Here is a 144,179-nt window from a genome sequence, read left to right as displayed (position 1 = left end):
ACTACTCATGCTAACTACCCGGTTCTTCTTCTTCTTGTTGATTACAAACCAACCGTGAAACATAAAATGCATCACTTCCTGTGCACCAGAGGATTTTTCCCAGGAAAGAGCAACCAGACACCGGCTGCTTAGAACAGACAGAGGAGAAGGGATTTAACTGGCTAGAAGTTGAATCAATATTGTGTTATATCATGGCACATTTCCAGCCTTGGTTGGACAATAAAGTTCTATTCTATTCTATTCTATTCTATTCTATTCTATCAATCAGTAATAGCAAAACAGACATTTATTTATATGAAAATGTCACAAATTTTTACTTTAAACAATATGTCATTTTATCTTTCAAAAGTGCAGTACTTGTTGCAGATAGAGCTACAGAGCCGCAGGATGAACACACACACACACACACACCACACACACATGCACACCACACACACACACACACGCACACCAAACACACACACACACACACACACATACACACCCTGACAGGGATCAGCAGAGGGGTGGGACCTGCCCTGCAGAGCTGTCTTGCATCCTGGTGTCACGTCAGCCTTCTTTTTTTTCTTCCAGGAACCTGTGAGGATTTTCACCGTGCTAACAATGTGTACTCATGCATGACTCACACACACTCTCACACACACACTCTCTCTGTTCCCCTCTCTCTCTCTCTCTTTCTATCCCTCTCTCTCTTTTTATCCCTCTCTCTCTCTCTCTCTTTGTGGCTTTGTTGAAGAGACCTGTACGTGCGTGTGCTTGTGTTTTTGTGCATGCATCCGTTTGTGCATGTGTGTGTGTGTTTGCCTGGGTGTGTGTGTGTGTGTGTGTGTGTCATGTGCATGTGCGGATGCGACTCTTGGATCTTTCCGCCCGCGTCTCTTCATGAAAACCACATTAGCATGGTCTGTTGCATTTCTGTTTCTCCTCCTGTCAGCTCCTGAAACTGCTCCCCGCTCTCTGTCTGCACCGAATCCATCGTCTGCGGCAATCAGGCGCAGTCAATGATTCTTTCATTCGGACGGCATTACGCCTCATCGTAATTTCTCCTCCGCCTCAGTTTGGCCAGAAGCCCCTGTATCTATAGGCTCATTCAGGCAGGACGCGCTTTCATGGAGCGTATCGCTGTCGCCAGACTGAAACCAGGCATCCGCAAAAAGTCCGCTTTTCAGGAATGAAGAAAAGAATGCTGTTCCACTCATTGATGCAAATGTATTTTTCTAATCATACAAGAGGGTTTTGATGGGGTTCACGGGACAGGAAAGTCACTCAAAACATACATGAGCAGGTAAACTTTCTTTTTTTTTGTGTGATACTCTACTCTAAGGAGAAATTGGGTCTTTTCACTGGTTTCCCTCCACATGGAGTTTGAAGTGCAGCAGGCCTGGACTTCTGCACAGGCTCAGGAAATTTGGTGAAAATAGCATGAATAATATAAACATTATGTTCCTCCTCCATAAAAGGATAATGTGACAATAGCATGAATTGGACATGCCATTTTAATTGTTCATTAAGGTTAAGGTTAGGCAACTAAAGCAATTTGGTTAAGGTTATGGTTAAGATCTAAGGTCTAAGGTGATCCCTCATGGACCATCATTACAAACACATTTTTTGCAGTCAAGCTTTTAAATTCTATTCAAGGTCCCAAGGTTTCCAAAGATACCGAATATGTCAGACATGTCTGACATATTTGAATTACAGGGAAATGTGTATAAAATGATGCACAAGACATCTAGATTTTTTCTATTTGATATAATGGTGCATTTGGATTTGAATATTTCACTCAATATAAGCAACTGTAGCTTCAATAAAGCATTGGAACGAGCAGATACAGAATAAGTGACATTGTTGTACAGTATGGAAAAATGTTTTTTCTAACTATGAGGCCACTTAAGATGAATTTTAAGAGGAAACTCTGGGTACAAGGGGTTAAATTAGAAAAACTTTCACTAAAAATTAAAACTTCACTGACACTTGAACACTTCTTGGCATGAGTTGGGAATCAAATTAAATGTATCCGCCATCCGCCCCAGACATTTGCATTTTAAGACATAATTTCTCTAAATCTGGGGAGCAGAGGCCGGGCTCGCAGGGCGGATGCTTGTCTTTCAGTTGTTGTTTCTCTAAACACTAAAACACCCTGCTGCACCTGAAGTCAGAAAAAAGAAGCACATGTCAAACTGTAGTTATGTGGATTTATCTGCCAACAGCGAAGCAACACTACAGGCACTGCAGATAGAGAGATTCAGTCCTCTGGCTGTTTGCCCTGCTGCCTTAGGTGTGTCTCTCAATGTGTAATGTGTCTTTTGGTGTGTAGATTTTTGTTTAAACCAAACTAGGAGCTCCATTCATACAGTTTCTGTCAAAAAGATTTCAATATTATATCAATGTCCATCCCTTTTTTTCATGTAGGTTTAAATCCAACCTTCAGGATGAGAAAGTATCACCAGTCAACAGCCAAATGCAGTTAGATGCAGGTAACCAGCTATTTTGTTCAGAGGTCTTCTTCTATTCTAAAAAACATATTTGACCGGTAAAATGGTGATAAAATGGTAAAATTATGTATTTCGGACTTCATCAGTCACTCTAGCCAGCTGATGAAAAAGTTAGTTTCCTGCTCTGCTATTATAAAATACCCAAAACTGAATAAAAAATGATGTCGTTATAATCATTAACCATCAGATAGTAGTTCCACTTTACATTTAATAAACGGATCCAAATCCTGAATCATGAGATGAAGTGAAAGTTGAGATGTTTTTGACTCTTGGACCGGAGTCAAAGCGGAGAGAGCGATGCTGGTTCAGAGCAAACAGAGAGAACTGGGACAGAACTGGTCTGACTGGTTTTAATAGACTCTAATGAGCGTTTTGGGAAGGTGGAGGGCCGTCCAGGAGCCCGTCCTATTGATCAACAAGCTTCCATCCAAGAGTTTTGTCTCTGACAAGTTGGAATCAATCAATCTTTAATGACAAATGACAAAAATGTCCTAAAAGTTGTTACAATATAAAATATGGGCTTTAATACAGATGGTGTGTTCTGTTTGTTTGTTATAACAAGTTTTAACATTACAGTGGACATGTGTTTTCTACCACCTCACTGTGTCAATGTGGCCGAGATGTAAGTGAATTTAGTTTTCAGTTTTCCGTTTTTTTTGTTGTAAAAATGTGTTACTATGAGGAATGCTTCACTTCTGATCAATCTCTTTAAGTCCCAATATCTTTAACATTATCCTCTGTTTTCATCCACAATGTGAATAACAGTGACACCTACTCTTACAAAATGATGAAAATTATGAAAAATTTCCCAGTAATTTCCCAGTATTTCCCAGTAATTGATGTATCGCGTTTTGTAAATGAACTCCTCCTCCGATGAACCATTTGTCACCAGTAAGCGTGTGTGAGACAAGCACCTGCCCTCCCTCTGGGCTTTGTGTGGAGCTGACTGAGGTTAGCACAAGCTGAATAAAACACCTTCAGGCTTAATTGCCTGTAAAGACAGTTAATTAAAACAGGTCTTTCACCCATGTAGACATTACATGAGTTATGAGGAGGCAGACAGCTTGAGATGAAAGATGAAATTAATATCAGGTACAGCAGCAGGTTGTTAAAATGGTAGGTCTTTTTTTTTTTTCAAAAAAGATGTGTGTGCGGAACCCGGGAGTGGCCATTGGGAGAGAAAAAAAGTTATACTGAGTCCAGGATTTACTGTAACGTGCGCACATTTTAGTTCATTCCTGCGCATAAGATAGAATTTGTTCCCTTGATTTAATTAAACTGTGTATTTTAGGACAAAATGCAACTTAAAAGGAACCTTTTAGGTATTGCAGATAGGCCTAGTAAGGATTTGGTATGTTAATATCCATTGTCTGTTTACACTGAATAGGGAAATCCCCCAGATATTGGAACATATTTAGCCACTTAACCTTCAGGCCATGTAAACACAATCAGGAGGCTGCAACACACCTAGGACACATTTAAACATAATCACCAATATGTGCACTGACTCTTTATAAGCTCGTGAAGAGTGCCTGTATTATAAATCGAGAGCACGATATCACTATTTTGAGGGCATGTTTTGGCAATTTTAGCGCACGTAAAGAGGAAATGGAGGGAAAGAATTGTATCTCGAGAAAACGAGAGCTTGAATTGCATATCGTGCGCACGTTACAGTAAATCATGGCCACAACATAAATATTTTTTCTCCCAATGGCCACTCCCAGGCTCCGTATGTATGGCTTTTTGGGATATGAACTGTTCATACTGTGTATTTAAGAAAATAAAAGGTATAAAAAGATGTATTCCAGTTTGGAAATAAAAGGAACATACCAAGTTTTTGGGAGATCGACCGGCTTGGTCAACTTACCTGTTGAACATAGACTCCAAAATCATCCTTGTGTCCCCGGTAGATCATTACCCCTGGTGCTCCATGCTAACACTTTAGCATACACCATGATGAGTGATAGCAGGCGACTAGCATTATCTAAAGTAAGAAGAATGACCTTTTAGTAATAAAAAGTTCTTAATGGTTTTTATTATATGGCTTGTAGACTCATATATTTAAAAAATGAAATGGCACTAACTCAATATAGATGATGCAGCCAGGTTTATTTATGGAACTACTTCAGGTGAGAAACCATGTATTCATCCGCTGCGTAGTGATTTTTTGCTGTTTTTCGCCCACCACCTTCACTTCCTATAAACAAGGAAAGTAGTCCCTGGTAGTTCAAAACAGTACCTTACTTTTATATCATATTTTGTGTAAATTTTACTAATCAAGTACACAAAACTGCCAGACTTGACCACATATCATTTAAGATTACTTACCATTTACTTTAAAGCTGCTACAAGTTCTCATTTTCTCACTTTTGAGATAATGCTAGTCGCCTACTATCACACAACATGGTGTATGCTAAAGTGTTAGCATGGAGCATCAGAGGGAATGATCTACCGGGGACACAAGGATGATTTTGGTGTCTGTGTTCTCATCACTTAACAGGTCAGTTGATTGGTGAGTGGTGAGAAGTTTTGAGTTTTTGGGACAATCTCCCAAAGACATGCTGCGTTCCTTTAAAAATTCTTTAAATGTATAAACAGTTTAAATGTCTTTGGTTCAAATCTCTGACATCGAGCTGCATGTCTGTCGTTTTACAGTTCAGCAGCTCCGGCCTGAGAGTTTTACACATGGCTGCTGAAATTCTGCCTGTCCCACACACACTCACACACACACACACACACACACACTCCCTCTGTCTCTGTCTCACACTCACACACACGGACACACTCTGTCACATACATAAATACATACACATACGTACCTGCACACTCACACACACACTCTCCGTCTCTCCGTTTCTCTCACACACATGCACACACACTCTGCCCCCCTCACTCACACACATCACACACACATACATGCACATACTCTCTCACATGCAAACACATACACACACTATTTCTCTGTCTCTGTATCTTTGTCTCTCCTCTCTCTCACACTCACACACACACACAGACATACTTACACATACATGCACACATGTACACACACATAGACACACTTTCCCTCTCTCAAACACACACACAAACACTCTATTTTTCTCTCTCCCGCTTACTCTCTCTCTCTCTCTCTCCCTCTCTTTCTCTCTCACACACACACACACACACACATACAGACACACACACATACACACACAGGCCCGTTCTGTTCATTCGGTTCTTCTTGGGGTCTATTAGTTCCACAGGCGGCCGGACAGGACGGAATTAGTGATACGGCGGGTGATTTTTCACTGCTAAAGGTGCAGTCCGCCAAACCAAATAAATAACACCGCCATTCATTCACTGCTCTTTTCACCCAGCGCCGGCTTCCCTTCCCTTCTACTGGTCTACGCTGCTGAGAAAACACACACACACACACACACACAAGTGAATATGCAGACACATTCAAACATCGGCGCACACGCACATCCACACACACGGAAAACACAGATGTACACATGAATAGACACACATAGACAGAGACATACGCACGCTGAAAACATACACACACACGCTGAAAACACAGATATACACACACATAGCGAAAGCACAGCACGGACAGATGCGCACACGCACTAAACACACACACACACTGGAAACACACTCTCCTTCCCCACATTTGGACATAAATAGCAGGATAAATAGAAAGGCGGAGAGTCCGTTTAAAGGATCTGGTTGAAGTGAGAAAGGTCAGGCCAGTTCTCAGACGCCGGAGAGGAACACACACCTCAACTGACCCAGCAGGTCGCCTCCAGCTAGATCCCGCTTATCCTACTGTCCTGGAACTGGTGTTTTCATTTCTCATTTCAGGGTGTTTAGCTGATGCTCCTACCCAGAGAATAAGTTTAAGAAGTTGACGTTTCTGGATTGGCAACGTGAGAACAAGCCAGTGGCAAAGAGTGCTATTCCTGTGTCAAATAGAATGATCACGTAACAGAATAAGAGCTAAGGAGAGAGGTTGGTAGGTTTTTCTTCTATTTAAAGCTGCACTAGGCCAGATTTTTATGTAAAAATAAACATGGGGCTGCAACAGAAAAGAGTGTCCCATCTGCCTTAATTGAGATGTCCTAGATTCGCCCTACTATCTGGTGTTGGGTATATGGTCGCTGGTCGGAAATCTTCTTGCCACACAGGAATTAACAAATAAAAACTTAGGATCGAAATGCAAAACTTCTCACCCCCAACACTTGTCACTCATCCTGATGAGCTGTCATCTAACCTGACCTAACTGACATCCATAAAGCCTCCACAGGCGCTGAAGAAGCAGGCAGCGAACACAGACAATCCAACATGATCTCACACAAATACGTGAAATGAACACGATCTCTATAAAACAGCGATTTACATGCTGTGGACACGTATTATGGGAAAATAACGTTTCTCCACCACAAAATGAATTATGTTCCCCCACAACGGATTTGAATTATGTCCCAAAGGTTGGTTAACAGTTAAATTTAGGCAAGTTAAATGACTTTGGTTAAATTTAGGCAAGTAAAACAGTTTGGTTAAGGTTATGGTAACGTTTAGGCAAGTAAACCAACTTGGTTAAGGTTAGGATTAAGGTTATGGTTAGGCAACTATAACAACTTGGTTAAGGTTAGAGAAACGGTTTGGTCATGGTCAATCTCGGAACCCATCGTCTATCGGTCTGAGGACGATTAGACTCTGGGGGCGACAGCCAATATTTGGGGGTTTCCGGTGAAGCCAGCGGATATCCGGGCCAAGACTTCCTCTTCCGTGCGCCAGTCATTGTTTACAGTCCGATTAGCAACTTGAGACGCGAGAGTCAAACGTTTCTCCACACAACACACAAACATCTATACTTTTTCTAGGTGTTTTAGGTCCAGACGACATTTCGGCTAATCTCTATAAACAGATATCTGCATATGAGACGTCGTCTCTCAACTCCAACTCCTTTCTCACGTCTGAAGTTGCTAATCGGACTGTAAACGATGACCGGCGCACAGAAGAAAAAGTCTTGGCCCGGATGTCCGGTGGCTCCACTGGAAACCCCGAAATATTGGCCGTCGCCCCCAGAGTCTAATCGTCGTCAGACCGATAGACGATGGGTTCCAAGATTGCAGACAATCCAACATGATCTCACACAAAGACGTGAAATGAACACGATCTCTAAAACGGCGATTTACGTGCTGTGGACACGTATTATGGGAAAATAACATTTCTCCACCACAAAATGAATTATGTTCCCCCACAACGGATTTAAATACGTTCCTCCACCACAAATTTAAAAACGTTTCTCCGCCACGAAGTGAATTATGTCCCAAAGGTTGGTTAACGGTTAAATTTAGGCAAGTTAAACGATTTTGGTTAAATTTAGGCAGGTAAAACAGTTTGGTTAAGGTTATGGTAAAGTTTAGGCAAGTAAACCATCTTGGTTAAGGTTTGGGTTAAGGTTATGGTTAGGCAACTAAAACAAGTTGGTTAAGGTTACAGAAATGGTTTGGTCATGGTTAAATCAGAAAAACATTCGTTAAAAATTAAAATGTGACTTACAGTTGAATTGTTGAACTTTGAAAATGCTGGGAATCGAACTCCGGTCGCCGACATAACTGAAGGTAAACATATACGCCCGTCCACCACCCCGACCACAACACGCTGGCCACTGTGCTGTTTCAATGTCACACTAGTTCCTGTTTATAGTCACATCTCCTTCACGTAACCGTTTGGTGCTGGGAAAACGTAAATGTAACACTTTACGTTCCATTAACACCTAATTTGCTGTTAACATGTTGTTTTCATTTCATTTTTTTTTTCTGTGAGATCAGTCTGGACAACCTGCAATTTTGTAGTACTTTCTTTTGTTACTGCTTTCCTCCATTGTTGTTGTTGCTGTGACTTCCTGCTCTGTGGCCGCTAGCCTCACCTTGATAGCCACAACCAGCTCACCACTGGCCACGCCCACAGGAAATGTTTTACACCCCAAAACATCCCAACTTCATTGAAAAGACTGATAATGCACAATATATCCTATTCATTTATTGTTATTTTAATGAGAAAAGAAAAAGTTGGCTATTGCAGCTTTAAGGTAGCAGTGAATAAGAATAGAAAAGATGTGAGGAAAGTAGAGGAGGAGGATGTGGATAAAGGGATGTGATTCAGTGGGGAAAAGACAAGAAAAGACAAGAAATACTTACTAATAACGATGAGTTTCAGCCTGCGATGGAGGTTTCTGTCTTGAGGGTTGAGTCTGCTTCGGACTGGAAAGGAGGGAGAGGAGCCGACTTATTCCTTGTTCTCCATATAAATAGCTGTCTGAATAAACAGAAAAATAAACAGAAAATAGGAAACGGAGTGAAACATTCCTCAGTTTATGGTGTTTGGTTGCTCATTTCATGCTCCACAGACATGTTTTTTTTTAACTTACTCCACAGTCTTTGTGCTTTTTTTAATCACTTGTATTCCATATTACTGGCTGCTTGTAATACTGATGATACAAGAATTTAAGCTTGTTTTACTGGTTAAAAATGTGTCTGTTGAAAAATGCCTAAAATGTATTGATTATATATATTACTACCTCAAATCTGCTGTACAAAGGCAAACAGCAGTATCTATTTTTCTGTTTGTTTTAAGGGTGAAAAGTCATGACAAGGGTTTAGATTTCCTATCAACAAAATTGACAATAAACTTTCTACTTATGTAGCGGCAAATGCTTTTTTTGGGACATGAGATAAACAGTTTTCTTAGTCTCACTGCTCACACAGTCACTGGCGTTTGGCTTTGTAGGACATAAACATATTTAATCTCAATTTTTATTCATGTATATAATGTATGCAGTGTATGACGCCTATAGGCCTTTTAATCCCTATAAACCCGGTCTTTGTCTTTCATGGTCCAATGGAGGTAAATGGCACCTTTGTACCTTAAAATACCTTTAAATAAACATCTTCTTCTCATTCATGGTTAGGGGTTTTTTGAAGTATTTTTTTCAGTCTGCGTCCCAAATTGAATAAATTCAGTGGTGCTGCGGGACCCTCATTAGGACACACTGGCATTCCTGTCACGAGGACCCAGATGAAATTGCCGTGCGACCCGTTTCGGGCCCTCAGCCATAGTTTAACAAACCACTTGCATGTAAGCGACTCGAGGCGCTGGACTGGCGTTTAAATCCACTCCCTCCTCTCTCACACTTTAACGCTATTTTATTTTTACTGAGAAGACAGCTGGCCGTCGCTTTAAGTCCGGAGGCAGTAAATCAAGATTAATGACTGGGACGTTTCGAGCTGAAAATTATTATGGACTATGCCAGTATATGGTTTGAATGGAGACAGAGGGAAATGAACTGCATCAATGGAGAATGTGTCCTGCTCAAGGTACAGGTGAGGGTCCAGTCAAAGCAAAACAGAACAGGTCCAGCTCAGTTCATTTCCACAGTAAAAACACAAGGAGAGAGGGAGAGAGAGAGAGGGAGGGAGAGAGGGAAGGAGAGAGGGAGAGACCCAGAAGGTACAGTTAGTGCAGCTACATCCTCAGTCTGTTTCCTTCAAAACATCCGCTCCATGAATTAGACATCTTATTTACAGAGTGGCCCCCTCCTCTATCCCATTCCCTCTCTCTCTCTCTCTCTCCTCCTCTCCCCCTCCTCATGCCCCTGTCTCACCCCTCTCCTCCCTGTCTCCTCCTCCTCCTCTCCTCTCTTCTCTCTCCTTTGCCTTCTACCTCCTCCACTCCTCCCTGCTTGCCTACACCCAGAAGAAGGAGGGTTCTTTAAGGGCTTTTTTGGTTGAGCGTAGCGGTTCAATGTGAAACCGCAATGACTCAAAGAACCCTCTGATTTGTTAATATAAAAAAACCCTGCAAATCAGAATAAATAACCCAGTGTGGTTCCTAAAAGGTTATTTTAATACTGCTGTTTTTGAACATTTCATACGCTTTTAAAGGTGCTACATGTAGCATTTAACATCAATAAATCATCATTGCCACATTAACTCATGAGACATAATTAGTATAATTACCGTAAACAAACAAGACCATCATCATAGAGAAGCTTGGCAGCCTCTACACTGCATTTTTTGTTGTGTGATTTTGTGGGAAATCTGCTGGCTTGCTTTACGGCACAAATAGCGATTACTTTACAGCAAACAAACAGGAAGAGGTTCTGTTCTTCCAGAGCAAACGGAGCTAAAGAGTTTCAGAGTTTCTGGCAACGGCAGAGGAGTGAAAGGCCGATGGGAAAATCACTTCCAACATGTTGATCCTCTTCAGTAAAAGTGAAAGAGAAAACCTTTGACCAAAGAAGAAAAGATCCTCTTTGTGACAGGAAGGATTCATGGGAAATGTAGTCTTAACTTTGAGAAACACACACAATGACAATACCACTGCTGGGATTGAGGATGAGACACATTTCATTTTAATATCTCAAAGTTTTGTGATAGAGTCAGGAGCTTCCAAGCCCTAACAGATAAAAAAGAAAAGATGAAAAGATGATAATACACTTGATTTTGTTGCAGATTTTGTATATCTACATCACAGTTTCCAAAGAGTAACAAAGATGAGTACTGCTGAAAAAATTATCCTGTAATGTTATTTTTGGTGATTTTGATTCATTTTGTTCCGTTAAAGCTGTGGTTCTCAAACTGGGGTCCAGGGACCTCTCCTAGGTCCTTGCAGGGGATTCCCCAGCAAAAGAAGGGTAGTTTAATTTCACTATAATTGAGCTCATTGTAACCTAATGTCCCATAGGGGATGAAGAGGATTGCGGTTAAAGCATGATTTAATTCTCTATAAATTCCTCTAAACATGTGCACAAAAGGCACCAAATCAAGGAATAGTGAATATATTTAAGAGTTAGATATACACATTTTCTGGGACATGCTCTCATAGTCCTAAACCATCTTATTTGATTTTTCCAGCAGCGCTCTGCCGTACACAGATCCACTTCATTCCTCCTTCTGAGAGGGAAGCCCAGAGAGTTTGGATTAGCTGAAATGTCACCTTGATTATTTCTCTCTCTCATTTAACAGCAACAGCTCGTCATCGCCGAATCACACGGCCCAAAATATCATTTCCTCTCCCTAAATCCCTCTCACCCCTCACACATACCGGGGCATAAGCTGCAATTAAAGTGCATTTAATTTTAGTCTCATCTGGCATGTTCGCTGTACAAAGGTACCAGTGTTAGCTCCTCTTTCCACCTAGAGGCCGAGCGAGGGAGGGAGAGAGAGAGGGAGAGAGAGAGAGAGAGGAGGGAAAACACACCGAGGTATTTATACTATAGAAAGTGGAGAGGAGAGAGAGGTGGAGGGAGACAGGCAGGAGTCTGCGTCTAAGGGAGAAAAAAGACAAGCAAAAGGGTGAGAGTTAGGGAGGAAAAGAGAGTAATTTTCATTATTTTGATTGATTTAACAGCAGTACAACTCTATCATGGGCAGTGCTGAAGCTGTCTGTGGTGATGGGTCGCAAGGTAGAGAACCAATATAAACAGAAAAGTTTCCAGTAAAAGTTTCAGAATAGTATTAATTTAGTGTTTTAGAGAATTGTAAAGTCCCCATCTTTCCTGTCATATCTTAACACTATTTTTGACTTCTCTTTTTAGTCTACAACAGCCAATATAGGAACTTTTTGTTTTTAATCTAGACATTGGAGCAGCCAATAGGAACCTTTTGTTTTTAATCTAGACTTTGAAATAGCCAATAGGAACCTCTTGTTTTTAATCTTGACATTGGAACAGCCAATATAGGAACTTTTTGTTTTTAATCTAGACATTGGAACAGCCAATAGGAACTTTTTTGTTTTTAATCTAGATTTTGGAATAGCTAATATAGGACCCTCTTGTTTTGGAACAGCTAATATAGGAACCTCTTGTTTTTAATCTAGATTTTGGAAGAAAATCCCCTGAAAAAATCCAGAAACTCCGAGGAAAAAGACGTCACAAGTCCCACCCACCCACACTGTTTGATTGCAGCAATGAGCGCTTAGCAATAAAGATGACTCCAAAATAAAAAAAATAAAAAAGAGAACAATGAGGAACTTGAGGATTTCCACTCTGAGTTTCGACTTGTCACTACCTGTGTGCAGAGGAGGTTTCCCACCATACCCAGCAGCAGAAATACATTTTGTGTCTGAGTTAGTGGGGATGGGACGCTCTTCTCTGCTTTGTGAATGAGACTGATAATGACTGTTATGATTTTACATAAAAACCTTGCTAGTGCGGCTTTAAATATTTTCTCCCTCTCCCTCCCTCCCTCCCTCCCTCTCTCTCTCTCTCTCTGTTCATTGTTCCAGCCCAGGTTCAGGTGCTGTGCCGGCTGGTTAATGTTTAACCGCTGGGGCTCGGCCCTGGCGGAGCGAGGGGAGGAGGCGGCAGCCATGATGAAACGGTGACATTTCACTCCCATTATTCATCCGCGCTTTGTTTCCCGCAGCGCTGAGGAGTGTTTGCACTGGGATGGAGCGCAGGGCGGAGGGGATGCCGAGATGGAGGGATGAATGGGGAAGGGTGTGGAGGAGGAGGAGGAGGGGGTTAGAGAGTGATTGGGGGGGTTGAGAGGTGAAGAAGTCATGGGGTTAAAGTGTGGGACACCTATGAGGAGAGGATAAGAGAGACAAAGGCCTCTGTATTTCTACCTTGGTATCTTTCTTTCTCTGATGGTCTGTATTCCTTTCTTTCTCTCTTTCCTTCTTTCTCTCTTTCTCTGATGGTCTGTATTCCTTTCTTTCTCTCTTTCCTTCTTTCTCTCTTTCCTTCTTTCTCTTTCCCACATTCTTTCTTCCTTTCCCATATTCTTTCTTTCCCACTGTCTTTTTGTCTTGCTTTATGACTTTAGTTTTCCCCTACGTTCTCGCTCTCCCTCTTTCTTTCCCCCTCTCCCTCTCTCTCCCTCTCTCTCCCTCTCTCTCTCTCTTACATACACACACACACACACACACACACACACACAGGCTCTTCCCAGCTGTTTACATGGTCTGTTTGCACAATATGGTGGAGGCCGGCTGAGGAGGGGCCATTGAGGCGGGGATGATGTTCTCTCCTCTGTCCTAACCAGTCAGCGAGCTCCCATAGAAAAACCTTATCAGCTGCCCAACTTGCATTGTTTCAGTATTGTTGCGGCGATTACAGTCCTTGGAGGTGTTGCTCTGTGCCCCGAGCGCCTTCATGATGCCAGGTTTGTTGATACATGTGGATTTTATTGTACATATTCCTCATGTATTTATATGTCTGAGAACCAGTGAACACCAATGCCAGTTCAAGTGAAGCCCACAATGGAGATAAATCCATGAAAGTTTGTGTTCATCCTTGACATTTTTAATATCAATCAGATATTTGTCAACGGTCTTTTGCCAAATAAAACCGACTCAATATATTGCCTGATGAGTTACTTTATATTGACAGTAATAGAGGGTGAGACTGTCCCTCTGTCTTTAAAGTGTATGTGTTCTTTATGGCAGTGCTAGAAAACAGCATGTAAAACCTGACTGACAGCTGTTGTTTTGTATAAGAGGCTTCTTGAATTGACTCCCAGATTGCTTTGTATCCATCATTCAGTATCTCTAATGCTTTTTCATATCAAGGACCCCTGATGTAGTCCACATTACAGCCATGGACCCCCATTTGATGAGATATTTTCTCTCAGACCCAAATCTGAGAATATTTTTATTGTTAGATATGATTTTATCCAGAATTCCATGACTATCTGTATTGTAGGTAGAGAGATAACAGTGAAACTATGACAGAAGCAGTCATTATTCTACATTCTCTAATTGTGTTAAGTTCTTATAAATGAAATAATGGTAAGTTTAACGATTCATCAATTTGCTGGGGACCCTCCGGAACCCCCTCAAGGACCCCTGGTGGTGCCCGGACCCCACGTTGAGAACCACTGCTGAATATAAAGATGCCCTCCCTAAAGGTGTTTTCATTCCAAACCAATGTCTTAACTTACCAACTATCCTTTAAAAAGCAGCAGAATTTGTTTTAATTTTCTGCTATGAATCATTTTGTAAAAGTGTTAAGTGTCACTTGTTTTCAAATGGCGCAATATATCTCATGATGGAGTGAAATTTCGGTGGAAATATAGATATTATATGATTTGAAACATGAAAACTTTATCTTTAATAGCCCTCGTCATGCGTCTATCTTGCATTTCATGAAGAGACTGGTGTTTGAAATTAGCTGCAGTTAAATGCACACATGTACACTGACTGGTCTGTATGTGAGTAGTTGTGTGTGTGTGTGTGTGTGTGTGTGTGTGTGTGTGTGTGTGTGTGTCTGTATACAGGGGGTATAGCCTCAGTTAGATCACTCACACACACAGCCAGTGTAGAACAATGGGCGGCTTTGACAGAGACGGGCTGACAGGAGGAGCGAGGGAGGAGAGGGGAGATGGGTTGAGCTATTGTCCGCTCTATTTACTCACAGACTCACCTGGCACTGAGCTAATAGCTCCGGCTCTATCTGTCAATGGAGGGCCGGGGGTTTCAGCCCACACACACACACACACACACACACAGATACACACACACACAGAGTGAGAGAGCAAGAGACACACACACACACACACAGAGTGATAGAGTCCCACACATATGCAGGCATGAAAACACACTCATAAACACACAATGCTCGATGGGAGATTTTTACCCTAATTTATGTGTGTGTGTGTGTGTCTCGGGCCACACCTGGGTGTCCTGGGAGGGTTCTGGGTAAGTGGGAGAGTTTATGGAGGAGAAAGAGGAGGAGTGGGGGGGGGGGGGGATTCTTTCAGGTTTTTACTACTGAGCAAACACACACACACACACACACACACAGTTGATGGGTTTTGATGGGATCAGCTTGAAGCCTCAGAGTGACCCTGCCCCAACCCCACCCTTGTTTGATCGACAAGGGTGAGAGAAGAGGGTGGGAGGTGGGGGAAAGAAGAAGGGGGGGGGGGGGGGGGGTGCTAGGTGTGTGTACGGGGGGGTTAGTGGCGAGGGGGGGGGGGGGTTCATATATGACCCAAGACAAAGACCAAAACCTGACATCATTTTACACACAGGCACACAAGCTCTGAAAAGGCCACCTGTCGCTCATACACACTTACACACACACACACACACACCAAAGCACAGCACACACATACTTCATAGTTAACAGGTACAAAACATCAGCAGTGTTATGCAGAGACCTTGTATCTCCAAAAAGTCACATTTTTGGAAAGGAGACCTGAAAACTCGAGAATGGAGAAAAACACTTGGCCCGGCGCACGTTTTTCAAAACACTGAGGTTTGCGTCATCGTTGTGTTGTGAAACATTTTCTAAACATGCAGGACGACACCAGCAATCATTTACAGTTAAAAATCTGACAAAAAAAAATCTTCTTTGAGGGACACTGGCAGCATCTTGTTTTAACAGGACTGATATTGGACTGCTATCAGTGCTAATAATAAACATCAATTAAGAAGACTGGTGGGACAGATGTTTTCCCTTTTTACAAATTTCAGGTAAAAATTCAAAATGTCAAGGCAAGGTTTCCCCTAAACCAGGGAGGGCTCACTGGTTGCTCTATATCCCACAATTCTTTGCTTTTATGCAGACGGCATCTTCTAGATAGATTTCACCTTGTTGCGCTTTTACCTTTCAGTGACACAATTACATATTCGAATGTCTCTCAAATTTGGCAGTAGCCCATAATTCACTAAAACAAGACCATCTTGGACCAAGGCAGATGAACTGGGATTGATTCAAGTATTCATAAATTACTTCTGATTGGCTGACCTGACTAGAAGCTTGATGCAAGTGTTATGTTAATTCTGACTGGCAAAGCTGACAAAAAATCTCTTTATGGGACACAAAATGTGACCGATACAGCAGGAACAAGCTACAGCTGAGGGAAAACATAAGTACAGATGAAAACTGGCTTCAGATGCTTGAGGAATAAACAAACCAGGCTGCATTTCTGTCTGTATATTAAGAGTATCCCCACTCATCCCATGATTCAATCACTAACACTAACACTTCTTAACAACTTCTTCACAAGAGGGGTTCTATTCCTCTTCACCCCCCAGGTCTTCCCCTTCCCCAGCAGATAGGTGGTCCGGTGATCTGTTAAGTAGTCTAACCGTTTCAGTGGTTTCAAACGAGTGCAGATTTTCCCTGGTTCATTCTCATGTCTCAAGGCCTGGGCTGTCTGGAGCAGGGCCGACCTGGACTGATAAGCCATTTTTTTTCTTTTTTTGTTTTTCGGCTTGGGCTTGGCTCTCTGCCAGCTGATAACAACACGGGGCATACCTGCTGCATTAATGATTCAACCTGCCTCCTGCCCTTGGCCACGTTCTTTATTTTAACATTTTTCTTTATCTTTTAGGCATTTAGCAGAAACTCATACCAAATCTTATCAACTTGAGACGTTGAACCTACATGCCATTCACAGACTTTATTGTAGCTACTGTAATACATAGTATCCAGCATCTTTTACAGATGCTGGATACTATGTATCCAGAGTATACAGAGTAAAAGATGCTGGATCGTCAGAGCAATAAATTATATTAATTGTCCCCTTTTATCAACTGTAAAAGCACTGATCTACCTATGTACGTACAAGGTTCTGAGTTTATAAATACATTGAAAATGAAAAAGAACAATGTTAAGACAATATAGCAAATTGGTAGTTATTTTGGACAGAGCTCTAATCACTTCTAGTCGAGCCAATCCTCATCAACATCAAACAGACTTCAGTCGACAGTCATCCTGATTGGCAGTAATGGAGGGAGGGCCTTTATCTAAAGTGGCATCTGTTCACAGCGCAATGCACACCACTGCACACCTAACTACCTACAAGAACATCTATAACAGAAGGCTTCTGGCGGCCATATTGGAGGTCCTCAACTCTTGAGCAACAGTGCTGGGACAAAGATAATGGAGACGGAATGAAGATACTGCACATGTTATTCCAGCCTGTAGAAGCTAAAGTGGAAATGCATATGGGCGGGGAATTCATCTCACACATGCGTACAAGCGTCATACTATAATATTACAATACCGTACCAAACAAAATGTTTTACTAATCTAAAGACATGTCTGGATCTCACGCCGCTATCCATTAGCCTAGTCAGCTAGCTAACAGTTTCTTCAGGTTAACTGAGCTGACTCTTCTCAAGCTACAACTCAGAGTGTTTTGGAGTAGAGACCAGGGCTAAAGACAAGACAGTTTACTGTGTCATGGTAACCTACATTTAAATCCACCTTATCACACTATTCAGTGTTCACTTATAACATTACTGAATTGACCTACTCCCACACCAGAAGAATCATTTTCCAGTATTTCTCTTTTTCTTGCCCTGTTAGACATTATTTCTGCACAGCCAATTCTCCACTATAGACCTGATGGAACCAAACATGGTTGCCAGGAGATTTGTGACACAACCGCAAAGCCTCTATAGCTAGCAACATACCAAAACACCTGTTCACCTCACCTTCCTGCCTGCTGCTCATATCGGCCCCTCCTACCTACCTACCACCTGTCTGCTGTATATGCAGCTACAATCTAATGTAGGCTATGATCCTTCCTGCATGTCTACCTGATGACCGAGGAAATTATTCCTTCCTATTTGTCTAGACAGAAAGGCTGGCTCTCTGTTCATATCAAATTCAAAACCCCAGTGTTGGCGAACAAAGCTAGTAAGGGAACTGCACTCCCATACCTTCGGGCCAAGGTCCACTATCCAGCCCCCCTCTCCTAAATCCTGTACCCTCTCTCCCTCGCCTCACCTTTAAAAATTGTACTTTTTCTCCTCCTTGACTCTATTCTCACTGCCTACCTACAGTCACATTCAGTGACTTTATTGGCCTGACTGCGTACCAGAAACAGTTTTGCCAAAGCAATTTCCAAAATGTTCTTTTCAAAACCCACAAACAGCTTATACAATCAAACCATACTTAGATGATAAATTATTTGGTTCGAAAAAGGTTACTGTGCAAAAGTACATAATCAATAGTATCTGTAATAATGGAAAACAGTTATGAATTTGGGTTACACAAATAATTCAAAAGCCAGAAAGAGCATATCAGACATGTAATAATACCATTGTGTGTGTTTATGTCTCTCTCTCTCTCTCTTTCTCTCTCTCTCTCTCTCTCTGCCCCTCAACACACATCTCTCCCGCTTCTATCTTATTATCAATAAGGAGGGGACCACAATCCAAGTTTTAATCCTATCATCATTTTTCTTTGCATTTCCACTTTTTCCTCAACCCCTGCAGTAAAAAAAAAAAAAAGAAGAAATTAAAGTCACTGATATCACACACCAAGCCAAGACTGAGTCAACAATACTCCACAAAAACCATTAGGCAGGTGCATTAATCCTGTACTGCTAGCTGTGGCAGTGTGGAGAAAGCAGAAATTACAACTGTAGAGAACTGTAGGTCAGTATCAATAAGCGAGGAAGTAGGAAGAGAGCTGAGTTTTAAATTTTTAGACATAAAACTCCCGTTCATTTCTAATTTGAGACCATTTCCCTGTTCATTTGTATTTTGTGTTTTTGATCATTATATCAGTATTACGGTGGTAAGCTCCATCTGAAAGCGAGCGCTGTGGGTCGGGCAGTGACCTGGGGGTTGTCTGGGCTGGATAAAAGGAAGTCCTGGTTAATGAGTAACAGCGGCGATGTGGCCTGGCGCTACAGGTGGGGTGGGTGGGGGTTGGCCGGGACAGACACTGATAAGAGGGAGAGAGGCAGGGGGAGTTGGGGAGAGTGGGCGGGGGGAGAGAGAGAGAGAGAGAGAGAGAGAGAGAGAGAGAGTGAGAGAGAGAAAGAGGCATTTGAATACTTTGGTAAATTGTTTATTGTCAATAGCTGTGCCAATGAAGTACGGTCAACTGAACAGAACAGAATTGAATTGAGAGAGCAGGAGGGACAGAGAGAGAGAGAGAGAGAGAGAGAGAAAGAAAGAGAGCAACAGAGAGAGAGAGAAGAGGGTAGATACTAATTGTAACTGTGTTAAGGTGGCGTTACAGCGGGCCACCTATTGGAGGCTGGGAGAAGCTGTGCCAGAGTCATTTAACCCACTAGATCTCAAACTGCAATAATAGACTCAGCACTTGATCTCCAGGTCAACAGAGATGACTGGAATTTATGTCAGTGCAGTTCAAGTTAAAAACACAGAAACAACAAAGGAGGCTGTACAATACACAATACACAATACCATACATTCAAGGTCGCATACACTCACTTTCATAATAAGCAGTAGCAGTAATAGTACTAATAGGAGTACTAGTGGGAGTGGTGGTAGTGATAGCAGTAGTAGATGTAGCAATAGTAGCAGTAGTAGTAATATTAATAAAAATAGTAGTCACAGTTGTAGTCATAGAAGTAGTGGCCTAGTAATAGTCATAGTAATAGTCATAGTAGTAGTAGTAGCAGTAATAATAGAAGTAGTAGTAGTAATAGAAGCAGTAATAGTAGTAGTAGTGGCAGAAGCTGCAGTAGTAGTAGTAGTAGCAGTAGTAGTAATATCAGCAGTAGTAGCAGTAATAGCAGCAGTAATAGTAGTAGTATAGTAGCAGCAGTAACAGTAGTGGCAGTAGTAGTAGTATTAGTAGTAGCAGTAACAGTAGTAGCAGTAGTAGTAGCAGTAACAGTAGTGGCAGTACTAGTAGTATTAGTAGTAGCAGTAACGGTAGTAGCAGTAGTCATAGCTGTAGTTTATTGATTTCACAGTGGGAAATTCTTTCCCCTACTGAAATGCCCTAAATGATGCAACACAGAACAAACTGCACTGCAGAACAGAACATATCGGCATCACACAGAAACATGCAGCACAACACAATCACTATGGGGTTTTAAATGAGGATTTTATGAATTAATCGCCTAGTGTCTAGTCCAATCATTGAGTGAACTGGAATTTGAATGTGATTTATATTGATCCCGATGCTCAGAAAGGCAGAAAGGTTGAGAGAGCACTGATAAGACCCCCTGATACTGACCTAAAAGAGGTTGCCGTGACAACCAAAGTCACCTTTAACCTCGGCGCTCTGGCTTCACTTCCTCATTCTAGAGGCCGAGACAGGCGGGAGTCTGATATGGAAGATTAAGATTAGGAATTTATTTAAGTAGGTAATGAATCAAGCGCCAGGTCGGCTGTAGTTTTTTTTTTTTTTTTTTTGCCACCTCAACTGACTGGATAGTTGTCAGTAAACTCACTGATGAAGTAACCTGAACCTTAAATTTGCTTACTATTGTGGAAATAGCAGTCATTGACACTACATTATTCTACTTAAAAACCTCACGCATATTTTAGACTGCACTTGTTAAATCTGTAATAATATATTTTATTGTCTATAAGACTATATTTGAAGTGCACTGGTGCTGTTTGTTTAACTACGTGTTAATATTTTGACATTTGCATGTCTCGCTGGTGTTTCACATCTTTCACATTATGCCCAAATTAAGTGGGATAGAGTTGAATTAAATCACATTCTCATTTCATTACAAACATGTTGCTACACTGTCATCTGAAACCCACAGTGAACCAAATCTTGTTTGTCCAAACCGCAGAGTCTTCAGCCTCTTAAAGAGCTTGTCTTCAGCCGTCTGTTGTGTTTGTGTCTTACTGAACAAAAGCTGCTTCAAACACAACAGAGCAGAGGAAATCCTTCACATTCTGTCAGGGAGTAAAGTTTAGAGCTGGAAGCTTTAGGGGTCGAACTAATGAGGATCAATATTTCAGAGGGGACCGCCTCCCTCCTCTTATCCCCCCTCTTCTTCTCCTCTCCCCTTTCTCCTCTCCTCTCCTCCTTTTCTCTTATTTTCTCCTCCTTTTCTGCCCTCCTCTTCTTCTTTCTTCCCCCCTCCTCTTGTTCCCCCTCTCCTCCCACACACAGACCTCGTTCGACCGGACTGGGTAATAAGTTACCTGCTCTATCTGACCTACACTACCCACCCACACACCCACACACACACACACACACACACACACACACACACACTCTCTCTCTGACACCCAGGCACCCTTTCCTATCCACTCTAAGCAACTACCTTCTATCTCTATTCTTTTCTCTTCTTAACTACCCCGCCATCTTTTAACTCCCCGTTCAACCACTTAACTCCCCCCCCTCCACCTCCTAACTACCACCTACCAACCACTCCCTTCACCTCCTACATCCTATTTCTACCACGTAAATGGCCCTCCAGCTCCTAACTGCCTCCACTTTGCCCTAACTGCCTCTACTGTGTCCTAACTGCCTCTACTGTGTCCTGACTGCCTCCTCCAGCTCACAACTGCCCCCACCACCTACTAATTGCTCTCATCCTAACTTCCCTCATTATCTCTTAACTTGTCCCAACATCTAATAACTGCCCCTTCCACCTCCCAACATCTCAAAACTGCCCTTTCTACCTCCTAACTACCCCCCAAACATCTCAAAACTTCCCCTTCCACCTCTTAACTACCCCCCCCAACATCTTAAAACTGCCCCTCCTGCCTCCTAACTGCCCTATACTGCCTCCTAAATGCTCCCACGGCCTCCTGACAACATATTTTGTTTCAGTATATCTTGTCATGAAGATATTTAGCGTTGAGAAGAAGCGCAAATCTGAAGCACCGTCCCAAACCAGACACCAGGACGTGTTTTGAGTGACACCACATCGTTTTTAAGAGTGTAACTGCCCCCACCATCTCCCAACAACCCCAACCACACCCTCCCACAACCGCCCCTACAATCCCCCTCAACCCCCCCACCCCCCCACAACGCCCCCCCTCCACCTCACTCTTTGACCCCTAGTCCACTATCTATCTATCAGCCTTCACCTGTGGCAGAACAGCCTGTTCTTTTGCCCCCCCTTCTCAGCATTGTCACCCAGATACCCCCACCCCACCCCCCCCACCCCCTCGCCTCGGTCACTGAGTCCAACCCAGAGAGGCGTGGGTGGGGGGGTGAACTGGCTTACCGTCAAAATCAATTTATTTTCATTTTATTCATTCTCACCACTGTGTTATATCCTGTAGGATCCAGGTACTTTTTTTTTTTTTTTCCCAACACACACACACACACACACACACACAAAAAGTTTCATATGAAAATATTAAACATATCATTCAAGCATGCAGGCCAACTGCAAACATGAGCTGAAAGGAGAAGCAACAGCAATGAAAGTGAAGGAGGCAAACTTTTTTGTTTTTAATTTGCCTTATTTGAATGTTGAACCTGTACCAGTTCAATGTGGATGCAAAGCCTTATCTATAGGTGGAACAGAGTTTGTTGCCATGGCGACAGACGTTCATAGGGATATGGTATATCGTATTCAGACGGCGCAGACGTCCATAAAATGTTATCAAACGTCAGGAGTTGAGCAACTTCTTTCTTCCCTGGAAGGAATGTTATTGTTGTGGCACACTGCGCTGGGTGTGTCCAGGTGTGTGTGTGTGTGTGTGTGTGCGTCTTTAAGGCTAATGGAGCCAGCCTGCCTCTCCACCCAATCAGTCAGTCAGTCAGTTAACCAGTCCGTCAGTCAACAGTCAACCACTCAGCCGGTAAGTTAACCAGCTAGTCAGTCAGTCAGAGAGACAGTCAGTAAATCAGTCAGTCAGTCAGTCAGGTGTTGACTGGGTTACAGCTGCCTGGAACAGTCGATCCACTTCCTCCTCTACATCCTTTAACTGCACAGATGACTGGCTCACCCAAGATCCTGGAAGCTCCGTGTGTGTGTGTGTGTGTGTGTGTGTGTGTGTGTGGTTGTGTGAGAGAGAGAGAGAGAGAGAGAGAGAGATAGAGAGAGTGAGAGGAGGAAAGACCAGGATACAAAGACAAAGATGGAACAGAGGGAGAGAGAAACTTAATACTATGGGTTCATAAAGAGAGAGATAGAGGGAGAGAGAGAGAGAGAACACAACAGATCAATAGTGAATGACTAATGAAGTGCAGAACAGAGGAGGAGGATGTGAGTCAGTCAGCAGTACATCAGGTACTGACCTGTGTGTGAACAAACCGCCCTTCAGCCCACAGCAGGGTTTCTAAAACTACGGCTCTGTCCCCATTGTGGGCCGTGGGTCTTTTAGATGACGGTAACGGTATGTGTTAATGAGCCTGGATCACAGGACGGGACGTTTAGTTTCCTTAAAGTTGTGTCAGCGGCAGGCAAAAAAAAAACAGAGGAGTCATTGTTTGCTCTGAAGGCAAGTGGGTAATCATGTCTGATGTTAACAGAGTTTTAATGGATCCAGTTATTGATAGATATAGATATTAACCTTCTGTGTGCCAATTAGTGCCATTATAAAAAGCAACAGGTTGCTCTTTATAATCATCTTTATATCTTTATTATCTTTATAAGTCACGGTACGCCAAAGAGTAAAATGTAGAAGTGCCGATACTGCGTACCGATGAGTACCGTACACCGGACCACTTCGAGCATTGGGTGAGATGTAATTGTAAAAAAAAAAAAAAATGCCAATGTTAAAGTCTTGCAGTCTGGATGACAAAGCTACCATAAAGATGTTATGCAGCCAATAGGATCACCAGCAGCCATTAGCAGCACGGCTAGGTGTTGGTCCTTCACACTGACCCATATAGCCATAAATATCATTTGATTTCAGCCAAGCTCCGACCTTAAACGCCAATTTTACCAAAGAAAAAAAAAGAAAGAAAACACAGCTGGTGTATTATTGACATAACCTCAAATATTTCCTAAAAGAGTAAACAAGTCTTGCACAGAATCATTTGGTTTGGTCAGTTCTCTTATCAAACACAACTCAGTGAAATGTGGGAAACGAAAGTATAGCAATGCCTACTGTAATGGAGGAATACTGATGGTTGAATATAGTTTTAGGGTGTTTAACGTGCAGTGAATCTCAAACATTTTCATGTCACAGGCCTCCAAACAGACACACACTAGGCCTCGGACCCAAAATTTGAAACCAGTTTATCCCGGGGATCCCCCATATGGGAGGAGTTTTGTTGTACTGATTTAGGGTTAGGATTAGGGTTGCACTGTACATAAAGATATGACAGTGATGAGAGTGAAACCTGTGATCAGAACAGTCATTCTGATACATTCCTTAATTGGCAAACTTTCTAGAGAATTAAATTCTAGTGTAATTAAATTATTCCTCATAGGCCCTTTTCACGTCGTCATGGTAACAGCTTCCATCATGGTAACAGCTGTCCAACATTAACTGTTTTCATTGAGTCCTGGATCTAAACTAGAGAAAGGCTACGAGTTCTTCACCTAAAGTTCCCTCTTCCATTATGAAGTAGAGTTTTAGCTTCAGTTTCTCCTCATCTGATGTCATCTCTTGGCAGTCATCACCTCATTTGCATAACGTTATTACATTATGTATCTAGTACTAGTAACCATTACAATTTTGTTGTGTTGCTGTCTTTGTTGGATTGGTTTGTCAATAAGAAAAGTTGCCACAGAAAGTTGTGATGCACCGGTTTCTCAGCATGGAAGTTGCTACCATGACGATGTGAAAAGGGCCTATTGTACCTCCTGGAATCCCCTCAAGGACCCCCGGTGGTCCCCAGACCCCAGTTTGAGGACCATTATATCATCAGTGAAGAGGGATTGGAATACAAATTAAAAAAAAGCAATACACATCTGATGACCTGAAGACCATTGCAAAATAAGAAGAATGATATAATAAGAAAGATAAGAATTAAGATAAGAATGTTTGTTGGAGAATCAGTGGGGGAGAAGTCAGTTCAGATGTGATGCATTGTGGGTGAAAAGCCCCTTTAAGCAGAACTACACTGAGAAAAACAGGAAGTGCTGTTAATTATGAGCTCAGGCAGAGAGAGCTGGTGAGTCACTGGGCTCAGAAACACACCTACAGTCTGAACGAGACTTATCGTATGTTAATGAGTCTCCTCTTCTTCATATCAGGAAGCTGGTGAAGGTACAGAGGAACTGTCCTGACGTCAGCAGGCAGCAGGCTGACGCAAAACAATGTGCTCACAACAATATACACAGTACACATCTTAGCAGTGTTGGGAAAAGTTTCTTTTCAAGTAATTTGTTATTTTACTTCCATACTTACCTTAAAAAGTAAGTTGTTACGTTTCAAAGTTACTCTTTATTAAAAGTAACTTGTTAGAGTACTTTTGCATTCCCCACTTTAAAAACCTGCTGTAGCAACATGGCCTGTGTTCTCGATTATTATTTCAAAATGCAATGCAAGACTGTCGCTCTGTTTTTAAACCAGTGAACCAAACCCATTTATATCATTTATATCAGTGATTCTCAACCTTTTTCATATCAAGGACCCCTAATTTAGTCGACATTAGAGCCACAGACCCCCATTTGATGAGATTTTGGACCCAAATCTGAGAATATTTTTTTTCATTAGATATGATTTTGTCCAGAATCCCAAGACTATCTGTGTTGTAGGTAGGGAGATAACAGAGAAACTATGATCAAAACAGTCATTCTTCTACATTCTCCAGTTGTGTTAACTTCTTGTAAATTAAATAATGCTGAAGTTTAACAATTCATCAGTTTGCTGGGGGACCCCCTGGAACCCCCTCAAGGACCCCTGGTGGTCCCCGGACCCCACGTTGAGAACCACTGATTTATATCATGCAGACTTGGATTGAGTTGAGTTTTTTCAATTAGCAGCATGTTGTCTGCACCAGATGTTGCAGGATTTTCACTTTTTTCTAGTTTTTTTTTTTTTAACCAAAAAATTAAACAATATGAAAGTAATAGAAAATTTACGTCACTCTACGCTGATTCTGTCATTTTTGGAAAATTGAAGAACTTTCAATGTCATTTTGATTACTGACATGCAGTTTAAACTCTGCTGTGATTATTTTACAGTCTGTTTTCTTCTGATAACACATCCATCAATCAGTTATAGCTGTCAGAAATACAGAAATACACCAGAAGACAAGAAAGAGGGAGAGTTTGGATGGTAGGCGTGTGTATGTGTGTGTGTGTGTGTGTGTGTGTGTGTGTGCAACTTAAGCCATACTGTAGGAAAAGAAGGGATCTATACAGCGGAAGTGAGTTTTACAGCCTCACCATATCTCTGCTTCTGTCGCTGTAAAAAACATAAAACTGTCTGGTATATTCTGGGCCACTCTCCATGGTTACACACACACACACACACACACACACACACACACACACACACCTCTACGAGTGGAAATAAACACTTAGAAATATCGTAATAGTATGATGCAGACTTTATGCTGCAAAATAATAACCATTTCCTTAATACAGCAGACTGAATGGTGAGAGTAAAGGGGTGTGTGTGTGTGTGTGTGTGTGTGTGTGTATGTGTGTGTGTGTGTGTGTGTGTGTATGTGAGATAATCTTGGAATTCTTTTCCAGTGTGGCCCTTTCTTTCTTATCAAACGGCAAGTTTCACCACCAACAAAAGGAAGCAGAAACATTTGCCCACACCTTCTTATAAAGGCACATTCCACGTTTTTTTTTAACGGGCGATCCCAGCCACCGTGTTCACAACCGTTCAAAAGTAATAAATTACATATTGCTCGTTACTTTTCTTCAAAGTGATGAATTACTTTACTTATTACTCCCAGAGAAAAGTAATTAGTTACATTGGGCCGATAAATATTGTTGACTTAAACCACATTACAGCAGAAGAATCTAAATAATGACAGACTCTAAATCTTTCTTTTAAGCATTTTAATGATGACAGAGCCTACAGTGTTAAATTCAGACTCTCTGAGTATTTTTTATCGCTCTTTACCTCTTTACTACCTCATGTCTCTCTGCTGTGATTCTGATATTTCCAACAGGATATGAAGGCAGCAGAAGACGAGGGGGAATCCTTCGTAGATATTTACACCAATAAAGAAGTTAAAGAGGCTGAAGAATGAAACGAAAAGTACCGACCGATCTGTTTGATCAGTAGCCGTATTACTGAATTTGGAAGAGTAACGCCTTGTTTTGCTCCATTACAGGGAAAAGTAATGTGATTACATTGACCAACACTGACCATCCCTCCTGCCTGCAGACGTCTCAAACCCCAGATGTGTCGCAGCAGTGTGGCGCCCCCTGTTGAAACACAGTCACCCACCACAGGCTTGGTTCACATTCTGAGTTACTGAATTGAAGACTTTTTTTTTTCACTCTCAAATTGATTGACACAGAACTCATGATAGACGAATATTTCCAGCACAGTTGCAGCTACCTCATCAGCACTGTAATCAGTAACATAATCCAAGACATTGAACTCAGTAATGTCTTCTGATTACTTTCAGAAGACATTTTTTTTTAGATTTAGATATTACATTACATATTTAGAATATGTAAATATGTAATGCAGTTACAAATGCTCCATTATAGCCTCTCTCTTCCTCTCGCTCTCTTTTCCTCTCTCTCTCTCTCTCCTTTTTCCTCTCTCTCTCTCTCTCTCTCTCTCTCTCTCTCTCTCTCTTTCTCTCTCTCTCTCTGTGTCTCTCTCTCAGCAGCACTATCACTGGACTAATACTGTAGGCTCATAACTCACCAGAGGAGTGAAATGAACCTAGAATCTGACAGGTTTTGTTCCAGTGAGATCACCATATAAAACAACTTACACCTTCTCTTACAAAATGATTGATTGTACAAGTTCAAAACAAATTATGGCAAATTCTGAAGGCTTGTAGGTAACTGTAAGTCTTTAGTTGTCAACCCAATATAGCAGCTTTACACACTGAATTCACTATATTTTAGAAATATTGAATGATGAGCTTCACGTAATGTGTTTTTTTTTTATGTATTTATAGCGTTTTGGAAATGAACCTGTAGCATTTATCAGCTCTTTACCTCTGGCTGTGCAAACAGCTGCAGGTCTTTGTCTGAGCGGCTCTCCATCTCGGCTTTGTTTGAAGCTGAACGGAAGCTAAGCAGAATGAGGCGTATTTGCCTGTAAAGACGGTTAATTAAAACTGGCCTTTCATCCGTTAGGAAATTGCATGAGTTATGAGGAGGTGGACAGTCAGAAGTGAATACAGCAAGCTGTCAGCAAGGGGAGTAGGAGGACTTTGGGTAAGGTCGATGCAGTAAAGGTGGATACTGAACTATTTAAAGCTGCTGTAGGCGAGCTGTTTATGTAAGGGTTAGGGTTAGATACACCTGTCCCATCAACCTAAAACACAAAGTAGGGGTGTAACACAGATCGTCCCATCCCCACTAATATAGACGCTGTAGATTCACTCTGTTTGCCCAAATGAAATTCTGGTGTTGGTACGGACACTGGCAGGAAATCTTCTCCAAACACAGGAAGAGACGAATCAAATCTTAAGATCGAAACACAAAAGTGTCTCCTAATCAGCAGAAAGTTGGACTTCACTCTCTCCAGCCACTAAGAAGATGAAATTTACTTTTCCTGACTTCATGTTACATCATTTCTGGGTCTTCAAAAGTCTTCGAACAGTTATCTCTTGTTGCCATTTTGGGGCCGCCAACGTGTGAAGTTGCCGAATGCAGAAAGCAGCTGCAGCTCAGTTAAATTCCACTGAAGTTGGAGAAGGAGTACTTATCTAGAACAGTGGTTCTCAACGTGGGGTCCGGGGACCACCAGGGGTCCTTGAGGGCATCCCAGGGGGTCCTCAGCAAATTGATGAATCGTTAAACTTCATTATTTCATTTACAAGCACAATTATAGAATGTAGAAGAATGACTATTTTGATCATAGTTTCACTGTTATCTCTCTACCTACAATACAGATAGTCATGGAGTTCTGGACAAAATCATATCTAACAATAAAAATATTCTCAGATTTGGGTCTGAGAGGCAAAATCTCATCAAATGGGGGTCCGTGGCTCTAATGTGGACTATATTAGGGTCCTTGATATGAAAAAGGTTGAGAACCACTGATCTAGAAAGTATGCCTTGAAAAGTAGTTAGCTTTAAAACAAAGCACTCAAGCACTCCTTATTTACTATCAAGTGCAAATTAATAATATGTAATATCATAATATTAAATCATACTTGTATAGCCCTTAATCACAATTAAAGTCTCAAATGGCTTCACAGCACCCACATTATGAAACAATGAATGAAAACGACACCCGCCAACGTCAGACGAACACTGAGAACAAGGAAAAAGTTCACAAACAGGGATCCCCCGCCTTCCTGGACGGTCAGGTGTCCATGTTACTGAATCAGACCAGCAAAAAAATAACTTATTCAACATGTAACACGGTGGTCTAGCAGTGAGGGAGACTGTCCTGTAACTGGAGGGTCCAGGTTCGACCCCCATATCCTCCAGTGTTGTGTCCCTCAGCAGACACTGAACCCCCACCTGCTGCCTCTTCAGACGTCAAAGCATCATTTTGTATGGTCCTCGCAAATGATTTGATAGTTTACTGTAAATGGAAATGTTGTCTTTTTAATGCTACCAACAAATAGTATCACATATAGGAGAATAACGTCCAGTGACTGTAAATGATGTGTACTCACTTCTCTTATGCCAAAAAAATACATTTATCCAAGTACATTTATCTAAGTAAAAGTAGGAGTAAAAATGTAAAATTGAAGGTAGTGTCTACTGGAGTTCAGTAAACACAGCAGTTGTAGTAAGTTAGTCTTTGGATCTCTGTTTGCTTTCAACATGAGAAGTCAGGTAGTTATGAATAACCTGTACGCAAGTCCTTTAGGCAACATGTTGTTATTATACTTATCTTGTGTGGTTTCCTGCTCTTTGTAGACTTTGTTTTCAGAAGTGTCATACAGCTAAAATTTATTACTGATGTTTTTCAGCCTTGGGGTCAGAGGAGATTGTTCCACCTGAACTTAAACACTTTTACACTTATAGTCACTTGTTGCACACACACTTATGGGTCTAAGCTCTTACCCGTCTGTGTTAGGATTATATTTTGTATGTATGAATAAAGTGTTGTGTTTGGCTGAACCTGCAGCGGACCGGGAGAGGTCAGAGGTCAGAGGTCAGATCCTGAGTCTGTAACGACAGCTTCTGGTCCACAGAGTCCAGCAGACAGCTGACCGTCTGATCAGGCTGGAAAACCTGTGGGAGTGATGGAGGGACGGATCAAATTATGGAGCTGTACAGGAATAGAATAGAATAGAATAGAATAGAATAGAATAGAATAGAATAGAATAGAATAGAAGAGTACATTAGACAAAACTAGACTAGACAAGACTAGAGTAGAATAGAATAGACTAAAGAAGATTTGAATAGAATAGAACAATAGATGAAACTAGACTAGATGTGACTAGAGTAGAACAGAATAGAATAGCTGAAATTAGATTAGACTAGACTATAATAAACAAAATAATAGACAAAACTAAAACTAAACTAAATAGAATAGAATAGAAGACTAGAACACAATGGAATAGAACTGAACTGAACCAGACAAGACATGAATAGAACAGACAACACAACAGAATACAATAGAGCAGAATAGAGTAGAGTACAATAGAATAGAATTGAATAGAATAGAATACTAGAACACAGTGGAATAGAGCAGAATTGAACTAGACAAGACATGAATACAACAGAACAGAACATAGAACAGGGTACAGTAGAGCAGATTAAAGTAGAGTAGGACAGAATAGAATAGAACACAATAGAATAGAATAGAATACTAGAACACAGTGGAATAGAGCAGAACTGAACTGGACAAGACATGAATACAACAGAACAGAACATAGAACAGAGTACAGTAGAGCAGATTAGAGTAGAGTAGGACAGAATAGAATAGAATAGAATAGAATAGAATAGAATAGAATAGAATAGAATAGACATACTGCACACCAGCTCTGTTCTGAGGCTGCCTGTCTGATGCTGTCAGACTGTCGGCTGCTCTGTGTCACAGCGCCACACCGCCCTCACGCGGCTGGAAAGGCGAACTGCACTACTGTACTTTACCTCTGGGTCAGGACACGTCACGACGCCAGCTCCTTCCCCATTGGCTGCCCTGGGTCGGCTCGATCACATGACCGCCTCTCCACTCCAAAGCGTCCTGTCTGTATTTGGTACTTCAGACAGACAGACGAGCAGCGGCCCCAGTTTGGGAGCGTTTTAGTTTTGTTTTCCGTGCTTTTGAGAAAGAAATAACTGGTTTGAAATGTTAATGTGATAAACGAAGAGGCCACGACGCTGTTTTATGGAGGATTTCAGCTAACCTGGACACATGCTATCAGGTGAGTAAATATGGTGTGTGTTTCTTTTGTTGTTGTTGTTGGTCTGCACTGTCAGCGACTCTACTATTTATAGTAACCCAATTACTAGTTACAGTGTAAGTTAACCGTTTAGTAATGTGATTTTAGAGTACTATTAAAAACAAAATACACAGTTGTAGGTATTCTTGTGGTTTTCACTGGGCTGCTGGATCTATTACTTTGAAAAGCTAAATGTTAGCTAACATTAGATTCATCATTCAGTTTGAAAATATTGCAAATGCTGTGTGTTTTCCTACTTATCTTTAGACGATACAAACACGATCTACTGGCTGCCCTTTATTTCATTCCTTTTGGATACTTTAGGAATTGAATAATCTTCTCTTACTCACTCTCACTTCTACAACTTGAGCCAAAACTCTTGAGTCACTTGTTACTCTCCTCTAATGTGATTTGTTTCCCTGCCCAGATAAACAGGCCTTCCTTGTCTGCTGCTGTCAGTGACGAGAATGCCTTTCCTACAACTTTGGCCAAAGATAGTTTAAAGCTTTTTTATATGTCCTTTGGCTGTTGTATTTCCTGGAGTCAACAGCAGTTTTATGAAGCAGACATGAAGAGTGAAATTTGCACATCCAGCTTGTTTCAGATCTTGTGCTGGATTGTAAAATAGATTAGAGGAAAAGATGAAAAATCTGTTTGCACGCCATATTCATGCCTCAACACTTAATTAAATAAGTGTTCAGCCCGATTAAGAGCTTGTAGGTCAAAATGTTGCTTTAACACTATGAAGGAAAAGCCTCCATCAAGGGACTGCTGGTTTGAATTTCAGATTTGAAGTATCTTAGCTTCCAAAATGTCTCTCCATGACTTTTTCTAGACCCACTTTCTCGATAAACCAGTGTTGTGTGATTTTCAAAATCGCACAGCAAAATAGTAGTTATAACTGTATTTACCCCCTTTCATCCACAGCTTGTTGGCCTTCTCTTCTCCCCCAAAATCCACTGTTCTAGTGTCAGTAACTCATTGAGGGGTTGAAACCAGTGTGGATACATTTTCTATGATATAATGAGTTGGGGCTGGGTGATATGGTCAATATCATGATAATCATAAGGATTTTTCTCGATATCAAAATATATATCACGATATGGTTCATGTATGCAAAATCACGTTAAATAATCAAATGAATGTTCATCTCATTGAACCAAATGGTAATGTTAGGTGTGATGTCAAACAAAACAGAAATGTTCAAATAATATTCCTACCATACCTCATTTTATCAGAGTTTTTAAGTAAAATTTGCTTGTCATCATCAATGTAGACAGCAGAAATGTGTGTCACGATATCAAAATATCTTCATATCATCATGATACGATTCCACTGAAAGATGATAAATGCTAATATTGAATTATCGCCCAGCCCTATAAAGAGTCATAGTTTGGTGATCCAGTAGCTTATGCACATTTTCCTCCCTCTTGTTACCAGCAGGCTCTGTACACAACATCAGCTAAACAGGCACACATCTCAGCCTTCTCCCAAACTGTTAGTCAATGGGACCGTATTTTTACAGCTAAAAAAAAAAACTAAAAAAACATCAAATGTCCATACAATTGATCCAAACTACTGACTAGTAGGAAATGTGAATTTGATACAAATTCAGACTAAGGAAGACCAGTCTGGATAATAAAAGGTTGTATTGTTTTTAAATGAATGGAAGGAGGCCTTGAAAGTATTTATTATTTTTTTTTTTTTATTAAAATATAGCACCCAAATTCATCAGTATGCCTCAGCTCTCCCTGTCGTAGGAACAACACTTCACATCCTGAGGAAAACCCTGTGATGGAGATTTGTGTTCATACAGCAGCAGGTTGAAAATGAAAGATTTCACCAGGATTTCTTCACTTACATAAAAAAAATAATGAGGTCCTCCATGATGTCTAACTTTGACCAATATCATGTCTTACCCCAAAATACGCAAATTTTGAGTCATTGAATTTCACCAAACAAGACCTTGAAAAGTGAAGTTGATGTCCAAGTGAGTGTGGGAAACCTGGTTGATATTCACATATGTTGTGTTGATAAGTGAGTCAAAAAATAACGTGGAAAATGGAATCAGAAAAGGAGAAGGGAGCAGCTGACATTGCAAAAGTACACTCATATGGGTGCCATACACACTTGAAGTATTTAAAAAAATATATATATATAAGGCTGTGAAGGGCTACATGGACATTGATAACTGACAAATGTGTGTGTTGTCCCAAACTGCAACATAACACACGTCAGTAACCTCTCATACTGACAGAACATGAGTTGTTTTTGTTTGTAGTGACACAGTAAAACAATGTGACTAGACATTGAGTTTAAAATGATATAATGAATAAATCACATGTTTCTCTGAGGAGACGCCGACTCTCGTGACGGAGAGCGTGTGTCAGTTCCCGCAGGTTTAGAGTGAGACTACAACTGTCAGCGTTTGGTCACAACACTTCCTCTTTCCCATGCCATAAAACCTGATGTCACCACACCTCAGATGCCAATAAACAGTTTCTGTTGGTCACATATTTTTAGTTATATAGTCTTAAAAGTTGCAGACAAACAACATACAGTGCAACAGTGAGCAATGCATAAGCAAAAATAAATTCAAAATCACATCAGATTCAAGCCAAAATTCATTTTGTGAATATTGAAAAAACAGTATCTGTTATTGTTTTCTTGCCTTTTTTCTGATTTTTGTGTCTCTGATCACATCGCTGATGTTTGTTGGATGTTTTTAATCAAAGATGTGAACAAGGCCACCAGTGGTTTATTTGACATATTTGCGAAGAGCAATACAGTTAAAAAAGACTATACTATAAACAGACTGGGTCAACTACATGACAAAAAAACATCAGTGCTGTATATATGAAGAATTTAATTCCAAAATTAGATATTTGCCATTTGGAAAAAAAAGTGATGTGTGCTCTCACAAGTGCTGACATGAAAGTCAAACTTATTTTGAAATCTCATTTTTCTTACTGCTTTAAACCCTTTCTTATGAAATACTAACTAGGCTACAGAATTAATTGCGTAGAGTCGTATATCACAACCACAATTGGTAATTTTGGAATATTGGCATATCAGCAATATTGAAACATTTCATTTTATTTAGAACAGCCACTGTAATTGAAAATAGTCAGAAACGTTGCTATAAGATCCCAAATGTCTTGTCAAATTATTTAATTCCCCAAATCATCAACACTAATAAACATGATTAATAATCACCATCACATAATGTAGAAAAAATAACTGGGATTATCATTTTAGTGATTTATCATTCCCTAGGCTAATACTTTTGAGGATGGTATCATCTATGTATTTGAACTATTGTGATGAAGTGATGACATTTTTTACCAAAAATGGATATGTATCGTTTTGGCATGAGACCTTTCATACAAAGACTTCTGTTCAGAAACGGTCTTTATCCATGTTGTCGGAAAAAAACAAGATCTTAAGTTCTTTATATGACTTGTCTAAAGCATAGAGGATCCAGTCTGTAACAGCGATGTTTTGTCAGCCGTTAGCGTGTTTGCATGATGTTTTCTGTTCAAAGCCTGCAGGGTTTGGGGCTGGATGTGAGCCGTGTCTTTGTACCAGAGGTGACCTGCAGGTTTTTCTCTGTCTGCTGGTGAAAACACCTGGAACCTTCTCTTTGTCAGCAGGCCAGGCCAGCAGCAGGCTGCAGGGGTCAGGCCGAGGAGAGACAATGCTGTGTGTGTGTGTGTGTGTGTGTGTGTGTGTGTGTGTGCGTCTGTGTGTGTGTATGAGTGAAAAAGAGTTGCTGTGTTGTCCTGCAACTATGTACTTTAATAGTATGCACTTAAAAAGTATGTTTAAAAACAGCTACAGTTGATCAAAGTGCTGCACAAAGGCAATAAATGTATTAAATTACACTTAAATAATCACTTAAATTAATGTAGAACATCAACATAGCACAAAAACAAAAGATATACACATATAACCAGACAAATCAAGTCTGTAGTTAAGTTTAAGATGTACTAAGGCAAGATTTTTATGTAAAAATACACCTGTCTTATCAGCCTAAACCACAAAGTGTGGAGAGAGCGCTCCATCGTACTAATTTACGCACTGTAATTTCACTCTTTTTGCCAAAATTAAATTCAGATGTCTCGTATGGACTCTTCTCCGCCCACAGAAAGTGACAAATCAAAACTTGAAATCCAATCTGTCTCCTAACCAGCAGCAGAGAAAGCTGGACTCACCAACGTTAGATCTTCTCCTCTCTCGTCTCTTTGGTTTCTTTGGTATAAAGAAATATATATACAGACCGGCCGGTTGGTGAACATGAGCTGCTGTGTGGCGTTTACTGACCTCACTGCACAGGATTTCTGGGTATTGAAGGTCAAATGTTTCAAACTGCCAACAAGCTGCCAACGTGCAATATTGCCTAGTGCAGCTTTGATATCTGTTCAGACATTGTCTAGATGAATGAAGATATGAAGTTACATCTTATCCCGTGTTCCTCTTGTCTGCTTTCAGAGCCACAGAGCATCATCTGACCCGAGCTGAGAGGACTTTAACGATCAGATCAGACGTTATTTTTGTCTGTGAACATGAAGACGGACGTTCCTTACGACAGGGTAAGCTGCTTTGTATGGAAAGACTCAGTACAATGTATGACACTATGAGGAAGTGCCCTGCCCTTTAGTTTTTTCATGAATTTTATCTGTTTTGCACTGAATGACTTTCCCACTCAAATCAGAACAGCAGTTTCCCTCTATTGTCTGTTGTAAACTGAAAAGTCAACTCATGTTGCTCTTTTCCCACTGAGTCATACCCTCGTTCCCATATGTTCACCTTCTACTCGCTGTAATATTTGTTAATCTTGAAAAAAAAGCCCACTTTTTTATGATTTCCCATCGGTCCTGGAATTCCTGGAATACCTTGGAAGTCTGAGAGGAGTTTTCCAGAAAGGGGAAAGTCTGGGAATTTGATTAGTTCTCCCGGGGAAAGTAGGGAATATCAGGAAATTTTACAAACGTGCCACTTTACAGGGATATATCAGAAAGTGTTTTCCAACTTGTTTCACATTTATTGCATTAGAGTAGTATAGTGGAATAGTGGAAACCAGACTGTTTACCCCTGTAGAGAAACAACATTAACAAATCAGGAAGGAAGAAGAACATTTTTAGGTCATGGAAGTGCGGCTCTGACCCAGTTATGTTAAGTCATGGATGGCCTCCTTTTACCTCCCTCCTTGGCTCGTGTTATTGCTTTATTTTCCCAGCAGCACTTCTCTCTTACATTCAAGGTTCACCTGAATATTGTTGAGGCATTGCAGCTCTAACCCTTGCACCTCTCACTATTGGTTTCTTATAATGTTGTTTATCTAGGGAGGGAAGTTTATTCTACTGTTGTTCTGCATTAGAGCTTCAGCTAAATGCTTAAGATGTAGCAAAAGTTGGGCTGGGCGATAATTCAATATTATTTCAGTGGAATGGATCAGTGGATGGTGATTTTAGGATATCATGACACACAATTCTGCTGTCTAGATTGACGATAACAAGCACATTTTAGTAAAAAACTCTTTGTATTTTGTATTTGTATTTATTTGTATTGATTTGCCCCTCTTTTGTTTACAGATGGTGGACATGGAGTGGAGGAGAGAAGAATCCAAAAGGAAAGCACAGACGGTAAGTTAGGATATACACACACACACACACACACACACACACACACACACTCACAGACAGACACATGTCAAATCAAATCAAATGTATTTTCTAGTGACCAGTAAGATCATTGGTGTTAAACTGCCTGATCTGTCTCACATCTTCCGTAAGAGAGCGACTTCTAAGGCTCGAGATATTTTACAGTGTCCTCTTCATCCTCTGTATGGAGAATCTGAGCTCCTACCTTCCGAACAGAGGTTTAGACGACCAAAGGCCAGGTCTGACAGGTTGAATAATTATTTTATTTCTCAGGCCACCAAACTGTTAAATGCTCATGATGACCCAGCTGATGATTAGTTTCCCATTTAACTACTGGGGGCTGATGATGGTTTTAGCGATGGCTAAACATACTCTAGGTTTCCTGTTGTCACTTGATGTAATCATGTATTTTATCATGTTTTTTGTACCTGAGTCCGTGTGACTATGTCTCTGTGTGTTCTATGTTTTATCTGGCTGCAAGACACATTTCCCCTCGGAGACAATGAAATTGAAGTTGAGGTTGAAGTTGCATCTGGAAGCATGAAATCATCTGAAGAACCTCATATGAGTTTTTTTTCACATAATTTCACTTCCAGTTCTGCTTCTCTGTTTTTACTGTTTCACAGCGTCAGCTAAATGCTGAACTTCAGAGGTGGGGACTCGAGTCACATGGCTTGGACTCGAGTCCCAGTTTTAATTGCTTGAGACTTGCCTTGACTTGGGTTCTGGTGACTTGGGACTTGTCTTTGACTTTGACTTGAGAGCTTGTGTGTATGTAAATGACTTAGATTGAAAGTGATGAGATTTGTTCCAGCAGACGACTGAATTTAAATTCTGTTTTCTGAATTTGTATGGAATGATTGAATTTATTGAAGTTGAATCTGATTATAGAAATCAAACTCATGATGCTCTTGCCAAGTTTTTATCCTATTAAAACCATATTGCATTGAAAAGTCCTAGATATTTAGTTTTCTTTAAGATATTAAAGAAAACTTGACTTGCTGTTTAGACTTGAGACTTGACATTAATGACATGGACTTGACTTGGTGCTCTACATTTAGACTTGAGACTTGTGCTTCAAGACTTGATACTGACTTGGGACTCGAGCAGAGTTGACTTGGTCACACCACAACAGTAAATGTAATTCAGGCTTTCCCCTCCAGTATTACAGATGTGTGGTTGGTCTGGCCACTGTGGCTGCGGTGCTGCTGGCCACCATGGCCCTCCATCACCTCCTGACCGTGGGGGTCTCCTCCCCCCGCCCCGCCCCCAGCCCCCGGCTCCGCCTACCCCTCGCCGAGTCCTGCTCTGACCCCTGCAAGTAAGCAGACCTCCGCACAGACAGGGACAGAATCCACAGACCAGCGTGTTAATTCAACTTCTGAGGCTGCGTTCACACTGCAGGCCTTCATGCTCAGTTACAAATATCTGCTCATATCTGGTTTTTGTTTTTTTGAGAGATATCTATTCTAGGATGTAAATCATATCCGATACTGATATAAACTGGCAGTGATGGCAAAAAGACACGCATGCAGAGTTAACAAAAATAATCACATATAGTTTTACATAGTTTTTCCAGTTGCATATTTTTTATTGCTTATACGTGTATATATTTGTGTTTTTTACCTTAACTATGCTTATGCTGCTGACTAAACCCCAGTGTCCCCCTGGGAATAAATAATGATAATAATAAAAGTATGTATTTATCGATTTGTCTGTCTGTTGACCTATTGATGTATCTGATCTGACATTATCTTTAAACCTTCTCTTTTCCTCTGATAGGATTGTGTTGGTGGAGAGCATTCCTGAAGGTCTGGAGTTTAATTCCAGCACCACCCACCTCTCCATCTACCAGGCGTGGTTCGATCTGATTGGCGAGGCTCGCAGCAGCCTCGACATCGCCTCTTTCTATTGGACGCTCACCAACAAAGACACCGGCACTCACGAGCCGACAGCCCAGCAGGTCAGCTGGCCCTGTGATTGGTCAAATGCCATTTATTGGTAGCCATTAATCATAAAGATTATTTAATGGATGATTGCACACGGACAAGTTGACAGGCTTCTACTTCTCAGAGCCCAGTAACTGATCTTCATTTGTCCCTGTGTTTTTCTATTTCTCTAATATTATGTTATGGTTTAGGTGAATAGTTTACTGGTTGGCAGTTTTAGCGGTACTTCCTCAGTATTACCTTAATTTAATTTGATTGATCTGACATCCTTAAAGTGGGAATCCGCAAGATTCTTGTTTTTTGTTGGTTTTGGCAAAAAAAACATTTGCTAAAGGGTCATTTTTGTGGTGTTTCTGCACTGCACTTCCCAGTCAAACAGAGTGGGCGGAGCTTGGATTTTCTGTTGATGCAGTTTGAGTTTCTCTTTTCTTTGTCTGTTCAGCCATGGTGGCTATCGCTGCTCATGATAACTACCCAGTTCTTCTTCTTCTGTTGATTCCAAAACAAATACTCACAATAAAGTCAGAGACTTCCTTTCATGGTAGTCCTCATGAATTACAGATGGCAAAGTAGATTTGGCAAAATCAAAATAAAAAAAAAAGTCATTACCAATAAGTAAAAACCAGGTCCAGTCAGAAACAGAATACAAAAATACTGCATGTCCCCGTCGCCTCTTTGACCAATCAGACCACTTGGCCGGAATTAAACATTGAATTATTTTTAATAACAGCAGGACACTTGGCTGTAGCAGTGTGTTTTTATGAACATTAACATTAAAATGAGTTTCTTGCTGTGTCACAGGGTGAGACCATCCTGAAGAGACTGGCCCAGGTTTCAGGGAAGCTGTCTGTTCGTATCGCCGTCAACACGCCGCAAGAGAGTCAACCTCAGGACGACCTCCGGCTGCTCAGCAGCTCAGGTGACACTCTTGTCTTCATTTATCTTAAACTGTTTGACAGCTAGGGTTAGACTGATATATTGGGCCGATATTGGCCTTTATTAAATATCAGATGTTGACCAGTCATGTCGTCCAGCTCTAATATGATGGTGGTTCCTCCTGACTGCAGCTACAGAAAAACAGCCTGGAAAACCTGACATGAAATTTTACTTATTTAAATGCAATTGTTAAATAATGTTTTCTGGAAATTAATTAAAGGCAATAACGTATGTTAGAGTTTCCCCCCACCCTAACCCTAACCCCTAACCCTGTTGCATCACTTCCTCTTAAAGAGCTGCTAACACTAAAATAATTTCATCAGTCTGAGTTTCAGTGGAGAGTTTTAGTGTCCCATGATGGTCTGAATGCTGTTTCAGAGGCTTTCCCACCTTGACAAGAAAAACATACTGAGGGAAACGCTGAATCCCTGTAATTTCTTGGCATAAAACGAAAATGAATCAATATCGGCTATTTTAAAATATTGGTATCAACCTTCAAAAACCCATATTGATTGAACCCTAATGTCTGGTCAGGTTGTCTCTGTACCATGTGTGTCAGTATGCACTGTGTTAATATGACGCTGCAGCCATGCCACCACAAGACAAAAGCCTGCATATTTATTGAACTTGGTAAATGAAGTGATTCTGATCATTACTTAATCAGAAGCACGTCAAGGCAATAACAAATATATGATGTATTCTTGACAGCAGCGTGTGTGTGTGTGTGTGTGTGTGTGTGTGTGTGTGTGTGTGTGTGTGTGTGTGTGTTTCAGGAGCCGACATCCGGACAGTGAACATGAGAGAGCTGACCTCAGGCGTCCTCCACACCAAGTTCTGGGTGATCGACAAGAAACACATCTACATTGGTAGTGCCAACATGGACTGGAGGTCTCTCACACAGGTACACACACACACACACACACACACAGAGGTTGTCAGATGAACAGTTTTACGTAAAAATCAGAATGCAGTGTCACCGAAGTAACCGGTTTCTCCCCAATTAGGCAAATAGAAACATCTTTTATCCAATATGCAGTCAGGAATTTATAAAATAGTATACTTACATATTGTTGTTGTCACATTGAAGGCTGCATTAGTGTACAGTGTTGATGTCGTCCTGTATGGCAGCAGGCAAACACTGCTGTGTGTATCTTATCAGCAACAAGCAGACCGACCCATGACTCCGTGGTTTTCATAAGATAATTTTGAGAGGGAGGAGATTAAGATACGTTTGAACAAATTTCCCCTGAAAAGGTTTTTATCTGGACTGGTAGTTATCAAGCATCTCAGAGTAGGAGTGCTGATCTAGGGTCAGTTTATCCTTTAAGATCCTACTGAATGTGATCAGTGGTTGCAGATCAGTACATAGACACAGAGGCTGTGTAACTATGGAAAATTAACTTCTGTTTGAGTTGTGTTTCTTTTGCTTTAAAGAGGAAGTTATCTTCTTGGTTTGGGTTTTGGTCTCACACCATGGTGAAATGTTTCCCGTCTGCCCTCTGATACATTACTGAGTGTCAATGCACTGCAGTATCATTTACACCATGATAGGAGTTAATACCTCAAACCACTTCTCACTTCTGGTTTATATTGAGATATTCAGTAGCCGTTTTTGCTGAGTCATTGCTACCATCAGCATCCTGTGTATCTGAAAGAGTGCAGCAAACCGCCCAAAAAAAAAAACATGAAACTGGAAGCTTCGATGAGAGGCAACTGGGTGACATTTGTTTCGGGGGGGGGGGGGGGGAGACTGCTAAGGAGCTATGTGAATGTGGATCACAGGAAAGTCGGGAAATGTATAGAAAAAGATTTTGGTAATTTCCAGGTTTTGATAAGTTTGTAAAATGTGCAAAAAAGTTTGGAAAATTGTTACAACTGATACAACTACACAGTTTCTGTGGTTTTAGACTCAATCTCACATATGTCATCTGTCATTTCACATGTTCTGATATTTGTTGCTGTAAAGAATGATCTTCATCTATAGAGTGATACGGCAAGACGACTATCTGTGTTAATCATTCTGAACACCAAAATTTTAACATCAAATCAAGAAATTAAAGTCTGGAAAAAGATGGAATTTTGAAATTGAAACTGCATAGGAACCCTGGGAACTTGGTGAGAGAAAATCATTTACAAAATTCTTTCCGTAATGTATTTTTACTTCTGTTGTTCTCTCACTTATGCCCCAGTTTACCAAAGCTAGAAGTGGTGAAAAACTTTGATCGAGAATCTGCATCTGTATTGTGCTCCTCTCCCTGGCAGGTGAAGGAGCTGGGCGCGGTGGTCTACAACTGCAGCTGCTTAGCGGCGGATCTGGGCAAGATCTTCGAAGCCTATTGGTTCCTGGGTCAGAGTCAGTCGATCCCGTCACCGTGGCCCAGCAGCTTCTCCACCGCCTACAACAAGGACACGCCCCTCCAGCTGCCACTCAACGGCACGCCGTCCAGCGTCTACCTGTCGGTGAGAGACGGGTCGGGGGGGCGAAGGATGGGGAGACGTCACCTCTGTTTTGGGATTACTCTTAATCCAACTGTATAGAGATGATCAGGAAGAACACTCAGTCCATTTCTTATGCAGGTCCATATGAATGAAACGTCATATTTTTAGTGCCACACCACAAGGAACATAGAGGGTTAGTTCTGTTAATCTCTATGGATTTATTACTCATTTAAAGTGCTGTATCTATGCTAAACTAAAACCTTTTCAGTCCATATTGTAGCTTATTTCTAAAGGTTTCCAACAGCCAGTTAGATGCCAGTAGTAGTACGTCAAGTGCACTTAAATCTTTTATACATTTAGATGTATTTACCGTTTGATGATTGCTGTTGGTCTCAATGGCAGTAGACAGTATCTTGTAGCAGGGTTACCACAGGGCTTGAAAATCCTTTTAACATTTGTGGATTTGGAAACAATAAGGCCTTGAAAGTTTTTGAAAATTAATGGATGGCCTTGATGGCCTACTTACAACTTATGCCTCAGCTCTCTGGACTTCTCTCCATCCTATCAATAGACACAGTAACTGGCACAACACACACACAAGCAGACAGGGGCCGTCACACTAAACATCCTGAGGAAAACCCTTTGATAGATCTTTGTGTTGATACCAGCAGCAGTTTGAAAATTAATTGATTTCACCAGGATTTCTTGACTTGATGAGATCAGGAGTAAAAAATGAGTTCTTTTTGACCAATGTCATCATGTCCTACCACAAAACCTGCCAATTTTGCGTCCTACAATTTCACCAAACCAAAGTTATTGAAAGCCGTTGAAAAGTCCTTTTGAATTTGATGTCCAAGTGAGTGTGGAACCCTGTTGCAGGAATGGGTGAATTATGAATCTTTAAAACTGATGTGTAGTTTAAATAAAACAGGCCTTTGAATAGACTATCAAAGAAAATTCCTTCAGAACGATCAAAAACAAAGTAAAGACAGGGTCCAAAATGCGAAAACTACATCCAGTAGGACTTCACTTGGCCACTAGGTGTCACCATTACTCCAACTATTTACACTAATATAACACACACTCATATGCACTGATGAGGTAACACACATTGTCATGCTTCAAAAGCATCTCATCCATCGGATTCACTGTCATTTCGCAACTTCAGTCCTGAATTTCTCTAAATCAACTCTGCCCCACTCACATCTTTCAAGGCACCTGGATGGTACAAAATGTTCCTGAAATTAACAAATCATTCACTGGATCGCTCTTTCTTTTCTCTCGTCTCTCTTCCCTCTCTCTCTCTCCAGAGTTCCCCTCCGTCTTTCTGTGCTGCCGGCCGGACGCCGGACCTTCAGTCCATCCTCAGTGTGATGGAGGACGCCCAGCAGTTCATCTACATCGCCGTCATGAACTACCTGCCCACCATGGAGTTCTCTCATCCCAAAAGGTAAATCCCACAGCTGTTCAGGTAGCTAAGAACCATAACTATAGGAGGGATACTTCTTAAGTGTTGAAGTTAGTTTGTGTAGTTGGTGCGGTAGTTATGAACTGTCAAAGGTAGGTCTGAAGTACACAGGTGTGGCATCTTCAGTTGTCAGCACCCTTCTCCCCAACCCAGAGGTCACCAGAGTTCTTCATGTCAAGGATGATTTTGTCCGAGGTATCTCCGTCTGAGAGGATGTTAGTGTTGGATGTGATTTAGCACAGAACTGTGAATCTGTCTCCAGTACACTGTAAGTTGTGAGATAACAGTGGAGAGAGAAACTTGTGGTAAGAATTGCGCTACCTTCTGGGGAATGAAAGTAGTTGGAATTAAACTGTTCCTCATGATGCCTGAGACCCCCTGGAAGACCCGTGGTGGTCCCCAGACCCCGTTTTGGGAACCACTGCCCTAAACTACATCAGCAAACTGTGTGAAAACCACCCATGATCAGCTAACCACCCACATTTCTTTCACCCCAAATTGCCTTAAGACATAAATATCCTGTTTTACCCTAAACCAAAACTCCAATAAACAAGCTTTTGGTGAGTCCATGTGACTTTTGTTTACAAGCCCTGGTTCATTTGTAACTGGGCAGTGTGAACCTAAACAAACCAGATACAGAAATTCATCAAAGTAAACTTTCCCACTGTGGTTCGGACCAAAGTGTGATGGTCCCATGTCCTCAGACTGTGTGGCGCCCTGTTGCAAAGTGTGATGGTCCCATGTCCTCAGACTGTGTGGCGCCCTGTTGCAAAGTGTGATGGTCCCATGTCCTCAGACTGTGTGTGGCGCCCTCTGCAGGTACTGGGCCGACATCGACACCCAGCTGAGACGGATGGCTTACGAGAGGCGGGTCAAGGTGCGCCTGCTGATCAGCTGCTGGGCCAGCACCCAGCCGGTCATGCTGCCCTTCCTCAGGTCACTGGCCTCGGTCCAGGACCCCAAGAGCAAACTGGACATCCAGGTGGTGAGTAGCACTTCTACTTTTCTTTACAAAAAGACCAAGGCTGAAATACAGACTTTAAATTAGAGAATTAAATATGCTGACATAAATCATCTGGTGGGAGTAGTGGTAATCCTTGTTTATATAGGTTACAAGCTGGGAGTAATTTATGATTAGTAGTAGTAGTATCATAATTTTGGAGTACTCAGTTAGTAGATGTTATTCACGCTTCAGAGCCAAGTGAATAACGATCACAAGTGTTCCCTCTACCACTGAAAATGCAGAGTGTGCATATCCTGAAATAAAAAACGATAACCTGATCACCAGCTGTGTCTTTTCTCCAGAGGCTGTTTGTTGTGCCTGCTAACCCCAAGCAGAAGGAGATTCCCTTCGCCAGAGTCAACCACAACAAGTACATGGTGACTGACAAGATAGCCTACATTGGTAAGGCTACACATTATATTATATACACGTTTATACATAATTAATTAGTACATAATTTCATGGTTCTTTCCAGGAAACTTTCTAAGAAATTAACAGTTCCTTTCTAGGAAATTATTGGGAAATTGCGCACCCGGGAAATAAAGCGTTACCAATCTTACAATATGAAAGTGAAAAACAATATTTTCTTATAACAGGACACCTCTGATTGTATGATTATGTATATGATTATGTATATGATTTGTTATTATATTATATATTATTATTATTACCTGTCCACTCATCTTTTATAAGAAAAAAATGTTGTTTCCTTATACTATTACTATTGTTGTCTTAAGTATTCTCTTATCTTATTATTGATTATTTGTATTATATTGCATTTTGTGAGGACCCCAGGAAGACTAGCTGTCATTAATTTGCCAGCTAATGGGGATTCTAATAAAACAATAAAACAATATTTGGCTAAAATATGAAACATATCTGTGTATTTCTATCCGCAGGTACATCTAACTGGTCAGGCGACTACTTTGTGAGCACAGCCGGCTCGGCACTGGTTGTCAACCAGACCGCATCAGAGACGCTGGAACCAACCGTCCAATCACAGCTGCAGGCCGTGTTCGAGAGGGACTGGAGCTCCGCCTACAGCACGCCTATCACCCAGCACTCTAACCTCAAAGACATCTGTTAGCTTGAACTCTTGTGTGCTGGTCACGAGCTGAGAGAAGCCTTCAGCCAATATTAGAACACCGTATCAGTTTATCAGGCAAACGTGCCATAAGCCACAAAATCAAACCAACGCTCAGATAGAGCAGCAGCCAACATTTACACTCTGACTCACCTAGCTGTTTCTTTACCAGACTCAAACATCGACGTAACATATGCCATTTGGTGGACACTTCTATTCAAAGCAGCTGGCAGTACCATGGCTGCATATCATTCAGTCCATTTTGTCCATTTTGCGCTTGCAAGGTGGAACAACTGCTCATAGTACAAAATCCCATTGGTAGGGAAACAGTGACGCTCCTAAATCTGACAGCTGATGACTGAGTTAAGTTCAGCCGTTGCCAACTTTTCTCGGTTGAGCATCCACACATCGGCCGAGTTTCCCTGGTTGCTCAGCTCTATAGGAAATGAATGGACTTCTGGTGACTTGTTGATCGTGTTGCTCACAGAGTGAACACAGACTTAGTGCCATACTCCTTCTGACCTGAGACAACCTTAGTTTTCATGTTTATTTACCCAGAGAATGTATACTAAGCAGCACTGAGTAACGCACAGTCACACCGGGGAACTGCCCAGTCTTCTACTGCTGGGGGTTTTCTCAAGGTGCGTTGAGAGAATTATTTTAGGGAGAGAATTCATTGCCCAGTTTTTATCCCAGCTGGCCGAGGGAGTCGAACCACTCAGCTTCCGGTAATAAGTCCGGTAAGCTTTTAGGTTACTATGCTCCACCGGCAGACCAGACAGCAGCCATGTAGTCCAGTAAATCTTAGCTACAGACCAGCTTTTAGCGTGTTCCTATTTAGTATGTTACAAGTTTCTACAACTCATGGACAGACAGCACTCCCTTTGAAAACCTCCCCATGTCACTATTTGGTTTCTTTCCCTTGGTGTTAGTAACAGTAGGGGGCGCTGTTTAGGCTCGCTCAGGTACGATGGTTTCTTTCAGCTGGCTCGGTCAGATCAGCGTATTGATCAGTGTGTCGTTTTGAAGATCAATCACAATGCATTACTTTATATAACTGCCTCTATGGGAGTTCTTCGTCCCAGCTCATCTCAGGGAGAAATAAGATTGAATCAGAATGTGTTTTTTGATTGATATTTTCAGATTGCTGGACTCTGGAATACTTAATTAATGCTTAACTGGAGTGCCGTGTCTGCGTTATTAATAACATGGGCTTTTTAAAATATGGTTCCATAATCTTCAGGGCCATTTTTAATTGAGTTTGCAGCAATAGTAAGTGAAGATGAAATAATTTAATTTCCACTATGTGGAGTGATTAGAACTACCAGTTAGTGGAGAGATGGTTGCTATGGCAACTGTCCAAATAAGCCAGTGTTTACAGGTAGCAGCATGCTTTTAGAAAAGCTCTGGGGCGGTTTGTTAGTGCCACAGATCAAATGTATACATATCATTATCTCCCTCATGTTTCTGCAGCACTACTCTTAATAAACTGAATCCTGAATCCAACCTCTATCTGGTCTGTTTAAAGTGGTTTAACATTTTCTTAATGTGCACTCTGATACACATTGATTCAAAAAACATCTGTTCAATGCTCTAGCCAATAAGAAATATTTATATGACACAATGAAACTTATTTTTTAAGGTCTGATCTGATCCAAGCTATTCTGGCTTTGTTCTGAACTTTAGTGGTGGGATGTTAAAAGCGCTTGTACCAATTCACCACATCCTCTCCTCCCTCATTGAACGTAGTAGACAAGAGATGAGCATTCAAGATTCTTTATCACAACGTTAAGTTCTTACAAAATGTTGTATACTCAAATACATCCCAAAATATGTCCATTTGGATTTCATCATGACGGCATTTGCTTACAAACGCAACTGATTTAGACTTCTCCCCACTCCCCTCCCTCTCTGTGGAGGCTCAGGAGTGCAGGCGAGCTCCATGCTGACTATAGTTGCAGGAAGTATATTTTGGGACCGGGGCGGAGGGGGGAGGAGTCCCGGGTCTGAAGCCCAGCTTGGGGAAACTACTGATAGAGAGAGAAGCTATCCCTTCGCTAGTGAGGAATCAATAAAACCGGTCTTGATCAATCCATCGCTGATATATTCTTTACATTCAAGCAGAATCAAGTAGGCACAAGAAACTAAGTCAACAAACACACCCACACACTGTTTGCCTGTGGTGCGGCGGATGATTCAAGCTCAACGATGTCTCAAGTTCAACTACAGTAGGCCTGTTTAGGACTGCCTACTCTCTCTGTGAAATATACTAACTAGGTGGACGCTATGATGCTGTATTGATTTCTGTATTGTATGTAATTTCATTAAATCCACTTCATGGAAGGGAGACAGGTATAGGAGAAAGGTTAAGGAAGGATTTCAAAGCCTTGAGACAAATGAAACATGGAACCAAAAGTGGGACCACGTCAATATTAGGGAGGCGGTCAATTTCATACCCTCAGTGGATACATTTCATTCCAACACACTTTATAAATTTGGGAGAAAAAGTTGCTACCTGATGCTCATTGTGCAACTTAAAAAAAAAACATGATTGCATCCTCTAAAATTGCTCTACGCTCTAAGGAAAGAGCTCAAGAAAGCTGATAACTTCAATAACATTCATATTGAGTTTTATTTTCATGCAATCATTCTGTCAAAGTAGGCATCACACATTTTCCAAACTGTGGCTCTTATTTTTGAGGGACACCCTTCACTTCAGTCTCTTTAGCTGGTAATAACGATCACCTCCAGGTCAGAATGAAGACCCTCTGCCTGTGCTGCCGGGTCTTTGGACCCCGGCCGGGCCTGAGGCTCTGCCCGGGACTGCAGTTGATGCTGTGGCTGGGACTGAGAGTCGGGCAGATACTGGGACAGGGTCTGTGACTGGGAGGGAGACTGGGGCTCTGCCTTGGGATGAGCCTGGGGTGAATGCTGGATCTGAGGCTCAGGACGGGACTGAGGTTGGGCGTGAACCTGCAGACATGTCAGTATCTTGCTCTTAAGCGAGTGGGTATTGGCACTGGGGATTTCCCTGGTGGAAGAGCTGGATGGAGGAGGGAGAAGGGAGTTCTCTCCTCCTGGGACTCCTCCTGGGACTCCTCCTGGCATCCTGTGCGGCCCGAACTGGTGTGGGTCGGAGCGAGAGGGGCGGGCTGCGAGCTGGCAGCGCGGCCGCTGGGTCTCGCTCGTCCTGGACGAGTAGGAAGAGTGGAGGCTGTTCCTCTGGGGGTTCTGGCCACACGGCTGGCCCAGGAACGAACGCTCAGCCTGGGGGAACTGGACAGAGACCTCCCCTGGATGGTGGTGAGGCTGCTGGAACCCCCACTGACGACGATGATGATGATGATGGTCCAATGTGGTTTTAGCTTGGGATAGGTGGGAAGAACATGTGCGTGCTGCGTTGTGCTGGTGGGAAGGACAGTCAGGAGGGTGGAGGGGAAGGCCAGGAGGACACCCAGAGGAAACTCCTACACTCAGTGGCTTTATATTACCTTTAGAGGCCCTTGCTTTAACCTCCATGGGAGTTTCTTGACCTGAGCCGTCGTCCATGGTCAACAGCTCCACCAGGGCTTCCAAACTGGGCGACTCTAACTCCAGGTCTAACTGTTGACTGTCCTGCAGGCAGTATTCATGCTGCTGTGGAGAGATCAGGGAGCTCTGTGGACCCGGCTGTAGGCCTTCCTTGTGCTCTCTGGGGAGGAGGAATCGCTCTGTGTCCTTGCTGGTGGCCGTAGTAGTGGAGCCTGTGGTCGGTTGAGGAGGTTGGTGTTGTGTGGGGCTGAATGTGTCTCCTGCAAGTGCCCCGATCCACACACAGGCCTGTAGATGACAAGGTAAGGGTTATTTTGCTTATGAAATGAATGAGTGGGTGATTAAATAAATATTACAAGAGTAAACCAATCTTTTGAGAAAAAAGCTAATGTGCATTTATTTAGTTCACTGCAGGGCCGATTACCAATCTCTTCGTTGTACGATGGTAAGTTGATTAAGGTTTCTTATTTTCCAGTGTATTTCTTGTACAAAACAAAAAGTCACTGTTTGCCGTATCCTACAGAACAAGACCCAGAGGATACACTTGCTTCCTATGCACTGACCAGATGATTAGCTAGCTAACAAGCTGACATTATCTAAACACAAAACTGATCAGATGTATCAGTGGTGAAATGATCAGTTCCCAGACAAAAAACAGCACAAAAATGAACCGCATCTATCGAATTCTGTTGAGACAACCGAGTCGCACGTTGAGAAACACCACCAGCCGTTCACAGCGGTTGTTGCCTAAGAGCTGCGGACCTCCAATATGGCCGCCAGAGGGTGCGTTACGTCACCTGAAAGCCCTGTATTAGGTGTCGGTACAGTATTATTCTGTCCAATGAGCTGACCTGCTCCATGGCGAACTTGGAGGCCTGGTGGTACCGGCTGAACTCTGGGGAGAAGGACAGATGTTCCGTGGTGATGAAGGGATGCCAGAGAGCAGCCAGGGGGATAATCCGCTGCCGGGGGTCCAGAGTCAGCATCCTCTTCAACAGCTCCACCATGGCGAAACGGTCCAACTTCTAGAGAGAGAGAGAGGAGAGGAGGGAAGGAAGGAATGGGGAGAAAGAGAAGGGAGAGATGGACGGGAGAGGAAGGGAGGGTGGTAGGGAGGGAGAGGAGAGAGGGTAAGGAGGGATGGAGTGATCGAGGGAGAGGAGCAAGAGAGGAAGGAAGGAAGGAAGGAAGGAGGAAGGGAAAGTGGTAGGGAGGGAGGGGGGAGGGAGAGGAATGATGGAGGGAGAGGGGGGCAGGAGGGAGGAAGGGAGGGAAAGGAAGGTATGACATAGGGAAAGGAGGGATGGAGTGATAGAGGGACAGGAGCAAGCAAGGGAAGAAGGAAGGAAGGAAGGAAGGAAGGAAGAGAGGGTAAGGAGATAGATATTTAGTTTTCTTTAAGATATTAAATTGATACTGGACTCTTGATTTAGACTTGAGACTTGACATTAATGACATGGACTTGACTTGATAATCTACATTTAGACTTGAGACTTGACTTGAGACTTGTGCCTCAAGACTTGAGACTGACTTGGGACTCGAGCAAAGTTGACTTGGTCACACCTCTTCCCCTCAGCCTTCAGAGACCAGCACACACACACACACACACACACACACACACCTCTGCAGCCGGGTCCTCGTTGTGTAGCTCCACATCGTGTCCTGTCCGGTGCAGACTGGCCAGCTGGTCCAGAGACGAGAGGATGTACTTCCTTCTGTCTTCTCTTCTCCCTCCTCCTCCTCTCTCTTTCTCTCCCCCAGGTCCCTCCTCCCCTGAGGCGGAGCAGCTCCTGCTGGGCTTCAGCTGCCACTGGCTCTCCCCTTGGCTATTAAGTCACATTCAAAGGAATATGCAAGTAAAGATGGCACAGCGTTAGGGGTGTGTGAACGGCATTTTGGGTAAACTGAGCTGACAACTATGGGACTTGGATATTTTGATATATTTTTCATAATTTCCCATTTTTAGCTATTTGCTACTTTTCATTTGACAGGTTAGACCATGTTTCACATTTTTGACAATGTGATGTACATCCATTAAATACATTTCCTGGCACAATTCTTTATACTAGGCCAAAATGTTTGACACAGTTTAGCTCTCTAATTCAAGTCACTTAATGCAAGCAGGACAAACAGCAAACAACTTCAGGCCATATTTTCCTGCTCATAATTTTATATGCGCCTCTACATTTTCTTCAGAAAGTTCTTCCTTTTTAAGTCAATTTGTATCTGGAAGAACAGCAGAATTATCACCCTAGACAGACTGAAAATTAGTCCACAAAATCACGCTCAAAAAGAGAAGAATAAAACAAACTTTAGCATGCTCATTGAAAACTGTCCAGCCAATCACAGACGAGCTTTCGACCCGCCCAGTCTTGTTTACACGCCCATCTCTTCTGCCAGACCCACCGGCCAGAGGGGCACGTCTGTTACCCATGCCTTTTGTTTTATTTGATGACTGAAAAGTTTTTTTATTAACCTTTATTTAACCAAGGAAGTTGACCAATAACACATTCTTATTCACAGCAATGGTCTTGGTCTTAGATGCAGGAGAAAGGAGGGTTACACACATTACAAACGCACACACATTCAACCTTCATGCACACACAAGTGACACTATGGACATCAGTCAGTACACTGGGGTGATAAAGAACTAGTGGACAGACATAGATCACTATCTGACACACACACACACACACACACACACACAGACACATCTACCACCAACTTGGTTTTGGTGAAGAACAAGTGAGCCTTGCTGGCAGTGTTCAGCAGGCTGCAGTGGGGGAGGCCCTGCGTCTCACAGATGAAGCGCACCTATAGGAGAAAAAGAGAGACTCATCGATTTGTTCGTTTCAGTGACATTATGTAAATTGCCCTAAGTGCCTTGAAAGACGTGAGGCGAAGTGGAGTGGGGAGAGTAATAAGGAGAGGAAGAGAGAGAGAGAGAGAGATCCATTGATTGACTCGTTCATTTCAGTGACTTTATATATTGTCCAGAGTGCCTTAAAAGATTTGGGGGGAGAGCGAGGTGGGAAGGTTAATGAGGCGGAGAGAGATTTACCGATCGATTCGTTCAGTCGGTGACATTGCGTACTATCGACGGGTCTTGAAAGACGTGGTGCAGGAGGAGTAATTCAGAGCCGGGGCTAGAAAATGGCTCTGCATATCCCCAAACAGGACGGGGCGGTATGTGGTTCGGAGGACGATGGTGCATGTTAATTAATCGGTTGGTGTGTGTGTCTTGTGGGTGAGAGACCGTCCTGTAGCTGAAAGGTCAAAGGTTCAATCCCTGCAACTGCCACATGCCCTTCAAAGTGTCCTTGAGCAAGACACCGAACCCCCTCTACCAGCTACAAGCTCAAAATGTAAATGTTTAATTCTAATATGAAATATCCACCGTGTTCAAGCGGAAACCTTTTTCATCTTTTGATTTCAATTGAAGGATTACATGCTGCTCTATGGGTTGAGAAAATTCTCCGACCTCTTAGGCTTATGAAACCCATTGGATAACATCACAAATGTACTGTCATCAAGCTAGAAACAATGCTGTTTTTCTTAGTTAAAAAAGTAGATATTTCTGAGATACAACGTTTTCACACGACAGCGACGAAAAGTAACACCTGCTAATTCAAAATGATAGATATAGCAAAACATTTTAAGTCAGGCTGCAACAGCGAAGTAAGATTTGCTCGATTTGCCCAAATTAATTCCTGGTGTCGGGTGCAGTCACTGGCAGGAAATCTTCTGTGACAAGTGACAAGTGACGAATGGAAACTTAAGAACAAAATACAAAAATACTTTCTCCTAAACAGTGAGAAATCCAGAGAAAGCTGGAGTCACCAGCGTTGGCTAAACCTCTTCATCACCTCCACCCCCAACAGCAACAAGAAGAAACTTAGTTTACTGATGCCACGCCACATGATTTCTGGGTAATGAAGTCTCCAAAATTCAAACAGTTACCTCTCGCTGCCATTTGGGGCCGCCAATGTGTGAAGTTGTCGAGCGCAGCTTTAAACAGTGTGGACAGTTTAACTTCTTAAATGACAAAATGACAAAACTTCCACAGACTGTTCCAAATGTAAAGGTAAAATGTAAACGGTGGGTTTGTGTGTGCTTGTGTACATACAGGTGCATGCATTCCTGTGCGCGTTTATCTATTTGTGTGCATGCCATGCGTCCTCGTGTGTGTGTGTGTGTGTGTGTGTGTGCGTGCGTGTGTGTGTGTGTGTGTGTCACCTGCTCCATCTCGGAGCCTCCTGGGTACAGCGGCCTGCCGAGGACGAGCTCCGACATGACGCAGCCCAGAGACCACATGTCCACCATCTCACTGAACGGCAGGCCCAGCAGGATCTCTGGAGCCCGGTAGAACCTGAACGCACCACCGCAGCAGGAGAGGAGACTTCTTTTTATTATACTTTAACCTGTGTTTATGCATCGGCTGCAGTAATGCAGGCGTCGTATGGGAATAATGTTACTTATTCACTTTCCACACCCACATTTTCCCAGCAGGTGCAATGATTCAAATGTGGTCACCTTCCAGCAAACGTAGTAGGCCTACTCTAGATCAGTGATTCTCAACCTTTTTCATATCAAGGACTCTTAATTTCGTAAACATTAGAGACCCCCATTTGATGAGATTTTGTCTCTCAGACCCAAATCTGAGGTTATTTTTATTGTTATATATGATTTTGTCCAGAATCCCATGACTATCTGTATTGTAGGTAGAGAGATAACAGAGAAACTATGATCAAAACAGTCATTCCTCTACATTCTTTAATTGTGTTAACTTCTTGTAAATGAAATAATGGTGAAGTTTAACAATTCATCAATTTGCTGGGGACCCCCCGAAGGACCCCTGGTGGTCCCGGGACCCCATGTTGAGAACCACTGCTCTAGAGGAAACTAAGCTTTTCTTTGTCTGCAGGCCATTATAGTTTACCAGCCAAGTAGTTTTGAGGAGTTTGGTTCCACAATGAGATATCCACCATTTGAAAAAAAATGTCACCTTCTGTTTGAATATGATTGCTGGTATGAAAGTAAAGCACATTGTGTTTTATTGTTAAGCATATGAGTCATCTGAGGGCTTTTGCTCACACAATAGCTATGTTTTCAAGCATATAAATCGTTTTTGAAATCTTGGCTGATGAATTTCAGGTAGTAAAGCTTTTCACAAAATGGATACAGCATTTCAGAATGAAACTCCTCATTTTGAGAATCATATGGGACCGGTTCCAGATGATGGCTGACTGCCTGTCGAAGTGGCTGGTATAGACAAAGTTACCAGAGGGAAATGAACCAGGACTATAGTCTGGTGGCTGATTGTCTTCTTAGTTTCTGATATCTCATTTGTTTTGGTTTGTGTTTGTGTTTTAGTGTGTGGAGTGTATGCCCATGATGGCTAATCACTATGCAATTCCTATAATTTTCATCTACGAACTTAGAATTGAATTAATACTGACCCTGTCTTACTTTATAGTGCTTTTTTCAGTTCCTATAGTATCACTATAATAGGCTACTCCAAAACTATTTCTAGTAACTGGCACTCAACAGTGAGTTTAAAAGAAACCTCATCTTACTTTATAGTACTCATTTATCTCCTATACTGTCACTATATTAGTCCTATAATATTCCTATAGTTTTGTGATATTTATATGCTTGTAAAACCTATCATAGGGTTTCTGGGCTGTCTGCTGTACCTGGACTGTATGTATGGCTCCTTGATGGAGCGCACGTCGCTTGAGATGCTGGAGGAACCGAAGTCTATGAGCTTGACCCTGAAGGGGCAGCGGCTGTGGTTCACCAGCATTATATTTTCGGGTTTCAGGTCTGCGTGGATGATGGAGATCTCCCTCAGCTTCTGCAGCGCCTTCAGCACCTGACAGGCGATGACGCGGATGTGGCGCGCGGCCATGGGCCTGAAGCCGCGCTCCCTCTGCAGCTGGTGCACGCTCTTCTCCAGCAGCTCAAACACCAGGTAGTGGTGGCTTTTGTCCCGGAAGGCCTCGAAGAACTGGACGATGTGACTGTTGGACAGATCCGCCCGGCCGAGAGCGCCCAGCAGCTTCAGTTCGTTCCGGATCGCCCTCCTCCTGTGCGGGTCCAGCCTCATCGTCTTGATCGCCACCAGCTCCCCGTCTCCGGTCCTCCAGCATTTCACCACCTTGCCGAAAGTTCCCCGTCCCACCTCCTCCAGGACGTGGTACAGCTCCGTGCCGGAGAACAGATCTTTCATTGTTGAAGTTACAGTCTCCTATAGCTAAAAGTCCTCTAGATTTGGAGTAGATGTGCTGCCATTTTCAAAAATAAACATCAAGTCATGTTCCAGACTCATGGAACGTTCTCTGGAATAACAATAACACGAAGCTCCAAGCATCCTTCAAATTATAGACCAGGAATATGTTTATTCATAATATTTTAAAAAACAATATAAGCGTGGAGTCACTGAATGATCATAATGACAATAAGGAAACCCAGAGCAGAGCCTCAAATTTAGGTGATTTGTTTATTGGTTTATTATTAGGATCCACATTCAGCTGTATAATGCAACGGCTTCTCTTCCTGCATGGGATCCACACAAAACATGAAAACAAGACATAAAACTTCACATTTGCTTTCATTGCACTTCACTATTTCAGTACAGTACATTTCATTACATTACTTAGACTTTGTGTTATTCTAAGTGATGATACTATTACTAGGCTACTAATGGCTATTTATAGTAATAACCTATACTATCACTAATAGGCTACTAGGCCTACTACTACTAGCACTAATAATTACTACTTCTACATAGCTATATCTTCTACTACTACCAATACCACCACCACTACTACTATTGGTACTTGGCCTATATTAGCCTACTTCTACTAATAATAATAATAGCCTAGGCTAATAATAATAATACTACTAATAATAATAATGATAATAACAATAATAACTGGCATATCCTAGTTCATGATCATAATGACTATTTCAACATATCCGTCTAATTTGAGACAGATTGGTGTTACTTTTCAGTACAAAAATGACATATTTTTTAAGCTTATTAAAACCACCAACAAGCTTATGAACAGATAATCACCAACAATGGTAGTCAATATGATGATGATTATTAGGCCTATTATTATTATTATTAGAAAAGTGGAAATAATATTCATGATCATAATAAATGACAGTGGTATGGCTACTCCTGACATGTCTGTCCTCATAAGGAGTTCCTCAAGTTGTCCCATGTCCATTCAAAGCCCTGCTTGTTTTCTGTCTCCATATATAGCCTATACATTCCTCTGGGCCTCCATCTGCCGCTGTACAGCACGGAGGAGGAGCGTAGCTCCGGACAGCTGGGCGGACATGGCGCTACACAGCCCGTTATATCACTGCCGGACACGCAGTTTCCCAGCCGAATGCTTCAGCCTGCTTTGTTAAATACACGACTGATGCTAAATGTCATCATGGACGAGACAAATCTGCTTTTTTGTTTCTTCCTCCGGGAGAGTTGCGCGGAGATGCTGCCGGTTCGGTGCGCAAACCTCTCTGACTTGTGGCGGGTGAGGCTGCAAAGTTTCCGGGCAGAGATCCAAAGCGGGACGGCTGTCAGTTCAGAGGAATGAAAAGGTAAGACACGAATAAAACACCAAGTGGATTTCGACTCTAAATCTAGTTTTAAAAACACTTTTTCAGATAATGAAGCCTATTTTTCCGTCCTTTAGCAAAGTTTCTACAACAGTGTTTATTCCTCTGTCACTCTATACAGAGCGCATAACTTACAGCAGACCTTGGATACATTCGACATATAGGCCTAGTCTATTTTTAATTGTCTAAATATAGCTCAGAATAACTGGGTGTGTTCAGTTCAAGTTTTGAAAAACAGGCTTACAGGTTTTATATTTCAGTTATTAATTAAAGCACAAAATCACACTTTTACTGATGATAGATTTCTTCTTAGCCAGTATAAAACTCCACTTCAACTTGTCACAGGCCCACGTTAGCTGCCATATGTGGCTATTATAGTATTACAAGAATAGACAATATACAATCTGTCACAATAATGGATTCAAAGCCTTTAACAGTCAGTCAGTCATTATTGTTGAAACTAACCCGTTGGTAATCTCTCAAACTGCTGCCTTTGCAGCTTCAGCGCCTCCGCCCAGATTACCAGCCATGATGTTCCCTGAAGTCCAGCAGAGCTGCTGCTCCCTGCAACAGAGCTGTGAGGTACACGATGTTCACTGTGTTGGTTACATGTTGCTTTCTTCTCTCCTACACACACCTTTCTACTCTCAGCCTCCTCTCTGTGTTCACTTCCACCCACACATTCCCTTCAAGAAACCTCTCATTGTTTTCTAAAGTATGAGAGTTTGTTTGTGTTGTTTGTGAAACACTACATGGCTATTTTGGGGGAAGGAAAATCATCAAGTGAGATTCATTATTCAGTATTTCTAAAATGCAGAGGATCCAGTCTGTGAAAGTGTTTTCATTTTATCAAATCAAGTGTTATCATTTTGTCAACCAACGACTTTAGTTACCTAATTTGTTTGGATTTTCAGTTATCGCTCATTTTGTAAGAGTAGATGACTTCTTTTTTTTCCATTGGTGGGTATCTGATTTAGGAATAAGACTCATATGGACCATATGCTGCTTTCAAGTGCTGTCAGAGATATTCCAAATTTGTGTTGAGCGCTCTTAAATGACCCAACAAAGTGGTAATGATGACTGGGAATTTTCTATGATAACCAATTTGCTGAGATGTGACGTTCAGGTCAAGCTCTCATAAAAGTGATTTATCTTATTATTTTATGCTTTATTATTATTTTCTTTATGTTTCTATTTTCACTCACTCACTTAACATTTAGCTGTCATGCATTTTTGATTTTAAACAACTAATGAAAACATGAATCACATGCCTCATGTGCATTTTCTCCTCTTCGTTCCACCACTGCCGCAAAAAATAGCTCTGTGGCACTTCATTTCTAAAATAAAACAGCCACCAAAATACTTTCTTGCACAAGCAGCAGCAGCTGAGTTGTGTTGCAGGGTCCATTTTGTCCGTTCGCTTAAATGCACAACAAGTTACAATTATGATTTCCAATCTTGGAAGAAGGAGTTTACGACGAGCACTTGAAGGCAGCATTAGGACAAACATACCACAATACACTGCATGAACTTTAGCTATCTCAGTTATTGCCAACTGCCATATAAAACTTCATCCAGTGCTCTACTGTTTATTCATTGTGTGTAGAACAACTTAATAAAATGGTAACTGTGATTTATTTTGGTTACAATAAAGAATACAGTGCAGATTTCATTTTCAAACACCGGCTATTTTCAGCACCGTTGTAATTGTTTCCAATGGGAGGTCATGTGCTGTGTGTCCGGTTGCAGTAGCAGATTTTTAACACTTGTGTGCAGTGTTGCTGCAGGTTTCAACTGCTGGGACATTCTGACTGTCACATAGTGTTCATGCTGTCATTCTCACACTTTACCTTCTCTTTCAGCAGCTGGTCAGATTCAGATGGAAATAAAAGTGCAGCGTGACTCAGGCTGAAAACTGGAGCTTTGTTAAACCCATCGTTTAAAATTTCACCAGACAGTCACCGAGTCTGAGAGGTTTCGCTTTTAACGAGCTCAAGTCTGATTGACGCCCAGAATTACCACAAGCTTGACAACTAGTCATTACAATACAATTACTGGTATTACTATGTAATTACCAGTCAATCTAGTTCTATAGCTAATTATAACATTTATTATACTTGTATATTTGGTAATTTCCCACCATTACTGCATCATTTATGGCCTGTAATTTAGCACAGTCCAAACCTGAAGATTTAAGAGAGAAATTCAGCCCGGCTCCAGTCCAGTGAGTCCAGCCGGGTCCCACTGGATTTGGGAGTTAACAGCAGAATCTAAAGTAGTTAAAATCAAACACACCCGGCCGGTCTCTACTGGCTGCAGACCGACTCAGTTTGATACATACACACCTACTGCCTCTGCAGTGTTGTAACCCAAATATGCCAAAATCCATGATAAGACTCACGATGCTGAATCCCACTGCAATGTGGAGAGAACACACACTTACGTCACACTTGGTCTCTCTCTCTCTCTCTCTCTCTCTCTCTCTCTCTCTCTCTCTCTCTCTCTCTCTCTCTTCCTTGCTTGTAAGGTATTTTAGATGAACAAATCCACCTTTCTCTCTCTCTCTCTCTCTCTCCCTCCCTCTTTCTGTCTTGTTCATGACTCTTCCCAATCTACCCTGCCCTACATCTTGTTAGATGAACAAATCTCTCTCTCTCTCTCTCTCTGAGGTATCTACACCGTGTCATTTGAAAATAATAATAATAACTTTATTTATACAGCACTTTTCAAAAACAAGGTTTACAGAGTGCTTTACAGAAAAAGAAACCAAAATAAGTTAAAAAAAAAATAGTAAGTAAAATATTTCCCCCTGTGTAAACCATGTGGTGTCGTCAGGAGCAGAGGAATGCAGCAGGACCCAACCCAGGAGGCTATTTCTGACTCTCCTGTCACCCCCCTACACACACACACACACACACACACACACACACACACACACACACACACATACACACACTATTGCACTTGAGCAAGGCAGTAGTGTTGAGTTTGGTGAGTTTGTTCCTCCACTTATCACTGAATCATCTGCACCGCCCAGATAAAGCTGTAATGGAAAGAGTCTCTGCTGCTCTGGAGACCACCCAGCTATATACAGTAGATACTGTGTGTGTGTGTGTGTGTGTGTGTGTGTGTGTGTGTGTGTACTGCTGCCCTGAGGACCACCCAGCCAATTGGAGAGACCATAATTAATTTACTGTGCAATGTAGTGACAGATTTTATCTTATTTGTTTCTCTCTTCATGCAGATTCTTCAGTTCCAAGATGCTGCATAAAGCAGAGACGAGCAAGATGATAGTGTCCCTCTACAACAGGTAGTTTGTGTGTATGTGTGTGTGCGTGTGTGTGTGTGTGTGTGTGTGTGTGTGTGTGTAGTACTGCCCTTAGGGTCACCCAGCCAATAAGGAGAAAATTGTATTATTTTCCAAGCGCTATAGGCTTCTAATTATGATTCCTGATGTAAGTGTCACAGCAACACTGTGAGCAGACAGGCTTGTTTGTGCAGTATGTAGGTTGTGATAGGTAACGTGTGTGTGTGTGTGTGTGTGTGTGTGTGTATGAGCTATGTGTGTTTAATAATAATAATAATGCAGTACTTTATTGATTCCTCCCTCCACAGGTAGGTCAGCGGTCAGAGGTCAGGCTCAGCCGCAGAGCAGCCTCCCTGGATCTGGTCTGGTTTTAGTGTTTTGCTCCAGGACACTTCAGCAGGATGGGGGTTTGAACTCTGGACCTCCGGTGGAAGGTTTGGTTTCATCTGCTGCCCGCTGGTTGAATCATGAAGGTGAGACGCTCGGCTGTGTAAACTGCAGTCTGTGTGTGTGCAATTAGGTGAATGTGTGAAGACATTCACCATTTAAAGGATAAGTTCAGCGAGTTTGGACCTATATATAATATGTCTCTTACTATACATACAAATATCTCCAAAAAAGCCAGTCTGTGAAATCAGTCTGGAGAGCGACCGACGTGTTTCCCTCCACAGCAGGAAAGCAGCGGCACCGCCCCGTTTCCACTCAGCGGATCGTCTTCTACTGAACTCTACTGTTCTACTGTTAGAAGACCGTCCAGAACCAGATCACTCCACCAGGAACCGCCTTTCACCCCACAGCGGTCTGTGCTGCCACAGAGAAAAATAGTTCTGTGATTTCCTGATTGGTCAAAGTGTGCACAATGGAGGAATTGTGTCATGAAATCAGAACTAATTTTAATTTATGTACTTTTCCATTTCCTCTCAACTCTCTATGGAGCCACAAATGGCTTTTTTGGAGATATTTAGACAAACAGTTTGGACTCATTGTTAGCAGCAAGAGGCAGCGGAGCTCGCTGTTTCAACTGACAGCTGACTGACTGGAGACAATATTGTCTGTGGGTCCAAGTACTACAGGGATGTAAGACACAAATTATATATAGGTCCAAAATCACCAAACTTATCCTTTAAGTCTATTTTCACTGTGATAAAACATAGGAATAAAGGTTAACAAAAAGTGATAAAATACAATTTCAAAAAACAGAAAGAGGTGCAATTAAACTTGCGTACAAGTGGAAAATGTAAGAAAAAACATCTCATATTATCTCAAAGTACAAAAAATCTAAACGAGAACAGCTAAGACACAAACGTTAGGTAACAGAATCCAAATGAGAAAAGAAACACTGTGCAATATAGTAGAGCAACATTAACAAAGATAGAATGATAAAAATCTAGAAAAATCATAGAGGAGGCGAGTATAATAATGAGCGGCTGTGTGTGTGTTTGATGGAAGAGAGATGATTTATTTCTGTGTCTGGTTCCTATCTGCACTTTAATTACCACGGTGTCCTGCCAGTGGACAGATGTGGTGACGAGGGTGCGGACAGCAAGCGGTGGAGTCCAGATCCTCAACACGGCTGGTTCTGGTTGGACCTGGTCTGGTGTTCTGGGCTCCACTACACATTCAGTGTTGTTTACCTGTCAGACATGAAGTTTTCTGCTCCTGTTCAACTCACATTTTGGGAGCATCTCACTTCCTTAATGTGACGTATTTCCTGTTGAAACCGGACATTGGGGCACGACGTAACGTGGGGAGGGATCATTCAAAAGTGTAAACCAATGGGAGGTCAGTTGGGGAGAGACAGAAATTCTTATGTTCGCCTCCTAAAGATTTTCTGTTGTCCAGGAGGTAAAAGTAATGCGATTTTGATATAAAACTACAATAAAATATTTTTTTTGTCATTTTTTTAAGCATAAATTGTTAAGTAGTTGTATGGTATGATAGTTAGAATAAGCTAAAAAGGCAACAAAAAAAAAACATTTTTCATTTTTCATTCACTTTAAACGCACAGTATGTAATTTCTGTTTTTTAGGGGGTAAAGGGGATATGACGCCATCGACAGGAGACCAAATGAAACGCACCGTGACCTTGAATAAAATTCCGGATTTCTCTGGGTTTGAACATTGTTGGAAACATTTGGGATAATGTAAGTACACAACTCAAAAAATATATAAAATAGGTCTAGTCGTTTTTAGATATTATAATGCGGAAATGTTACATATTATACCTTTAATGTCTAAAAAAAGAAGTCTATATGTGTCTGGTTTGACTAAAACAAGAACATTTTGTGTGATTTGACATTGTTGTGACCAGAAGGTCAAATAAAATGGATCAAATAGTGATTCAGTTTTTTTACAAAACTTAAAGGGAATGATGCCTTGCATTGCTCCTTTCTGACATTTTTTTTTAAATTACACTGATTAGCCTAAAGGGGGCGCTACAACATTTGTTTACTTGTTACTTGGATTGGTGCCTGCATCATTCACAGTTCGAATCTCTCTCTCTCTCTGTCTCTCTCTCTCTCTCTCGCTCGCTCTCTCTCTCTCTCTCTCTGTCTCTCTCTCAGCTCCACTTTATTGACATGACAGAAAGGGTCTATGTTGCCAAAGCATTTGCAAAGGATAAAGTAAAAAAAAAACAATTCTACAGATCTGCACATATCAACAATAGCATGTAAAAGCATAGCAATACATTCAATATAATTGAAGTCAATGTATAACAATGTAGGCCATTGGGAGGGACGGGGAGACAAAATTTGCAAAATCATTCTCAATATTTATATTTTCTCCCATATTTGGTGACATTTAGATACAAACTTTGCTGCAAGATTGGTAGTTTTTCCTAATAACAGCCTCTCTCTTCCCTCTCTCTTCCCCAGGCTTGGCAAGTGCTGAGTATTCACCACACCACCCATCTTCCACCCAGGAGATGGACAGGCAGCATTCATCAGCTGTCTCTTACCTCAACAGCCCACATCAAACTGGATTTACCCCACTGTTACGTGGTATAAAATCATTAAGTTTATATTGTGAGAATGCTGTTACTGTCATAACATCACAAAGAGGTCTGTCTTGCTGCTATAAATTTTAAACTTGTTTTTTTGAATGATGAATGTGATTATGCTTTGTCACCACTTTTGTGAGAAATATGTCAAACATTTATGTCAACCTTTTAGTTTCCTCTGCTGCACGGCTGAATAAAGGTTTTTCTGTCTCTGAGTCTCTCGCTCCCTCTCCTCTCCTCCTTGTGCCTCTGAATGTAATCAACCCATTACATCATTTCCCAAACACATCTCGCATGTAATTAGATTAAATTGATTGGCTATTAACAACACTGAGGGTCATTAATCTCATACTAGATATGTTTTGAAGCACCAGAGAGGCTTGAGGACACTCATTTTCCACACTGGGTTTCTCCAAGAAAGCCTCTTCATAAAACCTGTGATGAATCCCATGAGCTGATGTTCTAATGTTTTGCTGCTGTGGCGTTTTGGTCACATTTCACTACAAGACAAGTGAGAAATGTTCTTTTAGGCATGTGTCAGCCTAAGAGAGGTTATATACACAGCATTTTTGGGGGGAATATACACTCACCGGCCACTTTATTAGGTACACATGTCTAGGACCAACAGCTTGTGTGTTGTGAGATGCTCTTCTGCACACCACTGTTGTACAGAGTTGGTATTGGAGCGTTTGTGGCCTTTCTGTCAGCTTGAACCAGTCTGCCTGTTCTCTGCTGACCTCTGACCTCTCTCATTAACAAGCTGTTTTCAGCCACAGAACTTCCGCTGACTGGATGTTTTCTGTTTTTCGCGGCGTTCTCTGTAAACTCTAGAGACTGAAGTGCGTGAAAATCCCAGGAGGGCAGCTGTTCCTGCTGGAACCAACAATAATAATAATACTTAATTTATGTATATATATATATATATATATATATAGCACTTTTTGAAACAAATGTTGCAAAGTGCTTCACACAAACAAATCAAAACAAAAGTTGATAAAAGCAAAGTGAAGATAAAACATAAAACCATAATCACACCAAGTCCATCAGATAAAATGTCAGATAAAACAAGTTTACATTAAGAAAAATTAACATAATAAATAAAGATAAATAAATAAATTAAATAAAACAAAATAAACAATCAGACCACAGTCAAAGTCTCTTAGACTTATCTTGTTCATTCTAATGTTCGGTCGAACAAAAAACTAAACCATTTCACCATGTCTGCATGCTTTATACCAGTGATTCCCAACCCTTTTCATATCAAGGACCCTAATTTAGATAGATATGATTTTGTCCACAAGTCCATGACTATCTGTATTATAGGTGGAGAGATAACAGAGAAACTATGATCAAATCAGTCAACATTTCTTCTACATTCTCTAATTGTGTTAACTTCTTGTAAATGAAATAATGCTGAAGTTGAACAATTCATCAATTTGCTGGGGACCCCCTGGAACCCTCTCAAGGACCCCTAGTGGTCCCCGGACCCCACGTTGAGAACCACTCCTTTATACTGTATGTTGAGTTGCTGCCACATGATTGGCTGTTTGGAGGAGCAGACTATTTGCGATAACGAGCAGGTGTATCTAATAAAGTGGCTGGTGAGTGTAGACTGCTAATGCTCCCAGCAACAAAACGAGACACACAGGGAAACTCCTTGGGTGCCGTTGCCCGTCAGAGTTGCTCCAAAAGTTGCCCTAAGCGTCACCGTCCTGAAGCCACGGTCCAATCAGCAGCCTCCTCCGCTCTGGACGCCATGAGTGGGCGTCCTTCACAAATGTTCTCCGGTTTGTTTGCATTCCCGCGCCCCCTCTCTCTGCGGCCTTTCTGACAGCGGGGACAGCGACGCTAATGTCTTCACACAAAGACGATTCAAGCCCTCGAACAAATTACTGTTCTGTCTAAATGTTGGGAAAGTAGTTTGCCGGTGAATTTCAGCTTCAAGGTCTGGACTTGGAGTGGGATCTGGGCGAGGAGAACCTGTGTGATCTTTCTGACTCATTCTGTGTCAAACCCACAGGATTCTCAGGGCTTGAAGCGCTGCACGGCTCCAAGTGCTAAGTGCTGTGTGTAAGTGTGTACGTGCGAGTGTGTGTTTGTGTGTGTGTGTGTGTGTGTGTGTGTGTGCGCGCGTGTGCTGGCTCCATCCTCGATGACTCAGCTCTCAACTACTCTGCACTTTGTGGGGATTAAGTGAGGCATGTGGCAGACAAACATTGCTTCTAATGAGTATGGAAACTGCATTTATCGGCCTGAGACCTGATGAACCGTCACACAGTTTCTCTCCCTTCTGTGCAGAAAGTAGAAGTTTTATTAAAACAATGGGAAAAATCATCAGATTCGGGTGCATTTTAAATGAAGCTAGGTAATTTAAGTCAAATGGTTGAAGATTTTGAATGATAGACTTGTAATGATTTTGTTTTTTCCATAAATATAGCATTTTGGAATAGGGCTCTACATCTGTTTTTTAGAGCTGAGTTGCAGTTCTTGGAGTTTTCCTTTTCCTTGTCACTGATATTCTCATTGTTTGATTGTTTCTATGGTTTTGAAACCTGCACCCCTATACACATGTGAGACTGCTGTCACTTTTTACTGCTGCAACAATTTGCCACTATATTGCCTGACAAATACCTACTTTCCTTGCACAAGTGTTATGATCGCTCGTTAAGATCACAACCAAAGGAGGGAGTCCACATGGTAAAAGGTATGATCAACCACATTTTTATTATAAGCCAAAGCAAACCAAACAAACAAACGGGATGTGTAGGAAGCATCAGTGTGTCAAGCTGGTGGTGGATGCAATAGTCAGCATGTATGGTGTAGAGCTGTAGGGGTGTTGCGTGCAAGAAAAGAAAAAGCCAAACAACCGAAGGATACCAGGACCCCCTGCCAGCCTGGCAGAGAGCAGGAGAGGGAGAGAGAGACCGGGTAAAATGACTGCCCTTTGTAATCTCCATCCCAGGTGATGGCCATCTACCTAATGAGGGAGGGAAAACTGGGCAGGAAGTACAAAGAGAGACAACTGTGGGAGGGCAGATGGCCCGGGACCATCACACAAGTAACACAAGTAAAGCTGAGATTTGGCGACTAACACCACTGGTTTCCCATGAATCCCACAGAAGTAACTGAATCCCTTTCAGATAGTAAGACCAGGGGCCAGTTGCATAAAGACAGACCTGGTCTTAGACTTAAATGTGACTTTAAGTCAAACTTACTATAGACATTTATAGGTCTGTTCCTCCTAGTTCTTGGTTGTTGTAGATCTCTAATGGGTTGTTTCTGTCCCTAAAGACTAGCTCTCTTCTTCAGACTCTTCCCAAAAACCAAAGATTTACCACCTTGTATGAATACTCTGACAGTCAATTCAATTCAGAATTATAGTGTTCCATTAAGGAATTTTAAAAGCGCATAAAAAACACAACTACATATTAAAGTACAGTAAAACACAATAATTCAATGCAACATACAAGGGTCAGAATAGCTTGATAAATGCAAATCACCTGCAAATCAAAGCTCATCAGTGCAAAATACAAATTTCCTGTCCAGGTATAAGATGCTGCTGTGCATCATCTAATCTGATCACATGACTTCTTTCACTCTTATGTTAAGTACAAAGCATCAACTCAAAATACCCTCTAATAGCTGGACAGATAAGTGAAAAATCTTTCACTATGTGATACAAGCACCAAATTTGCTGTGTGTAATCCTCTTAGGTCACTGTAATAAAGCTAACCCTAGCAGCCCATTAGCCACTTAAAAATTCTAAATGACCACCATTTTTCAAGGTGGCCTCCATTCACAACATAGAAATCCTATAATCATCATCAAAGCTGATCTTGGGGGCCAATTTGGATGATGTTCAAATCAAATCGTGTGTTTTTTACATGCTAAAGTCAATTATGTTAACTTTAAAATGTCTCAGAAGCTTCTTTCTTTCATTTCCTGTAGATTATACAAAGAATTTATAGGGAAATAAGGGATTTACCAATGGAAGAGCATTGTCAAATGTAATGACATTCAGCTCACTATAATCATCCATAACTGCCATATAAGGGGACGGCCAGGGCTTTGTGACTGGTGTGGATCCAGACCGGGGCTGGCGGCAGGACTGGGGATAGAGAGAAGACTGGGGCTGGACAGAGGGTGAGGGCTTGGGCCATAAGGAGCGAGGCCAGTGACTGTTTCCCTCCTGATGGGACAGAGGCTGGACTGGACTGTGACAGGAGCTGGAGAGAGGGCCGGAGGTGGAGAGAGAGGGAACGGCTTGGCCTAGAAACAGAGAGTCTGTGGAGTCTGTGTCTGCTCCACAGACAGGGCAGAGGCAGAGCTTTGTGAAGCCCGTCGCCTCTCGTGTCTCATCACAGTTGCACTACTCAATGGCTCTCTACCAAATCATCCCAGCAAGATGTGGTTGCCATGGAAGCAAACAACAATCAATCCAAAAAGTAAAACATCAAACAGTATTTGTAATTACTTGTGTTTTTATTTGTTACTGTAACTTGACATACCTGACACACCCACTCTGGCACCAAAGATTTCCCAAGCCATTCCCTTTTCATTGAAGTCTCTGTAACTCTGGAAAATATGTGATTTCATAAAATTTTGTGAATTGAAGACAAACTCTAAAACTCAGACTACATGTTATGAATACAAATTATGTGAATTGGATTACGTGACAATAGCACAAATTGGATTATATGACAGTAGCATGAATTGGACATGCCATTTTCACCACTAACAGTTAAGTTTAGGCAACTAAAACAATTTTAGCATTTTTAAAACATCATGCTCATTTCACAAAATTTCAGGAGATCAGGCTGGGGAAATCATTTAAATCAAATTTAATACTTAACATGCCACCGACACGTAATTTGGTTTAACAAGTCGTGTGTATTTCACGTATTGTGTGAGATCGGGTTGACTGAGGTAGAAGGAACGCCGGAGGGAGAAAGGGGAACTTGGGCCTGGGATAAGGGAAGTAAGCTGAGTTTGGGGCAAGAAGACCTGGGACACGGGGGGAGACAGGGCTTTGGGCTCAAAGAATTAGTCAGTGCCCCCCTGACTGGAGCTGGAGCTGTAAATCAGACCCAGGTAAGAGAGAAAGAGCCAGCTGAGGCCGAGGGAGGGAGAGAGAGAGAGGGAGAGAGAAAGAGAACTTCATGAGAACACAACTTCATGCTTTGGCAATATGAGAATACTTGTCATGCCAATAAAGCAAATTTGAATTTGAGAGAGAGCGAGAGGGCTTGAAGGCAGGCAGGGGAATGGGAATATGCTGAGGCTGGGGATGAGAGATATGGAGCTGGAGAGGAGGCTGGACCCTGGAGCTGGAGGTGAAGCTGGAACTGAGAGAGAGAGAGAGAGAGAGAGAGAGAGAGAGAGGGAATTTACTAAATCCTCTATTTACTAAACTAGTGCATAGAATGTTTAATTCAGTATGTAATAATAATAATAATACATTTTATTTGTGTAGTGCCTTTCAAGATACTTAGACTTTACATTAAATAAAAACAGTGCACAATTACATAGTGAGTATAAAAACTATACTAAATAAAAACAAACAAAAACTGTGTTGTGTGCAATGAGTTTCTGTAACTATTCTGCGTTCATTCATGTTGGTATTGTAACATTGTGAATGTAATAGAGAGAAATTAGTGAGTGAGAGAGATGGTGAATGAGTGTGTTTGTGTGTGTGTGTGTGTGAGAGAGAGAGATAGGGAAAACGAGTGAGTGAGGGAGTGAATGAGTGAGTGAGTGAGTGAGCGATTGAGAGAGAGTGGAGAGAGAGAGAGAGAGAGAAAGTGAGTGAGTGAGAGAGAGGCAGTAAACAAGCGAGTGTGTATGTGTGAGTGAGAAAGCTATGGAACAAATGAGTGAGTGAGTGAGTGAGTGAGTAAAAGAGGGAGAGAGAAGGTGAGTTAGAGAGGTAGCGAATAAATATGTGAGAAAGAGAGAAAATAAATGAGCGAGGAGAGAAAGAGAGAGAGAGAGATAAGGAGTAAATGTGTAAAACTTTGTTTGCTTTTACGATTTAACATTTTGCCCTTCACCATGGGCAACATTTGGCCCTGTTTAAGCCTTTCCAATAGAGCAATTTAAAAAGAAGTGAATGAAGTGGATGTTTGTGGAGGGACAGAGGGTGATGTGCTGGCTGCTGTCGCTGGTGTCTGACTGGTATCCAGTGTCCAGCCCCACTAAGCCCAGTAACAAGCTGCAGCTAAAGCCTCCAGCAGCACAAACAATGGAGCGGGGCTTTACCGAGGGCCGCAGCAAACTGCTGACTGTCCAGCAGCGCTAATACACCTCTATTCTGTCCTGTCTCGCTGCTGTCGCCTCCCTCTCTCTCTCTCTCTCTCTCTCTCTCTCTCTGTCACACACCCACACACACACATATCCCACATACACACACTGTCTCTCTGTCACTCTCTGGTGGTGTGTATGCACGTACATTGGGAAAGAGGACTTCGGTGGTGCCTTATGTTGATAAATACACACACTTAAAAAAAACACTCCCTCTCTTCCTTTCCCTCTCTCTCTCTCTCTCTTTGTGTGTGTGTGTTTCCCTCTCTCTCTCTTTCAGTCCATCCATCCATCTATCCATCTCTCTTTCCCGAACTGGGACCCTCTTTCTGTCTCCATGCATCTGAAAAGCCTGTGTGGTTGTGTGCGTATATGTGTGTGTGTGTGTGTGTGTCTCCCTCTCTTTCTCTCTGTCCATCCATCCACCCCTCCTCTCTCTCTGTTTTCCATCACTCTCTCTCTCTTTTTTTCCCAAACCGGGACCCCCCCCCCCCTTTCTCCCCCCACTCTCTCTCCCCATGCATCTGAAAAGCCTGTGTGTGTGTGTGTGTGTGTGTGTGTCTGTGTGTTTGTCTCTCTGTCTCTCCATCTATCCACCCCTCCTCTCTCTGCTTTCCATCCCTCTCTCTCTCGCTCTCTCTCAGTCCATCCGTCCATCCCTCCATCCCTCTCTCTTTCCCAAACCGGGACCCCCTCTCCCTCTCCCTCTCTCTCTCTCTCTCTCTCTCTCTAGTTGCTAACCACACTGACAGTGTAGCTCGGTCTCCCGCGGGCCCAAACAGTCAAAGCGACCGGTGGATTTGCCTCAGAGAAGCTCCTGCTGCCCCGGCTCTCTGCCTCCCAGCTCTCCCTGCCCCGCGGCCCGCTGTGTGGGCTGCTGCGTCCGTGTGTCTCCTCCATCCGCTCCCTCCTCCGGACCATGTGTGAGTGTCTCCGTGGAATATTCAGAGTCACCTGGACGCCTTCCTCCAATGCAGGTCAGTGGGACGGCCGGCTGTCTGTCTTGACTGTCTGACCGGATCAACGCAGAACTCAGAAAAGTTTGTGAAACGAGCACAAAATCTGATATGCAGATGCTGTGGATGCAAATTATGTGAAGATTAACGCTCCTCTACCACGAATTTGGATTATGGGACAAGAGCATGAATTGGACATGCTGTTTTTTTGTGTTTGTTATGTGAAAACATTAGCTAACGGTCAAGTAAACAACTTTGATTAAGGTTAGGGTTTGGGTTATGGTTAAATTTAGGCAACTACAACTTTGGTTAAGATTAGACAACTAAAATAAGTTGTTTAAAGTTAGGTTTAGGTCATGGTTAAATATGGAAAACTATTTTTATTTCTTAGGGATAGGGTTAAAAATGTAAAAAAAAAAAAAAAAAAAAAGGTAACACTTTACAATAAGGGTACATTAATTAAGGGTTAGTTAATGCTTAATAAGCATTAACTAACCCTTAATTAACAGTTAACTAATGTGTCTGGTAATAATTTACTAATGGTGTTCATGCTAAGGTATTAATTTATACATTATTTAATAGTTTATAAAGATGACTATTAAATAATGTATAAATTAATACCTTAGTTAACATGAACACCATTAGCAAATGATTACCAGACACATTAGTTAACTGTTAATTAAGGGTTAGTTAATGCTTATTAAGCATTAATTAACCCTTAATTAATGTACCCTTATTGTAAAGTGTTACCTTCATCAGAGTTGAAGGCAAATGTACACACCCATCTACCACCCTGACCACAACACCTTTACCACAACACTTTCCACTATTTCAGTGTCACAACTGCAGCCTGTTTCTAGTCGTGTCTCCTTCATGTAATCCTGCTGTGGTGGGAAAATGTATTTCTCTTCCTTTTCGTGGGTGCAGCACGACATATTTGCATTTTAAGACACTAGGCTTATTTCCCAAAAAATTTCAGGAGACCAGGCTGGTCTGGATGCAGGGTGGGAGACTAGTGTTACATTCAAGGTGTTTACCTGACACTCATGCAATGGAGAGACTTATAATGAGGAAGCAGGTAGAGGCTCGGGGTCTTGCAAACGTACACACAGCAGATGACTGAATGATTTCCCTTCACTACTCCCTTATCTAAAAAAAAAAAAAAAAAAATCCTTCCAATTACTTGCTCCCACATTATGATCATTCTGTGATTACCAGAATATTGTGCCGGTGATTTGCTAAATGCCTAAAATGTGAATGTAAATGTCAACTGCTGCAGTCGGGTGAAAACCTTGTATCTCCAAAGTTGTATCTTTTCACAAACCAAGAAAAACAGTTTATCCAGTGTGTTTTGAAAGTGTTTCATAAGACTGAGGTTTGTAGTATTTTCTCAACCCATAGAGCAGCATGGAATCTTTCGATGGAAGTAAAAACATGAAAATCACCAAACTTGGAGTTACAAGGTTTCATATGACAGCAGCAAAATGTAAGTTTTGGCTGCGGCTTGTGAGTTAATCCACTCTGCCGGCCCCTTTGGCTGGTAGCCCACCATCATTTGTCTGGCTGGTAAAGAAGTGAAAATGTCTTCTGAATTTATTAATTCACCTCATGGCAGGTGAATGAAAAAGTTTCTACTTTATTGAATACTAAGATTAACTATACGCTATGTTGGGTGTATGTGTGAGACCTGTTGTTGATGTGCAACGAGATGAATCAATTTTGTAAATTTTTTCAAGGGTACTTTACGCACAGACAAGGACTTTACTACATCTTGTGTGAAAAAGGACCAGCTTCAGTCTCACCCTGTCTTCATTAGTTGGACACACTGCACTGATTGTATGTTTCTTGGTTGGCTTGGTCTCATCTGATTTCACCCAACAACTGTTCTTCGCTTCAAAATTTGATTAGAGCGCTAATAGCTAGCTGCCATTCCTGCCACTGAGATGCTATGCTCAGTGCTGAGTGGTAGCTGGTTAGCTACTAGCTGCTCGCATGCTAGTTAGCAAGTATTACTAGAGCTGAAGCCATGCTGCATCTCTTCTTTGCTGATATTTGTGTGTGCTGGAGCAGCGTTGTATAATTGTTAGAGCCATTTCTAGCAAGCTCTTATAATTTCCTATTGTTTTCAATTATTCCAATGTAAATAGTTTGGCAGCACCTAGTGGTAGTTTTTGGAGCTAAACCAAGTGTACGGCATCACCTGACCTGACATCTCAGGAGCCCCTTAATTAAGGCAGGTGTGCTGAAATTGGTGGACTGTGGAAGACGCCACGGGGATACAGTCTTCAACCGCCATGTGTTTTTGGTTATTTTGTTTGGTTTAATCTTAGTTTTGTTTGGTGAATTTGTTTATTCCCCACTGGTTTTGACTTATTTAAAAAAGGCCTGTTTATTTTGGGGAATGTTTGTTTGGGGTTTTGGTGTCATTTATGACGCCACAGTCAACCAAAGCAGTTTATAGCCTAACCCAACAATTCTCAGTACCCATTCAAACCTCTGGACCACCCCAACCATCGTGGATCATCAAACTGTGAGTAATAACTAACAGTTAACTAAAATACAACGCGTTGATCATGTCATGGCGTCTGTGGGCGGCTAAACATGTTCCCATCTAGCGTAGAAGCCACAATAATAATGATGTGACTCACGATAAGAGACTCCTCCTCCATGTTGGAATCTCTTTCAGAGGACAACATACATGAAGCAGCATTTCTATTGGCCGACTGTGTGAATTCACAGGTCAGAGTTCACCACACGTGAACTGTGTGCAGTTATGAAGGGGCGAAACTGCTTTGCAAACAGAAAATATGTTCTTTATTCGCTCTTCGCCCTTCGAACACCACTGATGAGATTTTTGACCAAAAAATTGGAGGAATGATGCATCTCACATGGCACTACAGCACGCATTACACTGATTGGCCCAAGGGGGGCGCAACGATTACCGATCAAAACAAGGTGACATGTTTGTTACTCATTGGCCCAGACGGGGACTGCATTATTTGTGGTGGATGGCATATGTCGCCTTATTTTACAGTTAATATTTTCATGAACCGGGTACTTTATCATTAGATATTGCCTTCTCTAACCTCAACTGGAGGAGTTTTACTTCCTATTGACTGTGAGCTCTGAAGTGTAAATGTTCATGTGTTTATTTCATTCCAAAATGAAATATTGAGCATTGGAAAAACAGAGATGCCTGCTCTTACTAGATGATTGACAACACAAAAGCACAGTAGTAGTAAACCTGTCCCTGGTTAAAGCTGAACTATGGACAACTTTGCACTTTGTCCACCCCAACTGGCAGCAGGAGATAACTGTTTGGATTTTTGAAAGTTAGAAGGGCTTCATCACCCAGAAATCATGTAACACCATGACAGATAACTGTGCACTCCTTGGACCTAAATTTCTTATTTCTTATTGGCTGGTAGGAGTGGAGCTGGTGAAAAACAATCGTTTGGCAGCAGGCTCAACCATCGTTGGTGAGTCTAGTTTTCTCTGGACGGAGCGCTCTCTGGCTGTTTAGGAGAAAGTTTTACATTTTGAAAGTTGAAGGTTTGATTTGTCACTTGCTGTGTGCAGAGAGGATTTCACACCTGAGATTACTTTGGACAAATAAGACAAATCTACAGCCTCTCACTGAGTGGGGATGGGACTCTCTTCTCTGTTGCGGCCCCACTGATTTAGGCGGATGATACAGGTGTTATTTTGACAGAATAATTTTTGCTTAGTTCAGCTGTAACAAAATGACATCTTTACACACACTGGATCCTCCCTCAGTATATTAGGAATACTGAATGATGAATGACGTAATGATGTTTTTTCCAAAATGTATATATAGCATCCTGGAAAGTGGCGTAGGTCAAGGTGAAGCAGGAGGAGGAAGTCAGCATTGTGTGGCTGACAGCAGCTTTAGTTACTGTTTAGTTTATCTGCTGGAGCTTCCTCAGCCTCTCTGAGTGTGTGTGTGTGTGTGAGAGAGAGAGAGAGAGAGAGAGAGAGCGAGAGAGAGAGAGAGAGGGCTTATCTGAGAGAATCTGCTTCCTCTGGTCAAGTGTGTGTGTACGTGCGTGTGTGTGTTTATACTTGCATTGGGGAAATGCGTGCAGTGTTCCGTACAGAGACACACAAACACACACACACACACACACACACACACACACACACACACACACACACACACACACACAAACTAACACACACACACACACAGTGACACAAACTATCTCTCTCAATCTCTCTCTCTCTATCTATCTATCTATCTATCTATCTATCTATCTATATTATTGATGTCAACAACCTCTGGAGTATTGGCAGCTGTCCCCGTCTGCATGGTTTTCACTGTAACACACACACACACACACACACACACACACACACACACACACACACACACACACACACATACACACACACACACAGCAGATACCAGCCAGCCTGCTCCGGTTTCCTGGCCCATTTAAGCGCTGACGAGGGCATAGCTGGGGTCTGGTGGGACACTGTGCCCGATGCCAACTGAGCTGCCCATAACTCCCCCCCACCACACCCACCCCCCTCACCCCTCCACCCCCCATCTCCCATCCCTCCAAAGTCCCCCCCCCCCCCGCCTCCTTATGCCCCCTCCCGTCTAATTATCTTCACTCCCAACCATCCAACCAACACATAACACTGGCAGACCCCAATCACCATACTGTATCATGCACACATATGGACGCTGTTGGGTGAAAACCTTGTATCTCCAAAATGTCATCAGTTCAGGAGCTAAGAGCCTTGGTTTTAGCTTGACGACAATGCGGATTTGACATTATCTGAGTGGTTCTGAATGGGTTTCATCAGCCCAAGAGTTTGGAGAATTCTCTCTACCTGTAGAGGAGCAGGGAATCCTTCAAATGAGGTGAAAACATGAAAAAATATGAGTTACAAGGTTTTCACACAACAGAGATATGCACACATCTCTCTCTCTCTCCCTCTCTCTCTCTCTCTCTCTCTCTCTCTCTCTCTCTCCCTCCCTCTCCCTCCCTCCCCTGCCCACCAGCCCCTGTGTCAGGTCCCAGGCCTCCCCCGTGTCTAAATCCTGGCTTTGTGTGGGAGCTGGAATGCAACAATGACCATGTTAGCTGACACAGTGCTGGCTGCCTGATCTGCCCTGACAGCACTCCCCCTCTGCCCGGGCTCTCTGGCAAGAAACACATAGCAGGACGGCCGAGTCTGTTCGGCTGTGGCAGGGGAAGGGGTTTGGGTTTGGGTTTGGGTTTGGGGCTGGAGCTGGGTATAACTAAGGGAGGGATGGTTCTGGGTTTGGGTATGAGTTGGGTTGCTGAGGCAAAGGCATATGGCTGCAAATGATTTATGAATCCGGGGCAAGGAATAGAGGCTGTGTTGCAAATTGTATGCAAATGACTGTATTTTCACACTCTACTTGAAAAATAAGCAGCAGAATTGATGTGACGACATGCAAGCATGTTATGCATGTTTATTTGCCTGCATACTTTTTATATCGGCCCTCACTCTGGTTTTATTCCGTTTTTTTTAAACTGTAAGCAAGAATATAATAAACTCTAACTATAACTGTAACAAGCATGTTTGATGACACCACTTGATACAAAAGAAAGTAGCCAGGGCAACAGACCAGCTGTTATGATTGGTGGTTTTGGTTGACATCTTTGTATAGTCACAAACATTATGATTAGTGGTTTTGGTTGATATCTTTCTATAGTCACAAGTATTATGATCAGTGGTTTTGGTTGATATTTTTCTATTGTTACAAACATTATGATTAGTGGTTTTGGTTGATATTTTTCTATTGTTGCAAACATTATGATTAGTGGTTTTGGTTGATATCTTTCTATAGTCACAAGTATTATGATCAGTGGTTTTGGGTTATATTTTTCTATAGTCACAAACAGCATGATTAGTCATTTTGGTTGACATATCTATAGTCACAACCATTATTACTTCAAGCTCTACTTAAGCATTAGATACATATTTTTTATTCCGTCACGCTGCATTTTAATCCTTTTGCACCAGGATTGGCAGCCAGCACGACCGATGTCTTCTTTGGGGAGTCTAGCTTTCATAAGCTTTTTGTGCAGATGTCATTGGCCAGTGTTATTGGTCACAAATGCCTCCTGGACATTTTTCTTGCTGCAAATAATAGGTGGGAGGAGATTTTACTGGCAGCTGGATGGAGTCCTGCTTGTTGCTTTACTGCGTCAGGCAAATTTGTCGCTCTTTGCCTCAGTTCACCCCGTCTAGAGTGAAATTGCAATCATCTTGCTGAGTTGGCCTCCTCCTACTGACTTTGCATGCATTCGTGCCACTTCTAATTTTTCTTATCTGCGTTATGGCAGGGTTGCTGGCCGGGTGCGAGCATCCACCCTGCTGAAGTGTCCTTGAGCAAGACGCTAAATCCCCACCAGCTCCAGGGAGGCTGTTCTGTAGCTGAGCCTGACCTTTGACCTCCCTGTGGAAGGGGGGTGGGGGGCAAGAGGAAAGAGAATTTCTCCATGGAGATCAATAAAGTACTGTATCACATTAGGTATATGTGGGCTTGGCAGGGGTAAGATTTGGGGCTGCTGTGATTTACGGTTTGTAGTTGGCACTCTGGAGGCTTTGGCTCGCCGACCAGAACATCTTCCCCTTCTCATATTTACCTCGGCACTGCAGACAGCTGGTTTACTACCAATCATCAGTACACACAGAGGGAAACAGAAACACAGACACAAATACACACTTATATACACACAGAAATGCAGACAGGTCCACACATACACACACACACACGCACACACTCCACCGCCATTCAGCGCACAACAACAGCTGCTCCCCAGAAAAGAAGAGTCACACTTTCTCTAAAACAAGATCCAAAGCCTGCTGTTCCTATTTTCGGCCCTTCGGGATATAAATAACTTTCAAACAACATCAGTTACACCAGCCAGGCATCTGAAGACCTGGGGGATTTTTTATAGCCTTATTTCTGATTTATTTTGGCTGCTGGGTTTCAGGTTAGATTACTCAGGGGACGTACAGATCTGAGCCACCAACAGCCAGCAACACTGACAAGTCACTGGATAGACAATCCAGGTAATATCCCTCCTTAATGTAGGAAAACTTAGCCGTTCTGTAACATGGTGGTGAACCAGCATAGTGTAACATAGGGACTGAATCCTTAACAGAATACACCAAGTTTTTGGGAGGTTGGTAAACTTACCTGTTAAGTGATGAGAACATAGACACCAAAATCATCCAACTGTCAGATTATGATGATTTACCATTTACTTTAGAGCTGCTACAAGTTTTCTCACTTTTGACATAATGCTAGTCGCCTACTATCACTCAACATAGTAAATGCTAAAGTGTTAGCATGGAGCCACGGAGCCAATGATCTACCTGGAATACACAGATGATTTTAGTCTATGTTCTCATCACTTGAAGGGTAAGTTGACCAACAGGCCGATCTCCTAAAACTTGGCTTATTCCTTTAACACTGACGATGATAGTACCATAATTTATCCATTGAGCTACACAGGACCAAGATGAATGTCAAAAAACATTACCAGTTCACTTGTTTTTGTGTAGAGAGAGAGAGAGAGAGAGAGAGAGAGAGAGAGAGAGAGAGAGAGAGAGAGAGAGAGAGAGAGAGAGCAGTCACACTACTATACTGGCCACTCAGATTCAGACAGACTAGGTCTATGTCACAAACTTTCTGTTATCTTCCCCTCCCTCCTCCCTCCTCTCTCCTATTCCAACTGCCCCGCCCCTTGCTGCCCTAATATGGGGGCATCTCTCTGCCCTCCAGCCAATCAGGCGGCTGGATGCATCCCTCCTAGAGATGCCATGGGCCCAAGCCAGACCTGAGGTCTCAGTGAGGGGAGCAACAGGCTGGCTGGTGACAAGGGGCAAAGGCTAGACAGAGAGGGGGAAAAGAATAAAAAATACCAACAACAACAACAACAACGACAAGTGAGTGATCGAGTGAAGGAGAGCAGCTGGGGAAAGACAATAAGTGAATGATAAAGGGAGCAGTAGGAGGATAAGACCTGAGAGAGTGAACTGGAGAAGAGAGGCTGAGATTTAAGCTCTGCTGCTGCTGCAGGTTGAGGTCTGTCACCTTTGAACCGCTGGAGGAGGCGAGCTGAAACTGGGCATTAAGGTAGGCTGGATGGATGAGGTTTAATAAAGTCTCCTCTCCTGATGGCACAGTGGAATCTGCTGGTTCCTCAGGGCGTTTCTCGCTCTGCTCTGAAATGTCTTGGAAAAGTGCTGCAAGAGGTTTACGGTGCTGCGGGTGTGAGGAGGGTTTGGTTAGTGCGGAGAGGAAAGCAGGTGTTACAAGCCACGGTTGAGGGAAACTCATATCACTTTATGGCGCAGCAAGAACATTAGTGCAGCCTCAGTGGCCGTGACTTTGTTAGCATTACTTTGTGTCTGTGTAATTTGGTGCTTTATCAGGCCAAGAAATTGTTTTGCATCGTAAAATATTGCTTGACATTTGCCAAGAACAGGGACTGGGGGACTGGAGAGAGCTGTGCAGCATAGTTTATGTAGCAGTCTGCTGAGTCCACATTGCTGAGTTTTGAGAACATAACAATAGCTTGCTGTTTAAATGCAAAGACAGTTTTAGTAAGACAGCTGCCGCTTGTGTTTATTCCAACATGCCAGTTGCTGGTTACAAACACTTGAGTATTCACTGAGGTTTATGGTAAATATTTGCAGTGTGGCATGTCACTAGGACTCCAAGTTTGTAACACAGTGTTGTAATGAGACCTGGGTCAGAAAATACTTGCAAATTATTCATAGCATTTGTTTTAAACATCTTGGAGTGCCAGATGGCTGGGGTTTGCCACATTGGACCATACAATGAATACCAGAAAGTTTAGAAAAGTGGCACTTGAACGGCAACTTAATAATACAGTGTTACACTGAGACTCGGGTCAAAAAGTGTTTGGAAGTAATTCTTAGCGTTTGTTTTAATCTTGTTGGGATCCACGTGGTTTGTCACATGGGACAATAGAAAGTTTGGACAATCACAGGGAAGTTACATATAACTTTCTCTTTAGTATTCCTTTCTGTGAAAGACAACGTATCTGACACTATCTGAATTGTCCGGTAGCAGTAAGCCCCACCCATCTGCTACTCCAATCAGGATAAAACACAATTTTATTTCCAAAACACCATTAGCCCCAGGCTGGGTGTAATGATATGGCTTCAGCCTGCATTGCCTGCATTGCTGTAGTTCAGAGAGCAGATCTGTCAGAGTTGCTGTGGCAGTAGGCGGTCATTTAAATGGCTCCTGTCTTAATTTTACACACCAGCGACAGCTGCACTGTGACGGTCATAGGATCTGTATGCCCCCCCCCCCCCTACAGCCTGGTATGCTGCCTAGGTGTGTACAGAGGCACTGAGGCTCTGCTAGCCAAAACACACCCTGCTGCATGACGGAGGACGGTGGATAACAAGCACATGTGTGGCACTGCGTTACATAAGGGTGGTGATACACTGGGCGATTTTTGAAATGACACCAGAATTTAGATACAAACTAGTCCATACCCGGGGATGCGCGCGCCACAACTCCGCGCAGCCAAAAATGCGCATAAACAGCGTAAATTTGGGAAAATGGAAAAATCAGCTTCATCAGTCCTTGCCTATGCCGATGCTCAATGCCCATGTGCAGTTTCAGATTGATTGGCCAACCCATTGAGGAGCAAAATGGATGCAGATAGACAGACAGAAGGACAGAGTTTTCCTCATTTTATAGTAGGATATATAAAAATGTGGTTCTACTACAGTACCACGACAAAAACATCCAGCCATGGGTTTCCACCCTTGACTTGGACAGCTTTGTAGCAACTTTGGCACAGTGGTTTTTATTTTGGTTAGACATAGAATAAAATTCTATATTTGGCTCCTGGAAACAGCTTTATCAACCAGTTTAGGTGGACTGGGTCCAGTTCCAGACAAGGTGGACTTTTTGAAGCTGCTTCCATGTGTTCAGCTGTTTCAGCAGTCTCTACTGTCAAGAGACTGCTACTCTGTCCACTCCAATCCTTTTTCTTCTTTTACTCTGGTGAAAGTATTGAAGGTTTATAAAATCCAATATTGAATTCAATCTTTCACAACGGTATTGAAGTAGTACTGACTATCCATTATCCTGACAACAGTAAAACAGATGGGCAACAATCCCAGCAGTTGAGTGAGCGAGGGATGGCAGAAAACCAGAGTACCTATTTGCTTTATATCTGTATCTGTACCGTTTCAAGTGATTTCTGTTTTCCCTGGAGTAGAAAGTAGTAGTGTGTGAGTGCGTGCATGTGTGTGTGTGTGTGTGTGTGTGTGTGACATAGTGTACAGTATATGAGTATGTGAGAGTAAATCTGTCTTTGAGTGTTTGTGTGGACATGCATACATGCCTAGGTCTGTAGTCCTGTAGTTAATTCCTGCGAGGTTGCAAAGTCGAATTATTTTAGGGGTGTGTGTGTGTGTGTGTGTGTGTGTGTGTGTGCCTCTGAAATAGAGTAGCTTCTTTACTGCTAGATGATCTAACATGAAGACCAATGGGTCAAATGTCAAACATTCTCCGACTCCCTAGCCCTGTACTTTGCTGTATGTTATTTGGTGCTGCATTTATGTTTGTTATGATCCATTGTAAATTAGATTTTGGAAACTTTTGTAGATTTTTGGAAACTTTGGAAGCTTTTTTCCACGGCTGATTAGAGCTAGTTTTGATGTGTTTGTCCATCTGGTAGTAAATGCTTTTGATACATAGATATTGATGTCTCTGCATCATAAAGATGGTAGCAGCCAAATCCCTCTTAGTTCCAGCTGGCCTTGTTTAAATAGGGGCCAGTAACTGGACACTGCACTAATACTGCGGGTACAGACTGTCACACGGATCACAGGTCTGAGTCTGATGCTGTAAATAAAGTTTTAGGTGGCAAAGCCTTGTGGCGTTGTGTAATTCTGGACCCTCTAAGAATCATAATCACTGTTATTTTGAGGCAATGTGTTTCCTTAGAATATAAAAAAGCAATCCCTAGCTTGTAATTTGTGTGAGTATCTGTGAGCTGAGAGTAGATGCGCGCAAGAATGAAATAATGAATGGCAGCAGTTTCCTGGCGACAGACTGCTCGGGTGGTGGTGGTGCTGGTGGTGGTGGTGGGGGGGTGGGGTTAAGTTTAGACCAGGAAGTAGGGTCAAGAGTTGATTGGGCGGCTCAGGAGGAAGCTGAGGAGTCCTAACGAGGAAACGCTGCCTGACATACGAGGGCAAACTTCCCCCAGCGCACACAGGGAGCTGAGAGGATATTTCAGGAAGGAAGAATCATGTAATTAGAAGACAAGAGGATACATGTTATTGTACATATGAGAGGAATATGTACTTTTTGCTCGAGCCTCAAAGTTTGAAGTCTTTATTCCCAAACTAAGAGATGTAGCTCATAGTGGAAAATTGTTATCCTCTAAAGAGCAGAGCTGTTTGTGTCTCTCACCATGTGCCAAGTGTCTCTTATCAGATACAGAAATATCTCTGTTTCCTGTTTACATGGAGGCATTTCCTGCTGGAGGCTCCTGCCTGCGGGCGTGGCTGGTCTCTCCCTCTGAGGTCTCAGACGAGCAGGAGACACACTGGGATCCATCTCGCTAATCTTGGACGGTTTTGACATTATGCCATTATGGTGGGTGCTTTTATCCAAAGTGCCTCACAGTAGGCGTCCACCAGTTCACAGATGTTGAGCGGGGGGCGGCTCCAGTGGGAACCGAACCTCTAACCCCGGCGGTGTTAGTGCCTTGCTCGACCCGTTGACTCTTCCCGTTCCCCCTGAAGTGGAAAAGTACAACATTCGCCCACCCAACAGCAGCTACGCATACACTGACCTCATCCCCTGGTGGCTATTCTGAATTTACGTCACTCTTGGGATGGGAAACTCGACCTGGAAGATTGACATATAAAACTTGTGTTACTGCAAGGACTTAAAATAGACCCACCAGTTATCAAATGAGCCACAAGTCTCTGGAACTACAACTACAACGATTGCTTGAATTCAGGGAAGTTGGTTTGCTACTAGCTAGTTAGCTACTAGCTAGCTGCCTAGGCTAGATTCTGGTAGCTAATGTTTTTATGATGTTTATTAGGACAGTGGTTCTCAAGGTGGGGTCCGGGGACCACCAGGGGTCCTTGAGGGGGTTCCAGGGGGTCCCCAGCAAATTGGTGAATTGTTAAACTTCACCATTATTTAATTTACAAGAAGTTAACACAATTAGAGAATGTGGAAGAATGACTGTTTCAATCATGCTTTCACTGTTATCGCTCTACCTACAATACAGATAGTCTTGGAATTCTGGACAAAAGTCATATCTAACAATAAAAATATTCTCAGATTTAGGTCCGAGAGACAAAATCTCATCAAATGGAGGTCCGTGGCCCAAATGTGGACTAAATTAGGTGTCCTTGATATGAAAAAGGTTGAGAATCACTGTATTAGGACATAGCTTGGTTGTACTGGCTCTTCCAAGTGTGACGAAGTTCAAAATGGCTGCCGTGGGAATGGCCAAGCATATGAGCAAGGCTCATTTATTGCTCTCAAAACCACATTGATGACTGGCCATGATAAGAAGGGAAAGTAGGATGTGAATAAACACTTGTGAGATCCAAAAATCTTACGGTCCTTTGATCTTTTGATAGACATCTCTGGATGAGGGCGGTCCTGGGACACATCTTTAAAGATGAGATCCGATCCCAGCCCATTCTTAGGTTCATCACAACCACTACTACTGTGTTGCCAGCCTCCTTTTAATATAGAACACACATGATGGCAGAGATTCAGATTGTGCCAATAGTGAAACCTTATTCTGCCTGGAGGAGAGGAGAGGAGAGGAGAGGAGAGGAGAGGAGGGGAGTGGAGAGGAGAGGAGAGGAGAGGAGGGGAGTGGAGAGGAGAGGAAAGGAGAGGAGAGATGTTTTGTGTTTCATGTCATACACAGTAAAATGAGGCAGGCCTTGAAGTTGGTCCAGTTTCTGTGTGTTTTGGTCATTCATCTAACTGCTGTCTGTGATCCTATCAGCTGGATTTCATGCTGACTGTAAACTGCCAACATGTGTTTGGGATTTATTTCTGCTGGAGTCGACCCTAATGCCTTAGAGGGTGAATCTTATAGGCTGTTTGAGTGGAGGTTGTCATGGAGACAACATGATGATGATGATGATGATGATGATGATCAGACAGTGCTGCATTTTTGTATGAGAGTGAAAATGAAAGAGAGAGAAAATTCTCCTATGAATGGAGAACCCCCTTACCCCATTTACGTGCACAAACACACACACACACACACACACACACACACACACACAACCTCTGCCTGTCCCTCCTTGTTATCCTTCAATAGACAACATGCTGCATATCTCCAGGATCTCAATGGGACTTACCTGGTTAAATAAAGGATAAATAAAAAAAAATATTGTACACTCCATTAACTTACAATTTAGACTATGCCTAGAAATTGAGCAGACTATAAACTTACAGCCACATTTCTTTCCACTTGCCAGTATTTAATCTATTCAGTGTGCATGTGTGTTTGTGCATGTGTGTGTGTGGGCGGGCGTGCATTATGTTTGTTACCGCCGCCAACACAGTTGGATGGGGGTTATGTTTTCTCCCCACTCCGTCTGTTTGTCTGTTAGCAGGATATCTCAAAAAGTTCTGAAGGGATTTGCACGAAACTTTGTGGAAAAGTTGGCCATGGGGCAAGGAAGAACTGATTCATATTTCATACAAATTGGCCAAAGAGGGGCGTGGCTTCTCACTAAAAGGCATGTCAATTACGAACAGATTAACAAGCAGACGGAAGGAGAGGCAAAACCATCCATTATTGGCCAAATCAAACAACATCAGGGCACTGGAGAGATAATTTCCAGTTTAGACAGAACCCGCCCTGCTAATATTTCCAAAACTTGGTCCAGTGGTAGAAGGGCAGCACTAATGGAAACTGAACAGATATAGAGCTGATTGGCCAGGTGGTGTTGAGATAATCGCCTAAAATACTTAAAAGTGGCAGAAATTTGAACAGGCAGACCTCATGTCCCATTTCAGGTCCAGTCATGAAAATGTGAGCATCTCCTGATGTGAAACAAGTTGGTATGTGGCATGGAAGAAATGAGTCACTTTTGGTGAAAATCTGACATGTGGAACTGGTACATATTTACAATTGCACAGTGTTGGCAGAGGTACGCTGATAATCTACAATATTCCCGTCCCACAACTAGAAACGAGTGACTTTGATTCCTGAGTTCCAGTTTGGTTCTTAAAAGCTGATGTTGTTTGTTGTGGTGTATTTTCAGGCTGTCTGGTGTTAACAACAAGAACGGCGTCTTTTAGCTAACCATAATAACGTCTGCTGTCTCCCCTTTGGTCTCCTCACCATCCTTAACCAAAGTTTTATTTGCCTAAACCTAAACCTAACCTTAAACCTAACCATAATCAAAGTTAGTTAAGCGTTAGCTAACCTTTTCATGTGACCAACACGTGAAAATAGTTTGTCCAATTCCTCCTGCTCCTAATCCTTATGTGGCGAAGGAACGTAATTTTCACGATATTCGTGTCCACAGCACATGATCTGCAGTTCAGATTTTGTGCACATTTCATGAAATTTTAGACTGTGTTAGAAGGAAGAGTTAATACATACACACATTTAGAGGAAGGAGCTGCCTGGTGCAACCCTTCTCTCCTCATCCTGTCCTCACTCGAGCAATTTAGGGTTAGATGCCTTGCTCAAGGGCACCTGAGTGATAGTCCTGATCATCAGACCAGTCCAGACAGCTGTTAGCCGGTCATGTGATGTGGTTGGATACCTCTGTCGCCTGTACTGTCCTGAGCTGAGTTACAGCAGCAGCCGCCTTGTGACACTGCGCCTGCTGCTGTAATCCTTTTCAGAGTCTGGCCTGAGCCTATTAGAGATGGACACGTTAATGATGTTATGGTTGGCTCGGTGATGGCAAGACTCGAGCATCAGGTGTCCGTCCAAAGAAAACACACAGCCATCTGCCCTTTATAAAGTTGATTCTATTTCTTTGATATAATACATGGCAGTAGAGATGCAGCAGATGGTAAAGGATGAGGGAGACAGCTGAGGACGTGAGTTTGTGATTTATATGTGGATGAATGTATTATCAGTAAAGGACAGATATCAAAGAAAATAGGTGCTCTCGCTTTCGGCTAACGTTATCTGCTTTCATAAGAATACACACACACACACACACACACACACACAAACAAACACATACAAACACACACAGGAACAGAGGAAATACGACTCCACTTTTGCACAGTTGGTAGGTGGCAGTGTGTCTGATGTGCATCATTTGGATCTGTGGCCCCCTTTACACCTTGCATTAAAATGCGTCTCGTATCCAGATTGTATCTAGATATGATTTAACCTGATTACATTTACACCTGGTATTAATATGTGTCTCCAGTGTCCACCTTGAGATCCGATTGAGATCCGATTGCTCTGTCCAGCTCAAACAACCGAACGTCACATCCTCCTCTCCTCCCCTCTGTGCGGGTCCAAAAAAAAAAAAAAAAAAAAAAAAAAGATGATACCCATCCATGAAGCCACGCTATTGTATGGACTTATGCTTGCTTTTGGAGGCGGGGGAAGAAGCCGTCTTCAACAACTGGAATGTCGAAGACGAAAGTCACGCGCGATTACGTGTTTCCGCCCACGTAGTTGTTGTATGTGGATTGAAAACGCAATTGCATTTACACTTGTGTTCAATGTGGTCACAATGCGTCCCTGACCACCTCCGGAGGTGGTTTGGCCGATCGGATTACAATCCGTCCTCAATGCGTCTTGGTTGCATTTACACCTGTACTTTCATGTGGTCAAGCACTATCCGATTGCAATCCGATCACCCAAAACGTATTTTAATGCAAGGTGTAAAGGGGGTCTGATTTAAGGTTAGGCAACTAAATGAATATGGTTAAGGTTAGGTTAAGGTTTTGGTCATGTTTAAATAAGAAAAACCTTGAAAATGAAAACTTCACGCACAATAGAAAACGTCTTCGTAGTTAGGAATTGAACAATTCATTGTGCAATTAATTCTGCGGCCCATACTGGCATCATGTTAAATCAAGTTCACCTGAGGTCGTTCAAATAAGCAACTTCCCAGATTCCCTAGATTTTGCCTGTTGACGCTGTGATGCGGCCTGAAGCTCGTTAAGCTTTTCACTCAAACAGTGTTAAAGCTGAAAGGCGTTGTCACATTGTGCTGAATCTGTCTGTTCAGCTCGGACCTCACTAAATCTCCACCGGTGTCTTGTTACTTCATTATCAGATCTAGCAGAGACAACTTAATCCTGCTCCCGTTAGACAAATCTATCTGAATGGCTGACAGCACCGACCGGCTCATTAAAAAGGACTTTCTGGTTCATTCTCTGATCTTAAAATGCCAAGCTCACCATGAGAGCAATCAGGCATTAAGTATTGAGGCTCTGTGGTGAAATGAAGATTGAATTTTATTAGCTCTCTTGGATCAAATTAGTGGGGTGCTCTGTGTTAGGTTAACTTTTTGTTCTTTGGATAATGTTGGCTGTTTTGGAACGATTATTCATTCATTTTCATGAAAAGAATTGCTAGAAAATAATGTGTGACATGTAATTTGTTTGAAAGGAGGATAGGAAGAATACCAGGACAGAGAGCAAACTTGTGTTAGCTTTTAATGAAGCACAGCCTGCAAGCTTTTGGCTGCTGGATTTTTTTCTTGGCTTTGCTTGTAATTTTTACTCTTTGTTGTTTATTTTGTGTTTGGTACTGTGCTTGCTAGATGGCGTTGAAATTGGATGTGCAGGCATGTTTATGTTTACTGTTGCTCTGTGCCACTCCAGTACAGTACTGCATTGTGCATATACCTCCGACCAGCTAAAAAGCACTAGCACATTTGTACTGTTTTCTCTTATTTTATTTTTTATTTTTTTCTTGCCTGCACCAATTCGCAGTTTGTAGCTGTAACTTTTGTTGCTGGACTGTATAAAAGGTCACAATTTATCACTGTGTTTTTATAACTTATTATTATTATTACTTTTATAACTACTAGATGTAGGGCTGCAACTAACGATTATTTTCATTGTCGATTAATCTGTTGATTATTTTCTCGATTAATCGATTAGTTGTTTGGTCTATAAAATGTCAGAAAATGGTGAAAAATGTGGATCAGTGTTTCCCAAAGCCCAAGATGACGTCCTCAAATGTCTTGTTTTGTCCACAACCCAAAGATATTCAGTTTACTGTCATAGAGGAGTAAATAACCAGAAAATATTCACATTTAAGAAGCTGGAATCAGAGAATTTTGACTTATTTTTCTTAAAAAATTACTCAAACCGATTAATCGATTACCAAAATAGTTTGCGATTAATTTAATAGTTGACAACGAATCGATTAATCAATTAATCGTTGCAGCTCTAACTAGATATGTTAGCTAGTCCATAAATCAGATGTGTTACCAACAAGACAGTGATGGTTAGCTGACCAGATACTGTGGTTAGCTAGCTAACAAGCTGACATTATCTAAACACAAATTCGATCAGATGTATTGACGAAATGATCAGTTCTCAGTCAAAAACAGCACAGAAATTAACCATGTCAACTGAAGTCTGTTGAGATTAAGTCACACACAATTGGCTGTTTACAGCGATTGTTGCCCAGATGCTGAGGACCTCCAACATGGCCGCCAGAGGGTGCATTACGTCATCTGAAAGCCATCTATAGCTCCACATACAGAAGGGTACGGTTCCATGTTGATCAGGTCAGTCAGCGGGCCTGTAGAGGCATGCAGATGTGAGTCTGATCTATATTAAGACTGGATTGGGAGGTATGTCAAATCTTCACCTCCTCCTCCTCCTCCTCTTCTACCCCTCTCCACCCACGCCTCTGCCATCCCTCCATTCCTCTGGTCAGTCCAGGGAGTGCCACGACTTCCACCTGCTGCCATCTGTCTCACAGAGCTGCAGTTTAAAGCTGTTGTCGGGTGAAAACGCCCTAACTCTGATTTTGGTTGATATTTATGTTTTTACACAAATTAAAACATTCCAAGGTCCTCTATAGGTGCCAAATGTTTTATAACCCCAGAGCTCATAAAACCCTTTCAAAACTCTTTGTAAGATTTAATAAATGCATGTTTGTCAATGGAAATCTAACACGGTTTTACCTTCATTACTAAAAAGTTGACATTATGGAGATTGCTGCAGTTTATTGTCACTGCTACCATCTGCTTTACTTTAGTGAAACATGGTAACTACTTCTCACTTCTACACTGAGTGCCACTTACAGGCTATTTGTACAGCAATGCTGTGGATGCACCTGCTGCTGCCGCTGCACCTGATACAGTGAGCTTTGTGTCAGTCAGTCACTCAACACAACAACATTAGTGTGAAAGACTGGATCTCAACACGGCAAGCTGAACATCTCTATCTGAACAGTTGCTGGCCAAAATTATATTTAGCCATTTTGGGAAGAAAAACTCATTACCTGTAATTTTGTCAATCAAGGACTTAAACTACCTTCTCTGATTTAAAATGCACCCGAATCTAATTTTGTGCTTTTCATCATAAAGCAAAAGTATCATGCTTTGTTCATCACATTTTTCAGATGGTGGATATTTCATTTTGAAATGAAAAAATTTGTTCTGCTAATGACCACAGCATTGAGGCAATGTTGATGGGTGTACAGCTAAAAATCACAAACCTTCTGAATCTACAGGTCATATAATAAGAACCACAAAGAACGTTTTAGTACTAAAATGTCAGTCTTCTTGAATAATGCTAGTCGCCTACTATCACTCAACATGGTGTATGCTAAAGTGTTAGCATGGAGCACTGGAGGGAATGATCTACCGGGGACACATGGATGATTTTGGTGTCCATATTCTCATCACTAAACGGTTAAATTGACCAACGGGCCCAAAAACTTGGCGTGTTCTTTTAATGACTGTCGCTGTTCCTGTGTGACTAGGAAGGGGATGCCACGGCGCGGGTGAATGTGTGTTATGTGTTTCTGTGACCCGCCAGACACCAGATACCTCCGACCCACCCGTACAGGCATGGCAACCACGCTGACACTCTACACTTCACACATACACACACACACACACACACACATATATACACATGGGTAAATGCACACATACAAATATACACACACGTAGATTCACAAACACACACAAACCCACACACAGATGGACTTTCTCACTCATACACACACACACACACACACACACACACACCTAAGCCAAGGCAGTTAAAAAAGTGATCACATGGAGGCAGGACTGTAAGGAATGGCGTTGCTGGGGGCCACAGACAGTCAAGTGATTCCCAAACTAGCATCGCTATGCTGCTGATGGACTGAGGTAAACGCATGGGGGGGAAAGGTTTATACACATACACAAACTAGTTTAATGTCTATAAATTACTACTACTCACTCACTACTACGATACCAAGGCAAACAAGAAGAAACACCAAGCACTGTCACAGAGCATCAGTCACTGAGAGTTACATCTTTGTAGCAACATCTTTGCAGCAACTTTTGCATAATGGTTTTAATAAGTCTGTTGGGTATTTATCTTTGTCGGCTCTCTAAGTGAAATAGTTCCATATTTGTCTCCTGGAAATACTTTTATCAAGCAGTTTAGGTGGACTGGGACCCAGTTTAAAACATGGTGGTCTGTTTGACTTTGTTGAATTTGTGCTAGCTGCTGCAGTCCACTGTTACGAGCCAGAGTGCTGTTCTGTCTATTCAAATCCTCCTCCTTCTTCTTCTTCTTCTTCTTCTTCTTTTAACTATTCTAATCTTAGTGCCATCTGCACATAAATGCTCTTTGGTGGCGACGTTGAAATGGAATTTCAGCTTGCAGAGCACATTTGGTGAAAGTATCGACTGTTTCTAAAATTCAATATCGAATTTAATCTTTCGCAGCGATACCAAAATAGTATAATTTTGGTTATCGTGGCAATGCTAATACTGTCATTGGTGGTTTTGGGCCTGTCAGCACCACTAGTACCACTGGTTTCCTGACAGTGGTTAAGTGCAGAGGCTGGGGAAATGCTTTGCTGGTTAGAGCTTGGATAGCTGGAGCAGAGGCCCAACCAAGACCATGGAAAGAATCTCAAGACCGCCGCTGCGAAGGCCTCAGACTGACGGCCTTGTCACTGAGTCAGATGCTTTAAATCCATATGCACAAGCCTGACATGAACACCTGATGCTACTGGAGCTAATATACTGTCATATGATGCTGTCCTGTCTTGATGGCATACGACTGGTGTGCGTCCAGAGGCGGTGTGGTGAAGAAGCATGCCTCTAGATCCAGCCTGCCAGAACCTTCTCCACCTTCACCTCAGCCTTTCAACTGTCTCCATAAAGAAACAAGGCTACAGTAAACATGTCAAACCCTTTGAATGTAACAAATCAGTAATAAATATGTCACCTTTTTGTGATTAATTTTGAAAATGCTGGAAACGCAGTGGTGAGATGCATCATTTCCCTAAGTTATGCCAAAATCAGATCTGAGATATCACAGGTAACACAGACACGACAACAAATGAACAAACAAATAAACAATGTAGCGCCCCCCTTGGGCCAATCACTGTAATTTTGTATGAAAGCAGTAGTGATATGCATGATTTTGAACAGATGGATGGAGGGAAGTGGACTTTCCACTCCTTAAAAACAAACTAACCCAGCAAGGTTGGAGTAGCATCTGCCATTTCAGTTCTTTTTCTATGCTTTTCCTTTTGTATTGGAGGTTATTTATGGACAGACCTTAGTTTAATTGAATCCTTGGTGATGTGCTCTATCTGCAGGGTTAATCTGTTTCAGCCAGTTCAGGAAATGGATTTTCATTGCTGTCCTTTGTAAATAACTCTGCCAGAGAAGGCTCTTATATCCAGTATATGATGAAAGTTTCCATTATTGGAGTCGCAATTTAATTGAACTGAAAGTGAATTTACAACCAAGTCATTATAATAATCAGAATAACCTGAACTTGTTTTTTTCTTTCTGTTACAGACTCTGACAGAGACCAAGAGGACAGCCATGTTTTCAGCCAGACCAGAGAACCAGCCGTGAGTAAACAAAATAATATTAACATATTAACACGCTAACACTAATACTACACATACTGTTATTATTTAGAGAGTAGAACTGTAATACAAAGTGTGAAAGCGTAAAACATTAAACATTAGAGGCCTTTAAAAATGTCAAAATGACAAACCATGACTACAAATTACATTATTATCTTGTTGTGTTTTCAATCCCCTGTAAATGCACCACACTGTCTGGCCTTCACACTCTAATGAAACACAGCGCTTTAGCTCTGATGCTGTATTACCCATCAGGCACTTTAGCTCAGTGGAGTGCTTCTTTTATGTGATTGTGGTTTGATGACTGAAATGAGTGTTGACAGTTGTAGCTGTTTGCTGTGCTGCACAACAAATTGCTTCATTGAGGACGTTTAGCTGCTTTAATTTAATCTGTTTAACTGAAGTGTATTATTACATATGACACTCTGTAAAGAGAGCTGTGTATTATTTTTAGTTTGTAATAAGAGGATCATAAGCAGGATACTAAATCATTCTAGCTTCTTGCTCCATGCATGCAGATGAATGCATCTTACCTGTGTGTATTTCACCTGGTTTGGGCTTAAAGGGGGGAATGCACTGGAAGTTTCAGACATGTGTTTTGAAATGCACCGAATGTTTTCAAGACCCCAACGCACACTGGAAGCATTAAGTGGCAGGTCAAACCAGTGATGTGTCGGCTCTGAACCTGGTTCAGCAGAGGACCAGAACGGATGTTTTTTCATGAGGTGACTTGTGTTTCGTCGGGGTATTTTTCTTGAGAAGTTGGCCACAGGAAAACAAGACATGGGCTACGTTTACATGTGCATAATAATCTGACTATAACCAATTGTCCAAGTCTGTCTTACTGTGATTATGGTTAACTCCGACTAGCATTAGTGCATACTAGTGCAGAGTGTAATGGCACTAACATAATCAGAGTGTGGTGTTTACATGCAATACTCACATTATTGTCTAAAACGCATTACAATCGCATTTTTAGTGTGCATTGATGAGGCAAAGCTAATTAACAAAATCCAAAAGCTCCATCAATATTTGACTGTAAACTAAGTGGGTACTATACAGTCTAGACCAGTGTTTCTCAACATGGGGTCCGGGGACCACCAGGGGTCCTTGAGGGGGTTCCAGGGGGTCCCCAGAAAATTGATGAATTGTTAAACTTCACCATTATTTCATTTACAAGAAGTTAACACAATTAGAGAATGTAGAAGAATGACTGTTTTGATCATAGTTTCTCTGTTATCTCTCTACCTACAATACAGATAGTCGTGGAATTCTGGACAAAATCATATCTAACAATAAAAATATTCTCAAATTTGGGTCAGCGAGACAAAATCTCATCAAATGGGGGTCCGTGGCTCTAATGTGGACTAAAATAGGGGTCCTTGATATGAAAAAGGCTGAGAATCACTGGTCTAGACAGTCTACTAGCTGGACTCCAAATATATGAGCCACACCGTACAGCAGAGCAGGGGGCAGAAAATATGATGGATCGTAAAGTCAGCCATGCTGTGGTGACATGCAGGTGCTGGTGCTGCTGACGGTTCAGGTCTGCCACCTACAAATGATGCGAGTCGGTTTACGCTTCCAGTGCATTTGGGTCTCTAATTGCATGACAACAGGTCGGATTTATCACTACTGTTCTGCAATGCTGAGCTGCAGCCATGCAAAGCACACACGAATGATTTTATCTGTGTTCTGAAAAATAATAGTAAAAATAATAGTAACCCACTGAACATTTGACGTGATTTCAACGCTGCGTCTCTGCTTCAGCTCTCATATAGCCCAGGATCTTTTTTGACTATGTATAGCCCAGTTTTAGACCAAGCAGTAAAATACATTAGTACATATTTAAACAATGCATAAACAGCTGTAAATATCAAAAATATGCACAAGAGAAGTCCATATGTACAAGATAATGCTCTATTTTTGTCATTTACCAGAAGACATAGTCTATATGAATATGTGTATATACTGTATATATATATAGATGTAGTGTCTACTAAACTTTCACTTTTAAACCTGATGTCGCCTCATTTTAGCCTATGCGTCTATAACTATTTAGATGTCTTTTAAACAGCTAATCAACGTGAAATTGCTCAGTGGGAAGCAGCACAAGGGTCAGAGGTCATAGCACCCTGACAATAGATGAATAGGTAAAAAATATTCTTGTGACCCTAGAATGATCATGTGCTAAGAAAGAAAATAAGAGGTGAGGCGAGATTTTTAGAATTACAAGATTAAGTCTGCAAGACAAGGGGGGGCAGTGTAGAGGGGGACATGAAGTATTCATTAAAGATTTATTATAGGCATTTTATGCTTTATTAGACATAGATAGTGTGAAAGAGACAGGAAGGTATGGGAGAGAGAGAGGGGAGAACATGCAGCAAATGACCGCGGGCCGGTTTCAAACCCAGATCGCTGCGGGAAGGACTGAGCCTTATGGTACGGCTGTACTCAGTGAGCCACAAGGGCGCCCTGGACATGAAGTATTCATGAAGCAGGAAGGCAGGAGGGAGAGGACCTGAGTCCTGTTCAATTCGACTGAATTCAACTTTAATATCCCCAGGGGGAAATTCTTTTTACAGCCAGGTGAATAAAACAGACACAATCGCTAGTCCATAGCATGCATAAAATCAAAGGCAACAGCAGCAACAACAAAAAACTATAATAAAAACAATAGAGACATAGCCGATCAATAGTCAGAGAAAAGTAATAACCAGGTAACCAGGAGTTTCAGCTTGTAGAAGTTCATATTCAAAGGGGCATGGGACTAGACTTGCTGTAGGTTTCCTTGCAGCTCTTAACTGAAAAGCTCACTCCAGTGGGTCGACAGGTTACCAAACTACACTTACACACAAAGTTAGAATCAATCATAGATTTAGAAAACAGGACCGTCAGTCATCTGCAGACATTAAACAAGTTTAGCTTCCTCAGAGAAAATAACAGCTATCATTTTTTACAAACTGCCTCTGTGTTCTCAAGAAGTTCAGTTTATGGTCAAGGTATGTTGCCCAGGTATTTAAAGGTTGTAAAAAGTTCAGTGTTGTGGTCTTTGATGACACAAGGGTAAGGGGTAACTCTAGTTTTTTCCAGGTTGAGTGATGATCAGGTCCGCTCAGGGAAGGAAGAGCTAAGCCACTGGTCCGCTGTCAGAGCAGCTCAGAGTGCAGCTAAACCCACAGCTTCCACAGCCTTTTGTAACCTTTATTTATCCAGAGGAGACTGAATGAGCTTCATACTCACACTGTCAAAAATATTCAAGCTACTGAGCAGCTCCACTGGAGCAGCTGGGAGTTGAGTGTCAGTCTGACAATAAATGCAGGCTGGAGTTTTATGCAAACATTTCTTGAAGTCAGTTAATCTGGAGGCAGAAATAATCACACTGGATGAAATAGGCAAGAGGTAAGAGAGGGGGAAGCTAATATTATGAAGCCTAGCACATTTGCTAATAACTGGAAAGATACAGTCTATCAATACTAAGTTATCTAGGTTAGCTAGCTAGCTGACCTTCTAAGTTCAAACTAGCCATTCTAGCTTATAGCTATATAGGTAAGCTAGTTAGCTAGCTGCCATGATGAATGAATGCCATGGTCATGAATGAATAAAAAAAAAAAAAAAGTCATTACCATTTATATTTTTTATTTATATTCTAGATTTTGTATTTTATTTATATTTTTCTTTGCCATTCACATTTACATTTACATTTAGCTAACTGTGGTTCTTTGGCTCCGCCCACTGAGCTTTATCTCAACCAATGAGATTATTTCTGCCTCCAGAGCAGCTCTGCCTTGAAGAAATGTTTATATAGCTAAAACATAAAAGGTCCCAGGCTGAGCTCCAGGCTGGTGCCTCACCTTGTGCTCAGGACATCACACACGCTGGTTGAAGCTCTGTCTCACCTGCTGAATGTCCCGTCTCCTGTGTGGACAGGTAAAAGACAAGAGGCGGTCGCCCCCCTCTGACAGACCCCCCTCCGCCCCCTACAGCAACCCCCACCACAGCGGCTCCGCAGACGAACAGGAGAGCCCCGAGCGAGTGGTGAGACACACACACACACACACACACACACACCTATACACAACAAGAAGCATACAAACACGTACAGATGAATACAGACATGTACACAAACATTGATGCATACTGAAAGCACACACACGTAAGAGCATAAACAATATGCCTACATTGACACATTCACACATACTGTACATGCGTCTCAAAAAAGGTGTTTAGAAATATGTTGGTGACGCACACAGAAACTTTCAAAAGTGAGAAGTGAAGAAAAAAAAATAACAGAATAAAGTTCCGAAAGTCAAGTTATCCTTTTTAGAGTGGAAGAACAACGCTGAGGTGACTGCTGTTCTTGATATAGAACAGTGCTTAATATTTGATGATAGGCCTATTAAAGTAATTCTGAAATTTATGTGAGCTATAAATCAAAACAGAGAGGCAGAGCTAAGCTGAACAGTAACAAGAAATAAAAACACCCTTGCGAGGTGCACACTTGTCCCCAGCTACATCTGTTTTGCGTTTTTGTTAGGCTGTCATGATGTTAGCCATGCGACAGTTTACATACCGCTGTCCTCATGTGAAAACCTTGTAAATCCAATTTAAAAATTTAAAGAAACTCACAGCAAAGCCACTCGCCCACTGCACTACGGAGGCCAGCCAAGGACAAACATTGCAAAGCACCATGCATAAAGACTAATAGCTAAGCTAACCATAGCTGCAGAGAAGTCTCACTGGTTACCAGTCTCACTTTGACAGATCTTTCTCCCACTGAAGGTTACATGTCCCACCATGACAAGTGAAGAGGGAGGCAGCAAGTTTACTAGTTTAACAAGTTTACTCCCTCGCTTCATCGAGTCCGCCATTATGCGAAAATGTTCAGAAATGCATGGTGGACAAGCAAAAAACAAGGCTGTTTTTCTTCAATCCTGAAAAGTTGATATTTTGGAGACACAAGGTTTTCACCCAACAGCGATGATGATTGTCTTTGCTGTCTACAGTGTAAAATAAATAAGAGTTAATAACTTGTAATGATAACAGGGATGAAGAGAGACTGGCAGCATCACTGGTTAGTTAGCTGGACCTCACCAGTGCCTGGATGATCCGTGTGAATCTGTGTTGTGATTTGGATATATTTGGATAGAGGAAAGCATCACTGATATTGACCTCATGACCCTGGAAGCACCAGACACATACAGACTGGAACGTAATGTATAATGTTGAAATTTTTATGAGCAACATTGTTATTCGGACATATTTGGACTGAGAAATACAGCATTGATTGACCATGTGACCCTGCCAGCCACCAGGCCCATACAGACCGGATCACAATAGTCCGGGCCTGATCTGCTGAGGTCATCCACCCCACCCCACCCCCCCACCTCCCACCCCCCAAAACACACACACACATAAACAGCCATTCATTTCTCCCAGCTCAGCAGAGATGCCTTTTCAGCCGGCAGCAGGTGACCGCTGGTAGCTGGACGCAAGGTCGATAACAAAAAACATCTGACTGCGGCAGATCTGAAACCACACACAGGTGCCGGACTCAGACCTGCAGTAAACACTTCAGCCCGCATTCATGGACCGAAAAGTCGCATGTTAGCACTTTCAGCATTCCTCTAACAGTGGTCGCCGCAAGCTAGTCCCACCCACTGGTTTCAATGAGGAATGACAATGTTGCTAACAATGTTGCTGTTTTGAGGATGGCTGCTTATTGGAAGGACAAATGCTTAAAGGTGTTTTCGTTTGGCAAGGAAAAAATACCACAATTCAGAAAAACTACAATTCAAAATATGTGTTACAACTGTTAATGTAGTAACTTCCCATTAATGTAATGATCCATTAATGTAATAGCAATTTGCAGTTAATAGTGTAATAATCCTGTTAACGTTATAAATGTAAAAACCTACCATTAATGTAGTAACTTTCACTGTTATCATAATAATTATTACATTATTTGGTTTTATTGCATTAACAGGAAGGTTAAACATTTTTAAATGTAAGCTTCCATGCATGTTAATAACCAAATTTGTGAGTGGGTGCACTGGTAGATTGAATATTGACTAGTTCAGTTATATTTTTGAATAGTGAAGATTTCAACACTCTGTCTAATGTAATAATTATTACATAAATAGGAAACAAGTTATTATACTAATGGCAGGTAACCTTTATAACAATGGGAAATGTATGACGTTCACAGGATTATCACACTCTTAATTGTAAATTGTTATTACATTACATTAATGGATAATTTACATTAATGGAAAGTTGTTACAGTAGCAGTTGTAAAAGTATCAGTTGCACACCTTTAAAGGATAATAAACCCAAATAAAGAATTTGGTTATAGCAATCAAACACAGCACATTTCAGATAAAAAGTTACATTTTAGTTGAATTTCTATCATTTTGCATCATGACATCCGCCTACAGAGTGGATCATCTTGCTGTGTGTTGCCTGTGTTGTGCAGGTGCAGAAGGAGAAGCTCCATGCGGAGCTGAAGCAGGTGCTGAGTCAGAAGAGAAGCCATCTGAGAGATTCGACCTGCCAACTGGCCCAGCCAGAGATGGACTCATCCACAGAGGAGCAGACAGGGGTGAGCAGAGGATACTCCCACATGAAACCAGTTATCTGCCTTGTGAGGCATAAATCTTTAGGATGTAAATTCATAATACACATCATATTAAGTACTAACAAACTGTAAGTTACATGAGGATAGGGTCTTTAAAGTGGGAAAAAAAGCATCAATGAATTCTGTTCTGAAAGTATAATTTATTTTTGTTTGTATTGGTGGTTGTTTGTCTTATGATGATCACCTACTGGAGGTCACCTTTTTATTTACCTCATATCACTAATGGTAAAGGGATGGGTGGAGATACACTTAACCAGAGTCATTCCATGGCTGACAAAGACCACAGTCCTTTTTTCCCTTTGTGCGGTGACTTTGTAAGATATGCGAGTTGGTCAATCAGTGTAAAAGTGGATGTAATTCAAGAATAGAATGACCTTTCCTCCATGACAGCTTAATGGATCAAACGGATGTGAATGTAAAGTGTGAAGTGACAAGTCGCTATAAATTTCGGGCCGTGCATTCATTAAAGGAAGGCAAACAAGATAGAAAACATTAGTGTGATTGCTCAGCTGCATTGTAAACTATTTTTGAATCTACCCAGCAAAGGAAATAGCACAGTAGCAGTGTGTTCTTCTTCATCTGATGTATTACTTTGTGCTAAAAGCTGCACTGCACAACTTTGGCATTGGCAGCACCAAATGGCATTAATAATAATAATAATAATAATAATAATAATAATAATAATAATAATAATAGTAATAATAACCTTTATTTGTATAGCACCTTTCATACACAACATGCAGCTCAAGGTGCTTTACATCAATAGAAGGCAGATAAAAGACAGATAAAAAGATAAAATTCAAATAAAAGAACAAGCAAAATGCATTGTATTGAAAGAATCGCATTGCATTAATAGGAATTTTGCAATTTTTAAAATCCAGAAATCTTTTAAGGTTACATCAGTGAACTGCGCAAATGTCTTCTTCTTAGTGGCTATTGCTACTATTACCACCCGGTTTCGAGGAAATATTTGACTGTGTGTGTGTGTGTGTGTGTGTGTGTGTCAGACGGCGGAGGAGGCCTGTGAGCCTGTGGAGATAGTGGTGGAGACCGAGGCGGAGGCTGGAGCCAGCGGCTACAGCGTGACGGGTGGAGGGGAGAGAGGAATCTTCGTTAAGGACGTCCTCAAAGATTCCCCCGCTGCCAAGCACCTCAGTCTGCAGGAAGGTAACTTGAGCCAAGACAATTTCATTTAGGGAGCACTTCCACTGAACAGGCTCATCACAAACTGCTTTGCAAAGAACACAAATACAGATAAAAACTAAGAGCTAAAATCAAGACAGAAGAAGCACATCGAGGCCAGTGCTTGTGTGTGTGTATCTCTGTGTGTGTGTGCTGTTAGGGTCCGACTGATACGGGTTTTGAAAGACCAATACTGGTGTTATTGTATTGATTGATATTCAATATTCAATTTTCATGCTAAAAAAAATAATTTCCTCAGAATTGTATTCTTGTCAGGGGGGAAAAATCTTCTGAAACACCATTTACACCATCATATGACTAATAAATAATAATAATAATAAACAAAAATATTCCATGAATTGGTTCGCAGCTCCTTAAGGCAAGGTGTGGCAGGTTTCAGTGAAGGTTTTACAGACTGCTAGTCCTGAAGCTGTTGAATATAAAAAGGAAAGTTGGACGACAATGACTGTATCTGATTTTTAATAAAAAAGTACTGGCTTGATATATCATATATGTGTCTGTGTGCATTGTTAGAAATGAGTATCCTATTGCTTTTACCTTGATATTCCTGGACACTATTTCCAAATTAAAGTGGGAAAAAAATCTGATTTAATGGGTTTTCATTGAAGGTCTCAATGCAATAAAAACTAGAACATTTGAAAGAATGCGTGGACTTTTGACAGCCACTGTTCATTTGTGTATGAATGCATCCATACACACAGGAGTCAGAGCTCAGGGGCGGTTAGAGGAGGTCGGGGTTACACACACAGTATAAACACACTGGCTGACACATTCAGTCATGATGCCCTCTCTGCAGGTGACCAGCTGCTGAGTGCCAAGGTCTACTTTGACAATGTGAAATACGAAGACGCTCTGAAGATCCTGCAGTGTGCAGAGCCGTATAAGGTCAGCTTCCTGCTGAAGAGGACTGTCCCGGGCGGAGAGATCATCGTACGCCCTGGAGTCCCCGGCCTGGAGCTCAAAGGACCCAAAGCCAAGATGGCCAAAATGGTATCAAGTATAAATATATATAAATATAATCTGGCACCTAGGCTTTGGGATGCCCTGCCCAAAAAACTAAGGCTAGCCAAATCTGTATGATCTTTTAAATATCTCCTCAAAACTTACTTTCATGAACAGGCTTTTGCATAATTTCCTGTTTTATTCCTCTTATGTTTTATTTGTTATTTTATGAGCTATGTACCATATGTTTTATTCTTGATCCTAGAGAGCTCTCCCCTCTCTCTCTCCTATCCCTATCTTAAACTTTTTTTTGTGTCTAATTGCTTTTGTCAGTTAAGTTCATGCTATTTCTGCTATAATGATTCTGCACTTACTTGACTATGTAAAGCATTTTGTAGTTTTGTTTTGAAAATTGCGTACAAACAAAGTTTATTAGTATTATAAGTCAAATCTTCTAGAACCTCAAAGTTAATTTAAAACACATTCTTAGCTCTCATACACTTTCAGTCCTTGTATAAATAGTTGAATACTAGATTGAGGGAAAAAAAATCGAATAAATCATTATATAAATATAGCCAGCAACTCAACAGGTTGTACCATACCGCAATTGTGGGCCTTTAAATGTGAGTGACTGTGACCTTCCTATCACTCATATCTGTGTGTGTATGTTTCAGAGTGTCAAGAGTACCAAGCCGTTCAAGGTCAAGAAGAAGAGGGGTGGTCGTTTCGGTCTGAAGAGGCTGAAAGAGAAGAAGGGTAGAGAGGAGCTGGTGATAGAGGGCACTCCCCCCAGGCTGGAAATGAGTGACGTTGATGTGGAGTTTTCTCTCCCCAAATTCAAACAGAGGAGGAGTGCGAAGGCTGCAGCAGAGGAAGCTGGAGGAGCAGCAGCCTTGGGGAAGAAAAAGAGGAGGATCAGGTGAGCCGTGTTCAAGCTCTTTTTGTGTCTGCTTTTCATGTTTGAATGCATTATAGACGCCACCTGCACTGACAAAATGGGTGATAGCCAAAAACGTAAGCAAAGTATGGTACTTTTTGAAGAATAGGTATTCTAGACTGACAGTATTATCCTTTTGTCAGTCTAGGACTGACAAAAAATACTTTTACTGGCTAGATCTATATTTATGAATTGATACACTTCAAATTATGATTTTCTTTTTCCAAAATGAATTTTGGAATATAACTCTTTATTGGCTATTCCCTAGGATCTTGGCTGCATTACAATGTCTTTTTCTCCTTCTCCCTCCCCTTTCTATACACTCATCCTATTCTCCCAGGTTCCCCGGAATGAAAACAAAGGGTTACGCTGGAGCAGCGACTGGAGGAAAAGTGGAAACAGGAAAACTTGAAGGACAGGTGGATATCTCTTCACCTGACGTATCTGGAGCTAAAGTGAAAACCAAAGTAAAAGGACACAAGTTTGGAATCACCTTTCCCAAGACCAAACACACAAAGTCAGACCCAGCCTTGGCATCTGGCTCTGTGGAGTTGAAACCACCAGATGTGAAACTCCGGCCACCCTCGGTGGAGTTCAGCTTGTCTGGTAATAAGGGCAGCGACATGGAAGTGGAGGGGGGAGGGGCTACGCTTAACGCACCCGATGTGGAGTTTGCACTTCCCTCAGGAAAAGCTGAGGCATCTTTGCCCACTGTGAAGGGAAAGGCAGAAATCAAAGCACCTAAAATCAACACCAAAGGAGGAGTTGGTGCAGAGGGAGCTTTGGGAAAAGTAGATGTAGATGTAGGCAAAGGAGATGCAAAGTTGAGAATGCCAAAGTTGAAACTACCCAGAGTTAGACTCTCACGCCATTCTGATGAGATAGATGGTGACATCAAGGTAAAAGCTGAAGGTCCTGAGAAGACAGGGCTGAAAATGCCACATATTGACATAACACCTCCTGAAGTAGATGTGGACTTTTCTCTTCCCACCATGAAGGGAGGCATGGAAGGACATATCAAAGCACCTGAAGCAAAGATCAAGGGAGGGGGTGAGATAGGTCTCCCCAAAGCACATATCACCAAACCAAAGATGGAGGGCAGTGTTGAGGGCATGGATCTCTCAGGGACAGGTGCATCTATTAAGATGCCATCTGTTGATATCTCTTTGCCAAAAATGAAGGGAAAGTCTGACATGGAAGTCTCACTCCCAGAGTACGAAGCAGATGGGAAGACGGCAATCAAAATGCCTGCCATTGACATCTCTATACCTGATGTTGATTTGGAATTGGACACTGGACGAAGAATTCCTGATGAGGTGGAGGGCGCATGTTTTAAGGGGCCCAATATCTCCATGCCAAAGTTTGACATCTCCTTACCAAAGATGGGATCTCCTGATATGGATATTGAATGTCCAGAAGCTGGAGGGAAAATCAGCCTACCTTCTGCTGACATCTCTCTTCCAAAGATAAAAGCACAGGGTGGAGATATTGATATAGAGCATTATGTTGGTGGAGATGGGAAGTTCAAAATGCCTGATTTTGATATATCTCTTCCCAAAATTAAGTCACCTGAGGGAGAAGTAGATATTAAAGGACCAGAAGTCAAAGGGGGCTTCAAGTTGCCCAAAGTAGACCTGACTCTTCCCAAAGGCAAAGCAGGAGAGATTGATATCGAAGAAGGCAAAGGAGGAAAATTTCAATTGCCAACATTTGACATCTCCCTACCTAAAATGAAGACAGGTGAGGTGGAAGTCGACATTGAGGGTCCCGAAGTAAAAGGTGGTAAATTTGAAACGCCCACACTTGACATTTCCCTGCCCAGAGGCAAAATGGAAGGAGACATTGAAGTAGAGGGGCATGCTGGGAAGGGAGGCAAATTCAAAATGCCTACCTTTGATGTTTCTTTACCAAAGCTGAAACAACCAGAGGGTCATCTCGACATAGAGGGGCCAGAGGTGAAAGGTGGAGGTAAAATACAGATGCCATCTATTGATATATCGGTGCCAAAAGGAAAGACAGAGGGGGACATCGAAATAGAAGGACCATCTACAAAAGGAGGCAAGTTCAAAATGCCCTCATTTGACATCAGACTCCCTAGGATAAGGACATCTGGGGCTGAGGTTGACATAGAAGGCCCTGAGATTAAAGGAGGGGAAATTGAAGTGCCATCAGTAGATATTTCTCTTCCAAAGGGTAAATCCAAGGGTGAGGTTGACATTGGGGGAAAAGGGGGCAAGTTTAAAATGCCCACATATGATATCTCTCTTCCTAAAATTAAGTCACCTGAGGGAGAGGTCACTTTAGAGGGACCTGAAATCAAAGGTGGAAAAATCAAGATGCCAACAGTTGATATTTCTCTTCCCCAAGGAAAAGTAGAGGGGGGTTTGAATATTGAAGGCGGTGAAGGAAAAGGAGGCAAATTCACCATGCCTTCTCTAGACATTTCTCTTCCAAAAATGAAGCTACCTGAGGGAGAGGTGAAGATTGAAGGCCCTGAGGCTAAAGGAGGAAAGATTGAACTGCCAACCATTGACTTTTCACTTCCCAAAGGAAAATTAGAAGGGGACATGGATCTTGAGGGTAGTGGCGGTAAGGGAGCCAAGTTCAAGATGCCCACTTTTGACATCACTCTCCCAAAGATGAAATCCAAAGAGGGAGAGGTTGATATTGAAGGTCCTGATGTTAAAGGAGGAGCAAAGTTCAATATGCCATCTCTCGACATCTCTCTTCCTGCAATGAAATTGCCAGAGGGAGAAGTGAAGATCAAAGGTCCTGCAGCCAAAGGAGGAAAATTCCAGATGCCCTCTTTAGACGTGTCACCACCAAAGATGAAATCACAGGGAGGTGACATTGACATTGAAGGTCCTGAGTTGAAAGGAGGAAAGTTTGAGATGCCTTCGATTGATGTTTCACTTCCCAAGGGTAAAGTAGAGGGAGATATTGATATCGATGGAGGAGGCGGAAAGGGAGGTAAATTCACCATCCCCTCATTAGATATCTCTCTTCCTAAGGTCAAGTCACCTGAAGCAGATCTAAGCCTAAGGGGAAGTGAGATCAAAGGTGGGAAAATTCACAGTCCTACAATTGATATTTCTCTGCCCAAAGGAAAAGCAGAGGGTAAATTAGATATTGAAGGACCTTCAGGAAAAGGAGGGAAGTTTAAAATGCCAACATTTGATGTATCCTTACCAAAGATGAAGATCCCTGAGGGTGATGTTAGCCTTGAGGGGCCATCGGTTGATATCTCTCTTCCAAAAGAAAAAGTGGAGGGAAACATACAAACTAAAAGCAAAGGGGGAAAGTTCCACATGCCCTCAATCGATGTTTCTCTCCCTAAAATGAAATCAAAGGGAGTTGACATCAGTATTAAGGGACCAGACGTCAAAGGTGGGGAAATCAAAATGCCTACAATTGACATCTCGCCTCCTAAAGGAAATTTAGTAGGTGATGTCAGTGTTGAAGGTGAAGGAAAAGGAGGCAGATTCAGCATGCCCTCTCTAGACATCAACCTCCCCAAAATAAAATTCCCAGAAGGGGATGTGAAGATTCAGGGACCAGAAGTTAAAGGTGGGAAGTTTGAGATGCCAAAAATTGACCTCTCTCTTCCTAAAGGAAAAGCAGAGGGGGACATTGATATTGAAGTTCACTCTGGAAAAGATGGGAAATTTGAGATGCCAACCATTGATATTGCACTTCCCAAAGGAAAAGTCAAAGGTGACATAAATGTTGAAGGCCCTGAAGGGAAAACAGGAAAATTCAAAATGCCAAAATTTGATGTTTCACCTCCAAAGATGAACCTACCAGAGGGTGATGTCAAATTGGAAGGACCAGAGATTAAAGGAAAGATTGAAATGCCAACCACTGACATTTCACTTCCAAAAGGAAAGATAGAAGGAGATACTGACATTGAGGGGCATGGAGGTAAAGGAGGCAAGTTTCAGATGCCTTCAATTGATCTTTCTCTTCCTAAAATGAAAGCTAAGGGAGTCGATGTCGACATTAGAGGACCTGAAGTCAAAGGTGGAAAGTTCACTATGCCATCACTTGACGTTTCACTGCCTAAAATGAAATCTCCAGAGGGAGGAGTCAGCATAGAGGGTCCTGATATTAAAGGAGGAAAATTCGACATGCCAACCATTGACATTTCACTTCCCAAAGGAAAAGTTGAGGGTGGCATAAATGTTGAGGGCCCTGAGGGGAAAGGGGGAAAATTCAAAATGCCCAAATTTGACATTTCCTTACCAAAGGTGAATGTTCCAGAGGGTGATTTCAAAATAGAAGGACCAGACATCAAGGGGAGGAAGATTGAGATGCCAGACATTGATATTTCACTCCCCAAAGGAAAAGCAGAAGGGGAAATTGAAATTGAAGGACATAGTGGCAAAGGAGGCAAGTTCCATATGCCCTCAATTGATATCTCTCTTCCTAAAATGAAAGCTAAGGGACCAGAGGTCAATATTGAAGGTCCTGATATTAAGGGAGGAAATTTCAACATGCCAAACATTGACCTTTCACTCCCCAAAGGAAAGGTTGAAGGTGATCTCAATATTGAGGGTCCTGAGGGAAAAGGAGGTAAATTCAAAATGCCCAAATTTGCCGTTTCGCTTCCAAAGATGAACCTGCCAGAGGGTGATGTCAAATTGGAAGGGCCAAAGATTAAAGGAAAGATTGAAATGCCAACCACTGATATTTCACTTCCAAAAGGAAAGATAGAGGGAGATATTGACATTGAGGGGCATGGAGGTAAAGGAGGCAAATTTCAAATGCCCTCAATTGATGTCTCTCTTCCTAAAATGAAAGCTAAGGGAGTTGATATCGATATTGAAGGACCTGAAGTCAAAGGTGGAAAGTTCAACATGCCATCACTTGACGTTTCACTGCCTAAAATGAAATCTCCAGAGGGAGGAGTCAGCATAGAGGGTCCTGATGTTAAAGGAGGAACATTCAACATGCCAACCATTGACATTTCACTTCCCAAAGGAAAAGTTGAGGGTGGCATAAATGTTGAGGGCCCTGAGGGGAAAGGGGGAAAATTCAAGATGCCCAAATTTGACATTTCGTTACCAAAGGTTAATCTTCCAGAGGGTGATTTCAAAGTAAAAGGACCAGAGATCAAGGGGGGAAAGATTGAGATGCCAGACATTGATATTTCACTCCCCAAAGGAAAAGCAGAAGGGGAAATTGAAATTGAAGGACATAGTGGCAAAGGAGGCAAGTTCCATATGCCCTCAATTGATATCTCTCTTCCTAAAATGAAAGCTAAGGGACCAGAGCTCAATATTGAAGGACCTGAGCTTAAGGGAGGGAAATTCAACATGCCAAACATTGACCTTTCACTCCCCAAAGGAAAGGCTGAAGGTGATCTCAATATTGAGGGTCCTGAGGGAAAAGGAGGTAAATTCAAAATGCCCAAATTTGACGTTTCGCTTCCAAAGATGAACCTGCCAGAGGGTGATGTCAAATTGGAAGGACCAGAGATTAAAGGAAAGATTGAAATGCCAACCACTGATATTTCACTTCCAAAAGGAAAGCTAGAGGGAGATATTGACATTGAGGGACATGGAGGTAAAGGAGGCAAATTTCAGATGCCCTCAATTGATCTCTCTCTTCCTAAAATAAAAGCTAAGGGAGTCGATGTCGACATTGAAGGACCTGAAGTCAAAGGTGGAAAGTTCACTATGCCATCATTTGACGTTTCACTGCCTAAAATGAAATCTCCAGAGGGAGGAGTCAGCATAGAGGGTTCTGATATTAAAGGAGGAAAATTCAACATGCCAACCATTGACATTTCACTTCCCAAAGGAAAAGTTGAGGGTGGCATAAATGTTGAGGGCCCTGAGGGGAAAGGGGGAAAATTCAAGATGCCCAAATTTGACATTTCGTTACCAAAGGTGAATGTTCCAGAGGGTGACTTCAAAGTAAAAGGACCAGAGATCAAGGGGGGGAAGATTGAGATGCCAGACATTGATATTTCACTCCCCAAAGGAAAAGCAGAAGGGGAAATTGAAATTGAAGGACATAGTGGCAAAGGAAGCAAGTTCCATATGCCCTCAATTGATATCTCTCTTCCTAAAATGAAAGCTAAGGGACCAGAGGTCAATATTGAAGGTCCTGAGCTTAAGGGAGGAAAATTCAACATGCCAAACATTGACCTTTCACTCCCCAAAGGAAAGGTTGATGGTGATCTCAATATTGAGGGTCCTGAGGGAAAAGGAGGTAAATTCAAAATGCCCAAATTTGACATTTCACTTCCAAAGATGAACCTGCCAGAGGGTGATGTCAAATTGGAAGGGCCAGAGATTAAAGGAAAGATTGAAATGCCAACCACTGATATTTCACTTCCAAAAGGAAAGATAGAGGGAGATATTGACATTGAGGGGCATGGAGGTAAAGGAGGCAAGTTTCAAATGCCTTCAATTGATCTCACTCTTCCTACAATAAAAGCTAAGGGAGTCGATGTCGACATTGAAAGACCTGAAGTCAAAGGTGGAAAGTTCACTATGCCATCACTTGACGTTTCACTGCCTAAAATGAAATCTCCAGAGGGAGGAGTCAACATAGAGGGTCCTGATGTTAAAGGAGGAAAATTCAACATGCCAACCATTGACATTTCACTTCCCAAAGGAAAAGTTGAGGGTGGCATAAATGTTGAGGGCCCTGAGGGGAAAGGGGGAAAATTCAAGATGCCCAAATTTAACATTTCCTTACCAAAGGTGAATCTTCCACAAGGTGATTTCAAAGTAGAAGGACCAGAGATCAAGGGGGGGAAGATTGAGATGCCAGACATTGATATTTCACTCCCCAAAGGAAAAGCAGAAGGGGAAATTGAAATTGAAGGACATAGTGGCAAAGGAGGCAAGTTCCATATGCCCTCAATTGATATCTCTCTTCCTAAAATGAAAGCTAAGGGACCGGAGGTCAACATTGAAGGTCCTGAGCTTAAGGGGGGGAAATTCAACATGCCAAACATTGACCTTTCACTCCCCAAAGGAGAGGTTGAAGGTGATCTCAATATTGAGGGTCCTGAGGGAAAAGGAGGTAAATTCAAAATGCCCAAATTTGACGTTTCGCTTCCAAAGATGAACCTACCAGAGGGTGATGTCAAATTGGAAGGGCCTGCAATTGATATCTCTCTTCCTAAAGTGAAAGCTAAGGGAGTTGATGTCGATATTGAAGGACCTGAAGTCAAAGGTGGAAAGTTCAATATGCCATCATTTGACGTTTCACTGCCTAAAATGAAATCACCAGAGGGAGGAGTCAGCATAGAGGGTCCTGATGTTAAAGGAGGAAAATTCCACATGCCAACCATTGACATTTCACTTCCTAAAGGAAAGGTTAGGGGTGACATAAATGTTGAGGGCCCTGAGGGGAAAGGGGGAAAATTCAAAATGCCCAAATTTGATGTTTCATTACCAAAGGTGAATCTTCCAGAAGGTGATGTCAAAATAGAAGGACCAGAGATGAAAGGAGGAAAGATTGAGGTGCCAACGGTTGATATTTCATTTCCCATAGGAAAAGTGGAGGGAGATATCAATATTGAAGGGCCATCTGGAAAAGGAGGAAAGTTTGAAGTGCCCAAAGTTGATATATCTCTACCAAAAATAAAGTCAAAAGAAGTCAATGTCAACATCAAGGGCCCTGAGGCGAAAGGTGGAAAATTTGAAATGCCTAAAATGGATGTCTCACTTCCCAAAATGGCGGGGCATGGTGAAGTGGAGGTCGACACATCTGGTAAAAAAGGTGGTGGGCTCCATATGCCAACTCTTGATATAAATGTCCCCAAGTTTGACCTTGACCTCAGCCTACCCTCCGGTCACAAAGACAAAAGCCTCAAAGTGGACACCAGTGGTCCTGATGCATCAGGACATTTTGAGATGTCTGGTGGCCACCTTAAAATGCCCTCCTTGCCAAAGATTAGTACAAAAGCCAAAGGTGATATTGATGCAGACCTAAGCCTCAAAGGAGATGTGAAACCACCCAAGGTAAAAGTTAAGGGTGCAGACATCGAGACAGGTGCCATAGAAGGTGCAGGTGGATCAATTAAACTTCCCACTGTCAAACTACCGACGGTCGACATCTCAGCTCCTAAGGTGGATCTAGACTTTGGCCTGACCAAACCTAAAGGGGATGATGTGGAGGTGGAGCTTCTGAAAGCAGAGGGAGGGAGACCTTCCTCAGGGGGCAGCTTTGATTTGCCTGATGTCTCCCTTAAAGTCCCCAAGTTCTCTCTACCCAAGTTTGGTGGGAAGTCCAAGAGCGGTGATTTGGAGATAGGAGGACAAGGCCCCAAGGGAGACATTTCCCTCAGCCCACCACATGTGGAAGGTGAGATTAGGGCACCATCGGTAGAGTTTGATGGGGATGGAAAAGTTAAAGTCAAGGTGAAAAAGCCTAAAATCAAAATGCCCTCATTTGGAATATCTAAAAAGGATGCAGATATATCTGTGTCTTGTCCTGAGGTGGACGTTAAAGTGAAGAAGGGTAAAATTGACATTCCTAAACCAGAAATCAGAGTTGAGGGCCCAGAGGATAAATCTAAATACAAAGTGAAATTCCCCAAGTTTAAAATATCATCACCAAAGGGTCAACTACCAGAGGGAGAGGTTAATGCCAAATTGGAAGGAGACATGGAAGGGAAAGGTGGTTTCCATGCACCTGATGTCACGATCAAATTGCCCAAGTTCTCCATGCCAGGATTTGGTTCTAAAGAGAGAGATATAGGCAGGCCAAGTGGTGATTTTGATGCTAAGGCCAAGGTCAAGATGCCCTCTGTTGAACTGTCACTACCAGCAGCTAAGACACCTGAAACAGAGGTTCTTCTCCCCAAGGCTGAAGTGGACGTCTCAGAAGCTGATATCAGAGGTTATGAGGGAAACCTCAGAATCCCCAAAATGCCAACTATTGATGTTTCAGTCCCCAAAATAGACTTGGATGTGTCCCTGCCTAAAGTAAAGCATGATGAAAAGATTAAGGGAGGAGGCAAATTCAAAATGCCCAACATCAAAATGCCTGACATTGACTTGTCACTTCCTAAAGGAAAAACAGGTGACATTGAAGTTGAGGCAGAGGGGGGGAAGTTCAAGATGCCTCACATCAATATGCCCAATGTGGATATATCCTTGCCAAAAGGAAAGTCTGCAAAGATTGAAGGACCAGAAGTGGCACTCAAAGGAGATGGAGGAAAATTCAAAATCCCACAGATTACAATGCCGTCAATTGACCTTTCCCTTCCCAAAGGAAAATCTGGAGATCTTAATGCACCAGATGTTGAAATAGAGGGGGAGGGAAGTGGCAAGTTTAAGATGCCACATGTCAAAATGCCCAATGTTGACATAACCCTGCCTAAAGTAAGAACTGGGAAAGTTCATATTCCAGATGTGGATGTAGAGGTTGAGGGAGACGGAGGCAAATTCAAAATGCCTGGTATCAAAATGCCAAACGTTGACATATCTCTGCCTAAAGGAAAGAAATTTGAGGGACCAGATGTTGAAATGGAGGGAGAGGGAGGTGGAAAGTTTAAGATGCCTCATGTCAAAATGCCACATTTTGACATAAACCTGCCTAAAATGAAAACTGGAGAGATTGATACACCAGATGTGGATGCAAAATTTGAGGGAGAGGGAGGTACATTCAAAATGCCTGGTATCAAAATGCCAAAAGTTGATATTTCACTACCCAAAGGAAAATCTGGAAAGATTGAAGGTCCTGAGATAGAAATTGAAGGAGAGCAAGGAAAGTTCAAGATGCCTCATATGAAAATGCCCAACATCGACATCTCTCTCCCTAAAGCAAAAATCGGAGGCATTGACACACCAGAGATAGAAATGGAAGGAGAGGGAGGAGGGAAATTCAAAATGCCTCATATGAAAATGCCTGATATTGATATATCACTACCCAAAGGAAAGGTGGGAAAGACTGAAGGCCCAGTGATGGAGATCAAAGGAGAAGGTGGAAAATTCAAGATGCCACACCTTAGCATGCCTTCAGTTGACATTTCACTGCCAAAAGGAAAGATTGAAGGTCCAGAGGTTGAAATAGAGGGAGATGGGGGAGGGAAATTTAAAATGCCTCATATGAAAATGCCTCATGTTGACATATCTCTGCCCAAAGGTGAGATCGAAGGTCCAGAGATGAAGATCAAACGCAAAGGTGGAAAATTCAAGATGCCACACCTTAGCATGCCTTCAGTAGATATTTCACTGCCAAAGGGAAAGATTGAAGGTCCAGAGGTTGAAATAGAGGGAGCTGGGGGAGGGGAATTTAAAATGCCTCATATGAAAATGCCTGATGTTGACATGTCTCTGCCCAAAGGTAAGATTGAAGGTCCAGAGATGGAGATCAAAGGGGAAGGTGGAAAATTCAAGATGCCACAGATTACAGTGCCCTCCATTGATATGTCACTGCCCAAAGGAAAATCTAGCAAAATTGAAGGCCCAGAGGTAGAATTTGAGGGAGGAGGAGGAGGAGGAACATTCAAAATGCCTCATGTAAAAATGCCTACTATTGACATTTCACTACCCAAAGGAAAATCTGGCAAAATTGAAGGGCCGGAACTGGAGTTAGAGGGAGGGAAATTTAAAATGCCACACATGACAATTCCCTCAGTAGACTTTTCACTACCAAAAGGAAAGATTGAAGGTCCCGAGGTTGAGATTGAGGGCGAGGGAGGAAAATTCAAGATGCCTCACATGAAGTTGCCAAACATTGACATCTCTCTTCCTAAAGGAAAACCTGGAAAGATTGAAGGACCAGAAATGGAGATAGAGGGAAAAGGTGGGAAATTTAAGATGCCTCATATGAAAATGCCTGATGTTGACATATCTCTGCCCAAAGGAAAAGTGGAAGGGCCAGAGGTGGAACTCAGAGGAGAAGGTGGGAAATTCAAGTCACCACAGATTACAATGCCAACACTGGACATAGCACTGCCCAAAGCGAGATTTGGTGATATCAACTCACCAGAAGTGGACATTGAGGGAGAACGAGGGAAATTCAAAATGCCTCATGTCAAACTGCCACATATGGGCATTTCAATTCCTCGAGGAAAATCTGGACATATTGATGCCCCAGATATTGATGTAGATGTAGAGGGAGGAGGAGCAAAATTCAAAATGCCTCATGTTAAAATGCCCAATATTGACATATCCCTCCCAGGAGGAAAAGGTGGAAAGATTGAAGGACCAGACATTGAAATAGAGGGAGGAGATGGGAAATTTAAGATGCCTCATGTCAAAATGCCAAATATTGACATAACCCTGCCTAAAGTAAAAACTGGAGAGATTCATACACCAGATGTGGGTGTAAAAGTTGAGGGAGAGGGGCACAAATTCAAAATGCCTGATATCAAAATGCCAAGAGTTGATATTTCATTACCCAAAGGAAAATCTGGCAAGATTGAAGGTCCAGAAGTGGAGATAGAGGGAGAAGGTGGAGGGAAATTCAAAATGCCTCATATGAAAATGCCTGATATAGATATATCTCTTCCCAAAACAAAAACTGGCAAAATTGACATGCCAGATATGGACATAGAATTTGGGGGAGCGGGAGAGAAGCTTAAGATGCCTCATGTCAAAATGCCTAGTGTTGACATTTCACTACCAAAAGGAAAGGCTGAGGTTGAAGGGCCTGAGATGGAGCTAAAAGCTGAGGGAGGAAAATTTAAAATGCCACACATGACAATGCCTTCAATGGATATTTCACTACCGAAAGGAAAATCTGGTAAGATTGAAGGTCCAGAGGTTGAGATTGAGGGAGCTGGGGGAAAGTTCAAGATGCCTCATGTTAAAATGCCAAATGTTGACATATCTCTCCCTAAGGGAAAAGTAAATATTGACGCACCAGATATGAGAGTGGAGGCAGATGGAGGAAAGATCAAGATGCCACATATCAAGATGCCTCATGTTGATATATCATTGCCCACAAGGAAATCGGGAGAAATTGAAGGTCCAGAAGTTGACATAAAAGGAGAGGGAGGCAAATTTAAAACACCACATATCAAGATGCCAAAAGTAGACATTTCACTTCCCAAAGGTAAAACTAGAGACATTGAAGTACCTGATATAGAGATGGAGGTCACAGGAGGAAAATTCAAAGGACCAGACATCAAACTTCCAAAGGTGGATATATCACTGCCAGAGGGGAAGTCAGGTGAGGTAGGAATCAACTTACCCAGTGCTGAGGCAGAGGGGAAGATTAAAGTGCCACAAGTCACATCACCTGATCTGGACCTTGATGTGAGAGTTGGTAAACCTAAACAAGGAGCAGAGACCCATGGGAAAACTGGCTTGCATGTTGAGGGAGAGCACAAGGGTTTGAAACTAAAGATGCCAACAATAGATATTGAAGGTCCAACAGGAGACCTGGAGCTTGACATAGGTCTTCACAGAGGAGAGGGGAAGAAGGACAGAAAGAAGATCGAATTACCTGACTTGGATCTCAACACATCAGGAACCAGCAGCAAAGTAAAGGGGCCTAAAGTAAAAGGAACTAAATTCAAGATTGGAATGCCTAAAATGAAAAACAGCGGAGATGCAACAGTAGAAGTGAAAAAACCTGGGAAAGAGGAGGATGAAGGGGTAAGCGGTAGATTCAAAATCAAAAAAGCCAAACATGGCAAAGGAAACATTGAGCTGCCAGAAGTTGAAGTTAGCGGTCCGGCATTACCAAATATCTCCCCCCCTGAAGTGGAATTCTCTGGTCCCTTAATCTCAGTCCAGGGAGAAACCCACAATGGACAGACAGAAGGCAAAGACCGTATTCAACTCCCAGTGCCAAAGGTTACATTACCAACTGTTAGTCTGAAGACCAAACAAGGCTCAGGGCCTGAGTCCTTAGGAGCAGATGGAGAGAGTGGCCTCTCGCTACCCAATGTGGAAATCAAAGACCCCACAATACCAGACATAGACTTTGATATTGCATCACAGGATGAACATGATGCCATCGCAGGAAAGGGCAAGAAAATCAAAATCCCTAAATTTGGTGTCCCATTACCCTCCATCTCCTCTCCTGAAGGACGAATGGATATCTATGGGCCAGAAATTCGGTATGAAGGCCCTAAGATGCCCAAAGTAAAGAAAGCTGTGTTTGTGCTGGTAAATCCTCCTCAAACAGACCAGGCTGCTGCATCCACAGGCATCCCAGAAGGGGAGGCAACAGCTGAGGCTGAAACAGAAGATGTCAGAATAAAGATGCCCAAGATCAAAATGAAGCCAACCTTTGGGAAGTCAGGCTCCAAAGATAAAGGAGCTGCTGTGAGCACAGAAGGAGAGATGGAGGGAGAGGAAAAGTCAAAGGGTGGGAAGATTAAAATGCCCAAAGTCTCCTTTTCTCCCAGCAAGTCAGGCTCATTTGATGTCAGTCTCAAAAGTGAAGGTTCGAGCTCCAGTCTCAACGGTGAGAAAGATGCAAATCTCCACAATGGATCAAAGGACGACAAAGGCAAATTTAGTGGTAAAATCAAACTTCCAAAGGTGGAGTTCACCTCTCCATATGGCAAGATGGGTGGAGGGGAGGAGGACGCAGAAATGAGCGCACAATTGGCGAAGGATTCATCACCGAGAGCAGCCGTGGGAGACGCCAGAGGGCTAAAGATCAAATCAGGCAAGATGTCCTTTGCTGGTTTCAGTAAAAAGAAGGGAGGAGGGGAGGGAGAGGAAGAAGAGGCAGACATGGAGCCCAGGAAGGATGTGGTGTCATCTCATGCCAGGACAGAGATGCTGGACAGGGACAGTTCGGAGTCCCCAGCTAGTTTTACCATGGAGTTCAGCTCAGGGAAGCTCCAGGCTTGGGGCGAGGCGGAGGGCGAAAGCAGAGAGCTGGAGGCTGATGAGAGAGAGGCTTCCCCCTGGTTCAAGGTCCCCAAGTTCACCCTGAAGCCACACTCCACAGGTAAGGACAGAGGAGGAGAGGAGATTCTCTCCTAAATTAGATATCCATTATTTAAAAAAGGGATACCTACTCTCACAAAATGATTAATAGAATACAATTCAAACAAGTTCCAGTATTTTTATTAAAGGGAGATAACTTAATTCCTTGCTTGGCAAAATGAATTTGAAAATGTATACACCGAATCCTATGTATTTTAGCAATAAAGAAATATGAACCTCACCTAATCGTTTTCCAAAATGGACATATAGCATTTTTGAAATGAACACTTCAATGTTTATTTAACAGAGACAGTGAAAAATGGCACAAAGTTATTGCTACCTCCAGTTAGCAATAATCTACATAGTAGAAAGTACAGTAATGCACAGCTAAAGAAAGAAATGTGTAAGATAACCCAGTTGTGTGTGTGTGTCTGCATCACTCATGTTTTTTACCTGCATCATATGACTATTTTACTATATTAACATATTACAATATATGTGTACATAATTTATTTTTTCTATTTCTTCTGGTCCCTTGTTTTATTTATTTTCATTCCATATGTTGTGCTGTTTCTTCTGTTTTTATGTGAAGCACTTTGTAAACTCTTTTGTAGCTAAGTGCTACATAAATACATCATTTTTATTATTACTAGGAAGGTAGAATTTCGTTATTCAAGTTTATTAATATATCACCTCTGTTTTGTCTCTGCTACAACAGACTAAGTTTCCTTTCCCTCTTCATTTCTTTCTCTCTCCTCTTCTCTGATTACTTCACCTTTCTTCCTTTCCTTTCCTATGTTTCCTCTCCTCTCCGCTCCCCTCCTCTTCTCTCCTCTACCGTCCTCTTCTCTCCTCTCCTTCCCTCCTTCTTCCTCCCCTCCCCTCCTCTCCTCCCCTCCCCCAGGTTTCCTCCAGATAACCCCAGAGGGTTCTCCTCAGGCCCGGCGGAGGGGGGAGGTGGGAGGTGAGGCCGAGGTCTCCGGATCCTTCTGCCTCCACACCTCAGGGATGGACTTCACCACCCAGGACGTGTCCGAGGAGCACCAAGTCTCCTTGGCCGAGGAAGGAACCGTCACCATGGTGACCAAGACCACCAGAACCACCCGCCACGTGGTTACCACGGAAACGCGGACAGGTGACGCTACGACAACCACGACGACAACTCACCGGGTGTCAGACTTTAACTACTGAGGATGTTGTAACGGTTGCTGAAATGTCTCTTTTTTTTAAAAATTGCTTTGGTGAGGTTGCAGTGTTCTGCACCGTGGCAAACGTCTATAAAGGAAAATTTAGCTCTTTATTTTATATTTAAATAGGTGAGCTATGAATGTGATGAAAATCAATGACATTTCATCAACCATCATTATTGTCATTATCAGAGCAACAGAGTAATATATACTTCTTTTTCATTTTAAATGTGACTATTTTTTGTTACTGTTTATCAAAGTTTTGTGAGTTTAGTCCTAATTATCAGATTTTGTTTGGTTTTACTGGTTTCACTCTGAATGTAAACATGTTATATTGATTTATTTATTGTTGTTCATGTGTTTTCCTCAAAAAGCGCTGAAACGCATCAATCACTTTCATATTAATTCAGCATCATCGATTTGACCATGATTTTATTATGAGTCATACGTTCAAAACAATTCATTTTGAACCACTGCAGTACACGCCAGAGTAATATTTCTGTAAATACATTTATATAATTGCTTAAAGCAGTATCCCTTCAATGAAAAATGTAATTATTTTCATATTCACCAAGAGTAGGAAGTAGAAATAATGATATTTTTTGACCTGATGTCCTATTTTGTTTGTCTTGAAGGAAAAGTGTGAGCTTTTTTTGAGTTTATAAGCTATTTTCATTTTCCGCTAAGTTTTACATTGTAGTTATTTAGCTGGGAAGGGGGTTCAGCGTCTTGCTCACTCTGGACACATGGTCTGCTGTGGGGATCGAACCTGTGTGACCTTATGGGTTGGTCTCCAACCACTAGGCCGCCCTGCTGCTAATCTCATTCATATTCCTATTTTTATTGTGGCTGTCAGAAATAAAAACGTATGCTGTTGTATCAATTATCACTGGGACTTTAAAACAGTAGAACGGTGAACCTTTTTTTTTCTGACAGTGTGGTTATATAACCCACTATAAATTACACTGCCATATAAAGGCTGCTACAATGACAGACTGGCTAAGGAGTGGCGAGCCTTGATCTCATACGAAAGCCATTATCTAACTAAATATGTCCTCTAAAGACAGAAGAGAGCGAGAACAAGAGGACCAAGGCACCTTTCCCTTTTGGAATAACATGCCTTTGATAATCTGACATCGCTCTGTTTAATATTTTTTACAAAACTTTAAAGGAATTTTGCATGTTAAATAGGTCAGTGTCAGATTAATGAAGGCAGTTTCACTTAAAAGTGAAGAGTGCCTTGATCCTCTTATTTTGGAAAATGAATCCTCCTTTTAAAGTACAATTTGCTTTAAAATGAGGGAGCAAAACCTTCTGGGGCAAAGCTGATGTGTCATTTAGATCTTTATTTTGTTTATTTTATCTACACTGAGACATGTTAAGAGTTTCGTTCCAAAATGAGATACCCACCATTTGAGAAATGTAACACCTGCTCTCACAAATATGGTACTGGCGTGAAATTAAAACTCACAATTGAATGCCACTAATGTTATTCACTATCTTGAGAACTTTACTTATAAAATAGTACAGTTTTACAGGATGCAATCTGTGTTTTTCTAAATACTGAGCAATGAACATCAAGTAACATTTTTTTTTTCAAATGGATGTATAGCATTTTGGGATGAAAGCCTTTCAGTTTTTTCCTGTTTTGGCGAGGTTGGTAGATAGAATAAAAAAAACGTGTGCTAAACTGCATGGAACAAGTCCTGACAATCCACTCACAGTCAAACAAGTTTTCATTAACAACTTTTAACACTTAGCCTGTTTTGCAGGTGAGAAATAGATATACAGTGGTGAGGAGAGTAGAGACATATCGAAATAACACAAACTCAATAGTATTTATGTGTATAGAGAGATTTTTACCACTAGCCTATACCTTTCTGGTCTCAATGTGATTTTGAAATATTTTTTTCTTTCAGCATATAAGGGTTTCAATGCCAAGTGTTTTGTCAAAGCTGCATTGGAGAGAATGTTGGTTAAGATGTTATATTAATAAAAATTAATATTCACATAAAATGGATTAAACGGGTGTTTTGTATTTGTTTATTCATTGTGCCTTTCTCTCACTTTGCACTCTGGCTGAATGGGCATGTGAGCCTTATTTATAAAAACTGTAGGCTCATTTGAGTTTCATCTATCAGCCTAAATTCACTTTGAAATTTTGGAAATCCTTACGTGAAAAAATGTAGCCTACCTTTACTGCCCAAAGCCCTTTTCTAGGAGACTTGGCCAATCTCCCAGCATCCTCTTGTCCATAATGTAAATCAAGCAGAGTGGAGTTTTAGTTATAGAAGTGTTTCTTGGAGGCAGAAATAATCTCATTGGATAAAGAAACAGTTTTTTGGAGAGCAGCTTGGCTTATTGACAAATCTGAAATGCAAAGAAGAAACTCTCATCAAAATTTAAATAAAAATATAAATGGCAATGACTTCTTTTTCCATTCTTTCATGACCATGGCATTTATGATGTTAGAAGGTCAGCAGCTAGCTAACTAGTTTACCTAGATAGCTATAAGCTAGTATGGCTAGTTTGAACTTATATATTATATTAACATGGATAACAACTTGGCAATGCATCTTCAGATACAGCTCTCTCTTAGATTACTTGTATGTGGAAAAAAATAAAATCATGAGGAAAGACAAGGGTGGATCTATTAGTCATCATGACAAATTTTTAAATGGGGGCTCTTATTCTTGCATTAAACATTAGGCCTAATCATCGTAGTTACCGAGAATATTTCAGGCACACACATTGTTGGATTCTATATTGGGTCAAAACAGCACTCTCTGTTAATGGATCAAGCTGCAAATACAAAATCACAGGAATGGCGTATGTGGGATATTGTGAAGGACTGGTTATTCTCACTGGGCCTAAGCATCTCAGTCAATGAGAAAATCCTGGGTCTATTCTGTGTTCTGGAGGATTCTACACAAGGTTAAAAACAGCACTCTCTATTATTGGATCAGGGATGGACTGAAGATGCAAAAGAACATGGATGGGGCATCTAAAATATTTGAAAGGACTGATTATTCTCAGCTCCAACGTCCGCCCTAAACATCCCAGTCAACACTAGGCCTATCCAGTGTTTTGTATTCTGCAGGGGTTTGAAAGCAGCACTGTGCTCGCGGACTGAGCCTGGCCTGGAGACACGAGAGCACATGGAAGAGGCATGTTGAATAATGGAGAGGAGGGACTTTGGAAAGAGAAAGTGGTAAACTAGGGCACAGGGGTGCATGACGTCTTCCCATTGTGTGTGCGTGTCTACTCAATCTACTCATTTACTCCTGTGATGATGCGGTGCGACGTAGGCTACGAGGGTGAGTGTGTATGAGGGGCGATTAATGCGGTATGAGGGGTGGTCAGTGCCACAGGAAGCAGGAAATGTATGGTCAATGACATTGTGACGATTCTGAATGGATTTAACAGAGCAGATAATGACCATATCTCTCTCTGTTGGTGGAGGCGGTTGAGCCAGCAGATTTTCCTTAAAGGGGAAATAAGTAAGGTTTTTTATTTTCCCTCTGCCCACATATTCCTTTCTTCACACATTTTCAACTGTTCAGCGATGGATGGTATACAAGCAAGCAGCCGGTGACATTTCAACATTGATGGATAAAAAGCCTCTTTCTCAAGCTAAAAAAGGGAAATGACAAAGCAGTATTACTATTACAGTACTGCAGGGTGATATGTTATCTCTTCACTGGACATTTTTGTTGGATCTGTGCTCTACTTATATCAGAGCTCCACTACCATCGGCGCTGCACCAACATGATGTTCTCCCTGCTCCACAGAGCGTGTTGATTTTTGAATGGATACACCAGGAAACAATCAATTCAACGTTATTTCAATGAGGGAGAACGGGTGCGTCAGCCATCAAGAATTGAAACTTGGCGATTTTTTAGCTTGGATGCAGCCATCGGACGCAACACGGGCAGTGCAGCACCTTGTAGTTCTGGTAAAGGAATCATTCCTTCAAAGCCTGATGCCCGATGGCTGTAGTGGAGCAGGGCCGTTAACTAGTTTATTAATCTCTACTGTGAAAATGTGACTTTATTGTTTGTGTCTATTAGAGCAGCGGTTCTCAGTCGTAGTCCATCCTTAATTTGCTGTTTTCTCTTTGCTCACCAGGTACAGGTTTTATGGTTAGCTTATTTCATGTCAGTAAATTGACATTAATTGTAATTTCCGCTTGCTTTCCAAACCCAATTGCGGCTATATTCATTATCGAGTCTTTTTCAAAATGTCACTTTCTGCACTTGTTTGAAATGGACTACATTTGCTAAAGTCTTTTTTTTAATTTTTTATTATCTTTATATTTTTCCTCCCGTCCTTTCTCCCTCTCCCCCTCTTTCTCCCTCCCTGTGGCGTGAATCACCCCCCATACCCACGTCTCCTCTTCCTGCCTCTCTGTGGCATGGATCGCCCCTCCTAAGAGTGAGTGGGTTGCAAGTCAAATAGCTCTCCGTCATCCTGCTCGCTGAGCGCACCGGAGGCTACTGCGGTAAAGATGCGGCGACGCACGATGCTGAGCCGCGGTGGGTGAGATGATGCGCAATGGCCGAGCGAGGAGGGGGAGAGACTGACAAAAGAAGAAATTTAATGTTACGTGCTAATTTTGACGATGGGAAGGGACTGCATGCCTCCGACAACAGCGTTTCACTGATTTGCAGCGCTATAGCGCCACTGGTGCAGGCCGACTGGAAGGATGTGGTGGCGCTGATCCCGCTGAAGGATGCTCCAAAAGCCCGACGAGGGATGAATAGGCTTCGTCTGTAAACAATCTGAGGATACAGAGAGACAATAAGTGAGGGGATTTCATTGTGAAGCCTGGATCTTTGTCACCAAGGCATCGAATGAGGTGAGAAATGAATTTAGAGAAATTATGAAAGCTTTTCTACCGGCGTCCCTTTCAGGAAATATTCAATGTTGGCTGGATATACTGGTTTTGTTGGTATTGTGTGATTTGACGTCTGGTTCATGATAGTGGTAGTTAGCCTATTGATTTGAACAAGTGTGATCTGCGTGGCCTAAACCTATTTTTGCTGTTTATGTGGCTGTTCATTGAGTCATTCTGAGTACATTTCTTAAGATGTGTAGGCATGAAGAGTGGATTCACATGGATTTATTGCCACCTGCATTTCATATCTAGTCCATTTGATGATAAATAGAGTCTATATGGCTGATGCAACTACTAATGATATTATGTACAGTGGTAGACTTGGTGTAAATCCACATTTTTACGTGTGAAAATATGGCCTGTTTGTGTAGGAGTAGTGTAAAGAGAAGCCACTTGGTTTCAAATGGATGACCTTTGACACGCTGACACCCCCACACACTGGATAGCTGTTATCTGTTATCCAGTGAGCTCTTCTCTCTCCCTCATCTGTAGTTTTATTTGACGCTGTGGGACTGATAGCAGCCTCCTAACCAAAATGAAACAATCAGCCCTCTGTTCTGAATTATATGAGGCTAAATATTTCTCAGTCAGGTTTTCAACCATTTGAATCCTTTCATGAGGCCAACCTCACATCTACACTAATTACTGTTTAATTTGACATTAATTGAAGGATTGAATCGTGTTTCCCGATTTGATTCTCAATATGTTCACCATATGAAACAAGGAAACAATAGATCTTAGAATTATCTGAAGCTAAGTCATGTTTTCGCCCATTTGAAACTAAGCACTCTTTCATTAGACCAACCCTACATCTGCACTAATTGCCATTTGATTAATTTGACAAATTAACTGAGGGATTGAATTGTGTTTCCCGCTTTGATTTGAATATTTTCACCATATGAAACAAGGAAACAATAGCTCTTCTGTTTTCCAATTATGCATCCCATTAAAAAATCAATGCTTTGCCGACAAGGAGCCCCATATTTTCCACTCTGAATCTCTGATTGCCTTCTTGTGTTCCCCCTTCAGGTCGTTTCGTGCCAGCTGAGTCAGTGTTCAGTTCGCCTCCTCACAGTGACGGGAGGCCAGTCGACAGGAAGGGCAGTGAAGCTATGAAGACAGTGGGAGAGTCGCGTTGACAGCGCCGTCACCGGGAATCAGTCTGGGAGAAAACAACCCTCTCATTATCCTCTTCATCATCAACACTGACAGCTGTACTTCTGACCTGGGCGTTTCTGTTCGTCTGGAGCGTCTGAAAGTTAAGCACTAATTAGGGAGATTGAAGCACAACTCCAACCCAATGTCGGGGAAAAAGACTGTGATTCTTTTTTCTCTTCAAATTCGGATGTTTTTGCCTTGGTCAGAATGAACTGTGAGACATTAGATCAGCAGGAGAGTCTTCATCGTGGGTCAGCTTTCTCTTGCAATGTTAAGTAAAACACAAAATGTATACTTTTTTTCAAATTATGATGTTTTTACCTTCGTCTGAATGACATGTTTAATCAGTAAGAGACTCTTGATAGTGGGGCAGCTCTCTCTTATAATATTGAGTAAAACACAGTCTATTTTTTTCAAATAATAATCTTTTTACCTTTGAGCTGCCACACTCTGAATCAGTAATAGACTCTTGATAGTTGCAGTGCTCTCTCACAAATGAGATTTCATCTCGATGAGACAGGCTGCATTTTAATAAAGGATAAGCGAGGACAAACCAATAAAACATAGATGAGGCCGACAACGAGCACCATGCTTCAGCAGAATAACAATAACAACTACCCCTGCCTGAACGTGTCTGGCTCCACCAGGGAGATGCTCCAGAAGTGCTCCAGAGGCTCCCTGCCCTTCCCCAGCCGACTGGAGCTGGGCCTGGGGGACCTGCCGCTCGTCCGGGGCCTCCGAGCCTGGGCCCTCTGCTCCAAGAACCGCCGCAAGACCGGCGGTCCGCTGGGAGGAGGACAAGCTCCCGTCGCTCCACCCGCAAGCCGGGGGAATTCGACTTCCTGTCCCAGACCGGCGGATGTGTACCCCACCGGGGAGTGGGGTCGCATGGGGTACGGGCTTCCCTTGGGTCTGGATGCCAGGCAGGCGGGGATCGGGGCTCTGGTAACCGTCGCCACTCTGAAGACCTCGGAGGGGGGCGGGAAGACGCAGACACAATGCCTTTTCCTCCGGACTGAGAAAGGAAGCTGTTTGTACTCGACAGCCAAGCCCAGCGCTTGCTCCCTGGGTATGGGTCCTGGCATGACCCCCACTGCAGCCTCCACTCTCGTTGGGGGCTGGCTGAGAGGGAAGGCTGCTGGAGGAAGAGGAGGAGGAGGCAGAGACACCGCAGCGGGGAGGAGGGACAACGGGCCTACTCCTCCAGCTCAGACCGGAGCAAACCGGGTTAGAGTGAGATCAGGCCGGAGGTGGAGGAAGTCTGGTAACGCTGCGGGCCCGGGGCAGGACCGAACAGGCCTCGGCAGAGAGAAGCAGCTGAGGAGCAGGGAGGAGGCTGCTGGAGAAATCATTCTGGAAGAAAGACAGGAAGAGAGAGACAAAGGAGGCTTCCCCACCCACGGCCCGGGCAGTAAACAGCCTCCCAGCCCCCAGCAGGACGGCAGGCGAGGTCGGCAGGAGAAAGGGGGAACGAACCGGAGTCCCAGATGCTGCCACAGCGCTCCGGCTAAGACCTGCGCCCGGTGTGGAAGGAGAGCCGAGAGACGGGAAGGCCAGGAGGGACAGGAGGGAGGCGAAGGTCCGAGAGGAGGCGCGTCTGTCCTGAGCAGACTGAACGATGAAGTGGAGGGGATGAGGAAGGAGAAACAAGAGAAGGCAGCAGACGAGGAGGAGGAGGAGGAGGAGGCGGCGAGGGGTGGCCTCATCGGGTTAGAGTCCTCTAACTCCATTTTGGCTGTGCCGAACCCTGACCCAGAATCTAATTGCTTTTACCCAGAATCCCACAGCGGCTGCGAGGCTGGAGAGACGAGAGACGAGGAGAGCAGAGAGACACAGGAGGCGCTGCGGACACAAACCTCCCGCAGCAAGGACGCCTATTCAGAGAGAGAGGAGGACACAAACCCCCAAACCGAGGTTATGAAAATACATACAGGAAATAGTGATATCATTAATGGCCGCTCCGGGCGGGCCGTTGTGACTGATGATTTTACACTGAGACATAATGGAGATAGTGATGACAGGAAGAGAGAGACGGCTACATCCACCTGTGTTGCGGCAAAACCTAATCAGAAACCCAGCGAAGGAACAGCGGCTGATGTAAATGGATTTTCTGCTCATATGGTACTAGATGAAGAATCGGAGCGAGAGTCGGAGAGTTTGAACGGTGGAGAAGAGGAGGAGGGGAGCGAGAGCCGGACTCCTGCTCCGTTCCCGGTCGTGTCCGACTGCTACGAAGAAGCCTCTCTCTCCTCCTTCCCTTCCTCCACCGCTAATTCGTTCTCCCCTTCCAAAACCCCCGAGCCATCCACTCCTCTAGAGGGCAGCACCTCCACTGAAGACCATGAGACCGATGGGGGTCAGGGAGAACAAGAGAGCAGCAATAAGGACGGGGAACACGACAGCAACAAGCAGCGGTGTCAACTGGAGGAAGGAGACACTGGGATCGTGGTTAAAGAAGAATTGGATGATAGCAGATTTGAGCTACAAGAGCCAAACTCTGTGGCTGTAGACAAGAAAGACTTGTGCAGGAACAACACTGTGAAAGAGAAGTTAAACGAACCTGTGTGTGAACTCTATCCGGAAGACACCCAGTCGGCTTCAGAGGAGGACAGGAACCCCTGCAAACAGCCAAGAGAAGCCCTGTTTTCAAAGGAGGAAGAGGAGGAGGAGAGGCAGCTGGAGGAGGGAAATACTTCTCCACTTCTCAGACAGGTGGACGGACACAGAGATGCCTCCACCTTCGAGACGGCCAGAGAGGTTTTGGTGGACAACAAGAGAGGAGAGGAGGACAAATGTAGTGGGACTGAGCTAAAGGAAGCGACAGGAGCTGAGCGGAGAGATGAGTTGGCGGGGGGAAACGGGCGAGGGGAGTCGGAGCAAGAGAATTTAACCGAGGGGGAGAGAGTAACGCCTGAAGGGACGAATGGAACTGAGGCGACTCGGAGAAAGGAGGGCACGGGCGAAGAGCTGCAAGATGGCGGCGTTAAAGGAGGGGACGAAAAAGAACGTAACGCAGAGGAGAAGTTAGACGAGTGGGGCGTGGGGCAGGAGTTAAACGGAAGGGATGTTGGTGAAGAAGAGGTAAAGAGAAACTGTCCGGTGAAAGGCGAGTGGGGGGCGCAGGAGGGATGGGGAACAGGAAGGAAGTGTGTTTCCCATCTGTCCGTCCCCCTAGTGGAGGAGGCGGGGATAGAGGGAGAGTGGAAAGAGGTAGAGGTAGAGGATGGAGAGACCTGTAGACAAGTCCCTGCCACCGCCAACAATGCTAATGTCTCCCATGTCGAAGAGAACGGAGAGACCCGCCGTCCTCTCTCTCCAATCCCTGCTTCTACTAATGTCGCCTGTGCTGATCCCTCTACCTCTCACGCACTCTCCCCGGCTAATCCTGCCCCCCGTCGGCCCCCCCTGGGAGCTATGGCAACCGGCCTGCCCTGCCTGGAGGTGGGGGGGGCCGGAGTGGCGATGAGGGGAGGAGAGAGGGAAGGAGAGACAAGGGAAGGGAGAGAGCCGGAGAGCCCAGAGGAGGAGCAGGGCGAGGAGGAGAGGGGCTCCACCGTGGCCGCCGAGCTGGGGCAGCAGGAGAGGGGGAGGACGGAGGAGGAGGAAGAGGAGGAGGGGGAGGAAGATGAGTTTGGAGTGTTCATGCAGGCGGAGGGAGAGCCGGCTTGGAGCGAGGGATTCGCTATGTCCGCCTCAGTGCCTTGTGGGAGCAGAGAGAGCGCTGGTGAGTTGTTACTTTGTCGTTTTTCTTGTGTCTCTTTCTGCCTCTGTCTGCCCCTCCCTGTCTCTCTCTCTCTCTCTCTCTCTCTCTGCCAGTCTCTATCTCTCTCGTCCCCCCCTCAGGGAGCTTTAGTAAGTTTTGTCTTTTTGTTTGCCGTAGACATGTGACAGCAGATCTTTGGTTAAAGTTGACAAGGCTGACACTAAAAGGATTCAGAAGTAGAGCAGAGTCTTTTAAAGGACGTCAAAAAAAGGGATTCCAGACTTCAAAATATCAAGCCTCTCTCTATTATTGTGCTGAAGTAACAAAACAGAATTTCAATGCCAACACTCGCCCAGAGTATTAGTATATTTTAAACTTTTTGGACAGTTGTAGGAATGAGTATAAATAGCAAACACACACAGTTTCAAAGCATGAATAGTAAAAAATTGTATTGTTGCACTCGCTCTGGGTAAGAGAGTCAGCTAAATGTCAATTGTCCCATAGATAATCAATACACTCATGACATCCATACACATATACAGCTGGCTGTGTGTTTGTTTTTCTCTAACAGCCAGTGTTAGTCGGTCCTTATGTTCCCTCATTATGCTTCCGTTAGCTAATCACCTAAGCCTGGTTTCCACTACAGGGCCAAACGAGGCTAAACCGGGGCTTACTCATTATTTATCACCTCAGTTTCCCCCCACTGTGAAAACATTTATGCGAGTATTTTAACATCTTGCTGCCAGAAGTGAAGATTTATCAGTGGGGCGGCTCGAGCCTCAGGGGCCTAGTGCATCGACAGACTGTCCCGTAACTGAGAAGTCACAAGTTCAATCCCCTCATTTCTAATAGCCAATGTCCATAAACAGCTTTGTCCCTGAGCAAGACACTGAACCCCTGCCAGTTTACTCATGGTAAATCACTCTGGATAAGAGTGTCAATTAAATGTCATATAATCTGAAATGTAAATGTCAAATTATATTACATTTAGTTTAGTTTTACAATTTGCATTTAGTTGTTCCTTGCCCTGGTAAGCACCACTTGGCCTTGCAGTGGAAAAGAGCCTCTAGTCTGGAATGACCTGGATTCCTAACCAAGCTTTTCCCCCCTCTCTCTCTCTCTCTCTCTCTCTCTCTCCCTCTCTCTCTCTGTGGGGTATTAATCATTCAGAGCTGGGCTGAGGGGAAGCGAGGGGAGGGAGGGAGGGAGGGAGGGGGAACACAAGGCTTGGGACTGTAAGCTCCTGTTAGCCTCAGGTTATGGGGCAACGGGTTAAAGAGAAAGTCGCACACACAAACACAAAGCCTGCTGAAGTGTCTGATACATCTTGCAACTTTTGGGAAATGGAAGGCAACGCATGCTGCGACAGGCATCAGAGTGAGACACAAATACTCACTCCTTGCAACAAGACGTCCCGGTGTCATTAAAGTCACACACACAAACACAAAGACTACACAAGGGTACAGAAGGGTACCTGCCTGATACAGCAGGCAACTTTACGGCAATGGCATGCAACATTCCCGGCAACAGGCAACAAAGTGAGACGCAAATACTCACTCAGATGTTTCCTTGCAACAAGACGCCCCGGTGTGTTTAAAGTCACACACACAAACACAAAGACTACACAAGGGTCTGATACAGCAGGCAACTTTACGGCAATGGCATGCAACATTCCCAGCAACAGGCAACAAAGTGAGACACAAATACTCACTCAGATGTTTCCTTGCAGCAAGATCATCTCCCTATGTGATTGAATTGACAGGGCTGAGGCAACTCTTCATACGCTGTGTCCTGTCAGTGTTGCTGAAAAAGCAAAGTCCAAAAAAAGTTTCACAGGCAGTGGGCAGCCTTTTGGGCAACATATGTAGGCAATTTATCTGTCAGATGTGGGGCAAAATATCCAAGAGAATTAATCTGGGCAGCAGAAAGTTACCATGTGATCAGTGTAAAAGTAATGAGACATTTGCTTGGGGAGTGACACCCTAAAGAGTTTCCTTAAATTATCAGTTTCTGTGGTTTTACTATTTATAGATATAGATATGTGTTTGTGTTGTCATTTAGAGCATTTATTTGCAGAAAATGACAACTGGTCAAAATAACAAAAAAGATGCAGTGTTTTCAGACCTCGAATAATGCAAAGTTCATATTCATTTTTATAATATTTTTATTTGGAATTTGGGAGAAATGTTGTCAGTGGTTTATAGAATAAAACAGAAATGTTCATTTTACTCATTTTACTCAAACACATACCTATAAATCGTAAAACCAGAGAAATGAATTATTTACTAATTAATTTTTTCCAGAGCTATATATCCATATTAAACTGCCACTAATGCTGAAGATCTTTGACAGTCTCCCCAGCTAATACAAAGCCAGCTAACCCAGCTGCAGTGGGGCGTGTTCAGCTGTTTGTCCATCCAGGTCATCTGAATGAGGGCAAAGCCTGGAAACATGACAGCTATTCATAGCAGCACCAGACTCCTGAACTGCATGGTGCATATAGTGGGAAATCATATCATAGCAACAACTAACTGTGTTTGCATGTGTGTATTTATGTCTGTGTGTGTGTGTGTGTGTGTGTTGGAAACAGCACTTGGAAACCATGCCATTGCTGGGGAGTCGACCCATTGGACGTCAGGCTGGACGGACAGCTCATTCCACCAATCAGAAGACACCTGGGCGGCCTTTCCTCAGGACTCACCGGATGAGGGTCGAGACGCGGCGGGACAGTGGTGGCCAGTCAGTGCTGTGGAGGAGAGGAGAGACAGACTCTCGGCCAATCAGAATCTGGTACAGTACTACTTTAGATGGCTCGCCCTCCTTAAGATGGCTTTCATGAAACTTTAAAGGAAAAATCCACCCTCAGATACTCTTCCACTGTTAGATATCAATCTGTGATGTTTAATGCATCCCAGGAGTTATTTCGTGAACTATTTAATTTTAATTTACTCTTTTGGTGTACTCACTTTCCCTCAACCTGCCTCATCTACTTCTACTTCAGCTAGTGATTTCCTACATTTCCCAGAATGCCTTTTGATAACACCCAGAGAGGGTTCGTGAAGTTATTTCTTTCAGTCAAAGGTGGGCGTATGTTCATAGAAATACAAACTAGCCAACTAGTTTGTGAACATTTGGGGATGTGTCTATGATCGTGGCCACACTCCTTACTCAAAACCCAACATGTCTTGCAGCTGCATTGCATTCTGGTCTCTCTCCTGCTCCTGTGTGTGGAGAAATTGGTCTCTCTCCTCTTCTACGATGGATTTCTCCCTGTGTGATTGTTGAACGTCTCTTGGTGCATAAATGGCGGCTCTAGAAAGAAGCCCTCGCTCTTTGATTCTGAGGGACTGACACCAAAACCTGACGTTTACCGCTGAATGTTTTACATCCTGAAACATTTTCTGATATCAAACTCCGTTACTCGTCTATGTTTGGTCAGTTATCCACGGGAAGAAGAAGAATACACCAAACAGCAAAATGGACCAAGAAATGCAAGGCTGAAATGCAAAATCCACCCTCAAACACTTTAACAGTGTTAAAGTGTTTGAGGGTGGATTTTCCTTCAAGATTGACATTTATGCCTGAACTTTTCTCACTTGCTTTGGATTTGGGTCAGCCTTTGGTTCAAAGATATTTCTGAAAATACTGATATTAACAATTTATTGACAGCAAATTACTCACAATCTGGGGCTGTAGTTGGCCTTGTGTTCACAAAACGCTTCACCCCTCAGGCACAGTTCGGGTTTGGATGTATGGGTCAGACCAAATTGTTTGCAATTACTGATATTGAGAGTCGGACAGAAAATCTAAAATCCTAAATGCCAGCGGTATCAGCGGATCCACTGGGCAGCTAATGTTGGAGGCAGATTGCTCCCGAACTATTATGGAGGTCTGTGTGTCGAAAAGTGAAACTGTGCTGCCGGAGTACAATTTTGCTTTAAGATTGCTTTAATAAAACAAGAGCATCAGGGCTGCAGCACTGCTGCCATTCCACCGTGTTTAATTCTGTCTCCTCCATAGAGCCTGGTGCAGTCAAACCATGAGTCACGGAGGACCAAGAGTCTGTTCCAACCAAACACTAGAAACCTAACACCAGCTGATTTAACTCATTAACACACCCTCATACAGAGAGGAGGAACTAATCAGAGAAATCACCTGCAGTGTTTGGTTGGGTTGAAACCTGCAGATTCACGACACACGGCCTAGTGGGAAAAAGCAGGAGAGGACTGGGATTATGACTCATGCCCAGCAACATGTTTAACCCACTGTGTATGTTTCTCCCAAGGAGCTCAGTGGGTAGAGCAAGGCACTAACACTGGTAGGGTTAGGGGTTCAATTCCCTGTGTAGCTCAATGGGTAGAGCAAGGCACTAAGAACAGAATTGTAGTATTTGTAGGTTCTGATGTCTGGGAATTGTCCACTATTGGATGTTGACTTTATTATATTTTATTATGATGTCTGGTTTATTTTCTCCCCAGCACTACACATAGGGATTCCACCTGTAGAAACCTGTGTATTTTATGTTCCTCAAACTTCTATGCACTGATTAGTTGGGAGTTGAAGGGTTTCGAGTGGATTTTCAGCTAGATCTACATCTCTGTTCATCTTTAAGAAACTCCTTAATCATTATTTTTACATTTGGAAAGGCATGTACACTGTTTATTACTTTTTTTGGTCTTGAGGGACTTGATTTGCTCTGGTCTTGGAATTGACAAGGTTCAGGGATCCATTCCCACCACCGGGCCAACCCAATCTTAAAATGTTTGCATTCACAATTCTGTAAGGCGTTTTGGGTAAAAGCTTCCACTAAATGGCGTTTGTTATGAAGCAGCTGGATGAAAATCTCTGTAGCGCTAATTCTGGCTGCTGTGACAGAGCTGTCCTCTGCTCTCTGCTCCCCCAGCAGAGGGATGAAGTGAACGTGTTGAGAAAGTCCGGCCGCTGGGACCACCGAGGCCCACAAGGCTCACACGCTGCAAATCAATAACAGTGATAAACATGTGGAGCGCTTCTCTGAATATAAATCTGGGCCACGCTTCTCGGGGGTTTTTGTGACCTAAAGGGCCACTTCACCAAAAATAAAGCAGCTTTATTTTGCAAATCGCTGTTGTTGTGTGAAAACCTCATCAAGTTTTCACTTCAATTTATGGGTCAAATGAAACCCTTCAAAACCCATTGTTTTTTTTGTTTGTTTGTTTGTTTGTTTTTTTGGGGGGGAGGTTTATTGACAATTTTCCCTTTACAAGACTTAAGACAAAAACATCAGCAAAAGACAAGCACACACACACAAAAAAAAATCTCCTTTGCCACAAACAAGCAATTATTCATTTGTTTTTGTGGCACTTGAATCAGAATCACAAAATTTGTTGAAAACCCATTAAAACATCAAATCAAAAACACGTTGTCATCACGCCAAAATCAAGCCTGTTTTTCTTAGTTCCTAAAATGTTGACAATTTGGAGATAAAAGGTTTTCTCTATAGTGACGTAATATACAGTAATCCCACATATATCTAACACATATTGTCCACAAATCCATTTAGTTAAGAGTTACTTAGTTTGAATTTGTCATCCTAGTGATCTCCCTGGTGGTCTCAGTCCCTGCGTCCACAGGGAACCTCTTTTTTTTTTTTTTAGCTAGTAGCACTGAACAGAAGTCGTGGCTCCTGCTGCTGCCGTGGGACTTCAGAAAACCCCATTTACAGCTCAGCGCTCTTTTAATAAACCTTGAAATTTGTGAACTTCTGGCTAACAGTATGCTCAGCTCCCAGTGCTGCTGGGATCACCCAACAGCACGTAATTTCCTCCTCAAAAATAATGAGAACAAGAGCTTCCCAGTGGACATTCAGCCTTATATTCCATGCAGTGTTAAGCACAGTGAAAAGATACAGATGAACAATAAGCAGTGAAGGATACTGTTGGGAGAGTGTAGGTTTCAAATAAGGTATTTCATATGCTTGATGCAAAGAAATTAAGATTAAAACAGAAGTATTAACACATATCTAATGAACTGAAGGGAGTAGGATCTGTATATCAAAGGCTGGGACAAAGAGGTATTATGGGATGGAGGAGAATTTACTGTGGAGCCTGATGGAAATGCTTCTCTCATCTTGTAATAATTGATTAGGTATCTGTCTCTCTCTCTCTCTCTCCCTCCCTCTCTCTCTCTCTCTCTCTCTCCTGTAGACCTCTGTGTTTTCGGAGGCGTTCCCCTCGCTGCCCGGCTCACCCTCCTGTGACCCCGGTGACCCCTGTGACCCCGACACTGTCCCCACTCTGACGCAGCTCCTCAGGGGCAAACAGAACCACAACAGAGCCAACCAGGACCAGGGGTGAGTAAAGCTGTCTGAACGCAGTAGAACACAGTCGAGTAGAGCAGTGGTTCTCAACCTGGGGGTCAGGGCCCCCCAGTGGGTCGCAAGATAATTTTGGGGGGGTCGCAGGGTGATTTATGGAATAGGAAAAAAAACATATTTCTACTATACAAATGTTTATGTCTATTTTTTCTGATTTTTCCTTAATTTTTTTACTTTTTTTCTTGTAAAATACTGAATTGTTTTTAGCCTCTGTGCCTCCTCTGATAATGAATCAAATGAAACAACCTGAAAAGGGAAAATCATTCGTTGGTTTAAACTCTATATGCTTGTGACCTTCGTTTTAAGGGGTCATGAGCCAAAAAGGTTGAGAACCACTGGAGTAGAGTACAATAGAACAGAACAGAAGAACAGAACAGAGTACAGGACATAGTAGAATAGACCAGAACAGAATAAACGAAGAACGAGAACAACAAAGAATAGAACAAAACAGATTGCAACAGAACAGAACAGAGTAGAATTCAATAGAGTAGAGAGAAGAACAAGACAGAAGAGAGTAGAGGAGAAGAGAACAAAACAGGATAGAAAGGGATAGAATAGAATACAGTAGAGTTGAGTAGAATAAATGAACCTGTAATGATCTAAGTGTGAGGGAATTTCTTTTTTTATCTGTGTTGCTGCAGTCTGCCTCAGCACCTCAGCCACAGTAAACCAGTGGATTAATGTGACTGAGTCGAATTTCTTATGGATTCTACTGGAGTAGAGACAAAAGCTGCGTACCTGACAGCGTTAAGACATTTTGATCATTAGTTTCTCCGCTGAATAATGTTTATTGTGAGTTTTCAGCATCCCAGAGTCGACTATAAAGTTTTACAATAATAAGGAAATTCATGTCTTATACTTTATGTGTCCTACAAATCCGTTCATAGTTATCCCAAATCCATTCCTTCTCATTACAAGTATTCTACAGTTGTTCTACACAACTACATGTGCATTATCAGTTTCTATTGATCTGATTGATCTTCCATTTGAGTCAGACTCGTGCAGTGGAGGACCAGGGGATCATGGGAAAACAGCAGAGGTGACTCACAGCAGAGAGTCAATAGGGATAAAATAGAATGAGGTTTGAAAATGTAATAACGTCTGAGAGGAGCGGTGGAAGGAGCTGGCCCGAAAATAAAAGACCGCCGTCTAGTGGTCAGTGTGGGAACCTGCAAGTCAGAGGGAGATGGCATCTCTTAAAATAGAAGCAGAGGTCAACAGGAGTTCAGCTGCAGATTTGGGATGTGAGCAAGTTTGTGACTTACGGTCTGCAAGACACTTTAGGAATTTCACTGGGTTTGTTTTGTGCACCAAAATATTTTTTGCTGCAATATTTTAGAATTGCTTAGAATTAAAAACTGTATTATCCACATATGGAAATGTGCCTTTAGCTTCACTGTGGTGTCATTAAAGTCGAGATGAAATGAAAAATGCATTTTTAACCCTTTTAGATCACATCCCCGGTCATATTGTGCACTTATTTAACAATATATGCCAAAAAAAATACAAAAAATCCATTTCTTTGTATTGTTATATCAAAATCCAATCATGTTTTCTTCCTGTAAAACAAAATATGCCGTGTGCTTACGTAAGCATGAACCAACCAATTTCAACCAATAATATCATGACATCCACCCATCAATCATTCTTCAACCTGGTGTGTGTGGAGCCAACAGTCCTCTGTAGCTCCGTTTCTCTCTGTAGCTCTGTATCGCGCTAAACTCTAAGCCCCGCCCACTGTTTAGCGGTCCAATCAAATGCGAAGGATTTGATTTCAATCCCTCTTGTAACTGTACACCGCTCAAATATTCCGTTTCACTGGGAAATACGTCACAGTACAGAAGCTAAAGACGCTCTAACTTCCGTTTCAGTGGGACTTTAAAAACAGACAAGATACAATAACTGCAAAATCCACAAAAACAGCACAAAACACAGAGAAAACATGACAGATCCCGTAGACACCAGGTGTAAACATACATATATATACACACTCGTGTCTCTTAACCATCAAATAGAAAAAAGACAAAAATACAAGAAGAAGAAAAACCTTATAAATGAATGAATGAACATTATTCTATCCGCTCTCCTCTAGCCTTCACCCTCGTTTACCCCACTTCATTCAGAGAGAAGAGTCACGCACTTGAGCAAGCTTGTGCCGACTTGCCTGCAAGAAATTATATAAGTGCGAGTCGAGTCGAACCGCAACATGTCACACCTTCACTTCTAACTGGCCATGAACATAATTTGTCTCCTGCAGCTTCCCTTTAACTCTCAGGCCCCTCAATGTCTATTCCGCCTTAATTCCCAAGTCCACACACACACAGCACTAGACACAGCAATAATATTCAGCACAGGTTTGGAATAAGTACGTAACCAATTTAAATGGGATTCAAATAGGAATAGTTTTAATAGGATAAAAACTTGGTAAGAGCATCATGAGTTTGATTTCTATAATCAGTTTCGACTTCAATAAATTCAATCATTCCACACAAATTCAGAAAACATAATTTAAATTCAGTCGTCTGCTGGAACAAATCTCATCACTTTCAATCTAAGTCATTTACACAAACACAAGATCTCAAGTCAAGACTTTAGAAACCTTTTCAAGTCATCAGAGTACAAGTCAGAGTCGAGTCCCGAGTCACCAGAACCCGAGTCAAGTGTGTGTATGCAGACACTCACACATCCTACCTGTCACACACTTCATCCTCCCGTCTGTTCTGTGTGTTGTGGCTGACGCTGCAGGTTATTGGACAATTTCCACGACTTGAACAAAATGATTGGCCAGCGGTACAAGAGAGCCAACGGTGTTTCCCGAGACCTTCTGCTGAAAACCTTACAGCTGGACCGCAGTCTCGCTGTGAGTAAAGACCAGCATGTGGACTGGCATCTCTTTCTTTCCTTCTGTCCTTCTTTCTTTCTTTCCTTCCTTCTTTCTTTATTTATTGATTTATGGTAATTAGGTGATAGCTAAATTGCCCAATCCGGTATTTTACTTTGTATTTCTTTGCTTACTTCTTCTATTATTAGGCCAAATGCTATGTGTCAGGCGTTAGTGTTGATATGTTTATATGTGTATGTATGTATGTTGTATGTTTGATAAAAAAAATACATATATATATATATATATATATCATGTGGGTGCGTTTCGGCATTCTGTGTTCTCTACCGCTTGTGTTTCACTGTTAGAAATCACTTTAAAAATCAAATTTTAAACACTGTCTCTCTCTCCCTCTCTCTCTCTCTCTCTCTCTATCTCTCTCTCTTTCTCTCTTTCACACACATACATGCACGCTTTCTACCCTTAATTTCATACAGAGGACATAATGCGCTAAGTTAATTGTTCCGTTTCAATTTGTGAAGCTTCCAGGTTGTTAAACTGAACGGTCGACACACAGCCTCGGGCGTAGCAGCATGTAAACATGAACTGATAGTGTTCTTTGACTGATAGCTTTGGAAAGTACCGCTTCATTCAAATGACCCGACCGCTGTTAAATTCAAAGCGCTATTCAAACTGCAGAGCCGCAGATCAGGCAGGAACGAGGCAGGTCTGTCTCACAGCTGGACGAACCTACATCAGAGAATCAGAAATTATCTACAAAATAGGCAAATACATGATCTACTCCTCTGGAATAAAGGGCTCAGTGTGTTTTCTGCAGGGAGAGTAATCGATTGTGTATGATGGGATTACACTGAAACATTGTACTTGTAATCCATTTCAGTTACTATGAAAAAAACAACATAATCAGGTACTGAGAAAAAAAAGAACATTTTTTTCTCAGTAGATTACAATATGTTTGAAGGTTTAAAAGGCACTTCTCCTTCTGAGGTTGGAGAAACAAGCATCATTTTACACAGGATGAAATAATGGTTCATTGTGGTTGTAGATGTACTAAAATTCATGGTGGTCCTTAAATGTACTTTTAAGCATCAATATATCATTGTCAAATTAATTGTGATACCTTGGTATAATTACCGTAAACAAATGAGAGCATGGTGGAGACAACTGGTCGCCTCTGTCTCACACCAGTGGAATTGTTAGTCCAAATTAAGACCACATTTCCCATAAACCCTGTTGCTTCCTGACACAAGGAAGATCTTTGGATCTTTGGGCAAAAGGGATTTACTGAATTGGATCAACATGTTGGAAGTGATTTTTCAATCTCCTTTCACTCCTTCCAGAACAGCGCCCTCTTCCTGTTTTGTGCCATAAAGCAAAAATTTGAAAATTGGATCTGGTGTCACACAAGAGGCTGACAGGCTTCTCACTGATGGTCTCATTTGTTTACAGTAATTATACTACTGTCTTAAACTTCATGTGCTAGTGATTTATTGGAGTTGAAATGCCACAAGTAACACCTTTTAATAAATGGTAATTAATTAAATAAAGGGATATATTCTCCAGTAGCCTCCATATTTTTTAGGTTTTGTAATAAAAGTAATCCATTGGGTTGGTCACTGATTTCAGATGTTAGCAAACAATCAGTCTGTAACTAATTACTCACTGACTCTACACCTGCATCCTCTTGTCACTGCCCTCCCAGGAAAGCAGAACCGGTCCCTGGACAGCCAATCGTCGCCTCTCCCCCGGCCTCCCTTCAGCCAATCAGCACGCTCAGAACGCTGCTGCTAAGCGACGGCTGTCGTACGACTACAACAGGAACATCATGGAGTAACTCTGGGGGTTCGGCTCTCTGCCGTCTGCTCCTGGGTGGACATGAACCCAAATAAAGGCAGGAGAGAACGAGCCACAAGACTCTGGACTGACATGCGTACTGTCCGCTTCTCGTCTCTGGACTCTGCTGACTGACCTTCTGACTTTCGGCACACTCCCTAAGCTTGACTCACTGATAAGACATATTACCCATGAAAACTGGGGTGATGCACTGCAGTTATATTTCAAAAGAGGTTTCCACCAACTCCTGTTGATGTATACTGGCAGAGTGCTTGAACTTTCATCAGATATGTGCCACATTGTTCTCACACACACACACATACACACACACCTCCCATTTTACTCTCCTCATAAGAGACCATAACAGCAGTCTGTTGCAGATTGTTTGGAGGCTGATTACCAGAAGTTACAAGGAACCCGCCATGTTGGAGGAGTGACATCAAAATGAAAAGTTGTGACATTCCACCCTGATAGTGTCCACCTTTTTATAGTATCATTTGAGAAAATTGAACTTTTAGTCATAGAAACATTTCTTGGAGGCATAAATAATCTCATTGGTTGAGTTAAACCTCAGTGGGAGGAGCCAAAGAACTTCAGTTTTTTGGAACACACGCAAAATTGAATAGCAAAAAAGAAACTCTGGTCAAAATATATTAAAAAAACATTCATTCATGATCATGGCATTCATGATGTTGAAGGTCAGCAGCTAGCTAAGTAGCTTACCTAGCTAGCTATAGACTAGTATGGCTAGTTTGAACTTGGAAGGTCAGCTAGGCTAACTAGCTAACCTAGATAACTTAGTATGGCTAGACTGCTTTTTCAGTTAGTAGCAGAGCTCTAGGCTTCATAATATTAGCTTCCTCCTCTCTTACCTCTTGTATTTTTCCCTGGGCTTCGGTCTAATGTTACTTAGCCAGAAAAACTGACGTTCTTTGGCTCTGCCCACTGAGGTTTAACTCAACCAATCAGATTGTTTCTGTCTTCAGAGCAGCTCTGCCTCTGAGAAATGTTTGAATAGCTAAAGCTCCAATCTCCAACATACAAACGCTCTACTGCATCCCACAAATTAGTTATTTTTTTGTTTTGTTAGGGAGGAAGAGGCTGTTACAATCTTTCCTTGTGTCGTCACTCTGCCAACATGGCGGCCTGTCCCTTGTAGCTGCTGGCAATCGTTCTCTAAACCAGTGGTTCTCAACGTGGGGTCCGGGGACCACCAGGGGTCCTTCAGGGCATTCCAGGGGGTCCCCAGCAAATTGATGAATTGTGAAACTTCATTCTCAGATTGGGGTCCGAGAGACAAAATCTCATCAAATGGGGGTCTGTGGCCCTAATGTGCTAAATTAGGGTTCCTTGATATGAAAAAAGTTGAGAACCACTGCTCTAAACATGTGACAGGCCTCTACTCCCTGTTTAGGTTTCCCCTGTAGAATAGAAACCTGCAGTGTAAGTCAGTGTGGCTGCCTCCATCTCTCCAGACACCGTGTGGAGACACACTACATCGTCAGCTGGAGTGTCAAAGCGTTCAAATCTAATTTCCCACCCTTCCTTGTTTGTGACAGGTAGAGGTAACAGAAAACACTGTTTCTGATATTGTTGTCTATAGAGAGCAAATGAATGGATAATTTTTCACCATACAGTTAGAAAGTCACTAACAGAACGCTGAGGACGTCTCCAGAAGTGACGAGTCTCCAATTTTTGTTAACGTTTTGCAAAGTGACGCATGTACTTTCATTGTGCAAAAGCTATATCATGAATGAATCTAAAAAAAAATATTTTTGGTTCCTCACAACAACAAGTTTGTCTTCCAGTCAGTGCCAATAGGAACACCAATAAAAGTGCCAATGTTTACGAGGTTACAGAAGCGATAGAGACGCAGGCATCCAGGAGCAAATGTCTCCTCTTGTTTCTCACTCAAACGGACTCAAACAAAAAACTCTGGCATGTGCAGTCTCTCTTTCTCTCTCTCTCTTTCTCTCTCTTTCTCTTTTTCTTTCTCTTTCTGTCTGGCTGCATGCCAGTCTGCCTGTCTGCCTCTCTTTCTTTCAGTACACTCATTTAAATGTAACACTACTTTACAGTTGAGTCCACTTTATGGGCAAAACTTGAATCTAGCTGCCAATCAAAACAATATTTTTATGAGAATATTGATCACATTATTATCATTTCAACGATGCACTGTACATTTTTAAGTTAGACCACAGACATATAATCGCCTCAAAAAGTTTATTTCGCTCCTCGTATGTTTCGTTCCACCTGTCGAGCCGATCATTTGTGATGAAACTCAAAAAGAATCAAGTGAGTGTCTGCCATTTGTACAAACTACAAATTCCTGCAGAAAAAGATGAATATTTTCTGATCTGTTCAAATGAAGAAAAGGAATTGTCGACTTGTTAATTGATGTAATAAAATGATACTGCGTGACACTTTCTGCCTGTTCATAAAGTGTACAGGAGGATTTGAAGAGTTTCAGTCCAAAATGAGAAAATCCAACTCTTTGAAACTTTGACACTTACTTGGACAAAATTATTATTATATAAAATGTACGCTGTCTTGAGACCTTTGCCTAAAATATTGGGAGAATTTGGAGAACATAATTATCTGTCTTTTGGAATGAACATCTACAAACATTTCTTGTCCAAAAGAGATATAGACTAGTTTTTTTTTTTTAAATGAAACAATATCATTGAAAGGACTTAGGTTTACTTATGATTTCAACTTAGGTATTAGGGTTTCTGTTTTCTCCTTGCCCTTCTTCTGTATAGTTTAATTTAGTTTAGAGTTACACAAGAGAGATAAATACAACAAAATGTAGATAACTATGTGTAGGAGAGGGCAAAGCATAAAGGGCAGCTTGTGCAGTCTGGAGAAGAGAAACAAATGGTTAATAATACCTATATACACATGAAGAAAGAAAATGCAAATATAAAAAGAAAGTAAAACCATGTTTAGGTACAGTATGTGTGCTTCTGTAAGTATATACTGCAGCTCTCTACAGTGTCTCCTGTCTCTCTCAGACAAAAACAAATGAAGAGAAGAGACAGGACAGAAGGGAACAGATGGAGAGGGAGGGAGGGAAACAAAACAATTCATCATCTCATGGTCTTCTTTTGATGATCCACTGACGCAGAGAAAGCAGTGGGTTGTTTACTGAGCAGGTCAGACCGTGACAATCCACTGAGTTCATGAGTTCAACTTTCTTGAATCTCTTTACTTGAAAGAATTTGGCACTACATAACATGCATTATAGGACTGAGTAGGTTTCTTTAAGAATATATTCAAAATTGTCATTCAGATTACTTTTCCATATTTTGAGCTATAAAGGTACCAATACAGATAAGAAAAAGTTCAGAAAATCTATTTCAGGTTTGCATGCAAACAAATTTTCTTCTGTCCACATTTTATAAAGACATAGATCACCTGCTGTTGAAATGGCCTTCTGATTTTCTCACTTTCACTTCCCAAAAATAATCCTGTGTAATTTTCTTTAGGTAATGTAAGGGAATACAGTTTAAAAATATATATATATTTAGAATATGCACAAGTATTCCATTACTACTTAACAGTAATTATAATTAGGAATCTGTTTCTTTGCATTTCCCTCTGAGAAGGATACATGCGTGTTTTCATGTTTTCACCCCTGAAGGAGGCAGCTGTTCATTGTCTTACTCAAGAGAGCTTTTACAGGAATAGATTTGCTATTACCAGGATCAAACCTGTGACCCTCCAGTTACAGGACGGTCTCTGTACCCACCAGGCCATCCTGCTGCAGTGTAAAGCAGCTTCTGGTGACTCTGGTGACTCTGCTGTCATGTGACGGACTGAAGGTTGAAGAGAAGAGGAATTCCCCAGCAATGCAACATCTAGCAGTGACATAGTTACAGTGGCATGACCTCACATTCTGCAAGACAGTGAGAAGAGAAGAGAAGAGAAGAGAAGAGAAGAGAAGAGAAGAGGAGAGGAGAGGAGAGGAGAGGAGAGAAGAGAAGAGAAGAGAAGAGAAGAGAAGAGAAGAGCAGAGAAGAGGAGAGAAGAGAAGAGAAGAGAAGAGAAGAGGAGAGAAGAGAAGAGAAGGGGAGAGGAGAGGAGAGAAGAGAAGGGGAGAGGAGAGAAGAGAAGAGAAGGGGAGAGGAGAGGAGAGGAGAGAAGAGAAGGGGAGAGGAGAGAAGAGAAGAGAAGGGGAGAGGAGAGGAGAGAAGAGAAGGGGAGAGGAGAGAAGAGAAGAGAAGGGGAGAGGAGAGGAGAGGAGAGAAGAGGAAGAGAAGGGGAGAGGAGAGAAGAGAAGAAGAGAAGGGGAGAGGAGAAAAGAGAAGGGGAGAGGAGAGAAGGGAGAGGAGAAAAAAGGAAGAGAAGAGGAGAGGAGAGAAGGGAGAGGAGAGAAAAGGAGGAGAAGGGGAGAGGAGAGAAGAGAAGAAGAGATGGGGAGAGGAAGAGAAGAGAAGGGGAGAGGAGAGGAGAAAAGAGAAGGGGAGAGGAGAGAAGAGAAGAAAAGAAGGGGAGAGGAGAGAAGAGGAAGAGAAGGGCAGAGGAGAGAAGGGGAGAGGAGAGAAGAGGAAGAGAATAGGAGAAGAAGAAGAGAGAAGAGATGTTGAACATGTTTCATTAAACGTTTTTAACCTTCATTTATCGAGGGAAAATCAACTGAATCAAAATCAGTTCACTTTCTTTTCACATTCATTCACACACACACACACACACCACACACACACACACACACACACACACACACACACACACACACATCTGCCTTTGTGCTGTGCGGCAGGAAACCAAACTTCTACCAAACATTATGTGACAGTATGAAGTCGTAGGATTCGACTGATGGGTGTTTGAAGCAAATATTAATACTGACATTTTTGGATGTCAGTCAGTATCTTTAAATTTGACCATTTTCATGCTCAAAAAACTTATTCTGGTATTCTGGTATTCTGTGTATGCAGGGTGGAAAAGCCTTTAGACCATCGGGACACTAAAATAAAAACGACTGAAAGAAAGGAAAGCAGAAGACATTGACTGGTCGATATCCGATATTTCATAAACAATACCAGCCCGATATATCGTCAAACAGATATCAGCGGAGCCGTGGTGTGAAGTGCGATCAGCGTCGACCCCTGCTGGGCTCAGTGAGGCTCTTCAGTCCTTCAGAGTGAGGCAGACGTGTATCTGCTGAGTCAGAGAGGAGAAACAGAGCTTTGTGCTGCGAGGTAGAAAACAGGCCTGTGGGCAGCCTGACCTCCCCGCTCCGCTCACAGCGCATGAGTCAGCCGGCCCTTTACATAAACACCGTAAACAAGACAACCGCTGCTTCCCAGGAAATACTAAAAGAGCGTGTTGGTGGTGCTTTATTGGCCCAGCAACCTCTCTCTGAGAAAAGAAGGATGTATGGTGCCAAGTTACTGCCAAATGGTCCAGGAATTCAGATATAGTAATTGCAAGGAGAGCAGAATCAGTTTGATCAGAATCAGTCTAATCAGAATCCTTTTAATTGGCAGTTACATTTATGGTTACAGGTACAGAGAGGTCGAATCATTTGTCAGCTGGTGTGATGCAAAAATTTTTAAAACTGAATGTTGGGAAGACCAAAGAAAGAGTTGATTTCAGAAGGAAGAAGGAGGAGGTCTTCCCAGTGATAATTAAGGGTCAGCAGATAGAAATCTTACAAATATCTTGGTGTCTGCCTGGACAGTAAATTAAACTGGAAAAAGAATACTGAGGTTGTATTCAAGAAGGCTCAGTCAAGACTATTCTTCTTGAGGAAGCTTAGATCCTTTGATATTAGCAAGAAGTTTCTTCATGTTTTTTTTTTTTTATCATCCATTACACAGTGTTTTTAACGGACTAGTGATGCCTCAGAGTTCTACTGAACGACTCAGAAGGTCTTTTGTTCCAGCAGCGTTCAGATTTTTTAATGAACACTTTTAGATGTGGTCTAGATCCATAGCGCCTTTCAGCTGTTAATCGTGTCTCAAATAGCTTTTTATGGTGTTATTTATTTGTTGTGTACTGTGAATGCAATGTCTATATTGTTTGTTGTCTGTATGAGTTGATTTGGTGGCAAATTAGTTTCCCCACTGGGGATTAACAAAGCTGTCTAATAATAATATCTAATTATATTTTAGGGATATTTTGTGCTTTCTTGGCCATTTCCATGCCAAAATCTACAAGGCTTCAGTGTTTTGGTGTATCATGGTAGAAAAGCCTCTGAAACAGCATTCAGACCATCATGGGACACTAAAACTCTCCACTGAAACCAAGACTGATGAAATTCTGTTAGTGTCAGCAGCTCTTCAAAGCAGAGTGACCCACTACACCTATACAGTGGCAGGGAAACTCTGGGAGACATCACTGCCTTTAAATGAAGAAGAATTAATTACAAAAAAACATTAAAAGAAAATTTCAGGTTTTCCAGACAGGTTTTTCTGGATCTGCGGTCAGGGACAAATCTCCATTATAACACCAGTGGACTACATGACTGATACCCAATATTTAATAAAGGCGAATATCGGCCTGATGAATTGGCAAACTTATAACTAATCGTCTAATCCTATTACATTCACATGGGAGTTAACATAGGAGTTGGTGTACATAGCAAATTAAGCAAACACTAACAGACACAATGTACATGTTAAAGGAATAGTTCACCCAAAAA

At 42.3% G+C, this 144,179-nt stretch overlaps 2 protein-coding genes and 1 long non-coding RNA gene across 4 annotated transcripts; all 3 read left to right on the top strand.

Annotated features, from left to right (window-relative positions):
• The first annotated feature begins 31,399 nt into the window (after window positions 1-31,399).
• On the top strand, window positions 31,400-47,633 carry pld3 (phospholipase D family member 3). The gene is made up of 12 exons (XM_071518233.1): window positions 31,400-31,572; window positions 36,082-36,182; window positions 37,185-37,235; window positions 38,417-38,574; window positions 39,036-39,216; window positions 40,004-40,121; window positions 40,912-41,039; window positions 42,401-42,598; window positions 43,888-44,027; window positions 44,865-45,030; window positions 45,351-45,450; window positions 45,948-47,633. Exons 2-12 carry the CDS (start codon window positions 36,156-36,158, stop codon window positions 46,133-46,135), a joined length of 1,455 nt encoding a protein of 484 aa, XP_071374334.1. The 5' UTR covers window positions 31,400-31,572; window positions 36,082-36,155; the 3' UTR covers window positions 46,136-47,633.
• Window positions 47,634-57,044: 9,411 nt separating this feature from the next.
• LOC139643087 (uncharacterized) lies at window positions 57,045-63,762 on the top strand. 2 transcript variants are annotated; one of them, XR_011695063.1, is made up of 6 exons: window positions 57,045-57,277; window positions 57,795-57,877; window positions 60,540-60,605; window positions 60,911-61,075; window positions 62,632-62,745; window positions 63,478-63,762. It is a non-coding gene; the product is annotated as an uncharacterized lncRNA (long non-coding RNA). The 2 variants fall into 2 exon arrangements; XR_011695064.1 differs by lacking the exon at window positions 62,632-62,745.
• A 7,059-nt stretch (window positions 63,763-70,821) lies between these two features.
• Window positions 70,822-118,749, top strand: prx (periaxin). The gene is made up of 14 exons (XM_071518232.1): window positions 70,822-70,879; window positions 91,904-91,959; window positions 95,908-96,015; window positions 98,453-98,578; window positions 99,631-99,781; window positions 100,614-100,807; window positions 101,434-101,678; window positions 102,037-106,538; window positions 106,596-109,577; window positions 109,644-110,630; window positions 110,811-111,035; window positions 111,348-112,046; window positions 112,158-115,580; window positions 116,463-118,749. Exons 1-14 carry the CDS (start codon window positions 70,822-70,824, stop codon window positions 116,747-116,749), a joined length of 14,043 nt encoding a protein of 4,680 aa, XP_071374333.1. The 3' UTR covers window positions 116,750-118,749.
• Window positions 118,750-144,179: the final 25,430 nt, after the last annotated feature.

The sequence above is a fragment of the Centroberyx affinis genome, unplaced genomic scaffold, assembly GCF_046629955.1.
Source record: "Centroberyx affinis isolate AG114_WGS23_722 - 3 ecotype Tasmania unplaced genomic scaffold, CSIRO-AGI_Caff_v1 ptg000559l_1, whole genome shotgun sequence".
NCBI lineage: Eukaryota > Metazoa > Chordata > Actinopteri > Beryciformes > Berycidae > Centroberyx > Centroberyx affinis.
Note: the sequence above shows the minus strand (reverse complement) of the source record. Positions and strands in the feature narration are given on the sequence as shown.

Coding starts and splice junctions, on each gene's coding strand:
- prx (XM_071518232.1), top strand. CDS start 70,822: ATGTGTGAGTGTCTCCGTGGAATATTCAGAGTCACCTGGACGCCTTCC. Junction 100,808..101,433: donor AAGCCAAGATGGCCAAAATG/GTATCAAGTATA, acceptor TGTATGTTTCAG/AGTGTCAAGAGTACCAAGCC. Junction 110,631..110,810: donor CCCCAAAATAGACTTGGATG/TGTCCCTGCCTA, acceptor CCAATGTGGATA/TATCCTTGCCAAAAGGAAAG.
- pld3 (XM_071518233.1), top strand. CDS start 36,156: ATGAAGACGGACGTTCCTTACGACAGG. Junction 39,217..40,003: donor ACGAGCCGACAGCCCAGCAG/GTCAGCTGGCCC, acceptor GCTGTGTCACAG/GGTGAGACCATCCTGAAGAG. Junction 42,599..43,887: donor CGTCCAGCGTCTACCTGTCG/GTGAGAGACGGG, acceptor CTCTCTCTCCAG/AGTTCCCCTCCGTCTTTCTG.